At 40.6% G+C, this 144,179-nt stretch overlaps 1 pseudogene; it reads left to right on the top strand.

Annotated features, from left to right (window-relative positions):
- Nucleotides 1–81,564: 81,564 nt before the first annotated feature.
- LOC117877172 lies at nt 81,565–139,690 on the top strand (annotated as a pseudogene).
- The last annotated feature ends 4,489 nt before the right edge of the window (nt 139,691–144,179 follow it).

The following is a 144,179-nucleotide window of genomic DNA, read 5'->3' as shown; positions in this document are numbered from 1 at the left end:
ACATTAATTGTATTTGTAGGTTTTTATAAGTCATACAGGAATTTAGAAGAATTACATGAACCTACTGCAAATTAAATGTCGTGTTTGCAACATTTTCTGATGCCTTTTATCAGGGCTGCACAGAGACTTTTGGGGATCCAGGGAAAATTTGAAAGTGACCCCCCTACACTCTTTCAAAAAAATTACCACTGAGGGGAGACCCCTCCCCCGAGGTTTGTGTTCATAACGATCCTGCTTTGCACTCACCCCACAGTGGTGGTATCTGTGCTATGGGGCTGGGCCAGCTCCCTGCTCTGGGTGTTGCGACCTGGTGCGTGGGGTCTCAACCACACTCTTGTTTGGCTTGCCTGCCCACCCTCCCTGATGGAGTGGCAGATGGGCCAAACCTGAGGAGAGCTGTGACCCCCATATGCCAGGTCACAGTACCATTTGGTTTGGGGGTCCCCTCAAACAGAGATTCTGGGCCAAACTGTCCCCTTCCCCCCTTTCTCCCTCCCCTCCCCTCCCCCTCTGCCCCCCATGGCCCTGCTTTTTGTTGAACATTCGTGCTTCATTCTGATTAACAGAAGAACTGAAAGTTTCACTGCATATTTGAGAAGTAAGATCTAACTAATTCTGGAATGGATAGTTGGGTAGTGGTGCTGGTTGCTTTTATTATTAATTAATTCATTATTTATTTATTATTATTATTATTATTATTATTATTATTATTATTATGGCGGGGAGGCTGATTAGTTTTCACACAAAAATCAGGTGGATTCTGTATTTGAATGGGATCCAGTGACTGAGACACGAATTCTAGTCCCAGTTCTACCGCTGACTCACTCTATAACCTTAGACAATTTCTAGGTGCCTCGGTTTTCCCCCCGTATAAAATGGGAATCAAATAATACTTACCTGCCTCCCTCAAATGGATATTGTAACACAAGAATAGTTTCCAATTTGAGATAATGTGATGAATACAATGCAACTTTTCAAGATGGCATATCCTACCTTATGAGTGACTTTTGTTGTGGCTACAGGTGTGGACTTAATATGGGGCGAATCATCCCATAAGAAAGGCAGTCAGAGTGATTTCATAATTTAGTTAAGGCTCTAGTTTGCATGGCAGATGTTAATCCTCTGAGTCACATCTCCTAAGCTCATTTATTGGAGGTGCCCAGGAGAGATCTGTAATACCCAGATTTCGCCACTTCTGAGTATTTATCTAAAGAAATCCCTGGTCTGCACTAGAGTTTTTACCCAGCAATGCAGCTTCAAACCCCTAGTGTCAACATGGTGGAAAACTAGGGTAAACCCCACAGGTGCAAGTCATAATTTACATCACTGCAGCACATCTACGCTAGTGGCTGCACCAATGCAAACCCTAACAGTGGCTAATATCCCCATTGTAGATAAGCTCTAAACCTGAAGATCCTATTGCATGATAACTCGTTCCATCAAGTCAATTCATTAATATATGTTTTGCACTATTGATCACTTCAGGAACTCACCAGACAGATTTTTTAAAGACATTCATGATAAATGAGAAATTAAAATAAATGTATTTTGGTGATTTTTATTATATGGTTTTCCCATTTCAAATGGACTTTTGTGAATGGTTCAGCAGCCAAGAAAACAGACTCAGGAGTTCGCCGGCTTAGTCCACATTTCTGTCAATAATAGAAAGATCTCTTTCCCTTTAAAATAAAGAATGGTTAAAATATCATTAAACTTTCAGTCTGTTCCAATAGCTCATGTTTAAATAAAACTGTCATTGACATAAAAGATATTTTTGTCTGATTACAGATGGCAGGTTTGAGGTCTTCATTTCGAACTTTAACCTAGACCTGTGACAAATGCTCTAGATTGATGTCACTTTTCAGAATTCTAGCTGTAGGCTAAGGAAAACATTTTTACATATCTAGATTGCTGATTACTGGGTTTTCCTTCTCCTGTGTTTCACGTGGGTGCAGTTTGAGAGAGAGACTGAGGAATTGGAAATTGAAAATAATGTGGGGATTTTTTGAGGGAGGTATATTGCCAGGTGTAGGACAGAGACATAGAGAGAGAGAGAGAGAGAGAGAGGGGGCCTGTTGTGTAGGAGCTCTGGCGGCATGAAAAATGTTATTGAATTTTGCCAATCGGGTTTATATCTGATTTGGCAACCCCTAATTCTATAATATAGAATGGAGCTTCAAAGAAGCTATGTTGATTGTCACGAGTTGATGAGCTAATGGCAATAAGAACACAAAAATGGCCATACTGGGTGTGACGGGGCAGCCTAGCCCCGTACTGGCCCCAGCGACGTCAGACCAGTAGCTCTGACAGAGGAAGTCCCGCCCCGTTCGTATGGGGCATGCTCCAGATGCTCACTGAGTATAAAAGGAGGGAACTCAGCTCAGTCAGGGCAGGTGGCAGCAGGGGAAGGACCTAACTGGGAAGCTCCTGCAGAGGACCAGCCGACGCTCTTGACGCTGCCAGGAACAGAGGCTTTTATAGGCCGGCACGAACCCCTACTGCGGGAGGAACCAGAGGAGGCGACGGATCCGGAGACTCACGGAGAACCCTGGGATCCGTGGGAGACCCCAACTCCCCAGCTGGTAGGGAGCGACCCGGGGGAGGTGACGGACTGGTACCTTGACCCTGGTAAGCCTCAGCGTGTTTTGGTAGGACTCCCTCGCTGAGCCAGTAGTAAGGTCCTATGGCCCTGCAACCAGGGGCGCTTATATGGACTCTGGCCATTAGGCCATGCTGCCCTGCAACTAGGAGCGGTTATATGGACTCTTTTCAGAGTAGCAGCCGTGTTAGTCTGTATCCTCAAAAAGAACAGTAGTACTTGTGACACCTTAGAGACTAACAAATTTATTAGAGCATAAGCTTTCGTGGACTACATCCGAAGAAGTGGGCTGTAGTCTACGAAAGCTTATGCTCTAATAAATTTGTTAGTCTCTAAGGTGCCACAAGTACTCCTGTTCTTTATATGGACTCTGGCCATTAGGCCATGCTGCCCTGCAACTAGGGGCGATTATATGGACTCTGGCCACTAGGCCGTGCTACCCTGTGACAAGGGTTGATCCTATGGACTCTGGCCACTAGGCCGTGCTGCCCTGTAAGGAAGGGCATAAACCCTCACACCTGGTGGAGAACGTGGGCAACGATCTGGGCCTGCTGAAAGGTCCATGAGAACAGGGTTTAACCGTGGGAACCCCATTAAACCCCAAGATGGAGACAGAGAAGCTCCTAAAGTGGATGCTAGACCGTCAGCAAGAGCAGGCGGCCCAACAGCAGCAGCAACAGGTGCAGTTGATGCAGCACATGGCGTAGGTGGTCCTCCCAGTTGTCGCTATAGACTACAATGTCATCTATATACGCCGCCGCATACTGGTCATGGACTCTGGCCACTAGGCTGTGCTGCCCTGTGAGGAGGGCCATAAACCCTCACACTGGGTCAGACCAAAGGTCCATCTACCCAGTATCCTGTCTTCCAACAGTAGCCAATGCCAGGTGCCCCAGAGGCAATTAAAAGTACAGGTAATCATCAAGTGATCCATCCCCTATTGCCCATTCCCAGCTTCTCACAAACAGAGGGTAGGGTCACCACCCCTGCCCAAGATGATGAAAATTAGATCTCACCCCACCCCAAAATTTTCCAAAATCCTACCAGTACATATGTCTGTGTGTCAAAGCATTAATAATATCTATTGACATTTTTGGATTGCCTCTTTAACTACTCGTTGATTGTCTGGTTTCTATTGTACAGCATGAGGTGACTGTTCAGAAAATTATATGGCAAAATTTTACGAAGCGAAAAACACTGAGAACTTTTCCAGTGTGAATTTTTAATCAGTTAACATAATTGCAACATTTTCACAAAAAATCAGGTGCTATCGATTTAAGAGTCATTGGATTTGGTGTGAAAATCTGCTATTACATTATATTTAAATAGCTCAGCTGTTAAATTATTAACAATGGCTCTAAGGTGAAGGCAGAATATAATTACAGTGTAAATACTCAAATTTGATTTCTACCAAATCCATTAATAAAGCATTCAGAGTTCATTTCCTGTTGATTGCAGTCTTCTCTTCATATAATCCAATTTGACTGTAGAATTAGGCATTTCAGTAATGGATACATGATATGAGTTCCAGGTAAATGCCAAAGAAATCAATCATCTATACTTTCTATTAAGAATTTATGCATATTCGCACTTTGTAAACATAACATTTAATGGTAAAAAACACAAAAAGCCATTATTGTCAATGCCAAGTATTCAAATATCAAAAGTCATTATAAGATTTTTTAAAAATAATACATTTCGGGTTCTTTTTATTTTTGCTTTCAGACTTCTGGAGTTAGGATTACATTTTCAAGACTTTCTCTGCAACCCGGAAACCGGGATGCTTACTTTTAAAAAAGCTGAAATTCTCATGTAATCATGTGATTCCAGGAGCCAAATAATCTGAGACCCATAAAATGCCAAGAGCCAAAATGGGTCAGGGATGCAATCCCATGCGCTGGATGTCCCTAAGTCTCTGACTGCCAGACACTGGGACTGGACAACAGGGGATGGATCATTCAATAACTGCTCCGTTCTGTTCATTCCATTTGGAGCATCTGGCATTGGCCACTATTGGAAGATAGGATACTGGGCTAGATGGACCATTGGTCTGACCTAGTATGGCCATTCTTATGTTCTTATGCAGGCAACACTGTATACATTTTCTATACAATATTTTGAGGAGCATAGGAAATTCCAAACCAGAGCATGTTAGTGATACTCTATACAAATTTGTCTTTCAACCACAATGTCAAATGGGGAATCAATTCAAAATCAAGCTATCAAAGAAAATCAATGTAGAGTTAATTACCAGAGAATGTTCTTTGACTGATTAACTCTTGCTACACTGATACATATGTACTGTGTGCATTACACACACAGGATTTGGGGAAACTGAACATTTGCCACTGAGTAGGCAGAGTACATCTGTGGAGATTCAGTGCTGCAGCTTATCCACATTGGCATTGTAGTAAATATGACCATTTTAGACGTAGGCTCACAGAACTGCTTCGGCAGCAGTAGTACATGCAGAGCCTGAATAACTTCTCTCTGTGAAAATGGGTGTTGTACTGTTATTCTCTTCCCCAACACTTTCTCACTCACTCAAGGATTAGGTCAGGGATCGGCAACATTCGGCACGTGGCTCTCCAGGGTAAGCACCCTGGCGGGCCGGTCCAGTTTATTTACCTGCTGACACAGCAGGTTCGGCCGATCATGGCCCCCACTCACCACAGTTCACAGTCCCGGGCCAATGGGGGCGGCGGGAAGCGACGCGGGCCAAGGGATGTGCTGGCCGTGGCTTCCCGCCGCCCCCATTGGCCCGGGACGGCAAACTGTGGCCAGTTGGGGACGCGATTGGCCGAACCTGCCGCATCAGCAGGTAAATAAACTGGCCCAGCCCGCCAGGGTGCTTACCCTGGTGAGCCGCGTGCTGAACATTGCCGACCCCTGGATTAGGTATTTGTCTAAACTACTACCTTCCTAGCACCTCAGTGAAACTATCCACTTCATCCTGAATGGTCCCTTGAAATATGTGTTAACTTCTTATGCTGAAAAATCTGTTCCACATTGCATTTAGTTGTGACACTCTAAGTTTCCCAGACTTGAAGAAGAGCTCTGTGTAAGTTCAGTCAGTTTCATTTCTATGCAGAACATGTGGCAGACACATCATAATTTCACTTTGAGGCTTGGAAAAGCTCCGAGTAGCCTAGAAGAGTGCAAATTATTTGAAGGAGAAGAGAAAATGGGGAAATCTCTCTCTTTTACATCAGTCAGAAGGATGGGAGTTGGGGCGTACAGTTTGAGAGGAGAGAATCTGAGAGAGGGAGGATCGTCTGTTGGACAATAGTTGGGGTGGGAGGAGAAAAGAGAATCCAACATGTCCATAAGCATAGCCACACTTAAGCAATGATGTAGTACTAGAACGAAACCCACCATTTCCCCTTCACAAGAAATAGCTAAACCCTGGCACTTTCACAGAGAACAATACAAAATATAGCCTTAAGAAAGTATGATGATATACACAGAAATCTAGGTATTGTAAGTTGTATGGCACTACACGTATAAGAACAGTAGAATATATTTGGTATTAATATTGAATTTCATTATTATCCTGTATTGAGGAATATTGGGATATACACAGTACTTTATCTGCCAATTTACAAGTAGATAGCTTTTTGTGCTCAGTATGGGGGAAAAGTCATCTTTTATAAATATTCAGTTCAAAGACCTGAAGTTACCAGGTTCAAGTAATCTCCATCGAACATGAACAAGTGGCAGGTTTGATGAAAGCAAGAAAAGAAATTATGTTGGGGCTTTTTGCTGGAAAACCGTAAAGGTCATATTTTCACTCCTGGAGAAAACAATGCGTTGCTTGTAATTTGATATTGATTTATTTGCCGAACAACAAATTACCGGTATATGGGGTACAAAAATTATAATATAAATTCTTTAGTTCATGTAGTTGTTATGCCACCCACTCTATTTTTTTTTGGGGGGGGGAAACTTTTGACAATGAAGTATCTTGTTAATTGTCATCAGGTATCCTGATGAATTCTGGGAAAATTGAATCATGAAAGTGCAATACAAAGCTTGATCCAACTCCCACTGATGTGAAAAATAAGCAGTTTGTTTTTTCTTTTGAAAGTAAAAATATATGTGAATACTAATATTTCACATACAACACTGAAAGTACAGTATGGAGGCAAATATTTTGTTTTAAAATTTTTTGTCATTCCTAATCTGTCATTAAGATTTGAGATAACAAAATCAAAACTCAACTGTTCAGTCTTTGGGATGGGGCTTGCACGGAAAGTCAGATATTCAAAAATGCTCAGCACCTGTCAGGACTGAGATCCCCACTTTGAACTTTAGGGTACAAATGTAGGGGCCTGCGTGAAAAACTTCTAAGCTTAACTACCAGCTTAGCTCTGGTTCGGCTGCCACCATCAATGGATTCCCTCCCTGGGAAGTCTTGAAAAACCCTCACCAAATCCCTGGTGAAAACAAATCCAAAACCCCTTGGATCTTAAAACAAGGAGAAATTAACCATTCCCCTCCTTCCTCCCACCAACTCCTGGTGAATCAGTTCCAACCCCCCCCTGGGATCTACAACAGGGAGAAATTAACCATCCCCCCTCCTTCCACCCACCAACTCCTGGTGAATCAAGATCCAAAACCCCTTTGGATCTAAAACAAGGAAAAATCAATCAGGTTCTTAAAAAGAAGGTTTTTAATTAAAGAAAAAGGTAAAAATCATCTCTGTAAAATCAGTATGGAAATTAACCTTACAGGGTAATTAAACTTAAAGAGCTCAGAGGACTCCCCTCTAGTCTTAGGTTCAAAGTACAGCAAACAAAGATAAACACTCTAGTAAAAGGTACATTTACAAGTTGAGAAAACAAAGGAAAACTAACACGCCTTGCCTGGCTATTTACTTACAAGTTTGAAATAGGAGAGGCGTGTTTAGAAAGATGTGGAGAACCTGGATTGATGTCTGGTCCCTCTCATTCCCTGAGAACGAACACCGTCCCAAACAAAGAACACAAACAAAAGCCTTCCCCCCCCAAGATTTGAAAGTATCTTGTCCCCTTATTGGTCCTTTAGGTCAGATGCCAGCCAGGTTACCTGAGCTTCTTAACCCTTTACAGGGAAAAGGATTTTGGAGTCTCTGGCCAGGAGGGATTTATAGTACTGTACACAGGACAGCTATTACCCTTCCCTTTATAGTTATGACAGCACCAACAATTGGATTGATGTTTTCTCAGAAATGCTCGCACTCTCCACTGCTGTTTATCTCAGAGCAGTCACTCTCTCAGAGTTAAACTGACTGCTACTAATTCTCCTGACCACACGGAATATGCTCAATTAATCAGGAAACCAGAGCCATTGTTATGTGAATGTCATAACCTATCACAATCAAACAACCCTATTCTAAATTGCACATTGATGTAATGAAAAAAAACAAACCACCACACAATTTTGTGGTCATCCTTTTTTTTTTTTTTAAATCATATAGTTAGATGCACTTTGTGAATTAGAAAACAGGAAATTTTGTGAGATTTTGTATAAGAGCTAATGTAACAATATCTAAAACTATTTTGCATTCCTGTAGTCAGAGTTCAAAATGTTATGGTATATTCCAATGAGTCAGTGGCCGAGCCAAAAATAGAAGCTGGATCTTCTGACGCTCTGTTCTGTATTTCAACTTCATGGCCAGCCTTCCCGAAAACAGAAATCAGAAAGATGTCTGACTATGGATTGATGAGCAAACCCTTTGGCTTCTAGTTGTGAAAATGTTGTGGCAACAGAATCCTAACTCCACAGAAGCCACACAGGATGAGCACCTGTGTGAAATGTTATGAACTTTGTTCAGTCGCATTCACAATATCCAAATGGTTTTATCGGGTTTAGTCTTTAGGCCACTATTGCTTTTAGAATCCAGAACTGTTCTGTATAAGCAAACACACTAAGTAAGGCTTCAGATCATGTCAGATTCAAACCAAACCAAACCAAACCAAACCCCAAAACAACAACTAATAGGCCAGGTAAACCCTTCTGTCATGGTCCTCAACAAGAGTTGAATCTCCATACACTTCCATAATATGGGCTGAAGGTAGCCTGCCCAGAGATAGGCAAGATGAAACTCCATTCAGTGCAAAAAGAGGAAGAGTCTTTGTTGCAGTTAGAAGCACCCACAGTGAAATTGATAGGCAATAAGCTCCACCAGGTAAGGGTGGAGAATTTATAGCCTCATAACCGCTGTTAAGCCCTTTAATAAATTATGCATCTATCTAACCTCCCTTACCTAATATTCTAGGCAACCAATTTATTCTTTCCATGCTTTCAAACTGGTTTCCAAAATATTCGTGAAATATTTTCAGTTCAACCAAACCAACTCTTTAATACATTGAAAACCTTGCAATGTTTATGCATATAAGGGAGCAAGCAATCTTTTAGATAAATGATTTTGCCTTGTTCTATTCCCCGTGTAGTTTTAAAGTGCAACAGGTAGATTGAATTGTTTGATTGTATGGATATTTATATAGAGCTGAGCCGAACGCCTAGGGGCTGCCAGAAGTACTAGTACATCCCAATTGGAACATGACATTGGATCTTGTTTTGGTTTTTCTCTAAACATTTAAAACAATCTCTCAGTTGAGAATAATTCCATACTTTGCTGCTGGATAGTTCAAATGCATGCTGCAGAATGTCTGGAGATTTTAAAGGACTATTAATATTCCTCTAGGGGGTATGTCTACACTGCATACTTCTTTCGGCGAATTATCATGTACATACATGTGAACCACCCCCAGCATGGGTATAAATAGTGTAGACTGCAAGGCACGACTTGGGTAAGTAAAGACATGCTTAAATGGGTATAGGTATTTACCAGAGTACATACTCAACATGGTTCTCTACTTACCCAAGCTATGCCTCCCCTTCTACACTGCTATTTCTTGCAGTGTAGTGTTCTATTCCATCCCTGTTGCTGGAGCTTTCCCCTCACAGGAAAAGACTCCCGCAGCAGGGAAAGGCTCTGGCAGAGGCAAGGCAGAGGGGAAAGGCTCCAGAAGCTCCCCATTGCTGGAGCCCTTCCCAGCAGCAGGCAGACTCCGGCAGTGAGGAAAGTAGGGTTGTCAATTAATCACAGTTAACTCGTGCGATTAACTAAAAAAAATTAATCCTGATTAAAAATATTAATTGTGATTAATCACACTATTAAATAATAAAATAATAAAATACTAATTGAAATTTATTAAATATTTTGGATGTTTTTCTACATTTTCAAATATATCAATTTCAGTTACAACACGGTCAGTGGGAGCCGCGATCAGCTGAACCTGCCGACGCGGCAGGTAAACAAACTGGCCCAACCCACCAGGGTGCTTACCCTGGCAAGCCGCATGCCAGAGGTTACCGACCCCTGCTGTAGTGCAATCTCTTGATCATGAAAGTGCAACTTACAAATGAAGGGGTTTTTTTGTTACATAACTGCATTCAAAAACAAAACAACGTAAAACTTTAGAACTACAAGTCCACTCAGTCCTACTTCTTATTCAGCCAATCACTAAGAGAAACAAGTTTCTTTACATTTACGGGAGATAACGCTGCCCACTTCTTAATTACGTCATCTGAAAGTGAGAACAGACATTCACATGGCACTGATATAGCTGGTGTCACAAGATGTTTACGTTCCAGATATGCTAAACATTCATATGCCCCTTCATGCATTGCCCACCATTCCAGAGGACATGCTTCCATGCTGATGACACTCATTAAATCATAATGCATTAATTACATTTGTGACTGAACTCCTTGGGGGGGAAATTGTTTCCTGCATTCTGCCATATATTTCATGTTATAGCAGTCTCTGATGATCACCTGGCACATGTTCATTTTAAGAATGTTCATTTTCATCACATGACATAATCTTTAATTAAAGATTAATCTTTAATTGCTGGAGACTCTAGGTCAATCTTGGAGGATAGGCAAGCCTACTTATTCTCTGTACCTGGGTTTTCTGCCTCAATTATTTATTGACACCCCAGGTACTAAGGCGTCATTGGTCTGCATTTATAAAATGTTTTGAGAGCCTACAGATTTGATCCTGCCCAACACTTACACGTGTGCTTATTTTTACTACTGCATGTAGTCCTGTTGATTTGTATGGGACTACACAGCATAGTAAAGTTAATACGTATATAAGTGTTTGCAAGATCAAGGCCTAAGATGGAAGGTACTGTGGACGTCCAAATTATTAATAGCAATCCCGAGGGAAGGAGATGGCAAGAACAGGTTTTTATTTTAGTTGTGTTTTTCCTGAGTGTTTGATACTCTTACAAACAATAAAATAAAATAAATAATAAAAATAATAAAGCAATGCTGAATTTTTCAGCAGAAAGGGATTGTTGAACAATGTCTCAATCAGGGCAGAAGAAAACAATTGACATACACAAGTTGTGCTATTTGAAAGGAACATACAGTATTATGTACAATATCATGTGTGTTTTTATTATTGACATGTTTTATTCAATTTCCTCCCACTGAGAACATATTTTATACCCTAAAACTTAGTATCTCTAGGGAGAAGAGGCCTGGATTGCTATTTTTTTGTTGCAATTAAGAGAAAACCATTCACATTATATATACTATACCAGATTAGAAAGCAAAAATAAAGCTAGACAATATACCAGATAGAAGAAAACTAACATTCATTAATATATAATGGTCAGAAAAGAGAAAACTATTAGTGCTTTTAACAGGAACTCATGTGTATAACTGTGCAAAGATGTTATTTTTTGTGCAACTGTCAAAAAATAAACTGCTTTTTTTGAAGAGTGAAACATTTGTCATTTTTATAGTGCCAAAACACTTGTTTAGCCAGTGATAACTGCTATGTCATCACAGTAAAGGTGCTACCTCCATAATCACTAGTGTACAGTGCAGTGATTAGATAGAGTGGCTTGGCTAATAATGGAAAGGGGCTATAATTTTCGAAATTTCAAAATAAAAAAAAGGGAATTTCTTGATTGCTTTTTCTGAAAGTACTAGGAATTAGAATAAATTACAGGGAAAGCTGAGAAATCAATATGAAATTTCAAGTGGACCCAGAATTTTAAAAAATATTTCAAGTTTTACTGTGAGAATTTTAGTCCATGAAAAATGGTGGCTTGCGTACGCATTTGTCGACCACAAAATGGTACTACTCCCTGTATGCAAAGTTTAAACACATGCAAAAGCCTTTATGGTTTTTTTTTGTGTGTGTTTTGGAGCTGTATTTAAACTCAATGTATCTCCACTATCATCTCACTCTCACAAATCCACATCATACCGACACTTCCTTTTCCTCCTTTACCCTTTTTTCCTTGCATACATTTGGCCCTCCCCATATCCCTTCCTGCACCCTCTCTCATCATGACCTCCACCCCAACAGACCCCAACCCTCCAGCCTCATACCCATTGCCACTTTTAGTCTTTCCTTCCCCTTACCTTGCTCCTTTTGAATGCCCAATCCATATCTAGGAAAATCACTGTCATCCACTGTTGATTCATTTCCTATTTTCTCCACCTCCTGGCTCTCACAGAAATCTGGATTTCTCCCATTGACCTTGCCTCAGTGGCTGCTTTCTGGGGGACACCTTTCTTTTTCCCCACTCTCCTCTGCTTTATAACCTGAAATATTCTGTGAAAATCTGGGGGACTTCTCAGAAGTTACTTCCATGTTTATACATGAGATTTTACTTACTCTATTTCATTTCATGTTGTTGAATCTTTCTGTAGCAGATAATAAACTCACACCAAATTCAGATGCAGTGTAAGCAGGCTCATTGACTTCACTGGGAATTGTTCGAACCAGGGGAAAAAAATAATTTTAAAGTACCATTAGCTCAGTATTTGTTTTAAAAGATGTGGGTGAATATTCAGGTTGGTGCTTATTTCATTTTATTTAGTTTGCTCATCCTTAAGGGGAGAAGTCTATGTTACAAAAAGTGCATCCTGGGCTATATCAGAGACTTGTGTAAATATAATCTCAGTTTGACTCACAAATAAGGGTGTGGATACTTAAAAAAATATGGACTTAAACCCCTATTTTATTTGCTGCCCATTCTAATTATATTCTTTACTCTACTATTTTGTTGATGTTATGTAGATGGATGTTTAATGCCCTTGGACTCCTTGGAAAAGAAGTCAGATTTGTTATTTAAATTACATTATTTTCCAAATTGAGCTTTTTATCTTTTTAAATTAAGTCTTCAAAGTTTAGTACTAATCATTCTTAGCACTTACACGGCATTGCATGTCTCATCTTCGTAGTGCTTTGCAAATTTAATTAATCCTTGCAACTCCTCAGTGTGGTAGTTAAGTACTATCTTGATTAGAGACACATGACGGGTGTAGTAGTATTTTTTAGTGGACCAATGTCTGTTGATGAGAAAGACAAGCTTCTGAGCTTACACAGCTCTGACTAAGCTCAAAAGATTGTCTCCCTCACCAACAGACATTGGTCCACTAAAAGATACTACTGCACCCATCACATATCTCTAACATACTGGGACCAAGACAGCTACAACAATACTGCATATTATCTTCATTATCATTTTACAGATGTAGAATCTGAGGCACACTTTGCTTAAGTGATTTGCCCAAGGCCACAGTAAGAGAAAGACTTTCATGTGAAATTTAGTGACATAATAATAGCATTACCTGTGGGTATCACTAGCTAGTTTACAGTCAGTATTTACTGTAAGTAAAATTATTTACTGTGAAAGGAGTCAATGTCAATTTCTGTGGCAATCTCTAGCTATTCTTATTCACATAACTACAGTGTCAACACACCTTATCTTCACTGTTAGTGTGCAGAATTCCTAATTAATATATCCACTTACTACTATTTCCTGTGGAGATAATGGCTCCTGAATACAGCAGTGCAGTGTGAGAATTTGCATCCATGCACTGCAATTTTAATGTCCTGCTATGGTGGGAAACAAAACAAAAACTGTGCTTGTTACCCTTGTAGAGACGGTCTGTATTTATACAGTACTCCATTAGTTGTACTGTATATTGGAGAAAAATAGCCTCTGGTCTGTGTTACCAAATAGTTCTAAAAGAAGCTCAGTTAAAACAGTTTTGGAGTGCTGTTTTGGAGAGATAGCTAAGCAGGCTGGGAAACAGCAGTAGCAAAGGGAACCTCGGTTGGCAGGTATCTATCTTGGTGCACTGGTCTTGCAATCAGAGTGCCTGCAGCTACAGTGTTGCTACTTCCCACAATTTTATTGTCAATCTCATGGTATTTAGGGTTTTTCTTAGAAGTCCCAGCTTCTGGAGTCATGTGATTATATCAGATTTTCAGCTTTCATTTCACTAAGGCTACGTGTACACTGGATACTTCTTTCGGCAGTGTGTAGTGTATGTGTTCAGGTACCCTGCTAGCACGGGCTTAACTAACAGTGTAGATGATGAGGCGTAACTTAGGCAACTAGAGTATGGACACATCTGAAGTACATACCCTACTTGGGTCTCTACTCATCCGAGCCATGCCTTCCAGTCTACACTGATATTTTTAGCTGCATGGTGTCCTGCTTCCTCTCAGAGGCCAGGGCCTTTCCCTGCCTCAGGAGAAGACTCTGTCATCAGGGGAAAGGTTCTGGTGGGGGAAGCAGCCAGGAAATGCTCTGCCAACTCCCTTCTGCTAGAATCCTTCCATGTCTGAGGGAAAGACTCTGCTACTCCTAGCTGCTGGAGACTTTTCCCACCCCAGGTAAAGACTCTGGCAGCAGGAAAAGGCTTTAGCACAGGGGAGCTGTTGAAGACCTTTCCCCGCCGCCAGAGCATTTCATTGACGTGTAGCTACACACTGCAGTGTGGACACAGCCTGCTTTCCATTGCAGCATTGAAAATAGAGTGTAGTATAGATATAGCCTAAAAGTAAGTTTCTAGCTCTCATTGTTGTGGAGCAAAGCTGGGAAATAGGAATCCTAAAGCCTCGAATGCCAGAAGGAAAATTAAAAAGAAACCAGACTTAGTATTTTTGACCAGTCCCATTATTTTTAAGTCTATCTCATGATTTTTGAATGCTTGAGATTGGTCAGGCTGCAGCTGCCTGTTGGATCTGCAGTGCAGCAGAAATCCAGTCCAAGAAAAGACCTCCAGCACTGGCTGAGGAGTGCTGGCTGTGCAATATGAAAACGTGGCAATATATTGGAAGTGTTGCAACCTATTGATCTCAGCTGTCCCTATTGCCTCACTTTAGCTGCTCATCAAGATAAAAAAGGTACTGAATATTGGAGAGAGAAGCACAAAATGTTTTTGGGTCCATGCATACTCCTGGGGTTGATCCAACTCCACTGAATGTCTAAATGAATGTGTTTGATAAATGCTGGGTGTTTCACAATAAAACAAACAAACAAAACCCCCTGATCATAGTATTAATGGGAATGGGACTTTTAATTTAAGATCATACTGAGAAGATAGAGGAAGCTCTTTGCCTTTCTTTTGTGTCACAATACCGGCAATAAATAAATGTACTAAAACAAAGATAAATCAGATACTCTGCTGTTACTATCCTTGCTCTCCCAAGGTATTGTACAATAGTTTGTTAAATATGATCTAGCATAAATGGGTGGCTTTAGGCAGGAGGGATACTGAAATGGTCCATCAAAGCATTTCCATAGCTCTGGTCGTGTCCTCAGGGCTGTGTACCATCACATGCTCCCCACTACAAGTTGCTGATTGCTCTTCAACCAGCAGCCACTCTTCCACTGCTTTTAGAGAACTTTCCAAGTTCTGCATATAATTATGAGACAACTCCATCCTGTGTAATGATTGCAGCCCATGTTTTTTTTCTTTACAAGAGATGAAGGCTTCTGCCTCGGGAGTACTCATGGTTAGATAATTCTCATGCTTGCCTTTGACTTTACCAGTCCAAAACTGTGCCTTAGCACAGCTCAGTTGATCCAACAGATCAGATGATCTTGGTAAACTCTCAGCCCCAGTGAAGTCAATGGAAAAGACTCCCACTGACATCAACACAACCAGAATTTCACCCATTGGGCTAGATTCACAAGGGGAATCTTGGTGCCCTGCTGCCACTTTACGTACTTACGTCTAACATTTAGGCACCATTGGCATTCACAAAAATACCATTCATCTGTAGGCACCAAACTTTCTGCTGCTAAAGTCTTCCAGGAACTTAAATTTCTGCTGCTGGACATGCACAACCACCTAAGTCCTGACACCATCAAGCAATGTGCTGTATAACTCTCATTAGGATTCAAAAAGTAGGCATTTCCTTCATCAATCTGAGCATGTTGAACCCATACTAAAGACAGGCTGGTGGTGCCCCTTTTGGTGGTTAGCTTGGAGGTTAGAATACTCACCTGAGAATCCTTCCTACAATGAATATTTATTTATTCAGTTAGCATTCAAAAGAATATCGAGATTTTGTCTCCACATTTCTGTTAGTGAATGAGCTTATATTACATAATATAAACACAGTTTATTGCATCACAATGGTAGAATATTATGGCAATAAAATGAGAGGACCAAGGTCATTTGAATTTAAATTTAAGATAAAATAAAATATAATATAATAAAAATAAAATTCATGTCATCCCATTCAGCAATTTTGGGGTCAATTGATCATTTCTTTAGCACGCTCAATGTTGGTTTAGTCAAAACAGCAAATAAATTGTTGAAGTTAGTATTGTAATCTAAGAGGAGATACCATAGAATTGTAGCTCCAACTAGTTAGTAGATTGTGGGCAAGACTGTGTTCCTGTGCAATACTTACAAAATTGCAATCTTTTCATTTTGGACTAATGTCAGTTTACCCATTTCCTAAATTACTCTGAAAATCATCATCAAATATCTCTGATCAGAATTCATTTCCCAGTAAAGACTTAAGGTCATGCCAGACATTAAGTTAGAGGCTTGGAGTTGGGAAGAAAGTGTATAATTTAGCCATCAGTGCACTAAATCAAACAGTTAACTATTTAAATGAGTAATGTTTTGGAGCACTCTTGCAGATTTACAAATGACAATGTTGAGTGGATGCTTTGATAAGATTTGACATGCAAGGTTGATGTCAAAGGCTAACCTCTAGTCCCCATAAACTGTGGCTCAGGAATAGATAATGGATGTTCATGGTCGTAAATAATAATGAACTGCAGATAGAGTACTGAGATGTTTTAAAGGATAATGGACAAGGGACAACAATAATTCAACCAATGCAGATAAATAATGTATGTCTCCCGAAAGAAAGGATATGAAGACAAGTGGTGGATATGCCATTCTATAAGAAATTAAAGAAGAGTCAAAGTCAACTATGCGTAGCCTATAAACATGAATGATGAGAAATAAAATAAATGAAAGTCATATTTCATTAAATATGAGCTGGCAAGAAGTGTCAGTGGCAACTTTTGTCTCAAAGGTGTATTTGAAATAAAAAAGATAAACTTTGTTTGGCTTAGGCTTACTGAGTCAAAAGGGAATAAAATAAGCTATATTCTCAATTAAAAAAGAATAATTAATGACAGTAGTGATTTTAAGCATCTAAGACTTTATGAATGGCATCTGAATTGAATCAAGAAAGACAAATAGAAGAGTGTAATATCTGTCAAATATGAATGAGCGAGAGAAACTGCTAACAGATGGGGACATTTATTAAGTATGCCATTTTGAGCTTTGGAGAGGCACATTTAGTTCCCTGACGATAAAATTTCCAGCACCCAATTTGGTGTGTGGTGATAATAGGCAGCCTATCAATAGAGCCCTGTGTGGATACAAAATTTTTATCCGCAGCCGATCCGCAAACATGATCCATGGATATAGAACGGATATCCACATATTTGCAGGTCTCTACCTTTCAAACTACTCCTACACACAAATAATTTATTTTCCTTAGAACAGGTAGGTACATGCTGGTATAAGCACTCCATAATACTTGTGACGCCTTGCTCAGGCCACCAGAATTGTGAGCCAATGTGTTACTGCTCTGTCTCAGCAAAAGTGAGCTCTGCTGCTGAAGCTCCCTGATATACCAATTTGTCTACCTCACTAGCAAACTTCTCAGGATTCTGAGAAGTCTAAATCTTGCCTTGCCAGTAACAATCAGTGAACCCCAATTACCAAGTTCTCTAGAGATATCTTTCTGCAGTGTCCAGTCACTCTCACTCAACTCTTGCAGAAGTTATCAAGTTTGCTGCCTCCAATGAGACAGTTCACACACCAGGCTGTTAGTTTGGCTGAGGATTCCACCCTTCAGTTTAATACACAGCACTGAGATGGTTTTGTAACAAAGCAAGAATAAGTTTGTTAACAAAGAATAGACATTTAAGGATAATGAGAATAGAAGCCACAGAAACAGTTACAAGTAAAATAAAACCAAACTAAATACACTTTACTACTGACTAAAACTTAACTTCAACAAATTACAATTTCTGTGTAAATAGGTTTCTCACCTTCAAATCCTCCCCTGCCCGCCAGTTCAAGGATCCAATGTTCTCAGATTAAAAGAGCTCTGGTCTCTTTTGTCCATACAGCGAAGGATAACAAAATGGCTTTTTGCCTCTGCTTATATCTTCCCAAAGTTCATTGATCCTGTTTGAAGAGGCGACATGGTTTCCCGCTCCCCCTAATTCCATTCTTTTTTTTTTATTGAAATTAAAAAAGCCAATCAAGCAGATGCAATCCCATGCACTGGAGGCTGGAGTTACCATCCTTCATTGAGATTCAGAGGCCAACTTCCCCCACTTGCTCGCCTGATGGATTTGTTTACCGTACATGTAAATGTGCTTTTGGTCTCACTTTGCTTAGTTTACATGTGAAACACAGTCAAGCCAGCAAATCAACATTCCTTTGTCTATGGCAAGCTGGGTTTATGCACTGCTTATTAAACATGTTTTAGGAACATATTTTCAGCACGCTCCTATAGTTCTTTATTCCTCACCTGTATATACATTCCCAATAATTTTATGATCAGCGTGTTACCAGTTTACATATCACACCTTAAACAACACCTTTTATATATAGATTATGACAACAGAGAGTTGGCACAATGAGTTTGCCAGGCCTGATGAGAGTATGATATGCCCTCTGCCCCTTGGCATGGAGGGGCTCCCTGGGCCATGGAACTGCAAAGGCAGCTAAAGTTCTGTTAATAAACTGCACCAAAAATGAAACTAGCTAGACTTTTGTTGTTGTTGTTGTTGTAAAAAATGGAAATATGTTCCTTTTTGACTGGAGGATATTTAATCATTCCAAACTAGGAATTTCTTTCTGAATCCTTTATATATTGTATATATGCACACACACATGTGTGTGTATGTATCTATAAATGTGTTGAGAATGAGTTACAGGCAATGTTAAAACAGTTTGGTGATCACCTGGGGTTTAGTCACATTGCTGCTCATGTGACTAGCTACATTTACTGTCACACTGAAGATAATGGGCCTGACTCATTATTTTGTCACTTCAGTTTTATACAGGTGTAACTTCATTAAAATCAAGGCAAATTGGACCCTTTGGCAGTGGAGGAGGTGGAATATGTTGTTTGTATGTGTGTGGGCGGGGGGGATCAAAATTAAATACTAACTAATTCACAAACTATAGGCAGACATAGACTTTCATTAAAAACAAATCGACTAGGGAAGAGAGATCAGGACTAACTGTAGCTCCATGGCTATCTATTCCTCTTTATACCCCAGGTATGTAGACCAGCATTGAGTGTCTAAGAACAGAGTATGAGGGAAAATTATAGAGACAGAAGATTGTGAATGGCTCCTGAGTAGTGGGGAGGGCACAAAAAGCCTTTATAGAATCATAGAAATGTAGGACTGGAAGGGATCTCAATAGGTCATCTAGTCCATTTCCCTGCACTGAGGCAGGACTAAGTATTATGACCATCTCTGACTGGTGTTTATATTACCTCTTCTGATAAAGCTCCAATGAAAGATTCCCAAACCTCCCTAGGTAAATTGTACAGTGCTTAATTACCCTTACAGTTAGGAAGTTTTTCCTAATGTCTAACCCAGGGATCGGCAACCTTTGTCATGTGGCCCACCAGGGTAAGCCCCCTGGCAGGCCGGGCTGATTTGTTTATCTGCCGCATCCACAGGTCCAGCTGATTGCAGCTCCCACTGGCCGCGGTGCGCTGCTCCATGTCAATGGGGGCTGCGGGAAATGGCAGCCAACACATCCCTCGGCCCGCGCCACTTCCCACAGCCCCCATTGGTCTGGAGCGGAGAACTGCGGCCAATGGTAGCCACGATTGGTCGAACCTGCAGACGCAGCAGGTAAACATATCGGCCTGGCCCGCCAGGGTGCTTACCCTGGCAGGCCATGTGACAAAGGTTGCCAATCTCTGGTCTAACCTAAATCTCCCTTGCTGCAATTTAAACCCATTACTTCTTTGTCCTGTCCTCAGTGATTAAGGAGAATTATTTATTATCTGCCTCTTTATAACAACCTTTTATATATTTGAACACAGTTATGTCCCCCCTCATTATTCTCTTATCCAGACTAAACAAACACAATTTTTCTTCAATCTTTCCTCATAAGTCATGCTTTCTTTAATAATTTTTCTTGCACTCGTCTGGACTTTCTCCCATTTGTACAAATCTTTCCCAAAGTGTGATTCTGAGAACTGGACACAATACTCCAGAAGAGGCCTTGTCTGTGCTGAGTAGAGTGCCCTGTGTGTAGGTGCCAGAGACACCTGTAGTCTCCACACTCAGAGGGAGATTTATTATTCCAAGTGGGAGGGGATCAAGAAGCCCTACTTTCTTCTCTACTTGTTCCTGGAGATGGATGAGCACACCTGCACAATCTCTCCCTGAGATTCTAGAGGAAGAAAGGGCTCCACTACACTCCCATCCCAACCTGGGCCACTTCATAAATGGCATAATTTGGACAAAATAATTTTAAAAAATGGCTCCAGGTCTAGTTGGCAGCTGGTATCAAGCAGAGTGCCCCAAGGGTTAGTCCTGGGGTGGGTTTTATTCAATATCTTCATTAATGATTTGGAGGATGGCGTGGACTGCAGCCTCAGCAAGTTTGCAAATGACACTAAACTGGGAGGAGTGGTAGATATGCTGGAGGGTAGGGATAGGATACAGATGGACCTAGACAAATTAGAGGATTGGCCCAAAAGAAATCTGATGAGGTTCAACAAGAATAAGTGTAGAGTCCTGCACTTAGGATGGAAGAATCCCATGCACTGCTACAGACTAGGGACTGAATGGCTAGGCAGCAGTTCTGCAGAAAAAGACATATGGGTTACAGTGGATGAGAAGCTGGCTATGAGTCGACAGTGTGCCTGTGTTGACAAAAAGGCTAACAGCATTTTGGGCTGTATAAGTAGGGGCATTGCCAGCAGATTGAGGGACGTGATAATTCTCCTCTATTCGACATTGGTGAGGCCTCATGTGTCCAGTTTTGGGCCCCACACTACAAGAAGGATATGGAAAAATTGGAAAAAGTCCAGCAGAGGAAAACAAAAATTATTGGGGGCCTGGAGCACATGACTTATGAGGAGAGGCTGAGGGAACTGGGATTGTTTAGTCTGCAGGAGAGAAGAATGGGAGGTGGGGTGGGATTTGATAGCTGCTTTCAGCTACCTGAAAGGGGGTTCCAAAGACGATGGATCTAGACTGTTCTCAGTGGTAGCAGATGACAGAACAAGGAGTAATGGTCTCAAGTTGCAGTGGGGGAGATTTAGGTTGGATATTAGGAAAAACTTTTTCACTAGGAAGGTGGTGAAGCACTGGAATGGGTTACCTAGGGAGGTGGTGGAATCTCCTCGTTAAAGGTTTTTAAGGTTTGGTTTGACAAAGCCCTGGCTGGTATGATTTAGTTGGGGATTGGTCCTGCTTTGAGCAGGGGGTTGGACTAGATGACCTCCTGAGGTCCCTTCCTACCCTGATATTCTATGATTCTATGATTCCTAGGTCTGATGGTTTCCAGGACTATTATGCTTTAGAGAGAGAGAAAAGGCAAATACGGCATTTGTCTTTCTTGTATTTTAATACACCTCTACCCCAATATAACGCTGTCCTCGGGAGCCAAAAAATCTTACCAAGTTTTAGGTGAAACTGCGTTATATCGAACTTGCTTTGATCCGACGGAGTGCACAGCCCTGCCCCCCCCGGAGCGCTGCTTTACCGTGTTATATCCAAATTTGTGTTATATTGGGTGGCATTAGATCGGGGTAGAGGTGTATTTATTTTATTTTTTTATACTGCTATGGATGTAAAACATGCTTTGTCATTATTTAAAAAGCCAACATCTTTGCACCTCTGGATCTCAAATTATACATTGTATTAAGAATATAATGAATATAAAATATATATTTAATATATACACATTAAAACATATATTAAAAAGTGGCAGGTAAGAGCAGGGGAGGGAGAAGAGAAATATATTAATGGTCAAAAAGAAGGTCTTCATCGACTGCATGATCCAGAGCCATTTGAAATCAATGGAAGTCTTTCCATAGACTTCAGTGAGCATTGGATCAGGCCCATGCAGATCTTAGATTGACTCATTTTTCTTTGCATGTTTATTATCGGATAATCTCTCTTCTTTTATTTCTCCCCAATTATTATATTAATTTACTTCACTTAAGAACCATATCTTCTGATACCTGTCTATACCCTCTCCCACATACTACTAAACTGAATGAAATGGGATACAGACAAAACTTACTGCTTTGTTTATTAAAATATTTAAACTGCTGTTTCTGAAAAATCTACTATAAAATCACATCACTGCTGCTTCTGTAAAACAGTGTGAGCAGGAATTCAGAGGGACAGTAAGTCATGGTTTTGGTTTTGTTTTGGGGTGGTATTTTTACATGTTTTAAATTTAATTTCAAATTAGTGGAGCATTTTACTTCAAAGATTACTTTTTATTATCTAGACCTTCTGGGCCTTTACTTTGTCCTTTAATATCCCCCCTTTATTTTTTCTAATTAACATGATTTATACTTTTATCATTGAAGCAAGCTTAAGGCCTCAGTAATTGAAACAAAAAGTAAAAGCAACATGCTTTGCAACAGAGAACTTGTATGCTCTAAATATCATTCATTGCACTGGAAATGCTTCAGCGGGAGCCATGAAAGCAAACTCTTCAGGCTTGAAAGACTATCAGTTAAAGCTATTGTGACCTCATCTGTCACAGTAATATCTCAGTGGCACAAAAACTTCCATCTACATCAGAAATCCATTAGCCAGTGATCCTTAATGGCAGAACTAACATAATGGATGGATGAGCTTTTGCCTTGCTTCCAATATATCCCCTGCTTCCTATTGTAAATGTTGGTTTGAAACACTGACAACACATGAATGCCTAGGTTTAAGAAATAAAAGCCTCTAAAATTTAACCAAATTAACACACGAATGACAAATGCTAAGATAATGAGTAATGGGGAGTGGGGACTGTGATTAAAAAGCAAGCAAACAAGGGAAATGTGTGGTGAGTGTAGTTATTAACCCACGGGAGGGGAGGGCAGTGCAGACCTGCACTACCTCAGAAAGCATCCCAGAGGAATCTTGCCTCTGGCAAGCACCATCTCTTCCAGGACTGACCCTCGTGTGCAGGATGTGAGTATGGGCAACTTTCTCCCACCGGTCCATTGGCTCCACACTGTGGGTCGATGCAGAGGGATGTGGTCTATGCAGAATGGTGTGGGGCTATGTCCCTCCACCCTTCCTCTTACCCAACACATCAAACAAATCCTGCATCTTGGCAAGGTTTAGACTAGATGACCCTTGTGGTCCCTTCTAACCCTATGGTTCTAGGATTCTAAACCACCTTTCAGGTGGCCTCTTCCCAAGGAGAAGTGGTGGAGGGGGCATATACCACCAGTCCCAGAATGCAGAAAGCACAAGAAGCATTACCATGAGAGGTAATACAGTGGATGAAGAGGGTTTCTTGCACTCACAATCTTGCCCTTAAAACTAAAGCTACCACTCTACAGGACTTGTATCGTTACCCTAGGCAATGCACTGCATAGGTTATCTTTCATCAGTATCCTAAGAAATTTCATAGCACCTTCATGCTTTCAAAAATGTTGTACAAACACTAAGGGCAGGATTATATTCACCTTAGCAAGGATACACTGGGAGGATGTGGTACAAGGAATCTTTTCCTTTGCCCCTCTTAACAGCTGGGTACAAGAGCTAGTTAAAAAAAAATGGAGTAGAGGATATAAAAACATCCAGCCAGTTGTATAACTGGTAAAAAACAGAGCCACATTTCTGGAAAAAAATAATTAAAATTAATTGACATATTTTCTGTTTTTCTTTCCCCTTATTTCAAAATTTGTTCAATATTTTTAACTATTGACCAGTTCTGCTGGGTACAGATATGATCCCTGCATTCAGGAGAGGCATAATGGCTTTGAAATTAGACTCCACTAAGATGAATAGCAAAGGTTAATAGAAGTGATCCTAGACTTCCTTCCCTTTTGCACCTTTTAGTTGGGTGTGATAGTTAATGCTTGACAAGTGTTTCAAAAGACATGTGGTGAAATACAGTCCCCACTGAAATCAATGACAAAACTCTGATATATTAGGCCAGGATTTTACCAGTGGCATCTGTCTGAGGGAAAATGCCTCCAAGAGCAGTGTTCCCTATACCACTTCCAGTAAATTCAATGGATGCACAGTCAAGATTTGGCACTTGAAAGAGTCTCAGACCAGCACATTATCACTAGAAGATTCATTAAATAATGGAATTTTAGCCGTACATTGCTTTTTTTAGTGTGAATAATTTTTCCTGTTTGCAAATTATTAACGAATACAAGTAATTTTGATTAATTTATTGTGCAGTAAGAAATTGATTATATCTGCTTTTTTAAAAATATATGTTCCTGCCTCCTTAAAAACTACTTTTTATTTGAGAGAACATTAGGGCTGCCACACTCTGTCAGACCATCGTCCATCTTGTTAAGTATGCTGTCTCTGATGGTGGTCCATACCAGAGCTTCGGCAATTATAGGGTTATCTGCCAGTCTTCCACTCCCGGCTTCTGGTAGTCAGAGGGTCAGGGTTGCCCTGAGCATGGGGTACATCCCTGACTACCTTGTCTGATAGCAGTTGATGGACCTATCTTCCACAAACTTATCTGGTTCTTTTCTGAACCCAGTTATACCTTTGGCCATCACAACACCCATGCCAATGTTCGGTTTTAAACAGACAGAAATACATTTCATTAGATGCCAAGTGGGATGTAAATACCAACTTTGCCTCAAATGTTGAAATGTATTTTTAAGCTTTACGAAAACCAAGATGTTAGAACTAAAAGATGAAAAAGATACGGTCCTAGTTACATTTTTACATGTAAAGTCATGCAGTATAATACTCATCAGTATGTTTACTCTTTTCCATTCTTTCTGCAACAAATAATCCTGACAACTTCTGCTTCAGGTGGAAATTACTAAAAATGCATTTACTGTGTGGTTGTCCTCATTGCTGTGTATGTAGGTATCACTACATTCAAAAATGGGGCATTAATTCCTAGTTTTATTTAAAAATTGGTGGCCTAATGTGTGATATTTCATATGAGGCAATTTTTAATCAGTTACATTCCAATTGTTCATTGGTGGCTAACATTTTTTTAAACAAAATTTGTTAACGGAATATTTTCTGAGTAACTGGTTCACTGTGCAGCTTATGAAAATTGAATTTTGAGTCGTTACTAAAAATGTACACCACTGCTTGGGTGAACAGATTTCTAGTTGTGAATTGAGGGGACCAGAGTTATGATAGTTGTGGTAATGACAAAGTGTGTGCTAATGGGTGGAGGTGTATAGGCTTAGTGAATGAGGTCCTCTAGTTTAATGTTAGTGGGAAGTCTTCATTTTATTGGCTATTCTCTCTCTTTTCCTTGGTTACTCTCATGTTGTTGCAGAATTTGAACCTGTTACCCTCATTACCACAGAACAGACTTCTAACGTGCAGGGTAAATTCGCTGGCAGCAGTAGCAGGCTCTTATCATATATCTGGACTAGATACCAGAAGGAAAGTAAGACATTTTATAGCTGTGTTGCACTGGTTTATACACTGGGCCTAATCCTCCCCTCATTTATACCTGTCTAATCCCACTGAAGTCAAAGGGTTTAGACTAGTGTATCTAAAAGCAGACTTTGGCCCAGTTAATTTTACGGCACTTAAATGAGAAGGTATGTCTACTAATATTTTCATTAAAACCATGGATAAAACCAATAGATAAAAAGGTGAAGCCCAAATGGGATCCTGTTTGATATACCGAGCCATCCTCTCATCTCCTATTAAATCCATTAAGGATGGAATTGCTAATACGCCATCATTTTTGTTACAATAAGCAGATAAGATATTTGCAATGGAGAGTGGAAAGAAACTTTGGCTTTTATTTAAAATGTTGTATACGTGAAAAGAGTGAGTTTAGATGGTAAATCTGTTTTTTTTTTAACCTCTCGGATTCACAGAGAATCTCAACTCTAATACACCTCTACCCCGATATAATGTGACCCAATATAACAAGTTTGAATATAACGCGGTAAAGCAGTGCTCCGGGGGGGGGGGGGGGGGGAGGAGGGGCTGCACTTTCTGGCAGATCAAAGCAAGTTCGATATAACACAGTTTCACCAAAACGTGGTAAGATTTTTTGGCTCCCGAGGACAGTGTTGTATCGGAGTAGAGGTGTATTCGGTTCTCCATGTATACATAAAGCACCCAGAAGGGAAGGAAGGATGCCAGAGCCTAGATGAGTCATTCTGATCTGAGGGCAGAGATTTCCCCTAATAAACAATTTGAAATTTATCTAGTGTAGATTTCTACGCTCCAATAGTATAGCAGCATTTGTGAATTCTTATATCTGAATGTCTTAACACGGAGCCTTGTTCATGCCTTATGCAACATTTGACAGTGCAGGCAGAATTCAGATGCAGTCTTAATTGTAAACAGAGAGCAAAAGAGAGAGAGAGAGAGAGACACACACACAGAGACACAGTCCCACACAAACATATCTGTGGCAACAATTATTTACTGGGGTTCCACACTAGCTTTTAGATACTTAGATTTTAGCCATGCTAAAATGCACTTACTTTTTGCCAGAATTCTGTACTAATATTCAGTGCATGTTTCCTTTACTTGTCAACCAATACAGTATATGTATTGAAAAGGCAAACAATTCTGGAAAATAATGGTCTTAAACCTTCTAACCCTTACTTACATGACTAATCCCACTGAAGTTAGACTACTTGTTTGAGTAAGGGTTACTCAGATAAATAAGATTTGAAAAATATGGCCCCTTGGTTTAATTATAAGAAATTTGAAGTATTCACCAGTTCAAAAATTTGACTGACTCAGTAAGTCATACTTGAACATCCATTGTATTTCAGGTGTGGGATTTCACTTATTATTCATTTGTATTATTGTTTGGTGCAAGATGACCCAATGAGAAAAAAACAAAACAATATTACAATTGTGTGTAGTGGAAATATGGAGGCCCCATAAAACTAGGCATTGTACAAAGCAGTTTAAAGTAGAGCTCAGCTGGAAACTGTTATGCTGTCTAGCAAGAACTTGAGACTTTTAATGTGTCTCCCCCCGCCATCACATTGGAACAGTCAATGGCAAACAATTGTGGGTTTGATGAATTGGAACTTTCTGATAAAAAAAAAATATTTTGTCAACAAAAAAACCCTAACTAGCTCTAGCTTATAGCTCAGGGGTCAGCAACATTTGGCACGTGGCTCACCAGGGTAAGTTTATTTACCTGCTGACGTGGTAGGTTCGGCCGATCACGGCCCCCACTGGCCATGGTTCGCCGTCCCGGGCCAATGGGAGCTGCAGGAAGCCGTGGCCAGCACATCCTTCGCCCGCGCCTCTTCCCGCTGTGTGCCAAACGTTGCCGACCCCCGTTATAGCTCAAACAACTTACAGTCCAATTAGACAAAGTAGAGAAAGGAAGTGTGATAAATGAAGTGAGGGTAGCTCCCTTTCATGGACACCCAGCCAGCCAGTTAGCTAGAAAATTCCTCTTAGTAGCTGTTCTCCACTTGTTTTACTGTGAAGGGTTAACAAGCCCACAGGTAAAAGAAAAAGAAGTGGGCACCTGACCAAGAGCCAATGGGAAAGTAGAACTTTTTAAAATTGGGAAAGAAACTTTCCCTATGTCTGTTGTTCTCTCTGGGCTGCAGGGACACAGAGCAGCAATGCTATAAGCATGAATGCTGTGTAAGGTTTGAACCAGGTATGAAAAATTATCTTCCATACCAAGAAGGAATCATTAGAAGGCAGGAAATGTTTAGATAGATGTGATCAGGTTTATTTTTTTATTTTGGCTTGTGGATCTCCTCTGTGCTAACCCCAGCTGCTTTTGTTTGCTTGTAACCTTTAAGATGAACCCCCAAGAAAGCTATTTTGGGAACTTACTTTTTGGAATTGCTCCTTTAAAATCTAACAAAAGCCTAAGTTCCAGATTTATTTCCTTACTTTTTGTTTCTAATTAAATTTACCTTTTTAAAGAACAGGATTGGATTTATGGTGTCCTAAGAGGTTTGTGCATATGTTGTTTAATTAGCTGGTGGCAACAGCTAATTTCCTTTGTTTCTTCTCAGCATTTCCCAAGAGGGGAAAGTGCTTGAGGGAACCCCACAGGGAGGAATTCCCAAGTGCTCCTTCCTGGGTCCAAGGTGTTTATCAAACCAAGGTCAGAGAAAAGCTGTAACCTTGGGAGTTTAATACAAGCCTGGAGTGGCCAGTATTAATTTTTACAATCCTTGCAGGCCTCCACCTTCTGCACTCAAAGTGCCAGAGTGGGGATTCAGCCTTGACAGGAAGCATTATTATCCATAGTCAGGGATAGGGAATGGAGGCACGCACAGACTAAGTGACTTGCTCAATGGCACACAGGACATCTGACAGAGGCAGGAACTGAACCTGAGTCCCAATTCAGTGCTTTAACTCTCTCTTAATTACAAATATTCCTTTCTTACCTCAGATATTCATGTTGTTTCCTCATTGAGGGAGAAGAGACAATAGACACCCTCTTCACTTTTAATTGACTTATTTTCTCTGTGCCTTTCAATTCTAAAGATTAAAGTACTCAGAGTTATTTAGATGAGGACCTCAAAAGCAGTATGAATGATATGCCACTTTCAGGTAACTGCACCTGTCTTCCCCTGCCATGGTCTCTTGAGAGCACCCACTTAAGGTTTCTAGCTTCCAGTCATCACCTCTCTTGCGTGGAGACCCACATCTGTCACCCTCCTGACCAGGGGTTTTAAGGCTGCATGGTTCCCTGGTTATACTGTGATATTCCCAGCAAGCCATTCTGCCTACAGACCAGCACCTGTACTTTGCTTTGTCTCTGAGGGCTACAAACAGTGCATTGTCAGCAGTTATGTTATCACACATCTCTAAGTGAGCATATTTATTCTTAAGGTAAAAGCATTAAAAATAAAACAAAACAATAAGAGTTTCTATATGCATGCTAAAAGCTTACCAGAGATCACCCATCAATCTTTTTCGGTTCTAGTAGCTCAAAAACTTTCCAACCCTACTGTAAGGGCTGAGGACCTTGGTCAGAACCTGCTCTCTGTTTGCTGGATCAGAAAGAAGGCCTCAAGTCAGTTTAAATATCATCTTTTTATACCAAAAGCACTTTCTTTGTCTGTTGGTCTCTGGAAAATCTAGTATGAATTAGTTCCAGCTCTGAACATGCTCCCCTTAAACTTAAAAGGACCAACATTCCATGGCAATGAGTGAGTTATGTGAAAAAAATACTACCTCTTTTTTTTTTGTATTAAACCTGCTGCCTATTAATTTCATGAAGTAATCTCTGATTTTTGAATTCTGGAAAAGGGTAAATTATACTTCCCCCCCCTCCACCATTCATAATTCTATGGGCCTCAATTTTACACCCTCCCACCCCTAGTCATCTCTTTACTAAGTTGGACTGACCTAATATTTTTCATCTCTCCTCATATGGAAGCAGTTCTGTACCTTTGATCATCTTTGTCCTTCTCTGAACCTTTTCCAGTTCCACTATATCTATTTTGAGATAGGGCAACCAGAACTGGACCCAGTTTTCAAGGTGTGGGTGCACCCTGAGTTTACATAGTGGCATTATTATATTTTCTATCCCTTTGCTAATAGTTCCTAATGTCCTGTTTTCCTTTTTCACTGCTGCTGCATATTGAGCTGTTTTTTATTCACAGCGACTTCAACATCCCTTTCTGAGTATGTAATATGGGAAGAGGCAATGAGTAAGCATGAATAGTCCCCTAAAACTTGATTCCAAAACTACTCATCTATACCTGACACATTAGATTTGGTGTTACAGAACAAACTGCTGTAGATGTTGTGAAGACACTGTGTGCCACCAGTATCTGTATGAAAAATTGAAAACAATTCATGTTGTGTATTTTTTAAATGGGAAAATCTTGCTTTGTTGTAAATCATATTATCTTTTCCTTTTATGCCTTATACACAGTCACTATCATATGATTTCAGAAACTGAAAATGTATTCGTTAGTTTCAGCGTTACAATAGTAGCAGATTGATAAAGTACTTTCATTATATACCCTGGGATTGGTATCGTGTATGGATTTCAATAGTTTGTGAACCTCTTGAATGTTTTTTTTTTAAACTTAAAAAAAACCCAAATTATTTTCAGATTGCAAAATGTATATTTCCATAATTTAAATCTCTTCTCCCCCCTCCAAAGATTTTTTTTTAAACACAAAAACCTGGAGATTCTATCTTAACGAAAGTCTGTACTATGGATTAGAGATACAACAGCTCCAAATGCTTGTGAGAAAAGTGGGTGTTCTAAGTATGGAGTGTATATATTTCCTTTACTTTTAATCATTTTTTTCTGTCCCTTACCCCATGCTTTTCCCCCAGCAGTTTTAAGGACTTTTAATATACCCATAAGCAAATCCAACAATAATAGAGTTAAAGTCACACTTCTGAACCCACAAAGATTGAATTGGTTAAGTAACTAAGCAAAATAATTTAATCTATTCCTAACATATAAACCCATACAAATGATCTGATTATTACTTTGGTGGGATTTGGGAACCGAGTCCAAGTAGCCTGAAACCTTGGCATCTTTGACATCAGGATTTTGGGTAGGGTTGGAATGGGGAAGAATGCCCCCTTTAGTTAAATCCCCTTTAGTTAAAATGACTACAGTTTTTAAAAACAAACTTGAGATTAATTGCCAGCTACTGAGAATAGTGCTACTGAACAATAGTGTTTAGCTGCACACAGGAAGCTGTTTGCAGTGCATAACAAAACTTTATTGAATTTATAGATTTACAAACAATACATAGTACTTTGAATACACCTGCCAATAGATAGCACTCTTTATATAAACACTGTCTACATATATACAGATGCTATTTTTATTATATGTAGCTATGGTAACACTGAGCAGTGCTCACCCCAAATAAACCTTGTTACTCCTATAGTGGGTATAGTGTGCTACTTCTACAGTGAGTTTAGTACTTCTATAGTGAGCAAAGTGGGCATCTAAAGATTTCAGGCTCTCCTCCTTTTGTCCTTTCTGCAAAATCTGTTCCCTACTTTTCACGTACCTTCAAGATAACATAATGTAAGGTCTGGTCTACAGATAAAAATTAGATCAACCTAGCTATGTTGTTCAGGATTGTGAAAAATATCACTCTCTGAGCACCACAGTTAGGTCAACCTACCCCCGTGGTTTATGTGCAGCTAGATAGATTAAAGGATTCTTTCGTTGACCTAGTTGCCATCACTTGGAGAGGTCAATTCATTATACTGATGGAAAAGTCCCTTCTGTAGATGTGGGAAGCGTTTACACTACAGCAGCATTGCTACTGCTCCTCCATAGCTGTCCTGCTGCAGCAGCTATAGTACAAACATACCTTAAAAGACAAGCTCTGTTAGTTACCAAGAACTCTGGTTCAACAGTGCTACCATGAACAATTTACGAAAAGTTGCCACCACATTTAAATCAATGTTCATGGTAATTGACAACAGAACATGCCTCTGTTGTCATGAATTTCACCTTAAGTGTACATGAGATCTTGAGAAAATGGATCTTCAGAAAGGACAAAAGAAGAAAACCTAAGATCTTAGTATATTTTATTTAGAAAAGCCTACCAAGCATGTTCTGCTGTCAATTATCGTGACTGCTGATTTAAATATGGTGGCCACTTGTGGCAAATTGATCATGGTACTGATTCAGTGCTCTTGATACCTAACAACAGAGCTCATCTCTTACATTACATTGGCTTAAGTGCATCTGAAAGGAATGAATTTTCTGAGAAGAGAAGGAAATGACAGAGATATTAGTAGACTTGTAAGTATTATATAACATACTTCTAGAACTAGATATGGTTAGTCTCAGTGAGTCTAGCTCATGCATCACCACCCTCATCAAGCAAAAATAACTCCATACACTCCTAGCTTTTCACCCATGTAACAGTGTATAAAACTTAGACCGAATCGTAAGCCAATGCATCAAATGTATAAGTGTATGCCTTGAATGGATAAATATTATTTAGCATTATCACTGAGATTTGTAGTGATTTGTAAGAGCAAAGGGTGTTCTATTACAAAGTTAATAAAAGAAATATCAGCTTGTGCCCTCTAACATACAGATATTTGAATCAGGTTATTAGTATTACTACTAGGGAGTTTCTTCTGTAGCTCAGCAGCTCCTTTAGAACCAGATCCAACTTTGCAATGAAGTCAAGGGAAAATTACTAGATATTCATTTCTTAGTGACCATAATAGGCCAATAGGAATTAAGTGGGTAACTACCTGGGTTTTTCCTGAGAGCACATTAGGTCTAGTAATTGGAGCATATTCTCTCTTTAACCATTTTAATTTTTGACCAAGACTTTCAAAAATGGATGCCTAGTAAGGCTCCTAAATCCTTGTTTAAGCTGCCTGAATATGTGGCCTTGTGTTTTAAAAAGTGCTGAGCACCCAGCAGTTCCTATTGCATTAATACAGTCTGTAGGATTAGACCCATATAATGTAGTTTACAGTTCTTTCCTGTAATGTGAGAGACAATTAATTAATACAATTATCAAACAGAAGTGGAAGGAAAGAAAAAAAAATCCCATTATGTTTCTAAGAAAATGTACACAAGAGGCAATGGATCCTAGGATTATTTAGGTCTTCTGTAATCTGGGCTAAGAATCAAGTTAAGGAACTGCCTTTAAATTGAAAATTCCAATTAAATCAGTTTTTAATATGCTTTGGCTAGAAGGTGTGTCAAGGACCAAACCATGATCTAATTAAACGAAATTTGCCCTTCTACAGAAAGCCAGCACAAGTTCCCATGCAGCAGTTAAGCCCCATTTAAACCTGTTTTGAGAGATTAAGTGGCATGTTGCATAGGGGTTTAACAGGCCCTCTCCAAAGACATGAATTTTACAGGATGCTCTTAGATTCATGCTAGAATGCAATATTTAACTGAAGCTACTAGAAACTGATTAAGCTGAAACCATGTTTAAAGTGGATGTAACATAATTCACTAGCTCTTTTCCCAGTCCCCTGTTGGTAGGGTTTTCTTATATATAGTTGAGGTTAGAAATATTTAAACTTGATTTAAAATAACTCTAACCTGCTTTTACCACGAGGGTCAAGACCATAGTACCTATTTTTGCAGCTAATTCTCCACTGGATTTCTGAAGATAGGTGGTATGAAGTCTAGGGCATAATCCTGTTGGGATAGTAGATTTTTTTTTAATCCTTTAAAAACATTTCTACTGTGTTGCTTGTTCACACCCTGGTTGTCAGAAAATTACATCTTTTCTGGCTGATACTATGTGATGAGCCACCTGAAGGGACATTGTATCAGTAATGCCCTGTTTTCACTGTGTGTCAAATAATGCAGCTATAGCTACATGATTCAAACAGACTGCAAGTAATCAGCAAGCCAGAAAGGTCTAAAAACACATTTAGTTCTGTAAAAAATTATAAACTATTCTTAGGGAAAAGAACCATTCATGAAAAGACGAGGTGTGGGTTTTGGTTTTTGGATGGGGTAGGAGAGGAGAGATTGTTAATACCAGCTGTGAATAAACAAACAACAACAACAACAAAAAACAAATGCTAGTTTCAGTTTAGTGAAATATGTTTTTATAGGTTAAACTTCAGGTCAAATAAATCAGAACCAGTCAGGTGTCAGTTAAATTGGTATCGCCAGGCTTGGATAAATCTAAGATGTTTCCAAAGCAGTATGCCTCTCTTCTTAAAAAGCTATTTTTCAGCTCACCAGCTTCTTGAGTCTGGTTTATTAATAGATATTTCATCATCAATGTAGGCTTGTTCTAATCAAAATCTACACATTCCAAATTACGATGGAGGGGAAAGTGTAAGAAACAAGGGCAAGGAGTAGGGGACTCTTTATTTCGGAATGTAATCTTGATCTGATATCGTCTATCTAGAGATCATATAGGTTATCAGATGCTAAAAAGCAAAAGCTTCAAAGACATGAGGATAGAAGAAAAAAGTGTGTCCCTAGCCTTTTAAGAAGTTGTGCAACATTTTTAATTGCTGCTTGTTGTGTTTTGAGTAGACAGGTTAGACAAGAATTTCCACTTCATTCATTGTTCTGCTACATTTGTAAATAGGACTATGAACATAGGCTTCAGCATAATAAGCTGTTACAACAATGATGCCAATTCTTTTTTAAAAGCCAGTAAAGTCCAAGAAGCAGTCCAGATGTAGGCATGAGGTTTATATCTAGTTAATCTCATATTGCAATATAAATTAGAAGCATAAAAAAAGTAAGCCAGGGAGTACAGAAATGTAACGAAAGAGCTTTGAAAGTCATGGCATCAACCTTAACACATTTAAACAATATAGTTTCATGGCATATATTTGACAGATAAACTGGCTAGTTTTTGTCTGGGTATACCAGAAGAAGGACAGGAGACTTGTTATGGGTTTTTGTCAGGCTGCAACTTTATTATGTAGATTTATTATATAGATGTCTGGGACTATCCGTCAGATAAAGTGTACAGTGCAGGCAAATCCATGCTTATTCAAATTAATTTGCCGGGGCTTTCACCAGCCCCCCTTTGTTTCCATCCAGGTCCCCCAGCCGACCCATGGCTTGGACCTTACCATCCACCAGACTCGTAAGAGGGTTAAGGAGAGCTATAAGAACAATCCCTGCTGTAGTGCAATAGAAGAATAGATACAAATTATTGGCTGAACCTAAAAATAAAGTAGTTGGGGGTTAAAAGATGCAAAAGTATTAAAACCACATTGTTATTAAATGTTTAAAAATAGTGGGAAAATGTATAAAAGCTTGTGTGCTTGTGTGCGCAGAACTGAAATATAGCTAGTGCACTTCAATATCCTTTTTTAAAGTTAGAATTTAAAATTTGTAGTTAACGTGTAATTCTCATCTCCCATCTGAGGATGTGACCCTACTTTCACTTGTCAACCTGTGGAATGCCTTTCTGTCAGTTTCCCACCCTCTCTTGTCAGAGGCTCTACCATTTCACACAGGCTTGGTCCCAGATTTCCATAACTTCAGTGTAAGAGTCTGATCTAGTTATTCAAGTTTCAACATGCTCCCCACCCCCCCGCAAAAAAAAAAAGTAAAAAAACCCACAAAACCTTTCTTTTCTCATCTTCCAAGAAAGAGATTGTAGTTAAGAGATTGCAGACCTCCTCTAATCCATTGTTACTCTACTTCAAGGACAGGGCAAGTAATTTTATCCTGATTACTACCGGATCAACAGGAAAATTGAAGGATACAGACCCCCATCCCTTCTTGAGTCTATTGCAGGGCCTAGCTCCAAGGAACCATAGTATATCTGTCTGATGGATTTTAAGGATATATACCTGCATATAACCATCCATTTTTCCCGTTAGTTATCCTTCCATTTGGCTGTGAGGTATAGATACTGTTGGGTTCTATTCTTCCATTTGGCATACAAATGGTTCTCAGGACTGCTCCCTTCCCCCCCAAGACCTTTCTGGTATTAGTGGATCACACTGGCTTAATTTAATTCATTTATGCCAGTATTTGGATGACTTCCTGATTGGAGTGAGATCATGTGATGAGATACTCAGGATTAGGGAGTCCTGGCATGTTTGGAATGGCACTGTTTCTGATGCAAGGGAGAAAAGACTAATATATTGTATGATGTAAAATAACAATGCAACACCAACATGCTAAGAACTTCATAGATATAGCAGACAGAGCTGTCTCGAAAGGAACCTCCACACTGCAGCTGGAAGCAGGCATCCCAGCTCAAGTAGACAGACATGTGTTCGCTTTGTGTGAGCTAGCGCACTAAAAATAAAAATGTAGCTGGGGGTCACACGGGTGGTGGCTGAGGCTAGCTGGCTCCATATGTACCCAGGGTTCCAGACAGGTTTGTATTCAGGCAGTAGCCTGAACTGCTACCTGTGTTATTCCTGCCTATGCTATTATTTTTAACGTGCTAGTTTGATCAGAGCTAGTGGGTGTCTGTCTACTCAAGGTGGGATGCAGGCAGTATGGATGTACCCAAAAGTGCTTATAGGTGGAATCTAAATCCTTTCTAAAGGTTCCTTTATCTGGAAGTTAGCCTAGGTATGATGCTGGGAACAGTTTTTTTCACATCCCTGGGTAAGCTATCCTCTGAGTTCCCTTTTGTTATGTCCTTTCCCTCCAACAAGTTTCTGTTCTTTCCATTCTCCACCTGTTACTTTGGAGAAGTAGCATGACTGGATTTCAATTATTGGGCACAGTTGCACATGAGCCCTTCAGATAGTTTTTGTCAGGCATTGGTATAGTCACCCATCCCCAGAGGAAATCAGCACTACTCTCTGAACTTGGGAAATATCTTACTTACTGGTACAGAAACAAACAACTTTCTCAATGTTTCCTATTTTGGCAGCCTCAGTGTCCAGTTGTGGTGATTAGAGAAGGCAGTGTCATGGAGCTGACACTCACTCACCTTAGGAACCACTCATGCCAAGGCACAAAGCCTCCAGAGAATGGGCAGATAATCTTCCTTTTGGGACTCAAGTCTGTTTGTTTGCTCATAAAGTGCTGCCTGAAGCTCTTAGGGGACCCATAAGTGATTTGTCAAGCATAACAATTACACAATGGTCACAAGTACAATGTTCAGGAAAGTATCTAATTTGTATATTTAATTTGAATAAAAAAAAAACAAGACTCCTGTCATCAGAAATCACTGGATACATAGTCTTGTTCCAATCTTTTAGTTCTTACACACACCACAACACTGCTGAGTTCATGAGAGTTTTGCCAGAACCGGAACACCCAGCTGAAGCTGCAAACAAATGCATGTTCTAATATAAATGATCTGTTTGGCCATATTTATGCTATTGTTAAAGTCCTGTTTTAAGCAAAGTGAACAAATGGTCCTATAAATTAGTTTATTGCAAACTAATATAATAAGTAATACTTAGCAGCATTACCAAAAATGGCTTATATGTTCATACAAAAATGTTAATTGGAGCAATGATACACAATTTTTAGTGATGTACTTCAAACTAGTAAAACTGAATTAATAATGCATTAATTTTGTCCAAACCCCTCAGGATAATGGACACTAATTTTCTTTATGATCTCCCAATAATTACTAAATTAAAATATTACTATTAATAGTCATAAGGCTCAACTGAATTTTTTCATGTGCACAAAGAAGATACAATTGTTGAGGCATCTCATCACTAAATGGAAAAATCCCAAAGAAAATATAACAATGATATTCTGCTTTATCAGTTGCTCTTAATGAGGAAAATGTTTTATGAACAACTTTATTAATGGAAAATGATTTATTAATAATGAATGACAGGAGAAAATTATATCTTAATGACATGTTTTAAAGATTTACATGTACAATAGCAGGGACACTTTAGTCCAAACTGCAGAAAAAAGGGCAGACAGTATGTAAACTAGCTATGTGGACATTTATGTGCTTTTGTGATTACAGAAGAGAGATCTCAATCCTACTTCACTTTATTCATTGATAGTAGGATCAGGCGGTAAGGAAATATCAGAGCTGCAAAGCCAGGATCCAGGTTTGGATTGATAACACCCACAAATTTGGGGATGGTTAAGAGATTTGTTCATGTTTTGTTTTAATTACCTTTGAGATCTTGGAATGAAAGATTCACAGAAATGTGAATGATCATTCATCATTAGCCCAGTGAGAGTCATAAGAAGTATTAGAATCACAAAAGAAATAAAAACACTTCCTCCATGTTATTTCATTTGAGCTCCCTTGATTTATAAAAGGATACAAAGTTTTAAAAGCACCCATAAGGCTATGAAGTTATTTTTCAGATTTATTTTTTTCAAGAATTGACTTTATTGATTTTTCCTCTAGTATGCTGACAGCTAGTTGAATAAATGTTTCTTTTGTCCTTCCACAGTTAAGGGTTATGATGAAATAGGACATAAGTTTGAGGGCTTTTTTTTTTCAGCCAGTCAAAAAGAAACAACTTTGGCAATTGCTGTATTAAAAGTTCTATATAAAACTTTGGCTTCTCACAGTACAAAAAGTTGTATTAGTACAACAGATTGATCAGAGGCAGGTACCTTTAATGGGTAGAAATGAATGGCTGGAATTATTCTTTAACAATAGAAATGAATGGCTGGAATTATTCTCATGAGATCATCAGCTCTTCCCCCATGCGGAAGTAGTACCCAAATATTTATAGATTATTCCTGACCTATGTTCTTAAAAACCTCTAGTAATGAGGATTCCACAATCTCCTTTGGTAATGTATTCCAGTACTTAACTATCCTTATAGTTTAATATCTAACCTAAATCACCCTTGCTGCACATTAAGCTGATTAATTCTTGTTCTCTCCTCAGAGGACATGGAGAGCAATTGATCACCACCCTGTTTATAACAGTCTTAACATATTTAAAGACTTACGAGGCCCGCATTCAGTATTCTCAAAATTAAACATGCCCAGGATTTTCTCTTTTTAAACCTTTCATCATAGGTCAACTTTTCTATAAATAAATAAATAAATACATTTTGTTGTTCTTCTCTGGACTTCCTTGAATTTGTCCACATCTTTCTTAGAAGGTACAGTTCTCCTGCTGTGGCCTGACTCGTGCTGAGCAGAGTCAAGTCTTAGATACGACACTACTGTTAATATGCTTCAGAATGATTAGGCTTTTTTTTTTTGTCAATTGCGTCATATTGTTGGTAATAGTACTAGCTAGTTATTCCCCACATCATTTGATTTTTTCCTTCGTAAGTGTAGTCCTTTGCATTCATATTTATTGAATTTCATCTTGTTGATTTCAGATCGATTCTCCAATTTATCAAGGTCATTTTGAATTGTAATCCTGTTTCCCAAAGTGCTTTGGACCCCTCCCAGCTTGGTGTCATCCACAAATTTTGTAAGTGTACTTTCCACTCCATTATCTAAGATATTAATGAAAATATTGACTAGTGTTGGACCCCTGAGAGCCTCCCCGCTCCATGGGACCCCCATTAGATATAGCCCTAGAGTCTGACAGTGAACCACTGATAAATACTCCGAGTACAGTTTTTCAACCAGCTGCAAACCCACTTTATATCAATTTCATCTAGACCTCATTTCCCTACTTTGCTTATGAGAATGTCATGTGGGACAGGCAAGTAACTCTGTCAAAGAAGGAAATTAAGTAGGTTTGGCATGATTTGTTCTTGACAGCTTCATGTTGGCTATTACTTATCACTCTATCTTCTAGGTACTTACAAACTGATTGTCCAATAATTTGGTCCAATATCTTTCAGGTATTGAAGTTACGCTGAATGGTCTATAATTCCCTGGTTCCTCATTGTTCCCCTTTAAAAGTAAGGTACTAAGTTCGCATCATTCTCCCCTCTACCCCTCCAGTCTTCTGAGACCTCACCTGTCCTCCATGAGTTTGCAAAGATAATTGCTAATTGCTCCAAAATTGCTTCAGCTAGTTCCTTAAGTATTTTAGGGTGAATTTCATCAGGCCCTGATGACTTGAATTTATCTAACTTAGCTAAATATTCTTTAACCTGTTTCCCCCCATTCAAGCTACTGTTCCTTCCCCATTGTTTTAACAATTGTGTTAAGTATCCCATTATAATTAGCTATTTTAGAGAATACCAAAGCAAAATAGGCATTAAACACTTCAGCCTTCTTCATGAGGTCCATTAGCATCTTTATTTCCCTGCCAAGTAGTGGACCTACACTAGCCTTCGTATTTCTCTGATGCCTAATATATTTATGAAATCTCTTGTTCTTGTCTTTTATGTCCCTTCCCAGGTGTAACTCATTCTGTGCCTTAGCCTTTCTGATTTTGTCCCTAAATGTTTGTGCTATTCTTTTGTATTCACCCTTAGCAATTTGTCCATGTTTTAACTTGGATTCCTTTTGGATTTTCAGGTCATTAAAGATCTCCTGATGACTAATCTTCCTCTCTTCCATTCACATCAGGAGAGTCTGTCACTGTCTCTGAGAAACTGCCAGCTTTCCTGAACTACTTTTCCCCATTTATTTTCTTCCCTGGGACCGTACCTACCAGTTCGCTGAATTTGTTAAAGTCTGCTTTTTTAAAGACCATTGTCTTTATTCTGCTGTTCTTACTTCTTCCTTTTCTTGGACTCATGAGATGCATCATCCCATGATTCCTTTCACCCAAGTTGTCTTTTACATTCAAATTAGAAACAAATTCCTCTGTGTCAGAATCAGGTCCCCCTGGTTACTTCCTCCACCATTTTTTCCACCCATAGATAAAGTGTTTTACAAAGGAGGTAAGTATCAGCATCCCCATTTTACTGCTGGGGAAATTTAAGCACAGAGGTAAAGAAACTTGTTTAAGGAATCCAGCAGGCCAGTGTTTACTAACATAACTCCTGATCCTGAAAATATTTAAGGATGAGTAACTCTGCTCACTTAAGTAGTCCTGTTGACTGAGCAGACTTTTACACATGCTCAAGTATTTGTAGGTTCATGTCACTGTATCATGATCCACCAGAAGAAAGGCCTCCTGCATTTATATCGAGAGATTTACAGTGAAGTCAATGGGATTTCACCTATGTACCGGGGTCCATGCCATGCTATTGGATTCCACTGCAGGATCAGTGTGATCACCATATACATAATACGTTTAACACAGCTGACTCTGTTACTCTTCCTAGCCTGCCAATTGCCAGGTGTTTTCTTTAGAGATTTTAAAGTAGATTACATTTTCATAACATTCAGGAAAGTATTTATATTGAGGGACCACTTTTGATCTTGTTTGGGCCAGCCCCAAAATAATATTCTTATTAATTTTCTTCTAAACTTACACCAGTACATGTTGTGAGATTCAACAACATGAATCCCATTGACTTTAATGGAATTCTTGTGATTAAATACTGTGAAGATCATTTACCTTTTGAAGTGATATAAATTGGATTATGTATTACCAGTGATTGTGGCTGCTCATTTTAATCTGCTTGTTAGATTGAAAAAATGATTTATGTTTGGTATTTTATTCTTCATTCATATTAGCTAATTTTTACATCGCCATAGCATTGATATTGTCCGGAACATTAGCATAAATAAATAAATACTATACATTCATGCACAGTTTGTTGATGGTAGCTTTACATTGATGCTGGTCATTAGTTTTGTCTGAAGTTGACCCTGTGTTATTTGAACATGTTAAAATGTGTGTCTCAAATAACTTGAAAAGTTGTGGGTCAAAAGTGATGTGGTCATTCAAAAAAATAAAAAAATAAAAAATACCACCATCTAAAGAGTTGAAGGAATAGTAGTAGAGAATCACACTCTGCCAGTCTAAGAATATGGCTTAGTTGATCATTGACTGTTGCTTTTAGGCTAGTAGGTCATTAGTTCCAATCTTATACTAGGATTTATGTATATAACTACAGTGTAGTGCCACAGTCAGGGAAAAAATGGGCTTCTCTTTCCCATGGCATTCTATCCAATTTTTTTCCCCCTCATTTCCCCCCTTAGCCATCTGAGATAGTTGCTGAAGTAGAAGTTAATAAACACAGAGAACTTTTCAAAATGAGTAGTCTATAACCGTTGTCCTAGTGCCTTGATCCTAATCCTCTTTCCATATGCCCATCTTTTCCTTCATACAGTTGCTGCGTTTGCTTCATCACAGCACTCCCAGTGACTCTAGAAAAATAAACCTATCTAATGTATAGTGGAACAATGCAGAACTAACAGTAGCAGGTGTGATCCACATTTGTTTGCAAGTACTAACAAAATTATGTGCTTCTAGTGAGTTAACGGAAGCAATAATTGCCCATAATTCAGAATTAATTTTGCTAGATCAAATACCTACCAGTTTTATTAGACGATTCCTATAAAGAGGTGAATTGACATTGCTCTGACTTGGGAGAAAAGTGCTGGTATGACTGTTGGTCCATTTTATGGACCATGGTCAGTCTCAAAGCACTACACCTGCTGTGTCAAAATTGGCCTCCAAATTCTTCCTCCTCTGAGCCACAGTTGCTTGCTCTGGACCAGTTAAAGCCCTGTAAATTGGCAAAAGACAAAGATTAGCTGAAGAACAAATTCTCATGGCATTTTCTTTATGTATCACCATATTTTTATTCTTGCAACTCTTTATCTTATTTAAACCTCTTAGTTTTCTATCCCTGTGAAATATGTTAACAGACATTGTTTTAACCTATCTATTAATTTATATAGACTGCTGCATTAAAACATCTGTGTGCCTCAAACTAATATTAAATTAATATATTATGAAATGAAAGCTAGAAAACAACTCCTTTCATTTTACTTTTGGCAGAAGTCTTTTGTAGTATATTTGTTTGTATCAAATTATGGACTTCATTGTGCATGGTAACCTTCATTTTGTATTGCTGACTGAATACGGCTATGTTTAATAATCAAGGTTATTGAATTACATTCAAGAGAGTCAGACTGCACAGGAAAGATGCTTGACACACTGTTGAAAGATCCTCATGGAGAAGCAATCACAGAGCAATCAGGAGCCATCAACATTGTTTGCCTTAACTGCTGTCCCAACCCCATGGACTAATGAATTTTCTACCCAGGGGCACCAGCATGGCTGGTGGCTCTGCAGTGTCTCAGTCTGGGCACATGACAACAGAAGAGAAACATTTTGAGAAGATGCTTCTTGCAGACAGGACTGGTGAGAGAGAGAGAGAGAGAGAGAGAGGGAGGTTAGGAGGGACTCTGTTTCAAGCTAGGCACTGACAAGCCTTAGACTCAGAAGAGTGAGATTAGATTTTTTATTTTATATTTGGTGGGGGATGCATTTCAGGACTTATTTTGTGAAGATTTTTATCTCACTAGTGCTTTGAAGAGTAAAGCAACTGTGATTAAGAGATTTCCTTGCTAAATCTGTGTTCCTTGCTTTCCCGCCAGATTGTCCCTGAAGGGGTTAAACTAGAAGCTAGAGTGCCCACAGCTAAATGGAGTGCTGAAGGAGCATGTGTAATCAACTTAGAGGACTTGGGAGACCTGAGACACTGGTTTCAGGGTCTAGGGTGGCTGGACTGCAGAGTCTCATGTCCCAAGGAAGGACCACAACAAGAAATCTGAGCCTGGACATGTGCCCAAAAAGCCCAAAGTAAGAATAGAAACTAACTAAACCTACCCTGTTGGATTCCTTTAACTGACTGGTGATCATACAGTAGGGTAACCAATCAGATTGTGATTGGGTACACCAAGTTCTCTCTCATGCTATGTATACTATCTTAAAATTATTTTTCCTCTGATGATTTCCAACAGTTTTCCTAGGTATATATTTCTAGTGGAATTTATTTTTGGATAAAAATTCTCTGCCGCAAAATATATATTGATAAAATGGCCAGACTTCCCCTTATTATTGAATTTTCCCTCTTAAAACAGATAAAATCTTGCTATTTTATGCCGAAGAGCCCTGGAAGGATCATCACAGTCACTGTTATGGACCAGCTACCAGAAGCAGTAAAATTTTGCTAGGCTAATTTGCTAGCTTTGGATCTTTAATGCTGGAGTTTGAAGCCTTAGCACCACTTATTGTTCATCCTGCAGTGCAGTCATTTGTACTCCTTGCCTGCAATGCTTTATTTTCAGTTCTCTTTTTTATGAACATAAATAAAAGATTAAATCCAAGTCAAACTCCTTGCATCCAATATGCAGGATTAAAGGGCAGGTTAGCTTCTTGCTCTCACAAATCAGTACCACATAGGGTGACCAGATGTCCTGTTTTTTTGGTCTTTTTCTTATATAGGCGCCTATTACCCCCAACCCCGTCCCAATTTTTCACATTTGCTGTCTGGTCACCCTAGTACCACACCTGACTGATCCTAAGGCACAGAGTGGCATAGAAGAAACTGTGATAAGGCACCATGGCTGCTTTGTGCTGGGATCTATGCTGGTGCGACTTTATGGCTCTTTCAGCAGCAGCATAGGTTCTTGATAAATAGGGGGAGTGGCAGCTAAAGTAGCTAGTCAGCAGTGCACACTCAGTCAGCTGTGGAGACATCACTCACCTCAGTAGAATTTGCAGCCTCACCCTGAATGAACAGGGGCTCCTCAAAGTTATATCTAGAAAGGCCTGTGGGTAGCAGAATGACATTCTACCTATTAGGCAGGAAATAGGTTCTGGTTGTCATGTAGTTACCCTGCAGCATGGCCAAGTAGTAAAGATGGCCTGAGATCAGCGGATACTTGCCTTATTGATTAACCCTAACATCACCATCATCTAACCAATTCAGATACATTGTACGCCCCACATCTGTGTGTGTGCGCGAGAATCTTTCTACCCCCATCTTTATTTAAAGTACATGCTGAACAAATAAGAACAGATCTGACTTCTTTAACCATTTACACAAAGTTGGTTTAGGTACTGTCCTGCAGTTTACCAAGTTGCATAGTTGCAAGTAGCCTGTTTGTATAATGAATACTTGTTAAAAAATATATATATATATATAAAAAAACACTGAATGCTACAGTCATTTTAGAACTCCTTTCCCTTATCACTCTACCTTAGTGAAATTAAAATAGACAATTTCTACATGGGAAATGGAAAAAAAAAATAGGCAAGCTTTTGCATTAATATTTCTGTATAGTCTATGACTTCCACCTCTTTATGTAATATTTTGAAGTGCACAAATACAGAAATACTATAACATCCAACATACACTGTTCATTTGTCTTCATATGCAGGGAAAATGACAGTCATCTCATTTAATGTTTAATATTACAATCAGGAAGGATTTAGTGGGGATCTATGAATGCAATTGTATCCACAGAAATCAGACCCAGATTAACAAATGTATACTGGATGTACTTGCACAGGGCATCCATCTCAGGTTTGGCCCAGCCATCAAAGGAAGAGCCAGGCCAAATTTCAGTGGGTGGGATTGCAACCTGGCACACAGGGTAGCAGAACTACTCAAGTTTTGCACCCATCCTAGATGGGTCCAGATCTCACGGTCACTGCACTGACATCATCGCACCAGACCCAAGGGGACCCACCAGGCTAAGAACCCCAGGGGTAGAATTGGGACCACAGTTCAGGGAGATGTGGGATCAGGAGCAGCCCTCCAGCCACATGCAAAGCAGAGTCCTCCCTTCCTACTCCATCCCCAAGGGGAGGGTCGAGACCCCACAAGCTTTGGCCCCCTCTATCTAGTTTAATGAAGGTGTGGGTGGGGCAATTTCATAGTGCACAGTGCCCCAAAATTATTTAATCCATCACTGACAGAAATCATAAAAACAAGGCTGCAAGAACACCGATTGTGTGTTTTTAATACTCCATTATAAGCCTGCATGTGGCATACAGAGCACCAATACTAGACTACAACTCAAAACCATGTCCAGGAAGATGTGTGATTTCTCTGGTAAACAAAAAGGTCCTGAGAATAATCTACTAACTGCTATGCAGACTGAGAAGTGTTTAGGAGCACATGAAGAGCCACGAGAACTAAACATTCCAAAATACTAAACATTCTACTGCAGCAGAGTATGGTGTTGAGCACCGATTGAACTGGGAGGCTACATCCACTTATGATAGATCTCAGAAGTCCCTAGCTGGATCAGAGCCTCGTTGTGGCAGACACTGAAAGACACAGATGATCCCCCATGATCCACTTATAGATTACTAACATGTACATTATAACTAATTGTAAGAAAGAGGATCTTACTGCTGTTTGTCAGGTCACCCTAAAGTAGATTAAGGAATAAATTTGCAGACAAACTTTGGAGGAGTGATGCTTAGGCACCTAAATCCTTTTGTGAATCTAGTCCAAAGTTATTTGATAGTAAGTTGAAAGGATACTTTAGAAGTATTATAGATACACAGGCCACAATAACAATTGGTTGAGCATATATGGGTGGCACTGATTTCACTCCCACTCCCCCTCCCCTGACCTGATAAAGAGGCCCAGACTGGAGTTCTAAAATGCCTTATTGCTACTCTGATTTTCAGAATTGCAGACTATGAAGACATTTTGCATTTCTGTATCCCTTCTTACAAGATGCAGAATTGCATGCTGAGAACTGTAGTCTCCATGGGACACATTTTCCTACAGAAATTGAGAGCACATTTCAGAACACAGAGTTGCCAGCACTCATGATTTCACTGCACATTTTCTGACACTTTACGTTTTTCTTAGAGCCCCAGCAATTAGGTGAGACTCTCTGCTTTAATTTAAAATTCTAGCTCTCCTGGTTTCAGAGAAGAGCTTGAGAAACATGACCCAAGCATACCCTAAAGACTAAAAGAAAGAAAAAAAAATCAGGCAAGTATAATTTGGTTTGGGATCAGAATTTTGGAGCATACAGCAGACAAAGACAAAGATGATAGAAAGTGCCTGCCATTAGATCGGAGGAAAGAGCTTTACAGAAAATGAGAGCTAAACCAAAGAAATTGAGACCCAGATTTGCTTCATCTGCACTAAGAACAGGAGTACTTGTGGCACCTTAGAGACTAACCAATTTATTAGAGCATAAGCTTTCGTGGACTACAGCCCACTTCTTCGGATGCATACAGAGTGGAATAAATATTGAGGAGACATATATACACACATACAGAGAGCATAAACAGGTGGGAGTTGTCTTACCAACTCTGAGAGGCCAATTAAGTAAGAGAAAAACAAAACAAAACAAAAAAAACTTTTGAAGTGATAATCAAGATAGCCCAGTACAGACAGTTTGATAAGAAGTGTGAAAATACTCACAAGGGGAGATAGATTCAATGTTTGTAATGGCTCAGCCATTCCCAGTCCTTATTCAATCCTTTGTTGATTGTGTCTAGTTTGCATATCAATTCCAGCTCAGCAGTCTCTCGTTGGAGTCTGNAACTTCAAAAACAGACTCCAACGAGAGACTGCTGAGCTGGAATTGATATGCAAACTAGACACAATCAACAAAGGATTGAATAAGGACTGGGAATGGCTGAGCCATTACAAACATTGAATCTATCTCCCCTTGTAAGTATTTTCACACTTCTTATCAAACTGTCTGTACTGGGCTATCTTGATTATCACTTCAAAAGTTTTTTTTGTTTTGTTTTGTTTTTCTCTTACTTAATTGGCCTCTCAGAGTTGGTAAGACAACTCCCACCTGTTTATGCTCTCTGTATGTGTGTATATATGTCTCCTCAATATTTATTCCAGTCTGCATGCATCCGAAGAAGTGGGCTGTAGTCTACGAAAGCTTATGCTCTAATAAATTGGTTAGTCTCTAAGGTGCCAGAAGTACTCATGTTCTTTTTGCGGATACAGACTAACACGGCTGCTACTCTGAAACCGTTCATCTGCACTGTTTCTTTAAGACTTTGTTAGCAACGTTTTTTATGGATTTGTTTGTGCTTTGTCTTCCATTCTCTTAACACTGCTGGAGTGTGAACATAAAGACACAGGGTATAGTCATCAAAGTGATAAAGTGTCTGTTATGTTCTTATAATTTGACTGAATGCATGTCACTTCTCATGGTTATGTTTTCACTTTAAATAGAAGGTATCAAACTCGTAGTGAGTTTGTTTTTAAGTAGGTCTAGAGATACCCTCCCCCCCTTTTTTTATTTTAAATAAAAGGCCTGATCATGTTATATAGCAACAGCAAACCACCACCTCCCCAAAGCAAGGGAAGAATTTTCACTTGAGACTGACTCATAAATGTCTCCCTGGTACTACTGGAGTAGTGCAAACTTGTTTGATATGCCCATCCCCACTTCCTTTATACTGAGTTGCTCCTGAGGGCAAACATTGCTAAGTTCAGGGACTGCAATTCAGAGTGGACCTTACATGGACCATGCAAAGGCTGGCAGGGGAGTCCATACTCCCTCCCTCAACTGTACAACTGTGTGAGGGAAGGAAGTAGTATACCCTCTACATTTTAGCTATTTAGTGATTATAAGCCCTGAAGCTATTAGGAAAGCAAAACATCCAAAGAATAAAAGTGAAGGAAAGGAATGTTTTATCTTACGAATGCATTGTACAGCTTCTTTTTGCTGGTGCCTTTGAGCCATTTCATAGTCTCATTAATTATATTTCTTTGTAATCATGCACCCCTTGAGCAGCAGTATGGCCATACAAACATGGGTGCTTCAAAATTCTCACTGGTTTAGTGCTAGCATGGCAGAAAAACTAGTTTGTTTAGTGTTTTTTTAGTGGAAAAATTATATTTAAAAGTCATTCCTATACAAATCCCGCCCCCCACAGCCCCCCACTTTTGTTAGGGAAAATCAGATGGTTACTTCAAGAGCTAATCATTTACAAATGCAACTATGTCTATAGATTTCCATGTGGTGCTCATTTCTGAATAATCTAAAAGCTTCCCATCTCCAAAACTAAATTATAATCTTGTTCACTGTAGCACAGCGCAGACTCATCCCTGTGGCACCTTCTACTGGTCGTACTCAGGAATTAGCTCTTCGACCCAGGAGCGCCCTCTGCAGGCCAGAGATCCACTTGCCATTAGCCCCCCATGTCCTTCCTAGGACCCCGGTGCCCTTGTCTTGAGTGCTGCTCCCCCTGGCAGTTCCCCACTTTCTCTGGGTTTCCTCACCCACTATCCCCACTTCGCCTCAGTTTTGGCGACTGCCCAGTCTCCATCTAGCCCCCGTTCACTGGGGCAGACTGCAGTATCAGCCACTCATCATAGGCAAAGGGGTTTGGACTGGCTGCCTTTACCCACCCTCAGGCTGCCCCTCTGCAAGCCCAATACCTAGGTGGGCCTAAGACTAGGCCCTGCAGCCTGGGGAGTTGTTGGCCTAGGGCTTCCCAGCTCCTAAGGTTTTTCCCCAGCCCTGCCTCACTCTAGGTCCCCAGGTGAGTTCCCCAGCAGCCAGGCCTGTCTCCCTCTCCAGTCAGAGAGAGACTCTTTCTGCTTGAGCTCCTGACTCAAGCCTTTATAGGGCCAGCTGGGCCCTGATTGGGGCATGGCCCCAGCTGAGCCTGCTTCCTCCCAATCAGCTCAGGCATCTTGCTCTTCCACAGCCCTCCTCCAGGGCAGTTTTAAACCCCTCAGGACAGGAGCGGGTGACCACCCCGCTACATTCACATTATAAGCCCTGAAGCTATTAGGAAAACAAAACATCCAAAGCAAAACATCCATTTAGGTTTTTTGCCACCACTGCTCCCCTTGGAAGGCTGTTCCAGAACATCATCTAATTTCAAGCCTAAATTACTTGATGACAAGTTTATATCCATTTGTTCTTGTGTCCACATTGGTGTTTAACTTAAATAAATACCATGGAGGGAGAGGAGTTATTGCTCTCTATAAATATATCAGAGCAATCGTATCTCCCCCCAGCCTTTGTTTGGTTAGGCTAAAGAAGCCAAGCTCTTTTAGTCTCCTCTATATGGTAGGTTTTCCATTCCTTGAATCATCCAAAAGCCCTTCTCTGCACCTGTTCCAGTTTGAATTCATCTTTCTTAAACATGGGAGACCAGAATCGCACACAGTATTCCAGATGAGGTCTCACAAGTTCCTTGTATAATGGCAATAACACTTCCCTATCTGTATTAGAAATACCTTGCCTGATGATCAACCAATCAACCAATACATCCAGGACTTTTTTCCTCCTCTGTTGCTTCCAACCGACAACAGAAGGAAGAGAGCCATCATCAAGCTGTGCTCTGTGCCACCTGTTTCTTGTGCACGTCACCTGATTATATCCCCATCCCTTGTGCAACCTCTTAAATCCTCCTTGCAGGACCAGGCTCATAGAGATGGCTGAACCTGTTCAGGTAGGGGAAGGAATTACTCCAAATTCTGTTTCTTATTGCACATAAAGAAGTGTTTATTAAAAGAGATTATTTGACATATGTGATTTGTATACTGTATGGTTCAATACTTTAAATTATGTTTGGTTAGTTAAGTATCTGATTTCATGGTTATTAGTGTTGTGGGGATTTTCACTTTGTAATGTTCATTGGTATTTCCAGGCATTCTATTCTGAAGGACTATTGAACATATTTTTTCTAAATCTCTCCCTTTTCCAATGAATGGATAAAATACAAGTCACATTATTTATAAAACTGTTGGGTTACTTGTACCAAATAAATAGAATATTATAAATACTGGAAAGTCCCAATTAAACACTACCAGTTAACAGAAATGTAGATGTGACCCAAAAAAACCCACAATGAATTAAACTGATTCCCTGTCAACACTGGAAAAAAAAAGGTACAATCTTATTTATCCATTGTTCCCTGAAACAATTGTGTTAGCTCATATTAGTTCAGTAAAATGTGTTACTAATTACTTTGCCGTAAAGCAAAATTTCCTTGTCGTCACATCAGTTTTATGTTTAGGAAAGGAGGAAGAAAAATATCTTCATAATTTAAAACAAAACAACCCCCCCCCAAACATTAAGTACTAGTAGATTGCTGCTATGCATATTAATGTCTCTTGTGATTTATTACTACAGCTAGGTAAATACCTTTTAAATCCATGAATATTCACTTGAATATAGAGGGAAAACAGTGAACTTTGTGTATGCTTTGTTTTCCTTTTGAAAGCCTATCTTTCTGAATAAGTTTACTAGCAGAAATATCTGCACATACAAACTTTGCATCAATTGTAAATTACAAATTACAATTACAAAAGTAATGTGAAATTCAGAGTACATGAGTTTGTGCTGGACACTTGATTTGAAGAGTTAAACTATTTTGATCAAGGAACTGAAATATATCCAATTCAAACTGAAAAGTATCTAGTCTTAATTGGCGAGTACTGAACGTTCACAATAACTAGTTGTTCAAAGCAACAGAGAGTCCTATGGCATCTTTAAGTCTAACAGATGTATTGGAGCATAAGCTTTTGTGGGTGAATACCCACTTCATCAGATGTATTCACCCACGAAAGCTTATGCTCCAATACATCTGTTAGTCTTAAAGGTGCCACTGGACTCTCTGTTGCTTTTTACAGACCCAGACTAACACGGCTACCCCTCTGATAGTTGTTCAAAGTACAGACTAAAAAGGGGGGTTTGTGTAATTTATGTAACAAGTAACAAATAATTTAGAACAAATACAACTGAGAAGGTCATAAGATGATCTTTGACATTTCATGATAAGAAAGAGGCTATAGGTGGGATTTTCAAATTCCACTAGGAGACTTACCTACATCACTCCCAGAGTTAATTTCAGAGGTAGGTGTGTGGCTAACTCCCCACATAAAATATATATATATATTTATCTCAAATTCTGTAAAGAAGCTATTTGAATGGAGCTGGATTGCTCAAATCTATTGACTTCCCATAAATATCTTGCAAATACTTTGTGACTTATTGGTGTGCTTGAAACACCTCTATACTTTATTCAGCTCCTGGAAAGTGTTGGCATCTCCTGTGATTTGAAAGTACTCCAATATCTGCTAGAAAGGATGGATGTCCTAACCGTTAAGGGTTGCAGACCAGGATCAATTTCCTACTTTACCGTAGATTTTCTGTGTCCACTTGGATTCTGTGTCTCAGTTGTCTGTCTGTCAAATGGGTATAAAGAATCTCTAATTTACAGGGTTGTTGTTTGGATAACTAGATTAAAAACAATGGGAGCTCAGACATCATGGTAATTGGGGGTATATTGTGCCTTACCTACATAGGGTTGGCTCTGATGCAACTCTCTATCACCAGGAAGCACTAATGATGACCATTGCATATTATACTAGCTAGGGCTGGGGAGAATATGGGGAGAATGTGGCCATATCAGCCTTAATCCAAAGTCCCTTTGGAGTCAATAGAAAAAACCCTATTGATTTATGTGGAGTTTCCCCTCTGTCTCTTACTCCATTGACTATTGAAACAACTCATCATAATCCCATGCTGACTTTAATGCAGGGGTCGGCAACGTTTGGCACGCGGTTGTCCCAGGCCAATGGGGTTGGCAAGAAGCCGCGGCCAGCACGTTGCTCACCCGCGCCGCTTCTCGCTGCCCCCATTGGCCCGGGATGGCGAACCGCGGCCAGTGGGGGCCGCAATCGGCCGAACTGCCACGTCAGCAGGTAAATAAAACTGGCCCGGCCCGCCAGGGTGCTTACCCTGGCGAGCCGCATACCAAACGTTGCCGACCCCTGCTTTAATGGATGCAAATTTAGAAGAGTTAATAAAGAAATAGATATACCAGGTAGTTCTAAAGAGACTTTTAAACAGTAAAGTGTCCATCAAAACTCAATATAAGGTATCAGACTTTTTCACCCCTTTGAAGTGTTACACTATAAAAAGCATCCTTAAAATTATTGATTCTTCCTTTGCATCAGGAGGGGAAAAAATGAAGGGGCAATTAATTCTCCTTCCAGAAAATAACTCCAAGTACATAAATCAATGCCTCATGAATGGTAGCCAACCCACCCAAAGGCTGTAACACTCCATTAGTTGCAATTATGATAGCAGTAAATTTCCCCACCCCAACATGGGGGAATGGAGAGAAGAGGAATAGAATGCATATACCAATCAAAGGACAGAATTCCCAAAGGTTATAGCACTTCAGTGTATCAAAGCCATAATATTAGCAAATCTCTCTTTTCCCCAATTTATATAAAGAACGAATTAGTAATATGCTGTGCAAACTATCAGAGATATGCTTCTACTGTGTCAATAACTAAAATGTGCAAAATTCTAGGATAAAAAATAAACAGAGACTCTAGGGAAAAGTGGAGTCCCCATTGATCTTACCATTTCCAATTGAAATAGTTCAAACAGTGGCTTTCTTACCAATCTCTGACAGTTCAATATCCTGCTCTCCAAGGAAAGGGTAGCACATTTAATGAATACTTCTTTCAAAAGCTACAGTCCTGACAGCGTGCTGCAATAACAGAAACAGGTTGCTGACTAACTGTACTCATGGGGCCTGAAAGTTATGTTTCACGGGAGAGAGTTGTGAAGATATCAGTGCTGGTAACTCTCTCCACTAAGGGCTTTGTTCTTCGGTGACTCAAACAGCATTTACTCACAGATTTTTAATAAACTAATAGGTAACACAGGGGTCGGCAACGTTTGGCACGCGGCTCACCAGGGTAAGCACAATGGGGGCGGCGAGAAGCGGCACGGGCGAGCGATGTGCTGGGCTAGGAGGCACACTTACCCAAAGAATTCTAAGCATCACTATAGTAGTAGCAGTAGTTACAGCTATGGTTAAAGTAGAAATGCTGCTTTATAACAATTCCCTGTTCAGGTGGTCTCATTTAGGTTTCCTTAGGACTGAAATTGTTTACCTGTTCTTTGCCCAAAGGTGATTGTTTTTGAAAATTCCAGAAGTATTTACAGAGTGTTTGAATTTGATACATGCCACTATTACCTAGTCAGTGGTTTTCTGCATACATAAAATCCAGTAGGGACAGATAGGCTCAGTTTGTCCAAAATCCTATTTTATGGCAATCTAAAGTACAAATCAAGATTGAAGAATATAGCTGGAGAAGTTTTGAAGGTATGAATACTCTATATGCATAAGTTGGATTTTATGTTCAAATTCTTTGCTCAGTGTAAGCCTTGAAATGTTGACCTGCTTGTGTATGCCATAGATTGTTTCCTTTAGGATCCCTTATGGAAAATAACCTTCCAGAAATTCCCTCTATTTTACAAGACTCCAGCTCAAAAGCCCCTACTGACTACAGCTCTGATAATATCATATGCAGATACAAATAATACTATATGCAGAAATAGGCAAGGCCAAAAACATTTGGGCTTTATAGGTCAAAAGCCATACCTTGAACTTCCCCTAGAAATCAATGGGCAGCCAATGCAGACACCAGAATATTGGTGTCACGTGATCACAGTGAGAAACTCTATTTAGAAAGCCACCATATACTCACACTATACTGGGTTTTCAATTTTATTTAAGGTTCCATGTACAACACATTGCAGTATTTGAATGACAAGATGACAGACAAGAATCAGGACAGCAATGACTGGCAACATTCTTGAGCAGACAAAGCATAAAAGAGAGCCATTCTGATCGTGGCTGCTATATGATCATGTACCAGCTCTTGGAGATCCAACAATACCCCAGAATGTGAACTCAAGTAACAAGTGACAGGAACAGATGCTAAAAAGGGGCATTTATAGCCTTTGCCAAATCTTCCAGTTGCTTTCCAAATCCTGTCATCAACACTTTTGTCTTATCCAGTTCAAGTTCTGGCCATAACCTTCTCCTACACCCCGATCTTTACCAAACAGTAAGGCAGTGAATAGTGCTGTCTGGAACATGAGAAAGGTTAGGGTTTTTTCTGCATTAGGATTTATGCACCCATCAAGGATGTGCAGTGCCAGGTTAATATACAGCTTGCATCAGTTCAACTTACCCTGGTTTTGCTGATTGTACCCAAGCTCTTAAATTTAAATGCATGCCTGCTCTCTAGCCCTCTCAATGATACCACGTACATATTCAATAAGAGAGGAGAGAAGGGAGTTCTACAGTAGTGAATCATCTGAGCACAAAAGGAATTGCCTCCAATCCCCCTCGGAGATTGGAAAAAAATCACTCAAGGGAACTACATGTCCTATCCACTTTTGCTCGTTATTGTGAACATTAGTATAGGAGACAGCGGATATCCCTAACACTATCATTATGGACAACTAATCTTCATCCATCATCAGGAGAAAATCATCAAGTTAAGCAGTGAAATCTCTGTACTTAGACTGACAAGGGCCAAGGAGATCTGTGTCATCTAGGTATTCAGGATTGTCTTGCAACACCCTTTGCACTTATTTTTACCAAAAATGGAAAATTAGAATACTAGAGAATAGTTAAGAGGATTATCAGAATCAAGTATAAGGAATAGCATATAGGAATAATAGCATAAGGAATGAGCACATGGTAAGAGTTTAAAACTCTTGAATTTTTTCCCTACATCATTTGTGGTACACTTAGTGCTTTTATACCAATATAGAAACAGAACTTAGTTGGGCCACAATCCCCCTATAAAGCAGGTAAATATTATCCCAAATGTACATTAGGGAAAATGAAACTGAGAGGTTAACCAGCCAAATCAAAGTCACATAATAAGTCCTTGTTAGCATATCATGTCAATCAGCACTAGGATGAGAACATCTTGGTCCTCTGACTACTAGGCCCAGGCTCAGACCACAAGCAGGCCGTACTGTCTCAGAATCAAGTCATTTTACCTGTGTTTCAGTCTCCCCATCTGTAGAATGATATATATAAATAAGTAAAATCTGAAAATACACCAAGTATCTTCAATTGTTGATAGGAGATTATTATACTGTTATTCTTCTAATTTACCTAACTGGGAAATTGGACTCAAAGATTTAGTGAGCTGGCAAGAATTTTCTGGGGTCTAGAGGATTAGACAAAATTGGGTTCTAATTAATAAAATTGGATAATTCTATTTAGCTACTTCATGATGAATGGTCTGCTCTTATAAGATGCTGAGCCCCCCTTTATCTCCATTGAAGCAAATACAATGCAGATGTGCCCTTCAGTGTTAATTCATCCCTTTGTGTTTGCTGTTAGCGTGATGCATTTTTTTCCCCAGTGAGATTGCGATAATCATTATCCCGATCCTATACCTTAAGAAAACCTTGCTTTGCAATGAAGATGCTCTGCAGATTTCAGCATATAAAAGAAGGAAATTAATTGGAAGAGACCAAAGAAGCAGAACTCTTGTCAAATGTGTCTGAATTGATAGAAGTTGTGAACTACAGCTGCTAATCCAATGAACCAGATGGTATCAATTGTCAAACCAGGTGCAGGAAATAGGGTTGTTAGCCCTCCTGCAAATCAATTAGACCAGCATGAAAAATCTATAAATGAAGTTTCCACCAAGCAAATAGAACATACCAAAAAACTGTCTAATTCAGATGGTTTATGAATGATTGATTCTTTTGCAAGTGGCAGCTGCTTTTAAATCTCTATTTTTGTGGTGAATAAATGCACAAATCTGTTAACATATCACTGGAAAATAGAGGATCAAATGCTTTGCTTTTTTTCCTCATCTTAGAGCTACATTACACTGAGGTATGTGAGTTCCAGGAATGTACTGCCAGACCAATACCTGCTATTCATGAGTCTCCTTTACTCCCCACAAAACGCCTTACCTAGAGTGGGGAAAAGGGGGGAATGGATTTATTTCACTTACAAGTATTATCCCCCAAAAATGTGCTTCCATAAGTTACATAGTAATATTAGCTAATGAGTTTTGGCTGATACCTTGATATTGCTTTTCTGGTACTATGCTCTGTCGTTTCCCACAATTATTTGAATGCCTAGGAACAGTACCCATTGGTTTAGTGGTATTGTATGGAGGGCTGCTATATCAGGTATTCTGGCCATTTACCTGTGATCTCTAGTGTGCTTCTGAGGGAGTGTGAACTGATGTAGTGGGTTTGATCAATATACCATGTAGTAAGTAGCCAGTTTCAGATGCTTCAGAGGAAACTCCAAGGATGCCTGTCCATAAGGGAAATTACTTCTTGAACTCCCTCAGTAACTAAATGTGTTATGTCTTGAACCATGAATGTTGATATCCCTTATTTAATTTTATCCTGTCTACTGTAACTGTTGTTCTCATTGTCCATATAAGTACCTTTATATATACACACACATATACACCCTCTTGCTATGCGGTATAGGGCATTGATAATAGCAGAACTATTATATTGTGCTTCAGGTGCAATCTGTATTTAAAGTACTTTTAAATGTTTTCTGTTTCAGTTGCAGAGTTGGGACTTAAGTGATTCATAAATCATCTGAGACTGTTTCTCTCAGGCACTTTCTAAATTCAGTAAGGTTTCGATAAATGTAAATCCTCTGCTACAAAAATGAATGGTAAAGCAGCCTGGGTCAAGGCAGAGGACTTCTGTTAAACATGTCTCCTGTAATTCAAAAATAGGAAGAATTAGGAAGGTGCAGCAATCAATTGGTGTCCTGGTTACTTTGGTGGAACATATCAATCTGGAAGGTTGCATAGAAGAGTAATACACAAAATACGCAAGAAAAAACCCCACAAAGGCTTAGGAAATGAAGCCTGACCATATAAACCTCAAAAGTCTGTGTTGTTCAAGAAGGTACTGAACAAAAATTGATAGGAAGAAAACTGAACATCCAATCCAGACCATACCATCAGCAGTGTAGTCAACTCTTGTGGTTTTATCATGAGTCTTGTGGCATTTTAATTTGTATAAGAGTCCAGAAGCTCGAGTCATGCAATTGTGTGAGCTCAGCTTTCCTTCTTTTACACAATTTTTTTAAGCCCTCATTGTTGCAGAGGAATACCTGAAAAATTCCAAGAGCTCAAAAGGCAAATTAAAAAAAATTAACAAATTTAAAGATATGATGTTTAAACCAATTTCATGATTTTGAGGGAGCTTGATTCAGTTTTGAATTCTTAGGATGCAATATTATGTTGAGAGAATTAGATCACTTAGGGTACGTCTATACTTACCCGCTGGTTTGGCGGCAAGCAATCGATCTTCTGGGATCGATTTATCGTGTCTTGTCTAGACACGATAAATTGATCCCAGAAGTGCTCGCGTCGACGCCAGTAATCCTGCTCTGTGAGAGGAGTAGGCAGAGTCAACGGGGGAACCTGCCTGCTGCGTGTGGACCCGTGGTAAGTACCTTTAAGTTTGAACTAAGATACTTCGACTTCAGCTACGTTATTCACGTAGCTGAAGTTGTGTATCTTAGTTCAAACTGGGGGCTTAGTGTGGACCAGCCCTGAGTTGTTTAAATGCAGAGATTCTGCTGAAAGTACAAAGTTCCTGACTGATGCAAGAAATGTTAGAAATAGTTTGAGTATTCTGTATTTTAAACTTTGGTCAAACTTTGTATATTACGTTATAATGGAATTACCTTGTAGTTAAATAGCAATTAAAGTCCAATTCTACTTTTTTTGCTTTTCAATACTTGTAATTACTACTAATTCATATAACTAGAAAGTTCACTATATAGCTGAGAAAAATTAAGTGTAAATACAACAAATTTAATATAACGGGATTCTAACAATATGTTCATTAAGAAAACAACAAAAGTGACAACAAATAATCCAGTCATGCAATTTGCCTTCTGATTATAAAGAATTAATAGTCATTATTTAGGTCCCAATCCTGAGAACATTAATGCACGTGATTAGCCACTACTCACAGCAGTAACGTGAAGCACGTGCATAAGTTTTTGAAAGAATGTAGCCTTACTGAAAAACAAAAAACTTTTGTATTTACAAGATGACAGCAAGGTAGTTAAGAGATAAATTATGTACCCCTGGAAGACCTCTGACTATCCCCATGGGTACACATACCCACCCTGGAGAGGCATCAGTTATAGCCATTCCTAGAGCTAACTCTCAACAATGAAATAATACCTTTATCCAAGTAGGAGCGAACCCTCAGTCAAAATCAGGGGAGATTCCAGGAGGAGACCTCTAATGGGAGTTACACATATACCTCCCCCAGCTATAGTACAATGCATCTAGTCCCTAGTATCTCAAAATACACAGATTAATTCTCTCTGACCTGATTAGCAGTCCAAGCAGCTCAAGCCCTAGTGTAGAGCTGGGTGAAAATTTTCACCCGAACTTTTTCACTGAAGAAAAAAAATGCAGATTCAGGCAAACTGCACCATGACATGAATTCATGTCAAATACACCAAGTCTTCAGTTCACAAAACAAGTTAATTAAAAAGAATATTTTGTTTTGACTTTTTCAATGAAGTGTTTCAATCTTTTTATTCAAAATTATTGTTTCAAGTGTAAAAATTCAGAAATAAAACATTTTGTTCAACCTCAAATTAAGGGTTTTTAAAAACTCCCCCCACCCATTTGTAAAAAAACAAACAAACAAAAACCAAACCACCACTTTTTCATTTCAGTTCAGCTAGAAGATTTTTGTTCTTTTAGGGAGTGAGAAGAAGAGGAGATTCTTGGGTTCAGCCAACAACTCAAAATCAATTATTCACACAGCTCCACCCCAGTGCTCAGACCTGCACAAAGTTACTTTGCAAGCCGCTTGTTGTGCAGTCTGATTCTAGGGTGTGATGTGATCTTGCCGTGCTGAGTACTTGAGTCCCCGGATAGGTGGGCTGACAAGTCTGCTCCCCATATTGCTGGGCTGGTCTTGGCATCCCAGCTGTTTCCCACTTCTCCTTAGAGCAGCAGCTCAGCCATGACTCCCAATCTCTCTAGAGACCCCTCTCTACTTTTTCTCTGACAGCACAAAGTAAAACTGCAGTCACTTCCTTCCAGCCCCCATCTGTCAGACCCAGAGCCAGCCAGCTAATCTTCAGACAATATGCTGTCTGTTGTGGAATGACTTCCCTCCCTTCCAGTGGGAGTCAGGTCACCAGTCACCCATCACTGCTCTCAAGCAACACTTCTCTCCAGTGGGGAACAATGAGCAACCCCATCCCTTGTTGCGGTCCCACCCCACAGTGGGAGACAAGCTAGCAGCAAGAAGCCAGCACCATCCCCACTGCCAGTTAATAAGAACTTCTGGGGGAATCTCTACACAGCTCCAGAAGAAACAGCCCTTACTGTACTGTGACCCTAAACTGTATAGTCCTTGCTCCCTCCGGGGATCATCTGAAGCAGCTAAATAAAGTTAAAATTACATCTTGTCTTGTCTACATTAGGATTTTGCAATATGTTAGCTACTATACTGTACAAACACACCTTCTCTTTATCTAGTGCAGATAAGACTAGAGAATAAGCAAACCAATCCAGCTGCCACACAAATTAATGTTTTTCTGCCACAGCTGTTGCTGTTATAACTGAGGCAGGGCTGAAGAAATGAAGCAAGTAACTAGATGGAAAAAAATATGTATGGCTATTACTGGCTAGAAAAAAAATGACAGCAATAGAATGCTATATTGGAGAAAGTTTGAATGATTAACATGAATCTAGTGACAAACAGAGCATGACATCAATTACCAACACCTGTGTGCTTCAAAAAGCCAGTTTCACATCCCATACCAGCCTTGAGAATCTGTGCTAGAGCTTTTTATTCAATAACAACTAGATTTTCTGGAAAGTAATATCACAAAGAAAACAGAAACAACACTAACCAACACTACCTCACCAGGCCCACCTTGTCTCTCTCCCCACCCTATCCCCCAGTATTTTAAACAGTATTTTCAAAATCTTTTGTAGAAACCAGTAGGTCATTTACAAAATAAAAACAACAACAACACACACACACACACACACACACACACACAGAACTAGTTATCCCTGCGAACCAAGTTGCTTCTTTTGAGTACTAAAGAAAACTAATTTCTGAATGAAATGGAAGTAAAAAAGCAGTAGAAATACGTACATACAGGAGAAACTGCAATAGTAAGCATTGCAGTCAATGAACCAGTCCATACTGCCTCCTATCATGTGACAGAAGTGAAAAAACAAAGTTTCAATTTCACATTAGCATGCCTTTTCCCCCATATCTTTTATTATACCAAACCGTTAATAACATAACTGCAATGTAGACATCTGATTGGATTGTTGAGAACAAGGGACCAAATCTTCAGCTAGTGTAAATCAGTGTAGCTCCATTCAAGTCAGTGGTACTACAGGTATATTGATTTACACTAGCTGGATATATGGCCCAAAGAATCAAATATTTCAAGAAACATGCTATTTATTTTGCATTAATCAATCATTCTCTTGGGGAAAGTAGATATTTACAAAGAGATCAACAATATCTAAAGTGAAGCTTCCTACTAAGTATCTATTTCCCAGTGAAGAGTGCATATAAGTTCCATCAGCATTAATTTGAGATAAGCATATTTAGAGACGGAAGAACAAACACCTTAATAATTGCTTGAGAAAAATTACACATTTCTAGACGGTTACTGGACCTACTAATTGCCAAAATAAATCTGGTTCTGACATTCAGGGCCTGAATTAATTAAGCAGCAAAGGATATATCCCATCAGGATTGTTAACAGAAAATTTAATAAAGTTAAAGTGAAAATTAAGGTTCTTAGGCTATTTACTGTTATCCTAATGTCTTCTAGATAAAAGAGGCAGTGATTATAAGAACATTGAAAAGGATAGAAATGATAACAAATGACACAGAGAGCTGATATAGGGAAACTGTTAAGCTGATTCCTTGGTTTCATAGGGAGACTTTCATGGGAACTCCTATTAAAGAGACCATTAAAAGAAAAAAAGGAAACTAATTCTCTTGAGAATTAGTAACAATCACTTGTCAAATCATCATTAAATCACGCATGATTTCTTTCATTCTCACTCTAGCTGTACAAATCCAAAAAGAAAAACTGTAATATATAATATAAAAAATATAAATCAAATTAATAAAATTGAACCCTTCCTGTAGCTAAAATAGTGTCACTTTGCAGTTCTGCTACAAATCATTGATTTTTTTGAAGCATTTTATACCATCTTTCTGCTGAGTTTCTCATTTCTGAGCTGATGAAGTGTGAATGAAAACAGCACTGCTCCACTGAATCATGGTGAGTTTATCCTCCATGTACTCAACAAACTCTCTCATTTGAAAATAATTACTAGCCTCCTTCAAATTAGTTGAAATCAGTGACCTTGGCAATGGATTGGTGTTACAGCTGGTTGATCCAGCTTTTCTTGTTAGCTGGACATGGGAGAGAACTATATCAAATAGACTGTGTTTTAATCTAAAACAGGCACTAAATATTTTTTCTTAAAAAGGAACATCTTCTACACCAATATCGCACCTCCCTCTGAATTTCTGCATGAGTTGGTCTCAAAATGTTTTTGTGTAAAATACTGTATGCCTTTTGTGAATGCGTTTGTTTTAATGTAACTTTTGTATTGAAGTCATGATGATACAACGTATACAAATCAGACCGATACTACACATTTTCAAGACACATTCATCTTCTGTATTAATCTTGAATTTCTTTTTCCCCCCTTTAGCCTTAACACCCTGTTCTTGATTTGTCAAATGCAGCTTAAAAATAAATAAAAAATCAGAATACCAAATAAGAATGGCCATACTGGGTCAGACCAATGGTCCATTTAGCCCAGTATCCTGTCTCCAAACAGTGGAGAATGTCAGGTGCTTAAGAACAGTGCAATTATTACATGATTCATCCCTGTTGTCCAGTCCCTGTTTCTGACAGACAAGCTTAGGGACATCCAGAGGATAGGAATGAATCCCTAACCATCTTGGCTGATGCCCATTGATGGACCTATCCTCCATGAATGTAGGTAATTCTTTTTTGAACCCAGTTATAGTTATTGCCTTCACAATATCTCCTGGCAATGAGTTCCACAGGTTGACTGTGTGTTGTGTGAAGTAGTACTTTCCTTTGTATTAAACCTGCTACCTATTAATTTCATTAGGTGACTCATGGTTCTTGTGTTCTATGCAGGGGTAAATCTTCCTTTCACACTTTCTCCACAACAGTCATGCTTTTATAGACCTCTATCATATCCCCCCCCCCCCCATAGCTGTCCCTTTTCCAGGATGAAGAGTTCCAGTCTTTTTAGTCTCTCCTCATATGGAAGATGTTCCATGCCTCTACACATTGTAGTTGCCTCTCTCTCTACTTTTCCCATTTCTAATATATCTTTTTTGAGATGGGGCAAGCAGATCTGCATGCAGAATTCAAGGTGTGGGCATACCATGGATGTATATAGTGACATTGCATATTTAATATCTGATTAGATGTCCCATTCCTAACATTGTTAGCTTTTTTGACTGCCACTGCACATTGAGCAGATGTTTTCAGAGAACTATCCAAAATGACCCCAAAATCTCTTTAATGAGTGGTAACAGCTAATTTAAACCCCATCATTTTGTATGTGTAGTTGACATTACGTTTTACAGTGTGCATTTATCAACATTGAATTTCATCTGTCATTTTGTTGTGGTATCGTGCAAACTGTGCCACCTCACTGTTCACCCCTTATTTCTAGATCATTTATGAGAAAGCACAGGACTCATTTATGTTGTTATAACTGGCGCAAATAATTCAGTGAATAATGTACTCATTTTTTCACTTGAGGATTGTCTATAAGCAGATTGTGACTTCCTAGAACTTATTCCCTAATCAAATTTGATTAATTTTGGGCACATTTGTAGATTATTGTGAACAGTTCACTGTATATTTATTGCTTGATATTTAACATTCAGGCTGTATTGGGTAATGTGATTGGTCACAGCAGTCACATGGCATTAGTTCTGACCTCTGACTCCTTTTAAGAAGGAGGGCTTTACAAACCTGAGATATTAAACCTTTTCCTTTCTAGGGGAAAAAAAAATTGGTAAACACAAACTTTCGGTTTTAAAAGAAACTCCTCTCCTCCCAAAACTGGTTTGATCAGAAATGATTTTTAACCTGCCAGTGAACTGAAAAATCTTATGCTCATTACTCTAATTCTGAGCTTCATATGTGATCACAGTGATGAAGTTGGGCCAGATCCTTGTCTGGTTTGTTGTGTTATCCCTGTTCTAGTGCTCTAGTGATAAGTTGTGTGACTTCTGTTCTACATCATCATGTAGCATAGCATCCTATAGAAAATCCACAAAGTGCATTGTGCATACTGGTCTGAACCATAGTCACTGTGTCAATAACTGAAGCAAAATGTGTGTGATCAGTGAAAGGCAAGGTAAGATCTTTGATTAGCTTTTCTAATTGCTCTGGGACATGTTTTAGGAGCTCAGACTGATTTTGTGACTAATGTCCCATCCCATGTAAAACAACACTTCCACTGTGAATAACTGAGTGTGCAAGCTTCACAGTTGATTTCCACAAGCTGTTATGCCAGTAAAATCTGTTGTATGAATGCTGAGGGAAAATTAACACAAAAGGAGACTAGATGAGGACAAATGAAATCCATATAAACTCAAGGGAGTATTTATAGTCAAAATGTTTGGTGATGTTGACTCAACTATGTTTATGAAGGAACTCAAGAAAAGTTTAAAAGAGTTGGATGCTAATGCTGCTAAACTGGCTAAATCCCACCTCAGGTAATTACATTGTGCTTGCCTAATTCCCCCATGCAGTTTTAATTGGATTCAGCATTCTTCTCCTTGTTCTGAGCCATTATATAATGTGACATGGCTAAAGAGATGCTACATTCTAATCCCCCCCCCCCCCCCGAGATGTACAATAGTAGTGAGTGAAGTGATTCCTTCTGATAGAGCTTACAATGATTGTAAAGCACTTTCAGATACTACAGGAAGACCAGTATTATGTAAACATGTCAAGACACAGCTTGAGGCTAATTTAGTAGGCCAACATATGGTCAGCCTAGTTTTGTGGTCCCCAAACTTTTTACCTTATGCCCCCTTCCCTGTCCATGCCCTCCTCCCCCAAGAGCTGGGGTCAGGGTGCAGAGGCTAGGGCCACAGCTGGGCATGGGGGCAGCAGGTGGAGTCCTGGGGGCTGCAGCAGAGATGCGCAGCCCTCCCTCCCCATTCCCCCTGGGGGCTGGCCAGGGCCCCAGCCATGCCCTCCTGCACATTCCTCCATAGGGGGATGTACCTAGCTCCTGCTACTACAACAAAGCACTTAAGCACATGCATAGTCTTAGTGAATGCTTAAATGCTTTACTGGCAAACAAGGGGAAGTAGAGGAGATCCCCAATGGTTTGAGGAAAGAAGAGGTAGGATGGTGAGAAAGTCATGTAATTGAACATTACTTACTGAGCTAGCCCCTCATCTGAAGCAGAACACAAAAGCCCTTCTTTTGAGAGGTCACAAGATTCACTTCAGTTTTAGTGCTACACCACTACTGCCACCGTTTTTGTTATTGTTTTTTTTTGAGGGGGGGGGAAGGAGGAGAAGAGAGAGAGTCACACACACACACACACATTTTCACTAGAACAGTTGCACTAGAACAGTTGTATGTTCTCAAGGTGTGTGTGTGTGTGTGTGTGGGGGGGAGATATCACTAACCCTCACTTTGATTGCTATTGTTGGGGGTGGGGGGGGGAAGAGAAATCATTATTAATCCACAAATATTAAAGATGACAATAGTTTTAGATTACACAATTATCTTTACTGAAATTTAGGACAATTACTATTCTGTTACTTCACACATAAAATGCTTAGAGAATAGTGTGGTTCACATGCTGGTTTTGTCTGGTTATTTTATAAAACAATGTTCAGTCTAACTAAATAAGTCTCTGCTTTTCTTTCAGTGTCAGGGAAGGAAAAAGTCAAAGACAATGATACCATTGGCCATAAAGTCATACCAATCAACTTCCAGGGCTGATTGCACTGACTCTGGAATACAACTTTATAACCTCTATTTTGTTTTAAATATTCCATATTCTATTAGAAATATTTAAGTATTATTGTGATTCTTTGCCTTGCATGGTAGTGGTAGGAGTCTTTCATTCTGAATGGAGGGTGAAGATACTGCAGATTATAATGTTGGGAACAAGTTAGTTAAAAGGCAAGCAACCAACACAACTGTCTTCTCAAAGAGCAGGTCATCCCCTCCTTGTTAATGGATATGAAGTTATTCTTTTTCCAAGGGTAGTTGAAGGAGAGGTGATTTGTAGCAGATGGTGTTTCACAACCAGGAAAGCTAAGCTCAGAGCTTCTTCATCACACCTTTTCTTCTCCTTCTCTCAGATTTCTAAAAATATTCTTCTTGAAACTGATTTATAAACATTAAATTATTCATTTTTTTCCAACTTTTCTTTAAAGATCTATAGTTGGGAAATGGTTTGGTTCTTTGTAACCTCATGTTTCCATTTAAGGGTGAAAATATTTCCTTTACATATGATTGCAAAAAGAGCTTATGTTTAAAATGTTCATTTGTAAAGGTTTTTTAGCTAAAGGGAAGCACCTGATATAATAGCTTCCTGATATGATTAGTGAGGTTTCTTATGTCCCAATATAGATCAAGTTACCATGCGGTAAATTACAAAAAATAAGCCATTTGAATATAAAATATTTACAGTAATCGAGGAACTAAATAGTTATCTGGAAATGCTTATTAAACCTCAGGATACATTTTTAAAGGGTATTGGACTATCTAAAGATGCATATAGGATCCCCCAGGTGCTTAGACAGCTCTGCAGTTTTAAGCAGCCAAAATACCGTGGTGTTTTTTTTTTTTTTTTTTTAAATCTAGCCCTTCATTAGCAAACTCAGAAAGATAAAAAAAATCCTCTCCAAGCATTGTTAAGAGGAAAAGTTATTACCTTCTTTGATGACCATTTCGGTTTGATGACTAAGAAGCATTTAAGTTGAAAGGACTAATGTAAAAGCAAAGAGACAAGGTAGGAGGGTAATATCTTTTATTGACCAACTTCTGTTGGTGGAAGGTCTATAGCATTGGGCACTTCAAAAGGTTATTCTTCAGGTCTGGGGAAGGAATCAGGTCATATCTGCACTACATAGTTTTGTTGACAAAGCAGTGGTGGAGCACACACAACAATGCTCTTCCCACCGATTTAACTCTCCTGGTATGCTGACCTAAAGCCACCTTGATGAGCAGCATAGAATTTTTGTGACAAAGTTAGAGTGAGGAAGTGTCAGTGTAGACACTGCTTGCTTATGTTGCCCTAAGTGGCCTCCAGCAGGTGTTCCACAATGCCCATCATGACTGCTCTGGTAAGCTGTTTCTACTCTGTTGCCCTGCAGCCAGGTACACAGGCACATGCCCCTCCCCCAGGAATTTTTAAAATTCAACTTCTTGTGAACTGTCCATGCTCAGCAAACATTGCATCTTTCCAGCTAACTTTCCACAGCAAACAGGTTCCTGCAAGGAGTACACTGGAGTTGATGGATCTGTGGGGAGAGGAGGCTGTGTATTCACAGCTTCGAACCAGCCATAGGAACTTTGCATGTGGCATGGATGAGAAGAGGCACAAAAGGGATGCACAGCATTGCTGTGCTAAAATAAAGGAGCTGAGGCAGGGACACCAGAAGGCAAGGGAGGCCAGCCACCACTCTGGTGTGGCACCAAAAATATGCCGCTTCTACAAAGGAGCTGCATGTCATCCTCAGCTGTGACCCCACTTCCTCCTCAGAGCCCCATGGATACTTCATGGGGGGACTAGAGGCCGTGGCCAGCAGAGTCAACCCCAAGAATGAAGTCAGGACAAGGAAGCAGAGTTGGAGGAGAATGTCGGACAGGCAACAGTCTCATCAGATGGTGTGGCAAGCCAGTATCTCTTTGACTCTGGAGAGGTCAAGCCAGTTCCAGCAGTCTAGTTCTGGCATGCCTGAAGCAGAAGGGAGCTCCAGTAAATACTTATTTTTCTCTGATAGTGCATAGTTATAAGAGGTAGAGGTGTCCTTTATTTTATTAAATGGTTCATATGGAAAGAGGAGATCAAAATTAATGACAGTAGCTACTGTTTGCATCTGCTTCTCCTTCCCCTATACAGCTGTTTAGTGGGGGCCCTGTGGAAAAAGTTTGTTAATGCACACTGAGATCTCCTGGGAATCCTCGAGATCTCCAGGAAATTTTCCTGCAGATATTCTGCAATCCTCTGCCAAAAATTCCTTGACAGAGCTGCCTTGTTTCTTCCCCCACTGTAGGAAGAACTTTGCCGTGCCAATTGGCAATTACTTCTGCAGAACCCAAAGCAGCATGCAAGAGAGCCACATACAGGCCCAGTCTGAAGCTGCACGCATGCAGGAGATGCACCCTTGCGTCTTTGGTTACCCTCAGTAGTGTGATTTCAGCTTCAATTGCCTCCGCCTGTGGAAAACAGCACCAGTATTCAGAATAGTGTCCCCAGGCACTTCTATTGATCCCCTTCTGAAACCACCCAGGCCCTTTATCCAGTCTTGCACCCCACCTCTCCCCCTCCCACCACTACCCTTCAGGCCAAACTCACCATGGTTAGTGCTCTGGTCATACTGTATGCTTGGCAAGGGAAAATGAGAAAGAGGTGCATGTAACTTATTATTCAATAATGAGAGTGCATACAGGATACTGTGTCCTGTTTCTTTTGCTTCTGCAGATATGCCCTTGAAGGCCAGCTCCTACATACTGGCAGAGTGCCTCCATCAGATAAGTTGGTGAACAACATCATCTTGTTTTGGGAATTGCTGCAATACTCAGATTAGGCTGATAGCGAGCAGAGCATGTGAAGAGAGACAACAAACAAAGAATGACAAATGGATAGCCAGGAGACAAGACATGGTCAGGAGCAGATAATAAAGCTCATGGAGGACCAAACAGAAATTCTGAGGTCCCTGATTATGCTGCAGGCAGAACAGATGTGTGGTTGACTCCCCATACAGTCTATACAGAAGTGAATTCTTTGCCCTCCCCAAAGTCCCACACACACATTCTTCACACATTCCCAGCCTGTCGCAGTACCCCTTGTACTCCACCCTAGGGAGATTTTCCATAGTGACAATAGGATTTACAGGTCCCTTGTAAGAAATGTTAATTGCTGTTTAACAAAAATTGAGTCTTACAAAGACAGTGATTATTTATTTGTGACCTACCCAGAAATTCAAACAGTGGCAATTGCCACATTTGAAGACTACAATTAATGCTCCGGCAGGAATCATTACAGGGGTCATTGAAGGTGGCAAGTAAATCATGCATGGCTCAATTCCTTACAGAAAGGCACATTATTGGGGCTCATTGTCAAAATGCTCCTTCAAAGCCCCTGTTTCAAATAGGCCCCCTGCTGTCTGGCTGCTCAAAATCAACTGATCCACCTCAATGCTCCAGCCCTGGGGAAACTTTTCACAAACGTTATGCAGAGCACAGCAGGCTGCTATGACCATGGGAATATTTTCCCCATTCAGGTCGACCCTGCTGAAGATCCAGTGCCAGCAATCCTTCAATCTGTCAAATGTACATTCTATGGTCATTTTGCACCTGTTGAAGTGCTGCTAGCTGCTGTTAAGGTTTCTGGTGAATGGCTTCATGAGCCATGAGAGTAAGGGGTAGGCTGGGTCTTTCAGGATCACTATGGGCATTTCCACACCCCCTATTGGAATCTTGTGATCTGGAGGGAAAGTCCCTGCTTGCAGATTTTGTACAGATCAGGATTCCAGGAGTGATCCATAATCACTTTGCGTTGATGTCAGTGAAATGGCCCCAGTTATCCACCAGGGACTGCAATACCCTAGAGAAGTAGCCTTTTCTGTTGATGGATTCAGTCCAAGATTGTCTGGGGCCAAAACTGGGATATGTGTTCCATCACTTTTCTGCAACTAGGGAATCCCATTGCCACAAAGCCATCCACTATTCCCTGCACATGGCCTAGAGTCTCAGTCCTTTGTAGCAGGAGGCAATTAATGGCCTTGCACACTTGCATGACTACACTGCCCATTGTGGACTTCCCAACTCCAAACTGATTGGCATCTGACCAGTAATAGCCTGGAGTTGTCAGCTTCCACAGAGCAACCACTACTAGCTTTTCCACCATTATGACGTCTCTCATTTTGGTGTCCTTGCACTGCAAGGTGGTGGTGAGCTCTGCACAGTTCAAGAAAAGTGGCGTTGCGCATATGAAAAAGTTCTGTAGCCACTGGTCATCATCCCACACCTACATCACAATCCCACATCACCACTTTGGGTGCTTGTTTCCAGAGCCCAATAGTGACAGTCCACCATGCGCAGCTTCTCTGTTAATGCCAACATCTTGAATGGTTTCTTTTCATGGCACACAACAGGGCAGGCAGCACAGATTCCTGTTCAGATTCATAGCTCATGAAATACTGCAGGATCAGCCACGTTATGTTCATAATGCTTACCACAAGACTGGAGAGCAATGCAGGATCCATGCTTTCAGGCAGAGACGGCAAGCACAAAATTTACAGGTGCAGTTGAAAAACAGCACAAATTGCAGTCAGAAGACCTTGCCGTTTTCTCCATCCCATAATTCCATCAATGGGGCACCGATCCCTGCCCCATGATGCACTAGGATCCATTCCCAGGACTCCTAGTGAGAGAAGATGGTGGGATAGCTGCCTGCGGTGCACTGCTCTCCATCGGTGCTAGAGCACCAATCATGGATGCGCTCCACTGACACAAGGACATGTGAACATGCACAAGTGATGAATTACAGCGGTTTATAATCATTGATATAACCTAAGTCAACTTAACTCAGTAGTGTAGACATGGCCTCAGTGTCTGATCTAAATACAAGTTGGGACAGATTTTAAGCAGAAGAGGTAACACCTGTTGAGTCAGTCACTTGAAGTGGGCAATTAGGAGTTAGACTGTTATGCATAAAGAGTTTGAAATGGGCAGTTAAGCATAGTAGGCAGTGTGCTGTGTTACCAATTGTTGTTCTGAACCATAAAACTAGTGTCCCTGTTAAGTCTGTTTGGTGTCTAGCAAGGTGAGAGCATGTCTACACTACAAACTTTTGCCATCCCAAGTTATGTCAGCATAAAGCCGCTGCAGTTAGTGTATCCTTGTGTGATTGCATACTTGGCTCCTTGCATTGGCTCTGCAGGTACTCACCAGGAGTGCTTGTTTCAATACACAGCATGGTGCACCATGGGCAGGTAGCCCATTGTGCTTAGATGCCAGACTCCATGAGACATTCAGATCCCAAGTGAAGATGGCTACTTCCCTCCAGTATGGGCTTAAGCAACTAATTACCAGTGAGAGGTAATTTACCCTTTCCTCAGCATTTGCTATTGGCTAGTTTAGGTGGGGAGCCATCTAGCATGCTGTTTTTTGTTGATCTCATTCTTAGGTGTCAATCTCTGTCTACCCCCATTCACTGTACAGGGAGTCTGGATTCCTAACTCTGGCTTTGTGGATTCCAGTGATTTTCTAGGTACTTATTTCCAAACTCAGTGTGTTCCCTCTCCCCACAAACTCCAGTTCACAGTCATTGTCCAGACAGTCCCAGTTCTCACCCAAAAAAACCTCCCTCCCCCACCACTCCAGCTCTTCACCAGATCTGACTCCACTCTTTCACCACCTTACATGCTTCCAGATTGGCTGAGGAATTGGGGGGAGGAAGGAATGAATGGGACTGAGAACCAGTCTGTTTCCTCACAATTTACCAGTTCCCCACTTATGTCCTCCATCTCCTTGCCCAGCATGTTGCAGTCCATCTCCCAGACTCTCAGACAGTCTCTTTGCCCAGCCATTATCAGGTTACTGTAGAAATTACAGACAACTAGCACAGCAAGGTTGGGGTGAATGCAAGATTGACTTTATTTCTTGTTTACAATCTTGCATTTATCCCAACCATGCTGTCCTAGGTCTTATCTCTACATGCTGTCAGAGTAGGATCCAAAAGATCACTAAACACCCTTGCCAAAAGGGAAAAGGAACACAGAGAGGCAAATGCTCCAGCCCAGACAGGACCAGGGCCAGAGAAGTTTCTGGAGGCTCAAGGCAGAATCTGAAACTGAAGTCAGCCACACTTTCAAAAAGCTTGGCACCATCTTCCTGGTCCATTAGATCCTACACCCACCTAGGGTGACCAGATGTCCCGATTTTATAGGGACAGTCCCGATTTTTGGGTCTTTTTCTTATATAGGTGCCTATTACCCTCCACCCCCTGTCCCGATTTTTCACACTTGCTGTCTGGTCACCCTACACCCACCCACTTCCAGAAGACTCATCCCTTAAAATGAACCCCCTCTACCATCTCCTTTCAGGAGCCTCTGGTGCCCCCACTCCCTCTCTGTATCATACTCCTCCCTGCTAGCTAGCTAGCTAGCTATGCCCCTGGGTGATGGGTCCATCCTACTTCCCAGCCAGTACCTGCCTCTGAAAAGAACTACTGAAGTTTTGGCAGCCAGCAGGCAAGGGCCCAGGCCAAACATGAGTAGCATTGTAACCCTGTGTGCAAGCCTGCAATGTCACTCATTCAAATTTGGCCCAACTGCCCTGCTGTCACGACAAAGGGGCTGCCAGGCCAAACCTTGGTCACATTGTCCCCACAAACCAGGTCACAATGACACTCACTCAAATTTGGCCTGGCCTTGCCCCCATTATATTGTTCCATGGTTACTGGGCTCTCTCCACTCCTCCTCCTCCCACCCGCCCCCTGCTGGCCCTGGCCTGAACAGCCAAAAAAACTGCACAGAACTAGGAACACCGAGAGCCCCAAAAGAACCACTATGGAGAGTCCCCAGGCTGCAACAAGGAGGGAGGATAGGAAAGTAAGGGACACAGAAACTAAGGCTAGGCCCACTGCAACACTGGTTAGCTTCTGTAAAGGTCACTCTGGATAATCAGATACCAGAGATGCCATCAGGGTCCAGGTTTAGATCAGCAGTCAGAGGAGAAACAAGTTAATATCAACATATATAAAAAAAGCAGCCTCTTCTCCTATTTTGGCAGCTCTAAGCATTCACAAAAAAAATACAGTTCCCAGACATGTCATGGCCTGCAGCAGTCCCAAGCTACAATTGCAGGCACCTATTTGAAAAGAAATAAGGACTGCTTTCAAGTTACCATATTAAATTTGCAGTCCTAAATGTTGTTATCTGTGTATTTTCACATACTTCATCACCACTCTTTACATATAGCAAATGCACTATCCACAATGACATCATCAGTTCAAACTAATAATATAACTTTCTCAAAAATAGTGTAGGTCCCTTTTTACTTTAGTTGTACTAAAAAAGAAAAAAAAATCAGACTCTGAACCACTTATTACCACTGGAGAGCTGTTACTCACATGAGTAACCCTATCAACTTCAGTACAACTATATTAATGTGATTAACTGCTTACAACTGAAAATAAGGTGTTCACAATATGGCCTAAAGTAAAGAGAGAAATCGAAACAACATACATGCACAATCTTTCTTGTTACCTCAACTCAAAAGTTAAACTGATGGTTCAACACCAATGTATATCCTTGACCATAGGTTATGTCATTTATGGAAGCAGCTGATAATGGGTAATTAGTGGAGATGTAACATGGTAAAACACTGTTCAGTGCAAGAATGTGACTGCAGAAATGTGGGTATTTATCACAGATGGCTATGGTTGGGGATGTGGCTAGCAGCCCACAAAGCAGTTTTATCTGTGGATAAATGAAGAAAAATGCTTGCACCAAATTTTTCTTGTGTGACCCATGAGATAAGTTTTCAATGTGTTATGCAGCATTTTAGACAGCTGATTCCTACCAATTTAAAATTATGTAGCTAAAGCCCTGTTTAATTCCTGAAAAATGTATGTCTCACACCTATCTTTCAGTAAAGTTTTTTTTTAATTTGAAAATGGAACAGATTGCAATTTAGTTTCTGGCTTATTACACAGTTAAAAGCCCTTCTTACTCATCCTTGCATTAAATAATTACTACATATAGTAATTATACATCTAGTAATCTGCCATAGGAAGAAAACGTGCCAGGATCTAGCATACATGAATTCTCTTTTTTTGTTGATGAATGACTAGATTGCGGGTGTTCGGATGCTACTACTTTCTGTGGCAAACAACTTTTTTCACTTGTACTTTGTCATCGCTACCTCCCTTCATCTGCCCACTCCCACTGTTCTCATTTAGGCAGTTCTCCCCCCAGCCCCCCAGTCACATGTTAGGACTGTAAACTTTTTTAGGTAGGGGATGTCTTTTTGTTGCAACTATGTAAAGTGCCTAGCAAAATAGAGTTCTGATTCCTGATGGGGGCCTCTAGGTTCAGAAGAACACCATTTGTATTTGTATCTCCATGAAGATTGAGAATTTTGCAGTACGGCTTCAAGAAACACAGTTTCACTATTTTTGTTTCTCAGAGTTTGGCAGTGAACCAGTCCTTGTATTTTGCTTTGAGGTTCCAGTCTAATGAACTGAAATCCCCAAGACAGACATTGTGTCACCTCCCAGTCTCTAAATGGAGCTTGCTTTTTATAGTGATGGGGCACCTAACATCTTCCCTCAGGCACCTTATTCTACCCATTGGCCCTTCCTCCATCTTCAGTGGTCATTCCCTTTCCTAGTATGCTCTTCTAAGGAAGCAGGATATGGACAGTGGGCTATGTGGTGAAGTAGGAATGGAGAAATCCTCCCAGTTCCAATGACTTCCCAACATACAAGCATAAGGACAGAGTGATCCCAGAGTGTGCAGTAGTGAATGAACAATGGAAAGAAATGCCTTGCTAGGAATTATGGGGTGTCTGTCACCCTTGCTCATTGGGGGTAGGGGAAAAACAACTACAAACAACTTCAAAAGCCTCAACTTCAAGTGGCTTGAGTTCAATAAGAATTCTGCCCAGCTCTAATTTTTCTTCAGACTACAGAGCTTAAAAATGAGCAACCCTTCAGTGACCCCCTTGTTCACTCCCATAATGTGTGGAATATCAAAATGGTTGTACTCTGCATTTTCCAAATTTTGTCCCCAAAGCCTACATTTAAACCTCTTTGTTGCTGTCCAGGTGTTTGAGACCACATGGGAATGCAGGGGCTGGGGGAGGCGAGAGGGGAGAGAGGAAGGAAGGAAAAGGATAGTTCCACCAATTAACATGTCAGCTACCAAGCAGGTCATGAACTGCATGCCAAGTTCATCATTGGTGTAACTCCTTTGCAGTCAGGTCAATGGAGACATATTTAATGTCCATCATCCACTACCCATCAGAAAGTGAAAGTCTGCCAGTGCCACACACACACACACACACACACACACACACACACTGCATTGGAAAAGCCTCCTGACAAGTTGCTGCCATTGTTTGTTTTTCCATAGATTGATTTATTGCCTCTGATAGGACAAGCATGTGCCATCATTTATCCAGATTCCACGTTTTCTGAATAGGTGCCCAACAACTCCTAAGTGAAAACCAAGCTGTATGAAAAGTGCAAAAATTCTTAGTCACTTCAGCCTGTCCATTATAACTTATCATGCCTTACAAGACCTGCACATGCCAGACAGCCATTCCTGTCACCATCAGCTGAAACAGAAGGTATTAGCCCAGTGAAATTCTGTCCTGTTTATGCTTGAATTCTTCTTTGAGCCATATAAAGCAATTATTTCTAAGATGTTCTTGTTTTTTTTCCTAGACAAAGCCCAGGGAAATCACAGAAAGATAATTGAAGATGGAAAAAGAGGAAAGTACATGGATGACTGAGTTTATTTTATGGAGAGTGAACTAAACTCTAGGCAGCTGATGTTCAGTTGAAACATGCCCTATGTATTAGATTAGCTTCCTCCTGACTAAATCCTTGTTTATATCCATTTATATTTACTGCTTAGTTCTGCCTAATAATGATGGATATTGCTACTGATTTTCAGAATCCCTCCATAACATTGAAATCATTGGGATTTAGGTGCCTAAATACCTTTTGAAGATCTGGGACCAACTGATTTGTCGTAAACATCTCCAAAACACATTGTCCGCATTAAGCCTTCAGCAAATTTCACTTTCTTTTAGTGAAGCCATAAGAAGACAGGACTATAAAAAGCACAAAGCAAGCAAGGCTTCACACACACAATTTTCCTCTGTCTTTTCATTCCTGATGTCCATAATCCTGACAGCCACAAAGATTAGTCAAACTTCTCTGGCAATGAGAATGATAAATACTTTCTATCCTAAAAACTAACACCTGAAATTGATTGCTTTGACACTGCAAGCCTTTGCCACTCAGGCCATTCCTCTGTTCCTGGTTCTTGCTGCTGCAAAGGCAGAAGTAGCACCACTTAACTGGCTTCTGACTCTTGTTCCCTTTTTCAAGTTCTTACAGGCCTGAGAGTTGTCAAAGTGTTCCAGCAGAATTGTACTAAATATCAGCTTGACACAATGTTTTATTTTGTTACCAGTAATGCATCTGACCAGTTAATGTAACACCACTGTCACTGTTGGGCGGAATCAAACCTAAGGACTCTGGAGATTAGTGCATGAGCCTTTACTGCATAAGCTAAAAGCCATATGGCCTTAGCTAAGGCTGTAGTAGAGCAAACTCATTAATCTCTCTCTCAGTGCCTCTAGAGAGGACAGAACACTACACCCAGCAGGAGTGTGGGTTACATTAAGTCAAGTTGTTTCCTCAGTTATGCATATGCAATACTGCTGAGGTCAGTGTATGTGTGGAATCAGTGAGGTTGCACTGGCCTAAATGAAGGTTGAAGCTAGTTCAAGGAGTCCTGAAGACTTATCACGCTGAATCAAGAAAACACGTGCTTTACCTCCTACTACTTTAGTGCTACCACTAGGTACAGACTACAGCCTTTTCTAAATGCCTATTTAAGTATTCATAGAGAACACATTGTTATCTTTATAGTATCTCTCAGAATATTGTGAATCACTGAATCCCATTATTAAAGCTATTTTCATGATATTTTCCTCTCCTGTTCTCTCTAATGCCACTTAGAGCAGTTGATGAGGCTGAATGATGACTGAAATAATAGGAATGAATAGGTATTGTATGTATAGGTGGACAAGGTCATCAGTGTTTAGTAAGTAGCAGTGGAAGGAAAGAATAAAGCATATAATCTAAAGTGAGAGTATCTTGAGGGGGGGAGGAAAGGAAATTAAAGCCATACAGACAACGGGAAAGGAGGGGAGCGTTGAGTTATTGGAGATGCAATTTTTGTTGGTCAGTCTGACTTCTAATAAAAAATGGACATTGCCTCAGCAGTAACAGTTTTGATTAATACTATTCCAGCTATAGCTAATGGTAATTAATCCAAACAAGATTTTTTTTATCCACCTGGTCATGAGTTGTGACCAGATTGTGATTTTTATTAACTTGTTCTTATTAGAAATTTTTCTTTGAATGTTTTGTTCAGAAGTACTTCAGCCTATGGATTGTTCACAGACTGTTTGTTGTGACTAATTGTTTGAGTAGCCAGTATGTTCAATGTGTTGTTTGAGCTTTGTGCTTGGTGACTTAAGTTACATGATATTTTTTCTGGGCTGAAATCTATTTTCCCCATTTGTACAAAAAATATTTGGTCTATGAATGTTCATAGAAGCCCGATTAAAGGGCTTCAAATATTGCTAACAAAATTTTACCTAGTCAAAATTATATGAATATTGGGGGGAGGAGGCGGAAATCACTAAATTTGATCACTAAAAACTTACCAGAGTTAACCCATCAGCACAATGCACAAAATGCAGAACAATTAATAATGGTGAAAGGAGCTCAGGGCAGTAGGATATTAAGCTATTGAACTATGTGTTAGAAATAAAAGAAAGGACAAAAAGTGTGTCTAAAAAATATCAACCAATACGCATTAGAACACAAACAAAAGAAAGACTTACGAACTGTCCAAAAAGCTACATGGTATGGGTATCAGGGAGAAATGATAAAGTGAAGGTGAAAAATCTTTGTTATTTGTGATTACATCAAATGTAAGGGGCCAAATTTAGAATCATAAGCTCCAATTCTCTAATAAAATATTTATTTTGTTTTGAGTACTTTACTTGAAAATGTAAGTGTCTGCTTGGCATTGCTTTTGATTGATTAACTTTCCAGGTATAAGTCAGCTGCTTTCACTTACACACTTCAATACAGACTCAGTCAAGTCATTATATATCTATCCTCTCCCTTCTCTAGTGCTTTTGAGCGCTGTAATAGAGAGCTACATTCAGATGTGGGTGGTACAATAGAGAGGTTAAGCTCTGTGCTCCCTCCAGTTACAATAATAGAGTAAGTGTAATACAGTAGCAGGATACAATAATAGAAACAATAATGCATCATGGTCTAGATCCTCAATTGGTAAAAACTGGGGACTTTAAGACCTGGGCTTTTATTTACCTAGTGACCCACTCATGAATGCAACATTCTGTATGAAACAGCGAAAGTATTGCCTGTGATTATCTGGAGGAAAGAAGAGAGGGGTCTATATCTTAGCTCATTCCTTTTGTTCAACGGGTATGGGATGGGAAGGCAACAGGCTGACATCAGCCGACCCAGGACCAGGATGCTGATGGCTGCTCCGCCGGGAAGGACGCCACCATGGGAGCCCCCCCGATGACCCAGGACCAGAATGCTGATCGCTTCCCCTCTGCTCCAGAGAAGGATGGTCCGGAAGGAACCACCTCCTCAACCCCAGACTCCGAAACTACTTACCACTCGGCTGTCCGGAGGAGGGCCGCTCGAAGGGGAATGCACTTCAGAGCCCAAGATCTCGATGCCGCATGCTGCCCTTCTGGGCAAAGAGACAATGTGGCCAGTGAGTCCAGCACCCCCCCAAGAGCGACTTCATCTCCCCAAGCTTCTCTACCAGACCCAGAGGAATTACCTGGTGAGTCTGCAGGCACAACAGAGATCCGTTCCACGGAGGGTGAGGCAGGGGAAGAAGACCACATCTACCTCCAGTACCCGCTCCCTACAGGTCTCCTCCTCTGCCCCTTCTGTCTCCCTGTCCATGGAGTCCAGACCCTCGCGGCCCTCAGCAAACACGTTCGTAAGACCTACAACAAACAGACTGCTTTCCAGTGTAGCCGCTGCGATCTCCCCTTCGAGATCCAAAAGAAATGTAAGTTTCGTCAAGCCACATGCAGGGGACCCCCCACAACCATGAAAGTGAATCCCACTGACATCCTCCGGGTTCCAACCCTGACCCCCACCGATGACCTGGCTTCAGCACCCCAGACAGCGTCCCCAGAGCCACAGCAGATAAGGGGGGACCAACCGCCAACTGAGGGAAGCGTAACCCCTGCCTCGAGGACTGACGATGCCACCAAAAGGACCAGTCCCATCTCCAGAATCCCCACGCTGGACCCTGCTGTGAGGGGGACCACTGCCACCTCTCAGGTCAACAGACGCCTCAGCGACCTCATAAAAACCATCCGGCACAACACAGATACGAGACACTGCAGCGCTCCCCCACAGGTAGCCTCATGCCGCCCTGCCGTAGGAGCAACTATCATCGTCCCTCAGGCTGCACGGCGAGATCCAGCCAATGGAGGAGCCTCCTGTAGCCCCCAAATCCCACAGCCAGACCCCAGCCCCGGGAGACCCAACACCTCCTCCAAGGTTACCCAAAGAGCCTCTGACCACCAAAAACCCCATGCCCCACCGAGGACCCACCAGCTGGATGCCGCCCGCAGAAGAACCAGAAACATCCCCAGTGCTTCCAAACACGACCGCGCCCCAACAAAGCCCAGCACTGGTGCTTCCAGAACCCCACTCCCTCCTGGAATATCCAGTGCTGCCTCGGAGACACCGAGAGCTGCCCTCCCCACCACACCAGGACCCCCGCCTCAAGACCCACCTGAACACCACTCCACAGTCCGAGGGATAACAAGGCCACAAACCGTCCCCGCAGCACCTGAACCTGCAGAGACAACGCAGCAGGAGGAGTGACAGCCACGAGCGAGGGTCGCCACGCCATGGCAATCCGCCTGGATGGAGGAGCTGGCAAAGGCTGAGGACTTTGAAAACTTCGACACCCTGATGGACAGACTGACTGCAGAACTGTCTGAGGAAATTACGGCCAGAAGGAGGGAACCCCAGGAAGCCACGCTGAGCCGTAACAACACCAACAGAGAAGGCAGGAGAGGGGACGTCGGCTGCCGCTACGATCCGGCAGCTGCATCCCGTATTCAGAAACTACACAGGATGAACCGAACGAAAGCCATGAGGGAGATCCTTGATGAGACCTCCTCCTACTGTGCCAACCAGCCCAAGAGGCTCTACTCCTACTTCAAGGATGTGTTTGATAATGAGGCCCAGACCAACTTGCGATGCCCAGAGTGCCTTTCTCCGCTATCCCGGATTGACCTCATGGAGGACTTGGAGCGAGATTTTTCCCTGCAGGAGGTGCAGGTGAGGCTGTCAAGGACCAAAAACACTGCCCCTGGAAGAGATGGCATCTGCTACCCCCTGCTGAAGAAGCGAGACCCCGGCTGCTTGGTGCTCGCAGCCATCTTCAACAAATGCAAACAGTTCCATCACGTTCCCCACTCCTGGAAAAAGTCCATGACTGTGCTCATCCACAAAAAGGCAACCAAGACGACCCTGGCAAGTGGAGGCCCATCTCCCTCTGCTCCACTATCCACAAGCTGTATGTCAGCTGCCTCGCGGCAAGGATCACAGACTGGTCAGTGTGCGGGGGCGCTGTCAGCTCAGTGCAGAAGGGTTTCATGTCCTGCGAGGGATGCTACGAGCACAACTTCCTCCTTCAGACGGCCATCCAGGAGGTCAGGAGGTCCAAGAGGCAGTGCGCAGTAGCATGGCTTGACCTGACCAACGCCTTTGGGTCCATGCCCCACCATCACATCTTTGCCACCCTGGGAGAGTTTGGGATGCCAGAAACCCTCATCCAGATCCTCCAGGACCTCTACAAGGACTGCACCACCACCATCCATGCCACGGATGGAGAGACGGACGCCATCCCCATCCGCCACGGCGTGAAACAAGGATGCCCCCTTAGCCCCATCATCTTCAACCTGGCCATGGAACCGCTCATCCGAGCCATCTCCAGTGGCCCGACCGGCTTCGACCTGCACGGCAAGAAACTCAGCATTCAGGCCTATGCGGACGATCTGGTCCTGACTGCGGACGACCCAGAGAGCCTCTAAGGTATGCTAGATGCCACCAGCTGAGCTACTGACTGGATGGGGCTCCGCTTCAATGCAAAGAAGTGCGCAACTCTGCACATTGACGGCAGCAAAAGGGACTCAGTGCAAACAACGGGGTTCCAGATCCAGGGTGAGCCCATTGTCCCCCTGGCAGAGGGGCAGGCATACCAGCACCTGGGCACGCCAACAGGGTTCCATGTCCGGCAGACACCCAAGGACACCGTCCAGGAGATCTTGCAGGACGCCGCCAAGATTGATGCCTCCCTGCTGGCACCGTGACAGAAGATAAATGCCCTGAACACGTTCCTGATCCGATGCATCTCGTTCACCCTAAGGGGATCCGCCGTGGCGAAGGTGCCCCTCAACAAGGCAGACAAGATCATCCAGAAGCTGGTGAAGAAGTGGCTGTTCCTTCCCCAGAAAGCCAGCAACGAGCTGGTCTACATCACCCACAGGCACGGCGGCGCCAACGTCCCCTGCCTGGGTGACCTGTGCGACGTCGCGGTGATCACCCATGCCTTCCGCCTGCTGACATGTCCCAACGCCATGGTGAGGAACATTGCGGCGAATGCCCTGTGTGATGCGACAGAGAAGCAGATCGGCAGAGCCCCCTCGAACCAAGACATTGCCACCTTCCTGAACGGCTCCCTGGATGGGGAATTTGGATGGGACGGGCGCGACATCGCTTCACCGTGGTCCCGCACTCGCAATGCCACGCGTCGCCTGGGGAAGCGCATCGGCTGCCACTGGGAGTGGTGCGAGGAGCTCCAGGAGCTGGGAATCCAGGTTCCGCAGATCAGGTCCGATGAAACACCGTCATTACCCCGACGGCCAGGGGCTTGCTGGAGAGGACTCTGAAGGCCGCCATCCGTCGCTGTACATGGAAACCCTGAAGCATAAACTGGACCAGGGTAAAGCCTTTGAGTTGACCAGCAAGTGGGATGCCAGCAACCACTTCCTCGACGGGGGCGGCTTCACCCGTTTCGCTGACTGGCGGTTCATCCACCATGCCCGGCTCAACTGTGTCCCGCTCAACGGAGCTGTCCGCCACGGGAACCGAGACACGCGTTGCAGGAAGTGCGGCTACCCCAACTAGACCCTGCCCCACGTCCTGTGCAGCTGCAAACCCCACGCCAGAGCCTGGCAGCTGCGCCACAACACCATCCAGAACCGCCTGGTGAAAGCCATTGCACCACGCCTGGGGGAGATCTCCGTGAACTGCACCATCGCCAGTACTGACAGCCAGCTACGACCTGACATGGTCATCACCGATGAGGCCCAGAAAAAGATCATCCTCGTCGATGTCACAGTCTCCTTTGAGAACAGGACCCCGGGATTTCATGAAGCCCGAGCTCGTAAGCTGGAAAAGTACGCCCCCGTGGCTGACACCCTGAGAGCGAAGGGCTATGAGGTGCAGATGGACGCCCTGATTGTCGGAGCCCTGGGTGCCTGTGACCCCTGCAACGAGCGTGTGCTGTGGACCTGCGGGATCGGTCGACGCTACGCACGTCTCATGCGGCGCCTCATGGTCTCAGATGCCATCCGATGGTCCAGGGACATCTACATCGAGCACATCACCGGCCACCGACAGTACCAGGAGGCGTGAGCCAGAGTGACATCGTTCTCCCACTATGAGAAAGGGACCAAGTGACCTTCTCCGTTGGATCATATGAACTGGAACCATAAACTCCCTGAACATTAAATCTCACCAAATGAGGGTCAATCCATCCTCATCATCATATCCACTCATTATAATCACACCCAAACGTAGCCACTTTATGAACTTCATACCCTCAGATCTCAATGTCTATACTTTGACCCATCAACCTTTTACCCCCATTCGGGGATATTGCAGATTATCTATTCCTCATGCCACCTTATTTTAAACCAAACTTGGCACCCTCGATCTGTATGTTATTCCCTGATAACCAGAAACTTCTATGCTCAAACTCTGTTCACTATTTTTTTCTAACATCATCTTAATAAAATTTTTAAATCTGTTCTTTCTTTCCCCTTTCTGTACCTCAGTTTATTTTATTTATTGGTACAGACTGGAGTTTTGTCTTTTCAGTACATACATAAACATATAGATAATTACACAGAGTTAAATCTGATCCTAAAACAAAGTCTCAGATGGAAAACGTTTACTAAATCTTGAAACAACTGTGAATACTGTCAACGCCTCTTAAAGGTAACAAAATTCACTGAGTGCCTCAATTTTATTACTGGTTACTATCACAAGTTCAAACACAACATAAAATTATACATGCATATATGCATACATTCCCCTACAGATCTTCTCAAGAAGGATTTGTCCTTCTCAATCTCCGTGGACTGGTGTTCACATCCTTTGTAGGGTACAACAGTTCTTTAAAGTTTGGGAAAGAAGTGATAGTCCCACAGTTTCCTTCAAACTCCCTTTGAGTCTGTGTAATAAGAGTTTGCAACATGCACAGCCTAAATAGTTTCCCAAAACATTCCATTTAAGATTAGGATTACTGTGAGCAACCATTATAATGGAACATTTTTAAGTGTTGAGACCTACCAAGTGACAAAAAGTTTGATTTAAGTAGAAAAATAAATATAAAAACATTCATTTGTGTGTGTCCCCTACATTAACTGGATGTATGAAAATACCAGAAAAAGTTATGTGTTGGTTTCCATTGTACTAGAAGCAAGATCTAGGACATATTGGATATATCATTAATGTTAATCTCATAAAACTACTAGCCCAGTTTTACAGACCTAGAAGTTTTGGATAGTTCAATATATATATGTGTGTGTGTGTTTACTTGTGTGGGAAATTCTGAATCTCCTAAAATTTATCACATTTATAGTTAAACACCCATTATTACATTTTTAACCTACCAGAAAAAGATAACTGTTCAAATTGCAAATCTAAAGTGAGATTTTCAAGGGCACCTAAGAAAGCTCGACACCCAAGTCCCATTGACATTTAATAGGATTTTGGTACTATAGTCTGGTGGGCCTATCCACCGGCTTGGAGAAAAAAATAAAAATCAGTTTATCAAGCCCAACTCTGCTTTAGCTTTCCACACAGGTTCTTTTATTAATTAATTAATTAATTATTAATTATTATTATTATTATGCCACCCCCACCCCCAAATACAGACAAATAACAAAAATTATAGCACTGACCTAAACTGATACTGCAAGATCCTCTTCACTCCCAGTAGCTCATGACTCATTCACCTCCTTTTACTCATGGGTGGGTGAGTGAGTGAGTCAGAGAGAGAGAGAGAGAGAGAGAGAGAGAGAGAGAGAGAGCGCAGATTTAGATGGGTCAGTCAGCTCTATTAATTAATTTATTAATTATCATCAGCAGCTGCTGCTTCTCAGGAAATTATTTGTTTCAGAGTAGCAGCCGTGTTAGTCTGTATCCGCAAAAAGAAGAACAGGAGTACTGGTGGCACCTTAGAGACTAACACATTTATTAGATCATAAGCTTTCGTGGACTACAGCCCACTTCTTCGGATGCAGGACATTATTTGTCTCTTCTTTCTCCTTGCTCACAGGCCTCAGTCCTCACTTACTGGAAATCAGCTTACTCGCCAGCTGGAAATCAATCATTAGCTGCTGATTAGCGAGATCAGCTGGTTCCCAACACCTACCAGCTAAGCTGCTCTTTAGGCAGGGCTTGCTGCTCCCTGACTCCCCAGGGTCTTAATGGGGCAGACCACCCTGCTACAGTCACCTAACTCCTTTAGGCCCCTTTGAAAATCCAAACTCTAATTTTTAATTACCAGAAGACTATGAGTAAATTTTCTAACCATTCTCCTCCCTTTTTCTTCCCAACTACTCACCTCCCTCTTGCGGCTTTTCTTACTACATCAGCATATGAGTTTAAAAAATTAAAACTAATTTGAAAAAATATATATATTTGTAACATAGTAGCCATAATGAGCACATTGAACTGTTTTCTCAGTAAAAGTCTGATTAATTAATCAGGAAAGACTCTACTCAACCTTTAGCCACCTAGTGTAGGAAAGGGGAAGTTTATTCATTTGGGAACCATATAATTGTCTCATGAAACAAAGTAGAGGTGACACAATTTCCTAAATAAACATTTATAACAGAATGCATTTGTTATGCAAATACATTACAAACACGTGTGTTATCTTAAAGTATTTCTTATAGTTTTAAATCAATTGAAGAGCTCACTGAATGGTACTTGTGGTACTTCTACTGCTTACTTTTCCATCATAGTTCACCAAGATATCCTTATATATATATATATATATATATATATATATAGTGACAGACCCAGACCAGTGGGGTACAGGAGTCTGGTAGAGGGCAAATATACTGGCCACTGGATGAGTAGTTTTCTGTTCCCTGAGTGACCCGAGGAGGGGCTGCACTAGAGTAATCAGGAACCTGCTAGAACCAGTTAAGGCAGGCAGGCTAATTAGGACACCTGGAGCCAATTAAGAAGAAGCTGCTAGAACCCATTAAGGCAGGCTAATCAGGGCACCTGGGTTTTAAAAGGAGCTCACTTCAGTTTGTGGTGTGAGGAGCTGGGAGCAAGAGGTGCAAGGAGCTGAGAGTGAGAGGGTGTGCTGCTGGAGGACTGAGGATCACAAGCGTTATCAGACACCAGGAGAAAGGTTCTGTGGTTAGAATAAGGAAGGTGTTTGGAGGAGGCCATGGGGAAGTAGCCCAGGGAGTTGTAGCTGTCATGCAGCTGTTACAGGAGGCACTATAAACAACTGCAGTCCACAGGGCCCTGGGCTGGAATCCGGAATAGAGGGATCCCCAAACCTCCCAATTGACCTGGACTATGGGTTCTTCCAGAGGGGAAGGTCTCTGGGCTGTTCCCCAACCCGCATGGTGAATCTCTGAGGCAAGAAAATCTGCCAATAAGTGCAGGATCCACCAAGATAGAGGAGGAACTTTGTCACAATATCTATATATACAGCTCTGAACATATGCTCTCCAAATCTAATAGTAAAGGAATCATCCATCCTTAACATCCAAGAGTAGCTGATGTGATGGGTGGAAGAAAAGTAAAGGCCTAATAAGCTTCTATTCAATAAATCTTTTATCTTGTGGAATTTACTTAGAATTCTTGCACTAAGCTTTGTCTCTTCTCTCTTGTGGGGTCCACTCCCTCAGTGTGTGGATCAATTGAGGTAAACATAAATCTTGGGAAACTGGACAAAGGCCACTGACCCCCACACCTCCAGTTTGCTGCACCACTTAGAAGAATCCCCACTGCAGAGACTCCCACAACTGCCTCTTGTTCTTGGAAGCCTCTTTAAGGGTATCAAGGTGGAGTCTTCCTTAGCACAGAGAGAATTAGTGTAAATTACTACGAAGTCTGGGTTTAGGATGGGAGAAGAAGCCAGCCTAGCCCTACCTGCCCCCTGTCTTGCCTACTCCTACCCTGTCTCTGCTTAATTCACAGAGCCTGAAGCCAGTGGAGTCTATAGAGGGGCTTCTGTGAGATCTGCAGGAAAGACAGAGCATAACAGAATGATGGACCTTCATCCTTCTACATCTTCAAAACTGAATCAGCTGCCATAGACTACAATATCTTATGGAACCAGAGAGTAACACAAGGGACTTAATGGATCAAGAATAAGAAATCACATCTCAAAGCATAGTCCAGTTTGAAACTGATTTGAAAATCTACTGGGTCCTATTTTACATACTCTGCATTAGATTAACTTGTACTAGAGATAATCAGCTGCCTGAATTTCTCCTAGTTACACCTCTAAAACTCTACTGAAATTAATGGGGTTACAACTATGTAATAGTGAACATAATTTGGGCCCAGATCTTCAAAGGTAATGAGTCTCCTAACTTCCATGATTTGGCACCTTGGTCCTTTAATTTTGACTGATTAAACTGAAAAAAACATATTGGATTCCAATATTTGTCCTTTATTCCAGAATTTTCTCCTATAACATTCTCTGTAGTTCAATGCTATTTTGATTCTTCATCCTTCAAATAAATGTTGCCAGAATATCTTTAACATTAGCAGGTATATTTTCTGTGTATGTGGCCACTTTGAAGATTCTACATCTGTACAGTCTCTGAAATTGGCCGAAACTCAGGTGAACTGTCAAAAACAAGCTGTTGCGTGCTAAACTATGACACTATCTTATATGAAACTTAATAACCTCTGCCTCCATTCTAGTTAAATACATTTCTCCTTCTGTTCGTTTAACTTGCATATCTCTTTGGGGGAAAGTATTTTCATTGTGATTACAGTGGCCAACTGGTAAATGAGACAGCAGCTAATTTTCAATTACCTTCATTAGAGTTCACTCAAAGCAGGTACAGACAGAAAGAGAATGGATTAATAAATTTTCCCAGATGGCTTCACAAATGCTTACACTCTGTCTGCATTGTTCCTGGACACAAAAGTGTATTTTCCTCATCAGTTTTTGAGTACATGTATTTAGTTTGAAGTAGGTGGTTGCCAGCATAAGGTGCCAGATGTGCAGACATGGAAGAGAGAGATGTGCAACATTCTATGTATTTCCTTTCAATACTTTACTCTGAATAATCATTTTACTTCTTGAGAAATTTCAGTGCAATGACTGCCATTGCACTACAAACATGAAAAAAGTGTACTACTAAGATGTGCCTCTGAAAGCAATCTTAGCTCAAAAATATGCTCATTTTCACTCTGATATATTTACATATATCCATGCGTGTGTGGATATATGTAACCCCTAACATTGTGTGAAATGTATATCACAAGCTTCTGGAGTATCAGGGGAACGTTCTTTTTGGATCAAGCCAAAATGACTTTAAAAAAATGCAGCAAATTAAAAAAGAAAAAGTTGAAAAAAAAATGTTGCGTCATATGGCCTGAAACAAAATATTTGAATTATTTTTAGTTAAATTGATATAGATTTCAAAACAAATAAGTCATTTCAAATCAAAGAATGAAAACATTTTGTTTTGAAAATGCCAAAATGAAATATTTTAACTTTTACAGATTTTTTTTTTAAACCAAACCAATTCATCTCACTTGATATGGATTCACAAACTGTATTGGCTGAGATAAATCTGTGGGTTTTGGTGGTTGGGGGGGAAAGCTTTGTCTGAAAAATTTCACCCAGTCTAGTCACTCTAGTCTTGGGGACTCTTTTTAACACAATTTGTCTTTATCCTATCCCCAAAAACCATCCATACATAGAAAAATTAGTTTCCATGCCCATTCAGTCCTTGACGTCTTTGTGAGACTGCTAACAAGAATGCCAGTATGGTGGTGATGATTTTTAGATACAGGGTCAAATCTTGGCCCTGTTAAATTTAATTGCAAATGTCCTATTGACGTAATGGGTCCAGGATTTCATCCACAGACACTCGTCTGCCTACAGCTGGGTAGAAAATTATTATTTCCATTTCTAAAATACTTCCACTACATAATTGTTTCAACAATTTTAGATTCTCCTTTCTCTTCACAATTAGAAGTTTCCCCATATCCAAATACACTATAAGCAAGTTTTAGTACAATATTTTGTATTTATATCAATCATACCTTTAATTCAAGAATCTTAAAGTAATTGGAAAATTGATTCAACTACATATTAAGTGACTTGTTCAAGAGGTGATGTAAAATCTTTTCTATAAAAAAGACATTAGGCCCACCTACTCCTTTCACACAAGCCACCAAACCATCATTAGATAGTAAATATTGTTACTACCTGGCTGGATTCAGATTAGATACAGGGCTATAAAAAATTTTGTGTCCCACAAACGAATTTTAATCCAACCAATTGCCAACATTTATTGGATTGATAGATGGTAATGTACATTTATAGGAACACTCAGTTGATGTTTTGTGTTAGAGATTTAGTGCTATCGGCTAGGGAGATGCTGTGTTACAAAGTATACAAATATACAATTTAACCCTTTTCACCTGCAATTTTCAGGTCAAGAATTTTTAATATATTGGCTACAAAATCCTTCTTAAAAACTAGCTGAAGCAATGGAAAAAGTAATGACCAGAACCTCAGCAAGTTAGTCAATCAACACAGCTCCATTGAAACTAGTGGAGGTATATGGACTTACACAGCTAAGGATTTAGCCCCGGGGTGGGCAAACTACAACCTGCGGGCCGGATCTGGCCCCTACGGGCTTTGGATCCAGCCAGCAGGATTGCCCCCCATGGTGCCATGGACCCCGCGCCGCTCTCAGAAGCGGCTGGCACCACATCCCTGCGGCCCCCGGGCAGGGGGTCAGAGGGTTCCATGTGTTGCCCTTGCCTCCAGGCACCGCCTCCTGAAGCTCCCATTGGCCGGGAACGGGGAACCATGGCCAATGGGAGCTTCGGGGGAGGTACCTGGAGGTGCAGCAAGGGCAGCGCATGCAGAGCTCTCCGTCCCCCGTACCCCACCAGGGGCCGCAGCGCTTCCTGGAGGAGCGCGGGGCCGGGGACAGGGCAGGCAGGCAGGGAGCCTGCCCTGGCCCCAGTACGCGCCGCTGCCACCCCAAAGCCGCTTTAGGTAAGTGGCGCCGGGCTAGAGCCCGAACTCCTCCTGCACCCTGCCTCCCAACTCCCTCCCCTAAGCCCTGTGCCTGCACCTCGCACCCCTCCTGCACCCCAGCCCCCAGCCCTGAGCTCCCTGCTGCACCTTGCACCCCTGTACACCCCTGCCCTGAGCCCCCTCCCGCAGTCTGCACCGCTCCTGCACCCCTGCCCTGAGCCCCCTCCTGCACTCTGCATCCCTCCTGCAACCCAACGCTCTTCCCTGAGCCCCCTCATACACCCTGCACCCCTCCTCTGCCACAATCCCTTGCCCAGAGCCCCTTCCTGCACACCACACCTCCTCCCACACCCCTCCCTCCCTCCCACACCCCAACCCCCTCCCCTGGCCCTGCATACAATTTCCCCATCCAGATGTGGCCCTCGGCCCACAAAGTTTGCCCCCTCCCCCCGATTTATCCCCTCAAATTCTATTGTACAATAATATATTTTATTCTTTTCATCAACAGTTAAAATTGGGAGCTTGTACCAATGACCCTAGCACAACAATTGATATGTTTGGCATAGTTGAAACAGCCAAAGTCCATAGGAACCAGTTAATGTGTGTGTTCTCTATAACTTTCTATCCAACTATTTTAGGATTTTCTATAAAGGCTCATAAACATTGTATCTAAGCCCTTTACCTTGGTAGCTCCAAGGATATTTATTTTGAGAACTTAAGTAATTTTTGAAGTTGAAGGAAGTTTCCAGCCAGACTTTTTTTTATTTAATTGTATCTTTCTTGAATGTGTGAACCTCTTTGAATTCAATAATACCTTCAACTTGTCATCCTATTTAATAATACAGAAATATCTGTGTATCTTTGATGGAAAACAAAGAAATGGAAAATCTCACAAGTGTATAGGTTTTATGAAAATGTCATTCTCCACCCCTTAGATTTTATCCAGAATTTATATATAGCTGTTGCAAAATAACATCAAATAAAATAAAGTTCCACATAAAACTACCAAAGGTCTAGGAAATTCAGTCTATGCATTTTGTTTGTATCAGAAGTGAGGACAGGGAATGGGACTTCTTAAAGCATCTTCCCAGCTGACTGTCAGATTCTCAGTCTCTTCTCATACTGTGTAAAATTGTTGCATGCTCTATGTAATTTGTTTAGCTACCAAGTAAGTTAAAATAGGAGAAGGTCTTGTAGGAAATAAAACATTCAAAGAAAAAAAAATCATTTTTGTTTAGCTGATGAAGGCAGACTTGGGGCCAGGCTACGAGGTCAAGCTGTAGGAAGGCCTTTTTTGTATGCCCATCACTGACAAGATACCCCACAACTTGTTATCAGGGGTGCAAGGCCTCATCTCCAATCCTGATGAATCGCCGGGCTCTGTGGGGACATCAGAGCAGCTGTATGGATGCCTTGTACTTCTACATCAGCCCTGACCCCTACACTCTGCATACAGCCAAGCTCCTTTAGTACCTCACTACTAGCAATTCCTTCCTCCAGCACCCACCCTTTGGCTATGGCAGTTTCCTGTGACCACGAATTAGATATGCAGAAAAGGAATACAACCTGTGGCTGTATTACTTTTTCAAGGTAAATTCTACTGGATTACAGAAGGGATAAAGAAATATGCACATCCAATATCCCAACCTATTTCCTGCCCTCCCCCAGCAGCTGGTCCTGCAGAGGCTCCTGAGCCCTGTTCCATGCTAAAGGGGTGAGATATAGCACAAAGGAGAACATGTGCTGATCAAGGTGGGCATGATTGGGTATGTATGTAACAGTGAGTTATACCATCTTCAAAGGTCTTGACAGGAAGACTTTCAGATTTATCCTTATTAGTTTAATTCAACTGGGTGAGATGCGTAACTCCAGGTATCTGAATCCCTCAGGGGGTCACCAGCATGGACAATTACTTAAATACTCTCACTGAGTGGGTTTATAAGACCTTTTATTTGATCAAAGTAATACAAAAACATAAATAACACAATTGTGCTGGAGACCTCTATGACTTCTTTAAGCTATGAAGTGGAGTTTTATTTTTCTCAGAGATAAAAGCAGGATGCATCTGTGTAAAGAGAAATGCTGTGGGATTTTTTTTTTTTTTTTTTTTTTTTATCATGGATTGTGATGCCCTGAATCTCTGGAGAATATCTCATGGCAATTGCAAGCAGTTTAACTGGCAGAGGACAAGCTTACCTGCAGCTCTTTAAGGAGAAAATCCCTGATCCAGCGTTCAAACAAAGGAATATTCATGGAGAATTGCAGAACCATTTGGTTGAGGTTATATTCTGACTATATTTCTCCAGCACTGCAAAAAGATAGTCCCAAAGCAGCCTACTGAATGCCTTCTCTGCATCTAATAGTAGAAGGCTACTTTCTTTCATTTGTTTAAAGTGAAGATGATGTGTGATATTTGCAGAATATTATGATGTATTACTTTCCCAGTAACAAAGCCAAATTGGTCAAAGTGAAGTAGTGGTTATTGGGATAAAGCTAGCCAGTTTTCTAACAGTTTTACCAATATTTTATAATCTATATAGATTATTTATAATAATCGGTGTAACTCAGACTCATCTGATTTTTTTTTTGCCGGGGGAGGGGGAGAAGCAGAGTTATTTTGGCTTCTTAACAGAAGTCAGGTGATTTTCCCTGATCAAAAGAGACACTGAATATTTGGAGTATTTGAGATTCTAGAAGCTCACAACAAGATTTATAGAACTCACTGCTAAAGCTGTCCAGCCCTGGAGATTTGCAAGTTGGAAGGTCCCTTATAGCATTTTAAAATCTCTCTGGTCATAGTTCTACAACCAGTTGTACATTTTTATTACTATGTAATATGCAGGATTTTAGCTACTCCAAATAAGTATGTATTTATGTTGTAATATGAGTTCATGAAGAGGAACAGGGTTTATTTTTGTTTTGTAGAATTTAAACAATGTGTCTGTTTTTGCTGTTTATCAGTTTTATTTTTGTTACATTAGAATTTCAGATATAATTGTCAGTGCATCATGGAATGGCATATTTTTGCAACCATAAACCTGGTTTTATTTCCAGAATTTAAAAAGTGATCATGCTCTTGGAAGAGAGTTGCTTGTGTCATAGATGTGATAATGTATCTGACTTATGTAATTTCGAGCTTCTTGGGAGGCACCCATCATCAACCATTGTCCAAGTGTTATCAGTTTCTGTTCTAATATTAACTAGAAAAATGTGAAAAATGCTATTTTGATTTCTATCATCTGTAATGGTTATGCCTCTAATACATCTCCCCCCCAAACCTCTGGAAGACTTTCCTATTGTCTTTTGTTTCAAAATATTATTGTGTAGGGTGCACAATCTAATGCCCATTAAAGTCAATGAAAAGCAATGTTAGTGAGAATTGGATGGGTCCCTTTTTCTGCTGGTAAAGTGAACAAATGTTTTGTTTTTGTTTTAGTACATAAAAAGGGAATTCTCATCTGAGTAGCTGGTCTTTGACATCCAATGTTTCTATTCAGGTGTATATTGGTACATGGTTGGAGATAGTTATATTTATCTTAGAGGCTAAATTATTTGTGACTGCTTTATCCTCAAATCTATTCTAGATGAAGACTCATGAATTTTAGAATGGAAAATAAAACTTTACTGTTTTGGTTCAGAAGCCTTCAGACAGCCACTAAGTCTTGTTTTGCTCCAGGAGGGTAAAAGTTAAGATTTTAGATTTACTTTCCATTGAGAAATTGGAAAGCATTTTATCTAATTTAGATTTGAAAATATTAAAGGCTCGTCTAAGAACAGATAAGTTATTTCTAAGATTACAGTAATTGGTAAATAAATCTGATAGCAAATTGAGATTCATCAGAAGGGCATATATATATGCTATGTTTAGATTATTGACAGGCAATGTACCAGAAAAGATGAGAGAAGGTCATTTGTCATTTACAAAGATCAAAGTAACCAAAAAGGGTATGTGTATGTATTAATATGGCTACTCTCTTCTGAGTACTATCAGAGTAAAAATTTGCACCCACCAAATCTTTGTTTTAATGTTCAGAGCTGTTTAGATGTGTTTCCTAAACTAAGGTAAATTCCATCTTCCCTTTCTTCAGAAAGAAGAGAACTTTGTTTATTGAATGGTTAATACTTTAATACTCCAACTATAGAATTTTAAAGAATGTAAAAGAGGTAGGTATGGGGATGGTTTTACTTAATGTTTGTATCTTAGGAATTATGTTAATATGTTCTTTGTATAAGGTTGCTTGGTAGAGTACTCTCCATAGGTAAACTGTTGGGTAATACATCTTTTGTCAACCAAATAATTAAATGAAACGTCTAAATTGAACATTACTCTTACCAATACCGCCTGAGATTCTCAGACCTACTTTAAACTGAGTTTAAAAAACAAACAAACAAAAAAAAAAACAAAAAAAAAAGAGGGGAAGGGGGCTAGAGAGAGCAGTATAAAGGGATTATAAAAGTGCCAGATTGTGATGGTTGAGAATTCCCCCAATGCAAGAACTGAGAGAGACTGCTGCCTCACAAGCACTGATGCAGGGAGTATGCCAGACCAATAGGTGGTGGCAGAAGATGCATGTTGGGAACAGGGCCCCAGCCTGAAGTGCTGTAGGGATTTGAAGACTGCTGCCCTCTAGAGCTGCTTAAGTTACAGCAGGGGCTATTTCAGTTCCCGAGACATCCCAGAATTGAGAGGGATATGAGAGACATAGTGTACATGAGAAACAGAGTTGGTATAAATTTGTATTATCCTTATTTTAGATTGAGACTGAATTGAAGTTCTAAATAGCTTCTTCCTAATAAATGAGCTATGAATTTTACCCAGTGAAGGATTTGAGAATGATCAGCTTGTTAAACCACTAATTTTATACTTCCCCATTCTTAGGTGGGAGAAAGATGACATTTTGTCAGGTATTTAAAGAAATATTGAAGATTGCATAAGAAATTTGGGTGAAAATTGCTTTATTAGGCAATTACCTATTTTCATGGCTTTGTTGAGGCCCACTGCTAGATGCGAACATTGTACAGCATCTCAGGGTTGTCTACTGCAGAAGATCAGTGAGGGCAATTTCCCCAACCCCCTTTTTAAAATCTTTTGGGGGTGCACTCTTATGATATGCAATACTTGTATCTTGAGGAAATTGCCACTCTGAGCTGGAATTTTACAGCATATTGTTTCTTAAGGATTGCATCATTTCAATTTGATTGGACCATGTGGTTGGAGGTCCAGGCATGTGTCACGGCTGATTAATTCAAAGACACAGAAGGGAGATGTTGTGAGGTAGAGCAAGTGAGAACCTCAACTATAAGAACAAGAATAACAACAGAAGACTTTTTTGTTCTTTTCGACAGGAAAAGACACCAGAAGAGGCTGACTCCTCCTGTCTTCTAAGATTGGCCACCCATGGAAGGAACTAGTGCAGACCAGCATGATAGCCTATGGCAGCCTGATCAGTCTCTGCCTCCAAAAGATACCCATAAGCATGAAATGCCAAATAGTTATCACCTTGCCATGTTCTTTGACTGCAGTAAACATTCCAAGGACACAAGTCTGAAGACAACAAGAACTAAAGACCTTGAACCCTTTTTTACTTAAGTATTTTACTTTTACATTTTTGTTTAAGAAGCTGGGCAGCAGCTTGGCCTTCTAGAATTTTTGGGTGTGAATGTGTGTGTGTGTGGCGGGGGGAAGAGAATGCATGCATGAGCACCTGTCAAATCCCAAGGGAAGGCACTAGCAAGAAATAGTCTGAAGGTTAAATGACTAACTGCTGTCATTTTAAATAATACAAACTAAAGAGTTGTAAGTTTTGTCTTGCATTAGAAACCCTGAGAAACTTTAAAACTGTTATATGCAAATTACTGATGCAAAAATTTAGAAAAGTTATTTGATATGCATGCATCCTAAAGTGTTCATTGAGATCTTTGTTAAAGGGATGGAGAAAAAAATTAATCAGCAGTGAATTGGCAAAACCCAAGGAGAAGACTTGGATTGGCTCCAAGATTGAAATGAAATGTAATCAATTGTCTGATCAGTAAGGTATTAATATTCTAGGTATGGTTATTTTGCCATGAGTAAAAGTTCTTTAATTGATATATAACTTAAAGGATAGCTCACTCCTTGTATTTCTGTGTAGGATTTATTTACTGTATTAATTCAGTGATTTAACTAATTTGATACTAATTAAATACATTTCTTAATCCATTAGTTTCTTAATTTTCTAAACAACTGAATTGAATTCATCCTTAGTTTAGTCCAAGTGATGTTTTTTTTTTATTTTGGCATTTTAATAAACTTTAAAAATATGGAACCATTTTTCTTTTTTATGCTAGCTGCACAGAATTTCACCCACTGTGAGTGATTCTGCCTCTCACACTGTTTTAAACTTGTGTACCTACAGTGACTTTAATGGAGTTATTTTGGAGGGCAAAAAGGACTTGATCCAAAGCCTTCTGAAGTCAAAGGAAGGGCTCCTATTAACTCCAGAGGACTTGCCCTAGGTCCAAAGTGAAAAGGCTGGATATTAAATGGTTATGGCTAAAGGCAAAACAATTGTCTAGCCATTAAACTTGTAACAGAACCAATATTATAAGCAACACATTTATACAGATTTTTTACTAGATGATTGTCAATCACAAAGTAAGGTAACAAGCTAACAGAAGAAGCTTTTTGCCCATTATGCAATTTTCTTGTTGTGTTTAATATTAAATAAGATTAACCATGTCAAAATATGAATTATGTAAATTGGCTGGGTTATTCATTATTCAGCAAGGTAAGATGTGTTCTTAAAGTGAAAGGAGGAATGAGAGTTTACCTCTATTAACAATCTTAGTCAGATACTAGGAACAATGGTTGGGAATATCAGGCCCAGGAGGAAAGAAAGGGATATTGAAAATGTTTGGTGTGTACATCTACATAATATGATATTTTGTTTAGGCTCCTTAATGATTGAAATCAGTACCATTAAAGATTAGTTTGCCATAAAGTCACTACAAGAGATGTTCCCTATTAATTAATATATTTTTATAATCACTGAAGATAAGCTTATACCGCAGGGATTGGCAACCTTTGGCACGCCAGAGTAAGTGGCCTGGCTGGCCAGGCCGGTTTGTTTACCTGCCATGTCTGCAGGTTTGGCCGATTGCGGCTCCCACTGGCCGCCGTTCGCCGCTCCAGGCCAATGGGGGCTGCGGGAAGCGGCGCGGGCCGAGGGATGTGCTGGCCTTGGCTTCCTGCAGCCCCCATTGGCCTGGAGCGGCGAATCGCGGCCAGTGGGAGCCGCAATTGGCCAAACCTGCGGACACAACAGGTAAACAAACTGGCCCGGCCTGCCAGTGGGCTTACCCTGGCGAGCCGCATGCCAAACATTGCCAATCCCTGATATACCATATGACTAAAAATCAAATGAATTATTTAGATATTGTTCATTTAGCAGCGTATTGTTATTCTAATCACATGCCAGCATTAATTAAACACAAAAACTTGTCTTTAGATTTGGTTTTTTAAATTAATTTTTCCTGCTCATGAAACTTCAGAGCTCCTTTAAGGTTTTAAACAAAATATAAAAATCGTCAGGTTTGCTGGGTAAGATATCTAATACCAATATATCTAAAAATATCTAATATCCAGTAGTTTACTTGCTGGACTTAATGCAGGTCATCTTCTTCTTTCCTATGGCTGGTATAGAGCAGCAACTACACTTTCCCCTGAAGTTGTTTGAGCCAAATGGCTATATCAGGAGTAGCAGAATTCTGCTAATGCAGGTCTTTGCTGTTATAAAAAGGTGAGAAGGGTCTTGGGAAAATGACCATTTTTCACTGAGTATGATGTTTTTGCCAGTCGCTAAAATGGATTGCCTCTCTTTAAACTTATGTAGGCAAATAACTACAAGTTAGGGTGAAGGATGCCATTTACAGCCATGCTTGGCAGCTGTCTATTTTTTAAACTTAATCCCTTCTATCGGTAGATTATTAATTTTGGGAATCCATAAAATATAGAGCTTATTGAATTTGGTCTTTCCACTCATGCACTGCATCAGTGCCTTGTATATTTTTAGTATCCTCTTACCAGATGGCGGCTAAATGAGGGCAGACATGAACAGATTTTAAGTAGCAAACCATAACTATTATTAAAATTTTACACAGGGAAGGGCACTACCTATCCATCACCCATACTCTCCTATACCAGGCATTTAATTAATTCCAGTGCAGGGGTTACAGGGCTCCTACTATATAACCCATAACTTGGGGTAGGCTCTCCTCAGCCTGGTCCATAGAACTCAGCTCACTCCGAGTCCTCTATTTGTCTTGCTCACGACTACTGCTGTATTATGCTAGCTGCTTCTGGAACAGAGCTGAAAAAGGCTCCATGTGGCCTTTCCTCCAGGTTAAATCCTGATAACTGAGGAATGCAGACCAATCAGTACCTTTTCCCCTCCTCCCCAAGGCCAGGAGTGGGAGGGGAAGACCTACCTCATATCCCTCAGCGAGTGTTTCCATCCCTTGTTGGTGGAGTAGCTCCTTTCACCATCAGCCCCATAAATCGATGGTACGCCCACATCTCGAATACTGCGTACAGATGTGGTCTCCTCATCTCAAAAAAGATATACTGGCACTAGAAAAGGTTCAGAAAAGGGCAACTAAAATGATTAAGGGTTTGGAACGGGTCCCATATGAGGAGAGATTAAAGAGGCTAGAACTCTTCAGGTTGGAAAAGAGGAGACTAAGGGGGGATATGATAGAGGTGATGTGGAGAAAGTGGATAAGGAAAAGTTATTTACTTATTCCCATAAAACAAGAACTAGGGGTCACCAAATTGAATTAATGGGCAGCAAGTTTAAAACAGATACAAGGAAGTTCTTCTTCATGCAGCGCACAGTCAACTTGTCGAACTCCTTACCTGAGGAGGTTGTGAAGACTAGGACTATAACAGCGTTTAAAAGAGAACTGGATAAATTCCTGGTGGTTAAGTCCATTAATGGCTATTAGCCTGGATGGCTAAGGAATGGTGTCCCTAGCCTCTGTTTGTCAGAGGATGGAGATGGATGGTAGGAGAGAGATCACTTGATCATTGCCTGTTGGTCCACTCCCTCTGGGACACCTGGCATTGGCCACTGTCGGTAGACAGGATACTGGGCTAGATGGACCTTTGGTCTGACCCAGTACGGCCGTTCTTATGTTCTTATGTAAGTGCACCACTCATTGAAGTGGGTGGGTAGCATTTGATTTCCAGGGGTTGGTTGTTTATTGTCATTTGAGCTGATCTGAACATTGCTATTCTTTGTTCAATTTTATTAGATGATTTTAAAATCCATCTCCCCTTTCAGTTAGTTGGTCTAAAGAAAACTGGAGAAAATTTGTCTTCTGAAAATGTATTGGTTGAAATACCGGCCTGTCTGCACTGACTTCAACAGAGCCATGGTTTCACTCATTATCCATTATTACAAATTTAAGACTGTTTCTTTTAAAACTTTGGGGTATTTAGGCTTCATGGCTCCAACATCTTGATTTTCTTTCTTAATATGCCCTGACTCTTTTAGAGCTGCAAGCTTTGCTATCAAGCTTAGTAAGGTTGTCTGTCTTAGCACTCAAAAAGGACTCTGCAAACATTTTGAAAATTATTTGTCTAATCGGCAGGTGAGACAGAAGTTAGTCCCTGCAAAGATATTTTAAAAAGAGATTTAGCCAAATGCTTGTGGAGATGCTGCTCAGCTGCATTATGTGCCTGCATTGCGAGTTCCTTTCTACTGGGCAATAGTTGAAAGGTATGCAGGGGACTCTTTCCCTGCTTGGGCCTGAGAATGCTGTCTGTAGCCTGGAAAAGAAGAAACTGCGAGTGGAATCAAACTTAGGTCTCCCACATGAAATTAGAATTAGTATGTTATATATTACTTAATAGAGGTTAGCATTTCTTACCCACTATCCATTACATTTAAAAAATATAATTTGTCACTGTTAAACAGTAACATGCATAGACGAATACCCAATACACTTTACTTTAAGTCATAGGGGTCTGAAAAAAAGGATATCTATTTGTACTGTAGTTCGGAATATATGTATACTAACTGTGACTCTCAGCAACACTAAATATAGTATAGGCACAATTTTCAATCACTTAACAGCAGGTATATGTACATTACACAGGTAAACAGAAACTACATGGCAAAGGATGTTTGAGATTTATTTGACTACATATTAGTACTTAAGTGAGCTTTGTAAAATTCTAAGAAGTATCCCAGGGGAAATTCAGTGATATTAAAAAAGTGGCACATTAAAAACAGACAATTCACACAATGTGTAATTAAGTTGCGGAACTCATTGCCATAGGATGTTTTTGAGGATAAGAATTTAGCAAGATTCAAAACTTCTATGATAGACATTTATGAGCTATGATAGAGAAGTCTGATAGAGATTTCCAGATTAAAATGAATGAGAGTATGGTGACTTTTTCCACTGCTACCCTGTATGTTTAGGTGATTTCATTAAATCACACAGGGTGAAATTCACCCCAGTGCAGAGGCCAACATAAGATCTATGCAACACTAAAAAGTCTCTTAAATACTGTTTTCAGGACTTACACTGGACTTAGGTAGTGGATGAGCCTTGCACTGGCACTCTACACGGGTGAATTTCATCCTCAGTGAATGATAAATTTGAAGGTTCCCTCCCACTTCTTCTTCTCCTCCCCCCCCCCTTCCATTTTGCCCTTACATATCTCTAGGCAGTCCTCCTGATTACTATTAATTTCTTAAACACATGTAGCTACACTGACAGGTATGAAATTTGATTTTACAATTACCATTGAGGAAGATAATGGAATGTCAAAAGGTTGATTATAAAATTCCAGGTTTTACTGATAAGTGATATAGCTGGTCATATATTTTATATGAATCTGCACAAATTTCTGTGAGAACCCTACATGCTGAGATCATTTTATTTCAAATACGGCCCTCAGTTGTCAAGTTTAGCATATAGTCTACACCTTACCATTAAAAAAAATCCTAATAATAAGTCTTAATGGAAACACAGAAGTCCCTTAAGTATATCATCATGAACAGTGAGCTTACAGTAAAAAGCTAAAGTGGTACCTAGCCTTAAGAATTTAGCTGGTGTCTGTAAGACCATGATAAGAATAAATGCTGGTTTCAAAGCAATAAATTATTGAATTAGAAATGGCTATACTGAACATGGTAAAGTAATGCTGTCAAGTGAGGTAAACTTCAGAATTTCAACCTCTAAGAAAGATATTGTCTATAAGGTAGCTTAATTTCTAAGGGAAGCAAACTATCACCCCCCAAGCTTACTTAACCGCCAAATCCTCTCTGATCATAAGATGTATGTGTGTAATTTTAAGCCTTTGTTTATAAAATAAGCAAAAACACCCTTTTGTAGGATATGAATAATTTTGCTATCTAAAGAACAGAATAGATGTGTACTTAAAAGTGTAGAAAAATTAGGGTCAATGCTACATTTTTTTAAAGAGAATATTTATCTGGCTTCTGTTAATTTACACATGAGCAATACAGATATATCTAATCCTGTGAGTATAGGTTTTAGAATTGACTTTTGGAATAATGCACTCTGAACTAAAGACTAGCAGTATTAAGCAGAATGGACCTGATCCAAAACCCACTGAAGTCAATCAAAAGTTTTCCATTAGCTTCAATAGTCTTTAGATCAGGCTCTATGTGACTACATGGATCAGAGGACCAAAAAAAAAAAAAAAAAAAGCTTCCCTGATTAATTGTATTTGTCCAAATACTCTTTCCATTTAGAAGCAGACTTCAAATGCAAATGCAAATGACAAGCAATAAGGCTACAGGAACATATGGGAGTCTAAAAGACACAATTTTCTTCGTGGCAATGAAACACATTGTTTATGCAGATGCTTTGATTGACAGCTTGGTTGAAGTATGAAGTGCATCTTAGACAGAAGGCTCTTGCTGTACAGCAGTAGCTTACCATTGTTTTTCTCCACTTTAAATGTTGTTTTATAGGGTTTTTTTCCAAAAAGCAGCAGATTTCTTAAAGCTATCACAAGAATTTTGTTTCAGAGAAGTCTTGCCTGCTGATTGATTTATGCAACGTAACTGATTTTTATTTTCCCTTCTAAATGTTAGATTCACAAATGTGTATACTTATACACAGAAACTTTCATCTCTCCATAATAAATGGCTTTCTTTTTAACAGTTCAAGGCGTAGTGAGGTTGTTATAACAAAGAAAACTAAGAGGAATAAAAATTTCATATGTTTGTAGGTGTGACCATGAACAGGGCCGGCTCCAGTATTTCTGCCACCCCAAGCAAAAATAATAATAATAAAAAAAAAAAAGCCGCGATCGGCGGCAGCAGTTCAGCGGCAGGTCCTTCGCCTGGGAGTGAGGGACTTGCCGCCCCCGAATTGCCGCAGGTGCCACCCCTCTCCCTTGGCCGCCCCAAGCACCTGCTTGTTAAACTAGTGCCTGGAGCCGGCCCTGACCATGATATTAAATTTAATGGAAATATGGTAATACATGACCTTATTTTAAAATGTAAATCTGTCCTTTCTAGAGGAAGTCAGTTTTTCAATGTGTATAGTGTTCATTTGGTTCAGTACTGTCCAACAGTGAGCTTAAATATGACATTATTAATTTTAAGTTTAGCAGAGTAATTTAAGGACATCCTGGGACGTAAGACCTCTAAGAAAACCCATGTATAATCTAATAAAATTAGTAAAGTAAATCAGACTTTTTGTTGACATTTGTAGCCTTTATCAGAGGATCAGCACAGGACTGTAAAGAAACAAAGGGTTAAGAGCTTGAAGAAGTAAAGCAATGAGTCTTTTAACTTTTAGTAAAATGTGAGTACAGGAATGGATCTACATCATAAAATATAAACTAGATCTTTTATAAAAGGGTTTGCCATAAGCACTGCAAAACTGTTAGCAGACCAGCTTCACTATACCATGGGCTGGGAGAAAGGAGACCGGGGGTTGGCACAGTTTTTTTATATTTATTAAGCTCTGACAGGTTAGGTGATTACAGACATAGGAAGATATTGTTCCCCTGCATGTCCACCTGTGTCACTGACATTAGAATCTTGTTCAGTACTATTGGTCATCTTCATCTGAAAGATTATAATCTTGGACCTCTTTACAAATTGAAGAGATATCTAGGTAGCTTGGATACCAAACAATGAAATTGGCAGTACATGCTTTGTCACAGGCTATACAATTCCACCCAGAATCCTGGATAATTCCTTGCATGATTAGCCCATGTTGAACCATGCTCCAGTACCCAATATAGCTAGATTAAAACTAGCTCAGGTAAACCTACATGAACTGCAATCACACCCTGTGATTGAAGTATAGACATACCCTTGGTTAGCATTTAAAACTACCAGGCCATGCTGCTGAAAAAGAAGAGCTAATTGGACTTACCAGTGCTGAAGACACCTGAGAGAGACTCACTGGATGCCATGGAAGATTTATGGAGAATAAAGGGACTTGGGTTAATGCCAGAGATGGTGAAATATTTAATTTTGCAAAGTGTTCAGCTAGTATGGTGGCATGCAAGGCATAAAAGCCTAGCCAGATAGAGTTTATGTAATTTTTCTTGGGTTTAATTATTTCCTTTACTTCCCTTATACTTGTTTGTTTCCTCTGACTTTATATATGATTGTCATAATTGTGGTCTACTAGTTAGAATGAAGGAGGGTTTATTCTAAACCAATTTTTAAACCCTAGAAAATGAAATGTTAATATATGTTAAATAAACTATAAACCACTAAGGGCCAGATTTTAATATGCTTACTCACATTAAATACCTTACTCCTTGAAGAAGTATTCTTGAGTAACCCCACTGAAGTCAATGGCACTCCTATGAGTAGCTGTTCACCACTGTAAAAGCTTCACAGTAAAACCCTATATGATTGCACCTCTTTATCTAGCTAAAATGTAGCTTAGCATCACACGTAGAGCTGGTAAGATTTTTTTAAAAATAGTTTAGAACAGCTTTAGTAGTGTTAGAAATCTTTATAGTATAGTCTACATCAGTGGTTCTCAAAGCCGGTCCACCGCTTGTTCAGAGAAAGCCCCTGGTGGGCTGGGCCAGTTTGTTTTCTTGCCATGTCTGCAGTTTCAGCCGATCGCGGCTTCCACTGGCCACGGTTCACTGCTCCAGGCCAATGGGGGCTGTGGGAAGTGGCGAGGGCCGAGGGATGTGCTGGCTGCCCTTCCTGCAGCCCCCATTGGCCTGGAGCGGCGAACCACGGCCAGTGGGAGCCACGATCAGCCAAACTTGTGGACGTGGCAGGTAAACAAACTGGCCCGGCCTGCCAGGGGCTTTCCCTGAACAAGCGGCAGACTGGTTTTGAGAACCACTGGTCTACATAGTCGAGTTAGATGGTGTTTTCCCCACCCCATTTCTTTCTAAACTGGGGACCTCCTCCCACCCCTGGAGAAGTCTGGGATTATACCCAAGGTCCCAGGGTTAAAAAAAAAATTGTTTCCTGCCCTTGTTCCTTTTCAGTGAGCGATGAACATCAACACTGCCTCTACTGCCCGGGTGAGGCTCATATTTCTGCCAAGTGCAGAATCTGCTGCTCTTCCACTCCCCTTCCCCCAGATATCATGATCATCATGAACTGAGACTCAGAAAACATCTCATGGAGAAGGAAATGAAGACCCAATCAGATCAAGGCCAAGGACCATCCCCTCCCCCACCCAGTCTCACCAAGTGGGCAGCACCTCTCCAAGCACAAACTCAGGTATGGAGGACAAAGTTGAGCACAAGGTTGTTAAGCCTAAAGAGTGTTTTACATGAGAGCAAAGAGTACTCTCAGGCCTGGTTTACACTACAGTTAAAATCTGTAAGTGTCTACACTACAATGTTGCTCCCGCCAACATAAGTTGTCCATTACATCAGCTTACACCACTCCGAGAGGGGTAGTGCTTAGGTTGATGTAGTGTCAGTGTAGACATTGCATTGCTTATATCTGACTGATGTAAGGGCTTACAGCCAGAGCCAGAGCCCCACCACCCGGGGCTGACAGCCAGAGCCCTACAATGCCCCACACTCACAGTTAAATCGGTGCAAGCACTCCTGGTGAGGATGTGCATCGCCGATTGAAGGAGCTAGTGTGGACATGAAAAACCAATTTAATTACTGCGGTGGCTGTACATCCACATAACTTAAGTCAACTTAATTTTGTAGTGTAGACTTGCCTTCAGACATAAGAACAAGCCATCTTCATCTAAGATTGCCCCCAAAAGAAAAAATCCCTCTTTGACACCATCAAAGTCAGAAGAGTCAGTGTGCAGAGGTGCTAAAGGACTAAGCCAGAGTAAACCTTCTTGTTAGGAAAAGACAGCATGTAATGGTATGGATCTGACATTGGTTCTGGTGGTGGAGCCTTGGATAAACAGCTCCTTGTGCTCCCATACACTTCTAGAACCAATGTGGTACCAGTAATGACATGGCTCCAAATGGAACCAACCACCATGGTGACCAGGAAAGCTCTCACTCTGATGGCACTTCCAATTGACTCTCCTCATACCCCAGAATTATCAGAGACCTTACATCTCCCAGAAGGACATCTTTGTGTTTTCTCTGTCCACATTCACCCTGTAACACTGGGCCAGCAAAGGTTACAAAAAAATATCAGCAAGCTGGGTGACCTTCAAGCAACCCTGAAGAACACATCAGAAGGGTATTGCAATGGTAAACAGGCCCATTTCTTGTAAATAATTATCAAAGCCATTTAAAATAGATTAGAACCTTTAACTCATTTTCTTGTATTCTTAGGGAATCAAAGAGTAAGTGATAAATGTGTATATGTTTACCTGCATTCTATTAGAAATCTAACAATGTGATCTAATTAGCTTGTAGATGATAAATCCTGTTCCTGTCTTATAATGCTTCATTACAGTCTTCTATTGACTTGGTGATCCAAAGGGGATATTATCATTTAGAGGGGACTATTGGTGTAATAATATTATTGTTCTAATCTTTCCTCAAAGCTTGTAATTCCACATAGTAAACCACCTGAGAACTGTCTTGATAGTTTGAATGGCTATTGCTAAAGACATTGTCTGAGAAAGGACCCATTGTGTAGAGATCACAAACTGTTGGCTCACTTTCATCAAAGCCCATGTGGTGGAGTTGCCTGTCAGCGCCAGCCTGCTTCAACTATAAAGGAAAGCTCATTTCAGGTTTGCTTAAACTTTAACAGGGAAGGTTTAAGTCATAGGACCGAGGTTTCAAGGTAGCTGCATGGATTATCCTGGAACTCTCATGGAGATACTCTAACAGACTTTACATCTGATCTGCCCAGAGGACTATAGCCCACTGAATTGATTTCAGAGACACTTTTACAAGACAGCAGATATAGTAACATCACTGCTATCATCCTGATCTATAAACATTGAAAGTCATGTGTATGTGTATTGATCTTTTAACCGTTTATAACTCTCTTCTCTCTTTTTCCTTTTATTAATAAATCTTAGATTTAATTATTAAGTACTGGCAGTAAGTGTGTATTTGGGTAAGATCTGAAATATTCATTGACTTGGGCCCTAGAGAGTAATGTGTCTGATCATTTGGGATTGGAAGAATTTGATTTATGGTGAATAGAGTTTTAATAACCTCTCAAGATACCATGACCAGTTGCCTAGAGGGGAACCAAAGGCTGAGATGCCTAAAGGGGGCTGTGGTTTTGACTTCTTGTTAATCAGTGTGGTAACATCAGAGCACAGTTTTGATAATGGTAGGTGAATCTAATTATAGTGTAAGCAGCTAATTTTGGGAGTATCTGCTCCATTTCTTGCAGCCTGCCCCAATGTGACATTCTCAGTGTGGCCCATCCATGCACCAGGGTCAAATACTTCTCTTACCGGGACCATCTCTTTCTGGTTACAGCAGAAGAAGAGGCTATCCCAATGATGCAGTCATACTCCCTCTCCCCGCCTACCTTAGGGGACAACCATTGGTACTGTCAGTTCTGCTGGAGATAAGGGATTTGTATGAATCAGAGGCCCCAAAGGAGCCTCTGGGGCATCCGATGACAATGCCCCAGAATATTGGGGTTCCAGCCTCTCAGCAGATAGGATTGGCTATGAGATGGGTGGTACTCTATGTCATAGGGTCCTCCTGAACCAGTTCATCCATCCTACTGGAAATACTGAGGACCATGGGAGCCCTACCCAACACAACCCGAATCAGTGCAGGAGTCCTATTTGCCATCACCCAGGCAGCCACAACTGGCCCACCAGAATATTCGGAAGGGGAAGGTGAGCCAGATCCATCAGTTATAGGACTGATCTTCTTGTCTTCATGGGACAAGGTGGTTACTCCACCATCTCCATCTCTGCCAGATGACTTTAAACCAGGGGTCAGCAACGTTTGGCACGCGGCTCGCCAGGGTAAGCACCCTGGTGGGCCGGGCCAGTTTTATTTACCTGCTGATGCAGCAGATTCGGCTGATCGCGGCCCCCACTGGCCGCGGTTCACTGTCCCGGGCCAATGGGGGCGGTGAGAAGCGGTGCGGGAGAGCGATGTGCTGGCCGCAACTTCTCGCCGCCTCCATTAGCCCGGGACGGTGAACCGCAGCCAGTGGGGGCTGCGATCGGCCGAACCTCACGCGTCAGCAAGTAAATAAAATTGGCCTGGCCCACCAGGGTGCTTACCCTGGCGAGCCGCGTGCCAAACATTGCCTACCCCTGCTTTAAACAGTATGAAGAATTCATTCACAGGATGGCTGCAGAGTTATAGATTCAGCTTGAGGAAGACCAGGAGTCTCAGCACAGTTTACTAGACATTATGTAGCCTTCTGGTCCTAATCAAGTGGTCCTCCGCATCAATGCAGCCATCCTGGGTCCAGCAACAACCGTTTGGCATACTTCTGCTTCTTGTTTTCCCACCTCTAAGAGAAGCGCTATTTTATTCCATCCAAAGAGAGACTTTTTGTTCTCTCATTCTCCATTTAACTATGGTGATACAGGCGGCTACAGAGCAGTCCAAGCAACAGCACCCAGACACTACACCCTCTGACAAGGGACACAAGCAACTTGACCTTCTAGGGAGAAAGATCTTCTCTTCCACATCCTTCCATTTTGGGATCTCACATTATCAGGCCCTCCTGTCCAAATATGATTTACTAATTATAAGTTTTTGGAAGTTAAGGACAAGCTTCCTGAGGAGGACAGGGCCCGCTTCCAGGCCTTAGTGGATAGAGGCAGATTGGGGGTCAAAATTTTTGTCCAATCCATGGTGGAACCGGCAGATACTGCACGTAGGGGTATGCAGCCATCGTTATGAGGAGAAACTCATGGTTACAATCCGCAGGTTTCCCATGCAGGGTGCTGTCCACGATCTGCTATTTGATATTGTCAACCTACTTCATGAGAACACGGATTAGTTTCTCCACTCCCTCAAAGTTTCAATGGATAATGCTTTGCTCACTGAACACTTATACCCCTGCCTCCAAGAGAAAACACCAGAGACAGTGGAATAAGGCAAGACCAACTCCTAGGCTGTTTTATACCACTGTCCTCAGGAACCACCATGCTAAAAACAGAGGGATTATGCACCTAGGAACCCAGCCTCTGCAACATCCACTTCCACATCTTACTTACCCCCAAGCAAAGAGATTTTTGACAGGTCTGTTGAGTTCCAAAATCCTTTATTGATGCCACTTCATTTCCCTCCTCTGACATTTGGAGGCCACCTTACCAATTTTTCAAAAACTGGACAGCCCTAACTACAGACAAACAGGTATTGGAGTTTATTCATAGTGGCTGTTTGATTGAGTTTCTGGTACCTCCTACCATCAAACCCTCTTCCCAGTTCCTTTAAGGGACCACTGTCACAAGGAGATGCTATGACAAGAGGTAGACTCCCTTCTCCTCTGGGGAGCCACAGAAAGGATTATTATTATTATTATTATTATTATTAAAATTGTGATTGCAGTAATATGTTAGATATTTTCCAGACCTATTAAAATAAAGAAATTGGGCTGATCCTCAAGTGCTATAAATTGGCCTCGCTCCACTGACTTCTATAACAGCTAAGATTTATACCAGCTGAGGATCCAGTGCACAGTCTCTATCCCTAAAATTGTTACTAAAATTCTGTTAATAAAACACTCTTTCCTTGTTCACAATTGAAAGTGTTTGGCTAATATTTACTCCTCTCAGACTGTGTTGTATCAACGTGTAAGGAAAGATTTTTACAGAGTTTTGCAGAACTGATTTAGATCTTAGAACATTCTGATAACTGTGCAATAGAAAGTGAATGAGAATAGTTGTATATCCCATAAAAGCTCTTCAGAAAGTCTGTAGTATATTTCCATATAGCTTTTTCAAGAGTATTTGAAAGAAGTTATATAAAAAGAATGCACAGAAACACTACAAACTGTAGTAAAACACAACATATCAATTTTGCTACAATATAGAACTTTTTAGCCTTCTGCTCATTTAATGTAATTTTTAAAGAGGCTAACTGTTGTTATACTGATCTCTTTAAATATTCAAAGCACAGTACAGATATCTATTAATAAAAGTCCTAACATCTCTCTTGTGAAATGAGAGGATTTGCATAGGATTTAAGATAGATATAGATTTTAATTGGACATTGTCAAAACCGTATGACAAACCAATAAGCATGATGGGATTAGAACTCATCTTGCATTTATGTATCTATGTTCTGTGTTTTGTCTAGAAACACTAGAAAATACTGTACACAAAATTCAAACCTCTTCAGCCAAGATGTCAGTAGTGGCACTGATTGTGGATGCCCACCTTTTTAGATATCCAACTTGAGATACCTTGAGCCTGATTTTAAACTGTTCTTGACAGACAAAAATATACTTTGTGGGTGGAGGGAGGGAATGCATGTCTGTGTATTTTTTTTAACCGAACCAAATCAAATATTAATTATTTTTTTCAGTCCCTCCTCATAAAGGCATAATTAGGTTTTGCGTTTTCGAGAAATATTTTAAAATTTCTTTTAAGAGTCTGATTATAATTAAACTTTGCTCTCATAATTACAGAGCAAACTGCTGCTTTAATTACGAGCAAAGTTAGATTTTATTCTCTGATGAGCTAGTTAAGGAAACAGGTAGTCCATTATTATAACCGACCAACTTTTTATGGTGTTATATGGGGCTGCAAGTTACAGACCTCTTGCCAAATCAAAACTAAAGTGCTTATGTAGTCACACAGAAGGGCAGAGGACCAGCAGTTAGAATTTATTATGGTACAGAATAAATAGCATGAACATTTCAGAGCATAAAAACTGTACATTATGTATTAATGTATAATGTATTATGTAATTAATATAATGGGGCATGTAAATGTAGATGGATGAGGATTTCGATAGAGCTGATACAGATGAATTACACTGTGGGATAAGTTGTGCCAAAACACATGCAGGGATGAGTGTGCAAAGAGACACAAGAAGCTTTCCCCCCATCCCCCACCGCACATCTGTGGATAGGCCAGAGGCAGTTTCAGGACTAGAGGACCAAGGGACAATAGAGCCGACAACTGTGCTAGGCCATAAGCTGGCTGCCCTTGACATGGCCAAAGAAGTTGGAACTGTGGGCAAAGGGAGCATATTGTACATTCTAGAAGGGTATAGCAGCGGTCACTGCTGTGTGTCACTTCTTCAACAATACATTTAGAAGGTGCTGTGAATAAGTAGGCCCTTTTCATTCTCTCTTCCATGGGCACAGGTTTATAGACATTCTAGTTCAAGATTGGGAAGGGTAGATTATAAATTTCATATGTATATATTGTTAAAAAGAAGTGATGAGTTCAAGCAAATGTTAAACCGCATCCTGTTATGTATCCATTCCCTTGCCTCTCTCTCTCAATCTGCATACAAGGCCTTTTGAAATGTTCCTTCCGCATACACGTATAAGGTATGCATGCTAAGTTGTTTGTTGCTAGGTATAAAAAGGCTGCTCCACACTTGTAAGGGGCTCTCTCTCTGGCATTAGCCGAGGAGAGCGCCCACTCAGCTGATTGGTCAATAAAAACTTAAAGCCGTCTTCTAGACTCCCGTGCCTCCTTGGGGTAATTGGGCAGCTCCAGGGGGAAACGAGCCCATTTGGCTAACAATATGGATATGTGTGTGCGTGCGTGTGCGTGTGTGTGTTTTAAAAGAAAAACTGCATTTATATAAAACATATAAATATATATATGTGTGTGTATGTATGTTTTGTATAAATGCAGTTTTTCTTTTAAAACACACACATGCGCACACATGCACACGCACACGCACGCACATATATGAAATTTATAATCTACCCTTCCCAATCTTGAACTAGAATGTCTATAAACCTGTGCCCATGGTAGAGAGAATTAAGAGGGCCTACTTATTCATAGCATCTTCTAAATGTATTGTTGAAGAAGTGACACACAGCAGAGACTGCTGCTATACCCTTCTAGAATGTACAATATGCTCCCTTATATATATATCTATTAATTCAGCTTTTCTTTCAAAACACACACACACACACACACACACACACCCTACCTCTGCCTGGAAAGGAGAGTAGAGATTTAGGTGCCTGATTATCCCCCTGTTGAAGTCAATGGGAAAGCTCCCATTCACTCAAATGGTGCAGGATCAAGTCCATAATGTTTTTTGTTTCCTTCCCAACCCAGCAAAGACCATAAAGGAAGTAAAGATGATGACACATAATACTGGAATAACTCAGGGGTTATGGCCCTTTAAATATAGTCCATCAGATATTACTTAAGATATTGTTGCCCAACACTGTCAGAAACTGCACACCACTGATTTTTTTCCCTTCAGCTAACCAAGTGCACTTCAAATCCCCTTTCACATCTAGGGCAAAGTAATTTTGACACTGCAGCCTTACATTATTAATTACTTGCAATACTGAGAATTTAGTTAGCAGCAGTTGGAAGGTGCAGGCGTCAAGCAGATGTTTCAAGTTCCACCTACAAAAAAGCAAATAGCAAAGGCTGGGAAAAACAGATAGAGAGTGTTAGATTGCACTGTGTATATGTCGTGTCTGCATAATGTTAAAAAAACTTTAATAAATAGACACTCTAAAATGGAGGCAAACCTTACAAATGTCACTTGTTTCAGACCCACATTTACTACCTTTAAGACAGTTGATGGTACCACACTTTTTTGTTTGGGAATTATTTACATCAGAAATTTGGAATCATGGAATCCAAGACTTAAGTGCACCATCTCCCATTGAAATCAGTAGGTCTATTCACTCAAAAGTTAAGCATATGTTAAGCATAATTATTTTGCTGCCTGGAGATAGAGAGTGTTATTCATGCTAAAAACATTTAATCTATTTGCCTTAAACTTACCTCAACTTAAAATTTTCTTTTGTCTTCCCTTCTGGGTCTTTGTCAAACAACATGTCCTGCAGTTGGGCTTTGGCCAAGTGAGGTGTGGACTGGACATATGTTAGATCTGAACCAGGAAAGGAATACATGATTGGTCAGCCTAGATGCTACCAAGAGTTCTAATACCATGCCAACAGCACTTTGCAATTAAAAAATGGCATTGTACTTTTTGAATGTCCTGAGAGAGTTCTTAAAACAGTGATTAAAAAAGATTCACTGAAACAGAAAAATGAAGTGTCTGGTGAAATATGTTATTACTTATAATTTAAGTATATGGGTTGTGCTGGAGACAGAAGCAAAGGTCTACTTAAATAAGGTGTCAGATAAATGGACTAGATAGAGTCTTCTTTTTTAAACAGAATGGCCGTTATTATTTCTGTAGATAAAGGCCCTATTAGTGTCGCCATTAAAATATTTGGGAGATTGTAGGAATTCCACTGCAAAAATTCAATCCACATGTAATTTGGCATACAATACCTAATCATGAAAGTTCATTAGTTTTACTAATTCTTACCAGAAAGAAAAGTTTAACCATTTTTAAGATAAAGGTTTTTGGTTTTGTTGTTCTTTTTTTAGAGAAAAAAAAAGTTTTGTAGTCCTTTAGGCATTTTCCTGATTTAAAGTAATTTGGCAAACAATATTTGAAGAGATGTTCAACATTTTCCATTTTTTAACTTCCAAAAACATATTTTCTTCACAAACAAAGAGTTACTGGATCTTAACTATGACTGGTAGTGATGAGAATAGCAGTCATCTACTGGAAAGAGGTACTTCGTCATTCTTGCTAGTACATGCTTTAAAACATCAACATCTCCAGAGGCCTTGTGAGCTGATTGTTGGCTGTCCAGCACTAAATTCAAATACTTTAATGAAGAAAAAAATGTTTCAACATGTACACACTTTTATAGGCACAGAAATGTAATTTGTCAAAGAGGGGAAACCATTTGAGATTGTATTCTGATGGAGCAAAACAGATGTAAATTTTAAGACAGCTGTTAGAAAAGAATATACTTTAAAGAAATGCTGGCAACTTTAGGTCCATGACTTCTTAACTTTTTTCCAATATTTGTACAAACAAATTCTAACTTTATTCTTACAAATTCTACTACCCTGCTGTCTTGGGACTTTTAAAATGCATGCAACCCCACTTTTATCCCTAGTCTTTGTATTTATTACAAATTGAAGCTTTTCACTGCAATCAATACCTGTGATTATTTAGCACCTTTGAAAATAAGGCCACTTCAATGGGGACATGATCCAAAATACAGTGAAGTGAATAATAGTCATCTTAATTTACTCATTTTTCATTTACAAAACTCCTCCCCCCACAACTAGCACCAGTCCAACAGTCTGATCGTCTATGCTCTACACTGGCTTCCCATAAAATTTCTAATCAAGTTCAAAGCACTCCAGGATATTTAAAAGTTAAACGCTCCATTGCAAAGACCATTGTAGACAAATACACTTATCTAACACAAAGGAAGTCATTACAATAAGAATATAGCTTGTCTGTGTGGAAGACTGGCCTTTCTCCAGTGTTTGTCCATGACCGGAATGAACTTCTCCAGGAACTAAGGACCACCACAAATGTCTGCTCCAAGTGCGAGGCACTTCTTTTTTTAAACTTTGCCTTCTTTAACAAACACAGAGCAACAGGTGTATTTATATAAAAAAACAAAACCACACATCTTCAAAACAAGACATTCTACTCCACATGCTTCTCCCCTCAGGAAGGGATGAGAGAACAACCAACACATCACAGATGTTTAAATTAAGTTTCTTAATGCACTACTAGAAAATGCTCAGATATTATGGGAATTAGCATGGTGCAAGAGCATTTATAGAATAGATATTAGGTAAATCAAATTCAATACGAGTTTTGTAAACATATGACCTGCAGGTTTAGGCCTTTGGTGGATTTTTAGGGCCTGATCTTGTTACTAGTGCATTCAGTGGGAACTTTCCTATTGATTTAAGGAGTGCAGGATCAGAGCCTTAATGAAACAGAATATATTGTCTAAAGCTGTATTAAAATAATGTTGAGTTTCTTCCAATAATATAAACCCAGGCACTATTAAGCGCTCAAAGAATCTTTAAGAGTTGTGTTTCCTCCTGATTTCATCAGAGGACACAGATGTGATTCTTCTGTGCTTATTGACCAATATCACAACAAAAATGTATTAAATTAAGTGTATTAAGAAATTTGTTATGCTTTGCATGAATACAGCTCCCATAAACACTAGTGGTAGTTATGATAGACTGAAGGAAATAGACCCCTAAATGTGAAAACCCTGCACATTCACAGAGAGTAATAGATTCTTGCTCCCATAAAATGTAATTAGGCATTCATACACAAACTTAAACAAAACAAAAAATCTTTGACTCTGAAGTAATTCAACATATTTAAAAGGAGCATCTACATTTTTCTTATTCTTTCCCAAACAGAACTACACATTTGAAAGGTTTAAAAAACTAAGTATTTTCTTTTACATATTTTCAGGTAATGTTAATGAGACAAAGATATTGCTTAGATCCTAACCCTATTCCCATGCAGTTAATTGGTGTCTTTACCATTTGTCTCAATAGGAAAAGTAATAGGCTTATGTGGAATGGTTCTAATTTGGTTAAAGAGTTAAAATAAAAACATTTCATCTTTAAAATTAAATAAAAATGCATGAGAAAGTTGTCATAAGATTTTTAATCATATACCTAATTTCAAGCATATTAGCATTGCCTAAATCAATGAGGCTTTTTATATGCTTACCTATTTTGCTGAATTGGGACTTCAAGGAACTGATAGGTTTAAGGAAATCCATTAAAACCTTCTCTCTTTCTCTCTCCCCCAGCAACCACACATTTCAGAGGAGGTGGTACATTCTCCATGGTCACATTTTGTCTTCTCCTGCCTAGGGTAAAAGAGACTGCAGGCAACTCCCCAGTGCAGGGACGACAAACAGTCTCTCACTCTGTGCTCCCTGAACATGGGGAGTGGGCAAGAAGCAGACTCAAAACTCTTCAAGTGAAACTTATAATCCCAGTGGTGTAGGGCTAGGCTCTGACATACTTCTGCACCAGCTACCACTGATGGGAATGCACACGGAAACTTATTGGAGGGAGAAGAAGTTGCTGCCCCATAATCTTCCAAGGACAAAATGCCTCCTGCCATTACTGCCTCTGATCATTAATGCTGCAGTGACTTTTCAAGCTACAGTCTCGCCCAAAGCTGGAGTTCTCTAGTCTGATGTTTGAAAAGAAAAAAAGGGGGACTTTTCAAACTTTTAACTACAAAGAAAATTGCAAATGTTTGGTTCAGCCCAGAAATCTGAAAGTTTAAAGATTAAAAATAAAAGCTTTTCCTCATGATTAAACTGCAGTGTATTTTACTTTCATCTTAACATAAAAGTATTTTTGATGGCTAAAATAGTAAAGCACATTGGAAATTGCTTTATAGTTTCTTATGTACAACTTTCATACTTCAAGTACTGCAAACAAGGGGCCAAATCCTTCTCTCGTTGAATCAAATTAGTGTTTACCACTAATGGAATCAGGCCCTTTGTCAGTTATTCCCCTCAAGATGGCTGCCAAAAGCAGTAGACTCAGAAGTGGCAGAGTAATTTAAAACTTTTCTTTGAAATCTGTTCCACAGTGTGTTCATGCTGAGAAATATTTCTTCCCTTTTGAAGCTCTAGACAGATGGGGTGAGCAAGAGGAATACAATTTTCATTGGAGAGACAAATATATGAATATTTCTGATCAGGTGGAGAACAAATGAAACACTCCTTCTTAGCTGAAATACACAAGAGTACTGCATACAATCACACCACAGTACAAATGGTGGTAGGGTTAGTGTCACAGGACTGCACTTTATCAGAATAAAAGCACAACTTCCACATATTCTTCAGGGTAACAAGTAAAATAATGATGGACAGGTCTTTTAATTGTTAAACAAGTTTTAAAAATTATATATTCTGGCTCTACATTTTTTCCATGCTCAATGATATGCCAGAAGCAAAACTGAACACGAAACAATCAAGTCTAAAGGCTTCCAGTGAACAGTCTCGTTCACTTTGCAGTACATTGCTATGGGAGCTTATGTAACTTTCTGCTGCAGACCAGTGGAGGATTTAGAGTTAGTGGGGCCCTGTGCTCAGCTTCATTTTCGTCCCCTCCCGCCCCCGCATCAGGACCCAGCCAAGAAAAAGAACTTTCTCTCTTATCTCCCCTCCATTTTTCATTCTTTTTTTCTTCCCCTTCTCCTATATTATAAGTAATGGGAAGTAAATGAAAATAAAGTGAGGTACCTTGATTGGGGTTGGGGTGCAGGAGGCGGTGAGGGGTGTGGGTTCTGGGCTGGGGCAGGGGGTTGTGGTGTGGGAGGGGATGAAGGGTGTGGGCTCTGGGAGGAAGTTTGTGTGCTGGGTGCGTGCTCTGGGCTAGGGCAGGGGTTTGGGTTGCAGGAGGGGAGCAGGTGGGTAGCACTTACCTGGGGCAGCGTGGCTCCCAAAGCGACCGGTGCACACACCCCTCTGGCTCCTAGGCGGGGGCAGGGGGTCTCTACATGCCACTGCCCACAGGCACTGTCCCCGCAGCTCCCATTGGCCGCAGTACCTGGCCAATGGGAGCTTCAGAGTTGGCACTTGGGACGGGGCACTTGACACACCCCCTCCCAAGGGCCACAGGGACATGCCAGCCACTTCTGGGAGTGGCGCGGTGCAAAGGGAGGGAGGCAGAGCAGGCAAGGAGCCACCTTCACCCTGCTGCTGGCACATCTCTGTGCACCCCTTGAGGGGAGGGAGGCAGCGGGTCTCTGTGGGCTGCCCAGGGCGGGGGCAGTATGTGGAGCTGCCTCTCCCCTGCCAGAGGCACCAGAGACGTGCCAGCAGCCGGCTGCTTCCGGGAGCGGTATGGGGCCACCGGCCATGGCATGCAGGCAGCCCGCCTGCCTGAGCCCTGCTGCGCCAATGGCTGGGACTCAGGGGCAGGTTGTCAAATGAGATTTGTCCTGCATTTTGGGAGGCCCCCTGTCACTGGGGGCCCAGGCCACCACACAGTTTGTTTCATGGTAAATCCACTCCTGCTGCAGAGTCAGTAGCTCCTCCATTGAGATTTGATTGGTTTACTTTTCCAGGCTTTTAACAAAAGCTATGTGGACACCTTGAAGCAAACTGCCTGCCCCAACGGTAACCTCAAACCACGGCTCAGCATGCTCAGCATTACTTGCATTCCCCAACTAGATACCTACATTGGCCAGGATTCTTATGCCACTTTATTCCTGTGAGACGCACAGAAGCAAGATTTGTACAATGGTAGCACTTACGTTTCTACCAGTTTGAATGATTTTACTAGTTCTAATGATATTCCCCATTATGTGGGGAGGAGTTATATCCTGCACTGGTAAAAGTATTCAAACCAGACAAAACATTTCAAGTGCAACCGCTATTACTTCTGTGAAAGGGAAGAAAAAGAATTACACAGATATTTAATATTTGAAATCCTAGAGTTATAGCTGTAGATGGGTCCGATCTTGACAAAACTTTTAATTCTTATCTCCCCCCCCCGCACCCCGATCTAATAAACATCTGGCTTAGCTGCCACGACAGCCTCACCTTTGCAACACTACTCTGAGCCTGTGACCACAAAGTAACTAAAAGCAAAGCCTTGAGCAGTTTGACATGGGAGTCAGATTTACAATGGCTGCTTAGGCCATGCAGTGGGCCTATTTCTCCAGCAGTGAAATTGCAAACAAGTCAGCAGTAGAGACAGAAGCTTGCCAATTTCCCCCCCTTGTTTTGTCACCTTATAATAAAAGGTTCTTGTCCTCACTTTCATTTGACAACCTCATGCTGCAAGTTTAATTGAGGTTAATGAGCACTACTCAGATGGATTAAGTTAAGCATGTAAAAAAGCATATGCATTATCATCAATGGGAGCTTTGTCATTCACTTCAATGATCATAGGATTAAGCCCTTTGTTAATTTTATAATGTCAGTAAGAAAAGAATAAAAATGTCCTTTATTATATTTCTAACGGCAAATGACTTTATTATTTCTCTGATCTGGCAAGCTGGTCATTATAAACATACACACAAAAGGGAACTAGTAAGTTGAGGCATGCAAATGGCTCAGGCATAATGGAGTATCTTTTTTGAAAGAGTTGTTTGCATAACCACTTGCATCATATTAAAAACAACAGACAACTACTGTCTAGTTTAAATTTGTTGAGTGAACTGATGCAAGTGTTTGCATTGCTTGTGATCCACTGAGCACTTCAAATTCACTTTTCTCCCAATTACTTTAAGACCAGCTTAGAACATCTCTATTCAGAACTAAAAGCTTTTGCATTTTTTATTGTTAAATTTAAAGAGGTAGAAGGGCATTAGAGACCAGTCTGATTGTGAAGGAATTGGAAGGCATGTGAAAAATGATATAAATAGAAAGCCAAAGACATAATAGAATAAATAAGATCTGGAAGAAAGGGGAATAGAAGATAAGTGAACATGATTAAAGGATAATTGGGGAATAGAGGTTAATGCTGAATACTGATAGCAAAGAGCATTCCAAGTACATAATTGCTGTTCAAGTTTGAAATAAACAAATAAATGGTTCCCTTGAAAAGTACAAAGGCGCAGGACAAAAGGAATGGTGAATTTCTTAACCTTTACCTGGATTCGTTCCCCTTACAGAGAGGGAGGAGGAAGACTAACGGAAGAGAAAGATTTTGTGGTACAATAGGGGAAAAGCAAAATTGTGCTTAGACTACAGAAATGAAAGTGGGACAGGATTGCTCAGGGGACTGTAAATGTCATCAAGAACTTTCACTTCCAGATTGCTGGTTCATATCAGAATACTTCTGTAATAACCTGTGTGTGCTGTTGGCTCTGGTGACTGGTTGCTAGGGTATCTGATTTTGCATTCATTGAAGGCAATAGTAAAACTGACTTGAGTGGAACCAAGAGTGGGATACCAACAAGGCCCACTGACGTACTTACATTCTAAATTAGACAAACAGCCAAAGAATAAGTGACAAGAGTCCATGGGAGTGGAAAGACTGCAGAGAATTTATGGTAGACCGAGAATTCCTTAAGAGTTCTTTGGATAATGATTTCTATTGTGGCATAGAGAATACACTTATAAAGTCAGAGGATGATACCAATCTGGGAGGGGTTGCAAGTGCTTCAGAGGATAGGATTAAAATTCAAAATGATCTGAAAAAATTGTCTGAAGTAAATATGATGAAATTCAATAAGGATAAATGCAAAGTACTCCACTTAGGAAAGAACAATCAGTTGCACACATACAAAATGGGAAATGACTACATAGGAAGGAGCACTGCAGAAACAGATCTGAGGGTTATAGTGGCTCACAAGTTAAATGTGAGTCAAGAGTGTCACACTGATGCAAAAATAAAAAAAGCAAACCATTCTGGGATGTATTAGCAGGAGTGTTGTAAGCAAGACATGTGAAGTAATTCTTCTACAATTCTTTGCACTGATAAGGCCTCAGCTGGAGTATTATGTCCAGTTCTGGGTGTCACATTTCAGGAAAGATGTGAACAAATTGGAGAAAGTCTAGAGAAGAGCAACAAAAGTGATTAAAGGTCTAGAAAGGACCTATGAGGGAAAACTGAAAACACTGGGTTTGTTTAGTCTGGAGAAGGTAAGATTGAGCGGGGACTTGATAATAGTTTTCAAGTACACAAAAAGTTGTTACAAGCAGGAGGATGAAAAATTATTCTCATTAACTTCTGTGGATAGGACAAGCAACGGTCTGAAATTGCACCAAGGGAGATTTAGGTTGGACATTAGAAAAACTTCCTAACTGTCAGGCTGGTTAAGCACTGGAACAAATTGCCTAGGGAGGTTGTGGAATCTCTATCATTGGAGATTTTTAAGAACAGGTTAGTAAAATACCTGTCAGGAATGTGCTAGCTATTGCAGTTTTGCCTTGAGTTCAGGGGACTGGACTAGAGGACCCATTGATGACCCTTCCAGTCTTACACTTCTATGATTCCGTACATACCAGTTCACTTCAGAGGCATCTGCATTGACAATAAGCCAAAAGGGAGATCAGAATGTTCAAGAGAATGAAAACACAGACACATGGTTGAATTTTAAAGCTGAAAACCACAACATTTTTTTTTTTTAAACCCACACATAAATGTGGGGATAAACCAGGCAAAGAGGGTCCACAAATCACTTGCCAGATCTCTCACTCATGCTTGCCTAAAGCAACCAGCTGCCAGAGGTATGTTTACACAGCAACTAGACACCTGCAGCTGGCCCGTGCCAGCCGACTCAGGCTCATGGGACTCAGGCTGTTTCATTATTGTGTAGATTTCTGGGCCCTAGGACCCAGTGAGGTGAGAGGGTCCCAGAGCCCAGGCTCCAGCCCTAGCTTCAAAGTCTACACAGCAATGAAACAGCCCCTGACTCTGGCCCCATGATCCTCATAGGGCTCTCAGTTGTCATCTCCCCAGGGTGTTAAGGTAATCCAGGCACTCACACTACACTGGGTTCCAGTCCAGAGTCCCTATAACCAGCAGCCAAGGTCTGCTCCAGAAGACTCCACTCTGCTGCCTCCTGGACTTCTTCCTACCATAGCTTGTCAGCCGACCTTTCCCATGGGCTCTCTAAATTCAAGTTTAAATAAGAGTACAATGGATACATAATCCAGTAACCAAAAATAACCAAAACTAGCCCATAGTAATCCATATAAATCAAAACTGGGAAATCTGATATAACTATAATTAACTGTGATCTTGCTTTAGAAGGAATCATGTCTCTAGGGAGAGAGACTGGTTCACTTTCCATTCTCTTTCATTCTTTGTGGCCTCTGTTGAGATGGCTAGACATTTGTTTCTTAGTACCAGTTGTGATATAGACATGTGTCCAATAGGAATTAGCCTGAGATCCACTGCTCATTTCACATAGGCTACCAATTGGTAATGAATTGCACCATATGCAGTGGATATAAACTAATGACTTATACCTTTATTACTCTATATCCCATTTAGAGTCTTCTCAAGCTACTCGAAAACAAACCTATGTTTCTAAGCTGACAAAGCTTTTGAGGAAATAGAAAAACCTAAGTTAAAATATTGTACAAAAGTCATTAATAAGAATATTTGTTTATAAAATTGTCAAAGACCATAGAAGCTACTAGTATGAAATAATGGAGGTGGTAAGGGAATATCTACATGCAGAAGGGTGCAGAAGAAAAGAGTGATAAACAGGAAGAGTGACTAAACTAGGCTAACATGAAGGGACAGGCTTTTCAAAGAGTCGTGCACGGTTTAGCTGTGTGGTTCCCATAAAAGCCAATATAACCACAGAGAAACTTGGAGCAAAAGGGGGGAAAAAACATTAAAGTCAGTCATAATCACAGCAAGTAAACCATCGAACATCTAACTCAAACATGGCTGGCTTTGTGACTTGAGTGTCCCTTCCTATCCTGCAATACTTTATTTCACAGAAGTTTTTCAGATTAAATATCAGATACTTTCTGTGAATTTTAAAACAGTGAACGTCTTCAAAGGAAAACAAATGTTTAAAAGTAATACTTTTTGGTTTTTAGCAGTGATTGTCAAGCTTTCTAATAGAGTGTGTGCAGTACATTAAACTCTGGGAGAAAAAGACACCAGAATATCAAGAAAAAGTGATTTTAACAATTATATGTATTCCTTTTGTACTGCATAACAGAGAGCTGGACAAAAATATCATACACTTTCTTTGGAATTTTGTTTTGTTAAACAAAATGAAGATTTGTAACTTCTTTTGAAAATGTTCAGTTTTTCAACACAATAAAAACAGAAGGATTTTTATGTGTTTAGTTTTTTGGTGTTTCCCCTCCCTCCCCTTGAACCCTCTTTCTCTCCTTGTAAACAAAGAAAGAGAAGTTTTTATTTAAAAAAAAACAAACACAAATACAAACTTATTTCCAAGAACTGGAAAAAAAATGTTGTTAGAGAAAAAAAAGCCATTTTTCCACAAAAGGTTTGGGATCGGTAATTAGTCATGCCAATTAAAATATCTCAAATAGAATATTCAATCCTATGTTATAGATGATACTCTATAAATAAAATATGCTTGTTTAGAGCAAAGTAAAATAAAATGGCTTCATTTAAAATGTTAACTTTGACTGCCTTATTAAGCAATTGCTGAGTAAGCCATATAGCAAAACATCATACATGCCAGACATTAAGAAATGCCAGACTCTTCGAAGTACTTATGGATTGCACTTTCAGCCAGACAAATGATGCTGGAAGAGCAACACAATAGACACTTCAAAATGTTCATATTCACTGTTTGGAGGCAAAATTGTTACTCAATTAGAAAATGAACGTTTGTCATTTTGCTTAGTAGCCCTTTCCTCTTCGATAACCTGACATCGGCTGCTTCCTTTTCATTTACCAAATACTCCTGTTGTTTATGTTCTTTAAGTCTAGATCCTAATGAACAAGTCAAAGTATTTTCTTTTTTATTATTATTTATTTTACAATCTGGAATGTCTATTCACACCCTATTTTATTACTTTTCTGTCCTATCATAAAAGAAGCAATTCCTTATGCTGCAGATACCAGGTATTATTATACTATCCTATTTGCCTGATAATTTATGTCTCTGTATTTTCTTAGGTTGCTTGAATATGCTTCTGATTCATAGTTTTTAAAAAAGTCAATAAGCTTAATTTAAAAAATAAACATACATACTTTTTGTTTTCAAAGACAAAAATTGTCATATAACAACTGTTCTCCCCTCCTCCCCAAAAAAGATGGGAAGAAAAAATAGTACAAAAATGTAAAGAAAAGACTTTTGTGAGTCCCATCATAGCCAAAGGAAAGCAGAAATGATTGTGGACAACTCTGGCATGTTTTACAAGGCGAACTGTAAAAAACAGTGGTGTTGTGTAGAGGGGGAAAAGGCAAACATGAAAGCAGCTGTAGTAGGTATAAGTACCTCCTTATATTGTAAATGAGTAAACTTACAAAATGGATGGGAATATAGAAGTCTTGTTTTAGGAAATTCACTAAAGTACATTAGGCACAATAACTCAAAATATGTTAATTAAATAGGAAACTGTCTCATGCTGTAACAAAAACACCCCAACAACAACAAAACTATAAATGTGATGAAAGGAAAGGACTACTTAGCATTAGCCTTATTTTTGTGGAAATTGTTGGTGGTTTTGGTTAATTGTAATTATTTACATTTAGCCAATGGGAATTTGGAATTCTATTATGTACATTTTACATTAGAGGAATGATACACTGGCAACAAATGTGCATGTACTTCTGAAACTGAAAAAATCCAGGATGACCTACTTGCATAACTGTAATAGGGGCCCTCACTTCTGGATCACCCCCTGGCAGCCCATGCAGCACTACAGTTAAATGTTGGCCTCAGTTTCCCCTAGGGGGCTTTCAATAATTCCAGGTAAGATTAGTTATACTGAACAGTGCTTCTTCAGCGGTCTGGTTTATTTAACCCAAAGCAGAACATTTGACAAATAGACCTCCACCCCAGCATCCTAGCTGGAGGAGGAAAAGGCTGAAGGAACCATCAAACCCTTATGAGTGAGTCAGAGCCATCTTCTGGAGCCAAAGTCTCTTGTCATCAGCTGGGGAAAGATCTCTCATCTTGGGTCAAGGTCCCCACTGAGGTCAAACCAAAATAACCCTTCTTCAGGGCAACATGTAATTCCTTTGATCTGGGGCATCTGCTATTATCTGGTGAAGTCCTTCCATTGGTACCAGGTTTTGCTGAGGCTTGGCATTCATAGCTTTTTCCCAATGAGAGTGTCCCCCACCTAGACTTACTTTCCTAGTGAGCTCCCTCACCAGCTCCCCCTGAGGAGCTCTCCCATTAGGAACTCTCTCTTCCAGGGACTGTTTCTCTCCCCAGGAAACTCTGTTCTCTAGGGAGAGCCTCCATTAGGAGAACTTCCTAGCCAGTTCCCCCTGCCACATTCTTTCCCCATGTGCTTCCTCCCTGGGTTCTTTCCTGCCTGAGCCTACATATGTAAGGCCCAGGTTCCTTAACTAGTTAATTACTGCCCAGCTACTTAGGCAATCAGTTATCCCCAGATCCATGTTGCCTGGCTTATTTTTTTTAGCACAGTCTGTCACAGTCATGCTGAGCCCCCGACTGCCTTTAAGGGCCAGCTATACTGTGATAGTAACCAAAAGTACTCATTTAATCAAGGATACTTTATGTCTTTCACCAATGTCAGAATTAAAATGCTAAAACAGTAATGATGATGTGCTACTGGATATCTCAGAGGAATCTAAGAGCCAACCTCCCCTGGAGTTCAATGAGAGCAGAACTGGGCCATTGAGCTGATTATCTAAAAAGACTGAGGGCCGGAGCCGGAGCCAGGGCCAGCTCCAGTATATCTGCCGCCCCAAGCAAAATTCAGCGGCGGCAATTGGGAAAAAAAAAGAAAAAGAAAAACCGCAATCAGCGGCGGCAGTTCAGCGGCAGGTCCTTCGCTCCTAGAAGGAGTGAGGGACCTGCCACCCCCGAATTGCCGCAGGTGCCGTTCCTCTCCCTTGGCCACCCCAAGCACCTGCTTGTTAAGCTGGTGCCTGGAGCCGGCCCTGGCCAGAGCCTCTAAGTGCTGAGTAACCCCATAGTTCATTATTTTTTATGGAAGCTGAAGGACTCAACATGTCACGTACTCAGAGCCTCACAAGTTCGGGCCTTGTATAAAACAGCAATGCTATTTCAGGTGCCACTACATGGTTAATGCCATTTCAGAAAGGCTCATCTGTTATGCCATTGCATGCCTGACTTATCCAGACTCTACCTTTTATAAAACTTAAGGAGATTTTAAAACTAAATAAATAAATTGCAAATAGCTATAATCTTGGGATTTTATAAGCTGCTTTTTCTCAGGCATGAAGATATGATTAGCTAATAAGACTGCTGCTAGGAAAATGGAAGTAGATCTAGGTCAACTTCGGATTTGTTTTTTTAATATGTTTCCTTATATGTTAAAAATTGCTGCATGCTGTTTGGCATTAGCAAGTGCCTATACTATATCAATCTATGTTGTTTCCATTTTTAGGGATTTATAAATTTCTCATAAAATTTCACTTCTGGGATAACATATTGTCTACAAAGTCTCAGAAAAAAAATTCTCCAGACTATATTGATTTAAGTCATTTTTACCAAATTTTAGATTAGATAGATGAGAACAAAAGAGAGAGTGTTTTGTGGTTTTAAATGCTTTGAGAGCTCCATAACTCAAACAAGGCTTTGATTTATTAAGAAGAAATTTCAGAGCATTAGTCTATAACCCTTTGGTATTAAAAAATGAGCTAAGTATGGAAGTTTAAAAAGAAGAGATACTGTGATTTATTTTTAAAGGTTAAACATGTCAAAATAGCACCTACTGAAACTAGCAGTTAAGAAATGCATAAGAAACTAGACAAGAAATAAGGAACTCTGGGTAACAACAAATCAAAAACTCTGTAATAGCTACAGGAGTACCGAAAGAGACTCGATACAGATGTAAACTTAACCTTCATATAACCAATATAATATTATTAAAAAAAAAAGATGGATCGGGGGACTGGTGTGCTGATAGAGATTTTCACAATTAGGTGTTGGCTCAAAACCCGAGCGAGCTTATTTTATGCCATTACCATCTGATAGCAGTTTGATAGTTCATTTTAGGAATCTCCTTGAAAAAGAATATCTGAAATAGTTAAGATTAGACTGTGCCTTTAAGCACAACCTGACTATGGGATGGTGCTAGGCGCACTGCCTCAGGGAGAGAACAGGGAGACACTGTGCTTTAGAAAAACTCCTGTAGACGCAGTTCCACCCAGGGCTCCCCTCTCACATGAAGAATAATATGGCACACATTTGGGAGGTTAGTTTACTCCTGCCACATGGCCAATCAGCTCCAGCATTGTGACCCAGATGTTCAGAAGTGTTCAAAGCCAGATTAGGGTCAGATTTTCAAAAAAAGTTGGACTCCCATGTAGATACCTCAATAAGAGCCAGGTTTTCAAGAGTGATCAGAACCCAGCAGCTCCCACTGTAACACCATGGTGTTGAGCTGTGAAAATAAAGCCATTTATTTTGATATATGTATTTGATAACTGAGCTCTTTTGAAATTCTGATCCTTTAGTAACTGCATTTACTCCCCACCCCTAAAAGGTCACTCGCTTACTGGGTTGAGCAACCTGCCTCCAGCCTATGTGCTCTCCCAGCATCTGAAGATAAGATCATGGTAGCCCTAACATATCCACATGAGGAACAAGGAATCCTTCCTTACTCCGCTGTACCAGAATGCTAAAGCTAGTCACAAGCCAACTCTGATATACTGGAAAGACACAGATTCCAGTCCTGCACTTGCTCACATGGGCAGTTCTAGGACTATCATATTTCATCACTTTGAATAGGACTACTCACATTAGTAGGTGCTGGCTAGATCAGGCCTGTGGAGCTGTGATTACACATTACTGAATGTGGATGAATGTCTTTACACCACATGGCTTCTGATCATTCGCTGAAAGAAAATACCAGCAGCAATGGGAGATACACAAGGAAAACTTTTACTATTTGGTCAGAAGTTTGCTATCTCTGGGTCCAGCAAACTGCAACCTTGTAACAATCAGTGTTGTTATTTAATAGGCTAAGCAGAAACTTTCATCCTTACTAACAGTTTTCCGTGGCTCTAAGATCATCTTTGCATGTCTGAGTTATCTACCTAGGACAATTAATAATGCATATAAAAAATCAAATTAAATTTAATGTAATTAAACAGTTTGAGAAATTCCCTAAGAAATTTGGCAGGTCAAGACTGTTTTCCCATTAAAACCAGCTGAGTAATGATAACACAAAAATGATATTTTCTCTTTTGGAAACCATGAAGTAGCAGGAAAGCAGTATTCCAAATATTATTAGCTGTCATATTATTTCATAAATATAATTTACTGGGAAATAGGGCTGTTGATTAATCACAATTAACTCAAAAAATTAATCCTGATTAAAAAAATTAATCACGATTAATCACAGTTTTAATTGCACTGTTAAACAATAGAATACCAATGGAAATGTATTAAATATTTTGATGTAATTACACATTTTCTTATATATTGTATTCTGTGTTGTAGTTAAAATCAAAATGTGTATTATTTTATTACAAATATTTGCACTGTAAACATGATAAACAAAATAAATAGTATTTTTCAATTCACCTCATACAAGTACTGTAGTGCCATCTCTGTTGTGAAAGTGCAATTTACAAATGTAGAATTTTTTTTTAGTTACATAACTGCACTCAAAAACAAAACAATGTAAAACATCAGAGCCTACAAGTCCACTCAGTCCTACTTCTTGTTCAGCCAATCACTAAAACAAGCAAGTTTGTTTACATTTACAGGAGTAATACTACCCACTTATTTTTTAAAATATCACCAGAAAGTCAGAACAGGCATTTGCATTACACTTTTGTAGCCAGCATTGCAAGGTACTTACGTGCCAAATATGCTAAACATTCATATGCCCCTACATGTTTCGGTCTCCATTCCAGGGGACATGCTTCCATGCTGATGACGCTCATTAAAAAAATATGCATTAATTAAATTTGTGACTGAACTCCTTGGAACCTGACACTCCCACAAGTGTACAAACCACTGAACTGTAAAGTCATTTTCTCTCTTCAAGAATATTTAAGTATTGCATGTAAAGTGGGACAGCTTCAACAGGAGAGATTGAGAGGGACTCACCTTAAAATACCCAATAGCCTAGTGGTAAGGGCACTCACAGGTTCAAATCCCTACTTCACCTCAAGCAGAAAGAGGACTTGAACCCAGTCTCCCAAGTCCTGGGTGAATAAGCTAATCACTGGGCTAGAAGGGGGAAACCATGACCTCCTATAGTGTTGTTGATTTTGGGGGGTGGGGATGCACTAATCTGATAGATATGGTTTAAGGCAGCCTATAAGGACGTCTACAAGATCAGGCCTCAGAGGAGATTTTGATATGGGAATGCCTAGCTTGAGTATCCTGCCAGGGATTAGTCATGAGCTGGGCACCAGGTGTCAGGTGCCAGGTTGCTGTGTACATGCTCAGCAGCAGAAAATGTAGGTGACCTTATCAGTAGGCCCCTACAGGGTTAAGTGGCAGCTGACCAGGGTTTTCGAAGATCCGAATTTTGGCTTGGGTGCCTAAAGGAGCAGTTGTTTGCCTAAATCTTTTTGTGGATCTAGCTTTAATGTACACTCTGGTTTGAAGACTTTACTTCATACCTGTTTGTAAAATGCATGGTTGCTGCTATGCAATGAATGTTAGCTAGTGACTGGAAGCAACAACTCTATAGGAAGGAGCAGTGTATAGCCTCAGCACATCATTGCCTCCTGGAGCTGCAGAGGCTTTGTACCTGCTACTACACCCCTTTGTGGGATGCATCACACTCCACCCTCCCCCCCGCTTGAGCAGCCAGATCTGGTGGCAGGCATATGGGACACTAATATACAGGCAGCTCATATTTCACTTGTGATCACCAGAACCTTTTAACTTGCAAAATCTAAGAGGTCACCTATTGTGGAAGAATCCTATTAAACATTTTTGACAAGCCAGTGGTTTGATTTTAGCATAGTTACCACATCGACACTGCTATTTTAAATATATTTGAGAATAACAGTGCGTTATTCTTTTGAGCCTGCAATTTGGTTGGTGGTTGTGTGAAAATGTATGTTCTCTTTGACACATTTAATCAACTTATACCTTAATATTTTGTGAAATACTCAAGGGGGGAAGGAGGGAATATAGGCCCAGACCTGAGGAAGAGCTTTGTGTAGCTAAAACACTTGTCTCTTTCAAGAAGAAAAGTTGGTCTAATAAAAGATATTGCCTCACCCACCTTGTCTTTCTAGTACCTTTTCTCTCAGTCACAGGAAGACCATAGGTAGAAACAGATAATCTCATATTCTGACAATCATAATCTGGAATTTGGAAATGCCTGTTTGCAAAACCCTAACAAAAAATGTATCCTTCCCATTAAAGGACAATTAAATGCATTAGTTTTCCAGTCAAACTCCTAAGAGCCTTCCCATAGAATTTGAAGTCACTATTTGAAGTGTTTGCTTTACACTTAGTTCTTAATGCATACTGCCCAAGGGTTTCTATAGGCAAGGAGGAAATCATTATGATATCCTTATTGGTATTGAATAGCACTTTACTCCACAACTAGTCTAATTGATTTCAGACATGCCCTTTGTTTCTGAATGAGAATTAGACTTTACAAGAAGGACAGTGAGATGAAAAAAAAATCTGCATAGATAGCTGTTGAAGGATTAGGTATGTAAAGGATGCTATTAATTTTCAACACACTCTAGGAAATAAACAAAAAAAATGCTTCTGTATTTGGAAGTATATTTATTTGCTTGTAGCTTTCTGAATTTTTTTTTTGGGGGGAAGTGATTTTACAACTTTGTAGATTTAGATTCACAACAAGTACATTTTACTACCAAAGTGCAATGAAACACTCCCATTCATTTGTTGATTTCTAGAAATATTTACATAAGCTTATGAAAGTAATTACAATGAATAAGCTATGAATCTTGTACTTTCAAAATATTTGATATACTAAGCAAAATTTGTACATTTAAGGGGTCAAGATATTTTCATGTGCCAATTAGCCAGTAGTGCATGACAATGTTCACTTGGAGATGATTACAGCATACACTGAATGGTGTTATTTTTATCCTTCATATTGTTATGGTCTTGATAAAAAAGCACAGCATATCTAAATACATTACACACTTGAAATTTACAGAAATTATAAATGGGAGCAAAATTACCATCAGCTATGACAGGAGAACCTGAAATGCTTGTGGGACCATAGTGAAACTCCAAGGAGTGAAACTGTCTCTTTCTTTCCCTTTTCTTCCCTTTCCTCCACCTATTTTCCTTTATTATTTGAGTGTAAGCAGAGGGTACACATTCTATCTCAGCATTTATCATCTGGAGTCTGGCTCTATACTTTCCTTGTTCTCTTTCTTTCACTTTCCTCCAACCCCCTTCAGGCTGCTTCCCTGCAACAGAGATTGGGCTTGATTCTTCCCTCACACTAGTTTACATCAGTATAACTCTGTTGTAGGCCAGATCCTCACTTTGTGTCATTTAGCATAGCTCCATTGTCTTCCTCATATTAAGGATTTGGCTTTTAAAAGAGTTGCTCCTGATTTACATTAGAATGAGAGGAGGATCAGGCCCACTGTATTTGGTTTAGTAAAGTATCAAGGGGAGGAGGGTAGAGACCCTCTGTTGCTTTTTATAGAATGTAAAGGCATTGTACCCTCTGGGGATGGGGATGGAACTGGCTTCTGAACACAGTTATGGTTCTATAATCTTCATTATGGCTTGCAGGCAGTGTGGGATAGATTCCCAAGGGCAATTTAGATGTGAGTGAGATAAGCAGGGGAATGCCTAGTTTGAAAATCATGCCAGGGATTTAGGTCTGAGTTAAGTGCCAGGCAGCTCAGGACTGAGGCAAATTCTTTCATACCCACAAGCAGAAATTTAGGTGCCATCATGGAAATGTAGGCACTTACAGACTGTACATTTAGGCAGCAGCTGATGAATGACAGGCAGACTTAAATGTTGGACTTGGGCACCTAAAAGAGCAGTTAGACATCTAAATCCCTCTTGGGAATCTAGCTCTGTGTCTCTTTCTGGAAAGAACTATCCCAAAGTAGGTTTTTCTCTGTGATGATGGGGATTGCTAGGGAACCACTTCAGGCAGCTATTCTCAGTAGTGGCACTGTTGATTCCAATTTTCCAGTACACTCCAGAAAATGCTGCCAGTGTTAGTTTAGGCCTGTCCCAAGAACATGTGACTCCTGACTTGTCTCTCCTGCTGTTGATGTGCTGGCTTGTCCTGAGAAACAGGTACCAGGACAGCATTCCAGCCAGCACAATGTTTCTAGAAGTGTCAAATATTTAAACCATCACCAGAGGTCATATGAAGACCTTGACAATATTGGCAATTGCAGTTCTTCCCACATGGTTTCCTTCACTGACAGATGGAACATCTGTACTACTAGGAGAGCCATTTAATTGCTTCCCAATTCTGCAAGCATTTGGCAGATACCTGGAAAGTGTTCTTAATGTGGAGGGCTGGAGACACTCGGTTCAACTTAGTCACAGCCACAGCATGCTGCAAAAATGTAGCAATGGTGGAACTTTGCTCACTCAGGGCCAAAGAGAGAAACAAATATTGGTAGTTCAAGAACCACAGAATACCAAATACCCAGCTAGACAGCCATTCAAAGCCCTGTTCATGGATTTTAACAACAACGGATAAAGTTAACTGGTAATTCCCTCCACAGCTTCACCCAGCAAATACTAAAACTTATTAATTGCTTTACACATCTGATTTACTAGACTTCCTTCATGGTCTAGCTCTCCTTTCTTAGTGTCTTTCCCCCCTTTTAAGATTTCCACTCTTATTCTATCTGCATCATTGACATTTACAACACTTTCAGGATCAGAATTATGATGGTCAAATTCAAAGCACAGTTGTGACTTTCTTCATCTTCTTAAGTGCTCCTTCTGTATAATTTCTGTAAATAGCTAATTCTCAGATTATTGGGAGTCTGAATTTGAATGCTTGATTCAAGTGTGCTATGTGTTTCCATCAATCAGCTGTAACACACTGAACTGAACAAATATTGCCACAACTTCTTTAAGCTTTTCTAGACACAGAGTTACTGCTTTTGTCAGCAAAGGATGGATACTCCTGGATGGATAACCATTCCAAGATACCAGAAGGTTATTAGAAGTCTCCTACCATTGATATTTCTTTTCTAGTTCAAGGGTCTTGATTTCATGATGTCTGACCTCTTTATCAGGATACATTTTCTGCAGAATAACTTGCTATCCTGCTGCTGTCTCAACACTAAGTTGATTAGTCTCAATTGTGTCTGTCATGAATAGCTGATGGTTGACAGGCTAGCAGGAGATTTATAAATTCCTGCTGTTTCAATAATTCATTCTGCCATTAGATTACACATTGTCTATAGCAATTTCCAGCATGAAGCATTTTTCAAAATTCAGTAGTATATGCTCAATAAAAAAAAATCACTTCTTTTTTATGCTCATTGTGTTGCATAAGGATAAATACTGTACTCTTCCTCCATTATCATCACAATGCAGGTTTTGTCACTAGTCCTTTTGTAATCCATGGGAAGTAAATACTCAGGAATACACTCCCAAATAATTTCACCCCAGGGCACTCTTAGCTACTGTCAATGAGATATTGATTAGAAGGCAGTGCATGGATAACCAACCAGAGCAGGTTAAAAGGATGGATGAGGTTACACGGCACTGAGTGAAATGGGAGTCTTTGTTTTTGTCTAAGATCTTCTGAGACATCTCAGTAAGCTACTGTGAAAGGGAGTCAGAGAAATACTCTCCATGAAATGAAAAACATACTGAAATGGTCCGTGATTTCACACATAGTTACAATGCAATAGGATTGCTCCACAGTAGACAAATGCTGGGTTGTTGAGTTACACTTTGTCTACATCTAGTGAGCTAAATCAGTGAGATGACAGAAGGAATCAGATGTATGCCCAACTCTTCAAAAACATTAACCTTAATTTACTTCACCCACCTTTTTTTAAGGAAAGTTCTTATCATTATTAAAGTAAAAGCTGAAGGTTCTAAAGCCCCAAGAATAGGCATTGGAGGATTCAGGGGGAAATAAAGCAATGCTTATTGAGAGCTTTTAAAAAACAGAGCTCTCTCAACCACAACAAGTAGACTTAAGACTCACAACCATTGTTTGGGAAGTCTTCCCCTGTTTGTCCCTCGTGAAGTCACATAGACATAATGATGTAAAATTTGGAGATTTGTGCCTTGTCCTTAGGGTGACCAGACAGCAAATGTGAAAAATCAGGACAGGGGGTGGGGGGTAATAGGAGCCTATAGAAGAAAAAGACCCCAAAATTGGGACTGTCCCTATAAAACCGGCACATCTGGTCACCCTACTTGTCTTCAACAGAGTATTAATCTTGGCTCCATTCTCTTAGCTTCTTTATGAATTAGATGGTGTCAGCAGACCAGGTCATAGGAGGTCAGGCCTAGTGGATGGAGCAAGAGTCAGGCCTAGTTGTCAGAGCCCAAATGCCAGAGCCAAGGGTTGAAGCAGAGTCAGAGTCATGGTCGACTGTCAGAACTGAATTACCGGTGTCAGGGAAGGCAGGAGTAGGGCTGGTTCTGAGGCCAGAGCAAGCTTGGAAAAGGATGGGAACAAGACTGGGTTCAGGGCAAAATCTGGGCTGGAGCCAAGGAGAAACAAAACAGGAGCAGGGCTTGGAAAGACAAGCACAAGGAGACAGAGAGTCTGTGTTAGTGAGCAGCCAGCAAGCTATTGCTGCTGCTAGGTTTAAGAACCAGCCTGCTGGCTTCCTTAACCAGTCAGCCAGGACTGGCCATCAGGTAGCCTAGGGTTACCATATCTCATAAATAAAAAAAGAGGACCCTCCACGGGCCATGGCCCCGCCCATTTCCCCACCCTAGCCCCGCCCCAACTCCGCCCCTTCCCCCACCCTATCTCCGTCCCCTCCTCCCTCCCACTCCCAGCCAGGGGGAAAGGGCTGCCCCAGTGCTACCAGCATCACGGTTTCCCGGGCAGCCCCCAGACCCTGCGCCCCCAGCCGGCGCTTCCCCAGCGCAGCTGGTGCCCGGGAGGGGAAGCGCCCAGCCAGGGGCGCAGGGTCTGGAGGCTGCCCAGCAAACCGTGAAGCCGGTAGCGCTCGGGCTTTGGGCAGCCCCCTTGCCTCCGGACCCTGTGCCCCCAGCCGGGCACTTCCCCTCCGGGGATCCGGCAGCTCTGCGTAACTTACACTGTATAAGTTACACAGAGCCGAAGAGGAGCAGAGCCTCCGCAGCTGGAGGCTCTGCTCCTCTTAGGCTCTGTTTAAGAGCCGGGCTGCCCCAGCGCTACCGGCTTTGGGCAGCCCCCGTGCCTCCAGACCCTGCGCCGCCGGAGCCCGGGAGGGGAAGTGCCCGGCTGGGGGCGCAGGGTCCGGAGGCAAGGGGGCTGCCCGAAGCCGGTAGCTCTCGGGCAGCCCGGTTCTTAAACAGAGCCTCCAGCGGCTGGGGCTCTGTGTAACTGACACTGTGTCAGTTACACAGAGCCCCTACCGCTGGAGGCTTTTCTCCTCTTTGGCTCTGTGTAACTGACACTGTGTCAGTTACACACAGCCCCGGCGGCTGGAGGCTCCAGTCCCGGCGGCTCTATTTAAGAGCCGGGCTGCCCGAGTGCTACCGGCTTCAGGCAGCCGGGCTCTTAAACAGAGCCGCCATTTTCCCGGACATGTTCCGCTTTTTGGCAATTCCCCCCGGACGGGGGTTTGACTGCCGAAAAGCCGGACATGTCCGGGAAAAAGAGCACGTATGGTAACCCTAAGTAGCCTAGCTGGCTTGTTAGGGTATCAGGAGTATTGAGCATGTACAGCTGAGGGCCTTACTCCTGACAAATGGTTCCCATGATACCATTGTCCTTTTTCTTTGTCTGGCCTTCTAACACACTGACAACTTGTATGCATCTTAATATAGGCTTAGGCATGCAGTGCAAGAGTTTGTCAGGAACCTGCTACAATGTATCCTATTTGGCAGCTTTTTCCTATCCTCTTCTCATCACATATTCTATTTTTCACAAGACTATAGGTGTAAAGAGTGATAAAGTGTAGGGTATGTAGTGTTGCTGTCACTAAAAATCGACATCATTCATGGACAGAAGATGTTTGTTATGCTCCATTATGTATTATAAAATGCACATGGTGTTTTCTGAGTAGGGCACAAGGGTGTTTTAATACAATTCCAACACTTTAAAAATAAGGTGTTTGTCACATTGGATAGGGCACAGAGCTTTCAGTGCTAGTTCACTACTCGCGTAGGTAGCTGAGTTGTCTTAGTCAAGTTTGCAGTGCAGACGTCAATCTCACAAAAATAGTTGGAATACATTATGAAAAATCACACAGAAACAACAGCAGTCTCAGTGGAATGCCATTGACTGCACAGACACAAAGATTAAACTATCCTCTTAGCCCTAGAGTTAGTAGGTCGAGTAAGAAGGGAAAGCTTTTTGCTTCACAGACACCGCTTGGCTGCTGCTTGGGTCTGAACTGTCTTGAGCAATTCACCCATCCTTTCTGAACCTCTATTGTTGCTTCTCCTACTGGACTTAAGCTCTGCTCACTAGTTTTCTTGCTTCCTACCCCCTGCAGCTACTGTTTCTACCTCTCTGGGTCTGGAGTGAGGGCTCACCTGCTCCAAACTCCTCCATAGGGTTGCCACATTTTGGGGGGGAGGAGGGGAATTAGGACATTTAGTCACAATTGCAGGAAAATGTATGGAAATTATTTAATGAATTAATTTGCATGTTATCAAATAATCTGCATATGATTACCTACTTCCATTTTTAGAACATTGTCTATGGACTTAGTGATGGTGATAAGTGTTAGACTGACATACCCTGTGAATGAAGTCCTCTGTTATTTACATGGCTGCAGCAGGAGGAAACACATCCCCCTGCCAACACTGCCCTGTCAACATGCTTGAAACATGATCTGGGCTCTTCTAATGGTAACACAAGTGGCTCAGTCTCCACGGGCTATACAGTTCTTGGCCTCATTGCTATGTTTGCAAAGCACAGTCCTGAGTTTGTGAGTGAGAGCTGGAACTGAGACTTACCAAATTCATTTCACATACGGTCCACCAAACATCCACTGCATGGGAACAACATTCAATCATTTTTGAGCTTGGCTGTATTCATTTATTCATACATTCTCCACATTCCCCATTCCCATAAAATTCAGTTCTGCTCACAATAATGTGCATGTTCTTCCTCCCACTAATATAATCCTGCCCCCAAAGTCATCTAGTCTATCTGCTCATTCCCTAAGATGCTTGTGTATGGAGCCTGTGCCAATGTTGGCTGCCTCTCACATTCCGCCCATCAGGTGGTCCAGAGACATCTATATGGAGCACATCATGGGATACCATCAATACCAGGTTGAGTGATCAAGACCACCAACCAGGGAAATAACCCACTTCCTTCCCTGACGAACCAAGGGACACACCCCACCCGTGTACTTATTCGCTACACTGATACTGACTTGGACTCTTAATACATTCCATGGGTGGCCTACCCAAGCCCACTTATCCACTGACGCATTAAAAACTCCCACATCCCAATCTGGGTCTATGTTGACTATGTAATATGTATGTATCTCGTGATCCTTGTAACCAATACCTGTAATCCCTTACAAATCAAACCTGACCCCAGATGTACAGAACCTTCCCTCTTAACTTGTATATATTTAATTTTAAACATTAACTTTAATAAAATTTTTAAATCTGTTCTTCCCTCTAAACTGTGTGTCTGTGTGGTCACACAATAGTCCATCAAGTGCCGTGCAGGGCCAGCAGCCTGCCAAAGAGGGTGCATGTGCAGGGTTTGCCTGAGTCCCACCTGACCTTCCGAAAAGCCATCTGGGCTGACGGAGGTGGCAGACAGGCAGGCGAGCAGCAGCATCTGGAGACGGCAGAGGGACCCAAGCTGCAGGGGGGCAGCTGGATGACCAGCTGAGCCGTCTGAGTTCTCTAGAGCAGGGGTGCCCCTCCTCCCCCCTGTTCCACTGCCATTTACAACCACCACTGCTCCTTCTCTCCCCCTCCCCGCTCCAGTTCCTCCCCCAGAGCCACCCCTGGCCACACTGCTCAGGACTGGGAACCTCCTCCTGTCTGCTGTGTGGGGGAGGGGGAAGGAGGGAGAGGGAAAGGCTGATCATAGAATCATAGAATATCAGGGTTGGAAGGGACCTCAGGAGGTCATCTAGTCCAACCCCCTGCTCAAAGCAGGACCAATTCCCAACTAAATCATCCCAGCCAGGGCTTTGTCAAGCCTGACCTTAAAAACCTCTAAGAAAGGAGATTCCACCACCTCCCTAGGTAACCCATTCCAGTGCTTCACTACCCTCCTAGTGAAAAAGTTTTTCCTAATATCCAACCTAAACCTCCCCCACTGCACCTTGAGACCATTACTCCTTGTTCTGTTGGGGGTGTCCCCCTCCCCCTGCCCATGTACCCAATCTCCACAGAGCTGGGGTGATGGCACAGGGGGAATCTGTCTGTGCTGCTGCCTCTCTGGATCTGGAGCTCCCAGCAGCTGCTGTGTCTGAACAAGCCTTCAGGCTCCTGACCCTAAGTGGTTTCTTAAAGAGACAGTGCACTCATACACTCTCTCAGGCACACACACAGTCTCCCTTACACAGTTCCCCCAACATACACATCAACACTCCCTGCATCCAGGTCACTTTCCTCACCTGTGCTGTGCTGTAAAGTGAGCATCAGCACTTGTTAATTATCCTTTGTTTTAATATTCTTTCTTTCTTCTTCTTCTTCTTCTTCTTCTTCTTCCATATTATAGTAACTTTTAAAAATATATATCTAGGTTTTTTTTTCTTTCTACTGGTGGCGCACATCCGCACATTACCTCAATATGGTGCACATAACAAAATTCATTCCACACATGGATGGAAAAAATTAGAAGGACCATTGCCCCATAGTGATATAGTTATACCGATGTAAGTTTATAATGTAGACCTGGCCTTAGGCACCTAACTCCAGGAGACGGTTCACGGCTGTGAATCCCAGATGGAGGTAGGTGCCCAGTAGGTACCTAATTTTTTGAGTGGAGTGGGGCATGAGCCAGACCCCTCTCCTCTGCATTTCCTAGTGGCTAGTTTAGGCTCCCAACTCAGCATGCTGCCTTTTGTGTCCCATTCTTAACTCTCCCTGTGCATTATACAGGGAGTCTGGGCCCCTAACTCAGGGCTGTGCACTTCACTAAGCAGTAGAATGGTCTAAAATAGAGGTTCCCAAAGTGGGCGATACCGCCCCCTGGGGGGCGCTGGAACGATCCAGGGGGGCAGTAGTAGGCTCGGGTGCAATTGGGGGGTGTTGAATAAAAATAAGGGGGCAGTGGAAGCATAAATAAAGAAGAGAATATAAGAAAATTTTGAAAAAATGTTCGTACATGTTTCATCTGTTGTGTAACATAGAGTTAAAGTTGTAGTGATTACTTTATTTTCCAAATAAATTCACAAATTATAATCGATCAGGTGTCAAGTCCGCCAACAGCTCTTAACAAGCAAGTGTTGGCAGGCGAGCGTGTCGCGCATTGTCAGGAAGTCCAGCATGCATCGGCAGGAATATGTGCGTGTAATGACTTGTTTACAATACGATACTATAAATAGGCGACATGTATGAAATCTAATTTAGATTGTTTCTGAATTGTGTAAAAAGCAGTTAACAATAGTGCAATAAGTATTTAAAAAAATTTATTCATATTCGATACCTTTGATCTTTACCGATTACGGATCACATACAAAGCAAATTGTATTATTGTTGTTTCAATAAACAATGTATTTTTATACATTTTCTTACATATCTACCGTACGTTTCTGTGTCTCTAGTGCTTACTAATAATAAAATCGTAGCAGGCTTGTGTCGGTACAGTACTATTTGAAGTGTACAGTCAATATATTTGTCGTATTTTTTATTACAATATTAACGAAAACAGGGGAATGAAATCGTAAAAAAACTGTTAACTATTAACATTTATTTATATCTATCGAATCATCTGTGTTAATTGGTAAATAAGGCATGTGTTAATAAGGAACAATTATTTAAATAAGGGCAAACTAAATTAAAACTATTAACTGATTTTAATTGCATATTGATTATTTTTTAAATTAATTATTTCTTGGTAAATTTAGTTTGATATTTGACAATTTAATATCAAATACATATATCTAATGCTGAGCAAAGAACAAAACCCAGTTTATTAGTTTCATTAGTATTTTAGTTTGGTTGTCTTTTGCCATCTTACACAAAAAACACTGTATACCTGATGTTGTGGGCGATATTTTAATAACACAACTATTGCAAAAAAATTTGGTTCCGGCGAGAGAAATTGCACTTTTTCAATTATATAAATTGTTATATAGCTTTATAATTTTATACAAGATGATGATGGGTTGCGTGCTTCTTACAACATTTCGTTACTGATTGCTAAATCGGGAAAACCACATACTATTGGTGAAGAACTAATTCTACCGGCTATAAATGAGGTAATACGTGCTATGCTACACAAGCCAGCGTCTGATATTACCAAGAAAATTTCTTTGAGCAATAATACAGTGCAAAGAAGAATTGATGAAATGGCTCAAGATGTTGAAGACTCATTATGTGAGTATTTAAAAACATCCCAGTTCTCTATACAGCTTGATGAGTCAACTTTGCCAGGAAATGAAGCCTTACTTTTAGCATACATGCAATTCATAAAAGAAGACAAAATTTGCCAAGAATTATTATTTGCTAAAAATTTGCAAACTGATACTAAAGGAGAATCGATATTTCATGCATTGGAAGAGTTTTTTAAAGAAAAAGAAATCCCCCTGATTAATATCTTGTCAGTTGCTACTGATGGTGCTCCAGCAATGATAGGGCACTACAGGGGTTTTCTTGCATATTTAAAAAAAGTGGTTTTGAATGTATTCGCTGTACACTGTGTCATTCATCGTCAACATTTAGTTGCCAAAAATCTGAGTGAACGCCTACATAGGTCATTACATTATGTCATTAAACCAATCAACAAACTCAGAAGCAATTCATTGAATGACAGATTGTTTGGACAACTTTGTTTTGAAAACGATGAAGAATTCAATCGCTTGCTGCTTCATACAGAAGTTCATTGGCTATCAAAAGGTGCCTGTTTGGATCAGTTTTATAAACTCTTTGACTCAGTGCTAGAGTTCCTAGAAAACAAAGATGAAGCTTTACGAGCCAACTTGATTGATTCCAAAAATGACACAGCTTATTTGACAGACTTGTTTAATAAATTTAATGAAACAAATTTACAGCTCCAAGGCGATGAGCTGAATTTAATCAAAACAAAAACTGTTATTTCCGCGTTTGTGGCAAAACTTCTTCTGTACAACTGAAATTTAGGACGAGGAGAATTCAGCCAGTTTCCAAATTTATCAACAGTAGAAAAACATGATGAAGACTTGCTTACCTATTGTCAGCACTTGGAGGCTCTCCATTCTGACTTCAATCAATGATTTGAAGATATTCTTAAAATGAACATACCCGATTGGGTTTTGGACCCTTTTTCAAGTACAAACACAGAAGAATCTCCAAAATTACAAGAAGAACTGATAGAAGTAACAACAAATGAGGAATTGAAATTTAAATTCAAAGATGGCTACCAACAGTTCTGGCTGCAAAAGCAGATACCTACACTTTATCCTGGATTATGGGCTATAGTACAAAAGTTTTTAATTGCATTTCCTTCATCATATTTAGTGGAACATGGGTTCAGTGCGGTCACAAATCTGTTAACTAAAAAAAGAAACTGATTGCAAATAGCTCATCGCGGTGATTTAAGAATGCTGCTGACAAAAATAGAGCTGAACATTAATAAATTGATAGCAGCGCACCAGGTTCATCCTTCTCATTAGGATTATTTTTAATATAATTCGTAATTTTTATTTTAGTATTATCCTTCATTATCTTAATTTTCTGTGTGTAATGCGAATGTTACTATGGTTGATTTTAATAAATAATTTTATAATTTCAAGCTTCAAGGTGTCTTATTTACAACAACATCTTTCTTTACTATATTGTAGGACGTAGGTAGAAATATAGATATATAAAAGAACGCAAATTTGTCACTGCATCTTTCTGTTTGTTCACTTAAAGAAGGTAGATTTCCAGGGGGGCGCTGAGTAATTTTTTTTCTGAAAAAGGGGCGGTAGGCCAAATAAATTTGGGAACCTCTGGTCTAAAAGGTGAGAACTACAATGCTGAGTCTTGTGTATCTAGCCCTATAATACGAATATCAAACAACATCAGGCCCTCACTCCATGAAGAAACGGTTCCCAAAATGACTTGATACTTTATTTTTCTGACTGCAGGAGAGGCACAGACTCTCTCCCATACATCTTCCCCTCTTGCATGGTACAAATACATACATATCCCCGTGGCCTAATCTAAGGAAAGACTGCTGCCATCTTGCAAATGGCTGTGCTGGGATTTAAAGATTTCTGTAAAACGAGCCTTGCTAAAGTTAATGGTCTGCCAAGTTTACAGCACTATGTAGATAATATTAATATAAACACAGATAGCCTTGCAATCATATATAGTATAGCATAGTGTGGTTATTATGTGCAGGAGCAAAGGAGGATTCAGCAAAACAGTAAGAATTTTAAAGGAATGTGCTGGCAATTTTCTGACTCGGGCTGCTTTAGCTTGGAGACCATTAAAAGTGTACCTCTGAAATTCTGTATTTGGTGAGTCGGTATCAGTGTTCTATGGGAGAAAAGAGGGACAGAGAGATTATAATGAAGGCTTCATCTCTCTTTGGGTTTGCAAATGAGGCCTCGGTTAAAAATTGATTCTGTTGATTACGCAGCCTCATCTTTGCTGAAATCTTCAAAAGGGGAAGGAAGTTTTTCCCCCCCAAAATGGGCTTTCATGTATAGAAGGGCTATTTCTTTTTGCAGAGATTTTGAAATCAGATAATTGCATTCAGATGTCTATCACCAGCCTTACTTCACAGCAAAAAATAATTTTAAAATAATAATGGGTAAATTCAGCATACATGCAAGTGGGGGATTAGCAGAAATGCTGTGAGCAATGGATAATGTGGAAAGTTTCTGTGCCTTTTTTGAGGATTACCTTACAATTGCATACATCAATCCTAATTTGTAAAATCCCTGGGTTTTGCAGTGCTGGAATTTGCAAGGACAAATACTTACAGTTATACCAAGTTATACCAATCTGTGAGGTATTTTGGTGTTGGGGGAAAATATCCACTAGAGATTTGACTGAGAACACCAACATTATTTTCATTCGTGAGCTAACCCATAATTTGCAAATTGGTGTTCGGAGAAGGAAAGCAAACCTGAGAATCATATTTGCCTTGAATCTTAAATCTGCTAGAAAAGAAACATTTGGGTTTGAAGTTCTATATCAGGGATCAGCAACCTTTGGCCCGCAGCCCACCAGGGTAAGCCCCGCAGTGGGCCGGGATGGTTTGTTTAGCTGCCGCGTCCGCAGGTTCGGCCGATCCCGGATCCCACTGCCCATGGTTTGCTGCTCCAGGCCAATGGGGTGGCGGGAAGCGGCGTGGGCTGAGGGATGTGCTGGCCTCCACTTCCCGCCACCCCCATTGGCCTGGAGCGACGAACTGTGGCCAGTGGGAGCCGCGATCAGCCGAACCTGTGGATGCGGCAGGTAAACAAACCAGCCCGGCCCGGCCTGGCCCACCCGGGGGCTTACCCTGGCAAGCCGCGGGCCAAAGGTTTCCGATCCCTGTTCTATATAATCACAAATCTCAGACCATGCTCGCCAAAGTTGAAAGAACAAGGCCTGAGGCTGTGCTTACATAGCTAACACTTCCTCTTCCACTAGCATCCCTCACTCTGATCCACCAAACACGACCTGGGATAGAAGACATTGAAGAGCAAAGAGTGCTCCTGAAGATGGCTGGGGGATAATGTGAAGCTATTATTATGTTGTTATTAGTTAAATGTAGTTCATAATGCTAATAATGAATGAGGCTGCATTATTTATTATGTAAAACTATGGGATTTCAAACTGGAGAGGAGATTGGGTTTCAGAAGGTTACAACCAACCTCCCTTTCTTTATTACTAGGAGGGGAATATCGAAACCTTGTTTCAGTTTTAACATGAGGTCACAGAATAGAAAATATCCCCAGTCGGGACATTAATGAGATCAACAGCTCTTTTCACATACAACATCAGAAAAGCCATTAGATGGCAACAACTTTCAGTCACTTTTAAACCTAGACACATTTGATATACTGACTTGAAATCAAATGATCCTTCATTGCTAGTCCCTTATTTTATCCATTCCTGAATAGTAAAACATGGTAACCAATTTGATCTCTCTCCCCCATATCAGCCTGTCATGCGTGCTCTTTCTGATCTAAAATGTATTGTAACAATGATATCAGTGAGTTATTCTGGTCATACTGAATTTGTTTACTCAACTACCTACCACCTGTTTTGTCTGCATGATGTATTCAGGATGAAGGGTTGCCTTCCTGATCCCTCACTGGTTGATATAGAAAAGGACTAACTTTGACAATTTATCCTAGTTCTTAGGAAGTGCAGAATACATTTAGAATTTGCACGTCTGTTCTCTGGCAAAGGCTAAATGTCTCAAATTTTTTCAAGATTCTAAAGTACCCAGCAACAACCCTGTAACACGACACAATCTAAAGGATTTCCTTATCACATTTTTAAAATAATCTTATTGTGGTTTGGTAAGAAAGAGAGCATATGTCTTGTAAGTAACGTGAACAGCTTCTTAGGTTCCGAGTTGAATTTAGTCATGGCTGAATGGGAGAGCAAACAAGTGAAAATAATAAAGTATTTTGAGTATGAAAATCAGGAAATTAATAACCAGCTACTTATATGCCCTGATTTTGACCCCAATCCTGCAAATTTACACACCTGCTTAATATTTATCTTGTGATTAAAGTCAGTGGGACTAGTCATGTGACAAGCACATGCGTAAGTGTTTGCAAGTTCATTCTCTCTAGGGCACCTAGCATTGGCCACAGTTGGAAGACAGGATACTGGGCTAGATGGACCTTTGGTCTGACCCAGTATGGCCATTCTTATGTCCTTATGTTCAAGTTTGGGGCATATCAGCTAAAGCCAAAGAGAAGTTCTTACAATATAAATTTACTTCATGGGATGCTCAGTCAGAGTATTGAGGATCCTTTCCTTTTTTCATGCATTAATTTCTCCATATTTGACTCATGTTATAGCCATTATTCTAGCTGAACTGGATTCTGGTTAAGGAGCGGTAATGATGAACATCAAGTAGCTGCTTCCCAGTTAAGCAACAAGACACTCTCCTTCTCCCCCATGGGCTGAGAGCACTGCCTGCCTGTGAACATTCAGACTTTAACATCTTTTTTTATTGATTACAAAGCTACACATATAAATCACTCTTGAGGACAAAAGCAGCCATAGCCAATCACCATTTGGATGGGAAAGCTCTGTAGAATTAGCTCTGTTGCACTTCTAGGTTGTTGTGGGCAGGTACCTTGGGTTGCAGCTTCAACCACATAATGCTTCCTTCATAAATCCTTACCTACCCATGTCTTTGAAGAGAACCATTTCCAAAGTGTATTTAATGAAATATCTGCTTTCCAAAGTATCCTAGTCTTATACACAGTACAGTACCTGTTAGCAGTTCCTGTGGTGATTAGGATGATTGTGATTTATTGTCTACATGGCATATAAAACCTTTTGCATACCTACAAGGTGATTTATAAGGAACACAATATTTTGCCATTACTTCCACTGGATCGGTTTAGTATAGTAATGTCACGTGAAGGCACTGAGAAAAGCCAACATGAAAGGAAATGTATAATGGTGACAGCTGTATTGACATGCCATGCATTCTTCATAAAGCATCCCCTGTAACTAGAAATACACTGCATTATTTTGTCATTCCATCATTTTAATACCTATAAAATGCCATAACATTATTAGACAATGTAAAAGTCTTTCTTTTGTTGCTTATGCAGTTATGATTTATAGCTAATATCTATTTAGAAAAATTGGATTTGTATTTATATCTGCATACATACAGGTAATGTGTGTTGAAACCTGAATTTTTAATAGGAAGTTTAAAGTAAATAGTTTTTTTTTTCTTTCTGACTTCAGTAACATCAATTTAGTATATGCTTGAATAAGTGAACGTGTAATAGTCATGTCTTTCATACCTTTTTCAGCAGAAAGCACAGGCATATTGGTCCAGACCCTGAACTATCACTGAGAACTGCTCAGTGCAACTCAAGAGGAGTGTGTGTGCATGCATGTGTGTGAAGACAAGTGGCTTTCAGAAGCCTTTGTGCATTCTCCTGATCCTTGGCGAAAGCATACTGCCCTGGCCCCTTAGCATAA

Source organism: Trachemys scripta, chromosome 1 (assembly GCF_013100865.1).
Source record: "Trachemys scripta elegans isolate TJP31775 chromosome 1, CAS_Tse_1.0, whole genome shotgun sequence".
NCBI lineage: Eukaryota > Metazoa > Chordata > Testudines > Emydidae > Trachemys > Trachemys scripta.
The sequence above is the reverse complement of the archived record's forward strand: the minus strand, read 5'-3'. Positions and strand labels throughout refer to the sequence as shown.